This window comes from Schistocerca americana, chromosome 11 (genome assembly GCF_021461395.2).
Source record: "Schistocerca americana isolate TAMUIC-IGC-003095 chromosome 11, iqSchAmer2.1, whole genome shotgun sequence".
Classification (NCBI taxonomy): Eukaryota; Metazoa; Arthropoda; class Insecta; order Orthoptera; family Acrididae; genus Schistocerca; species Schistocerca americana.
In genome coordinates this window covers 43,319,347-43,463,525 of record NC_060129.1, presented here as the reverse complement: position 1 = coordinate 43,463,525, position 144,179 = coordinate 43,319,347, and the positions used below count along the sequence as shown (strand labels likewise).

At 42.6% G+C, this 144,179-nt stretch overlaps 1 protein-coding gene across 1 annotated transcript; it reads left to right on the top strand.

The window, feature by feature from the left end:
• The first annotated feature begins 31,512 nt into the window (after window positions 1-31,512).
• Window positions 31,513-132,514, top strand: LOC124554120 (sugar transporter SWEET1-like). Its single transcript, XM_047128184.1, has 2 exons — window positions 31,513-31,622; window positions 131,699-132,514. Exon 2 carries the CDS (start codon window positions 131,739-131,741, stop codon window positions 132,399-132,401), a length of 663 nt encoding a protein of 220 aa, XP_046984140.1. The 5' UTR covers window positions 31,513-31,622; window positions 131,699-131,738; the 3' UTR covers window positions 132,402-132,514.
• Window positions 132,515-144,179: the final 11,665 nt, after the last annotated feature.

Here is a 144,179-nt window from a genome sequence, read left to right as displayed (position 1 = left end):
GGGAATGGAGAGAGCCTCATGAATGCATCGACCCAGCATGTCAGCAGGAGACTGTTCAAGCTCGTGGAGGCTCTGTAATGGTGTGGGGCGTGTGCGGTTGGAGTGATATGGGACCCCTGATACGTCTAGATACGACTCTGACAGGTGACACATACGTATGCATCCTGTCTGATTAGCTGCATCCATTCATGTTCATTATGCATTCTGGCGGACTTGGGCAATTCCAGCAGGACAATGCGGCACACCACACATCCAGAGTCGCTCTAGGAACACTCTTCCCAGTTTAAACACTTCCGCTGGCCATGAAACTCTGCAGACATGAACATTATTCAACATATCTGGGATGCCTTGCAACGTGCCGTTCAAAAGAGGTCTCCACCCGCTCGTACTCTAACGGATTTACGGACAGCCCTGCGGCATTGATGGCGTCAGTTCCCTCCAGCACTACTTCACACATTAGTCGAGTCCACGCCACGTCGTGTTGCGGCACTTCTGCGTGGTCGCGGGGGCCCTACACGATATAAGGCAAGGGTACTAGGGTCTTTGGTTCTTCAATACAGAATAATACACTACTGGCCATTAATATTGCTGCACAACGAAGATGACGTGCTACAGACGCGAAATTTAACCGACATGAAGAAGATGCTGTGATATATAAATGATTAGCTTTTCAGAGTATTCACACAGGGTTGGCGCCGGTGGCGACACCTACAACGCGCTGAGATGACGAAAGTTTCCAACCGATTTCTCATTCACAAACAGCAGCTGACCGGCGTTGCCTGGTGAAACGTTGTTGTGACGCCTCGTGTAAGGAGGAGAAATGCGTACCATCACGTTTCCGACTTTGATAAAGGTCGGATTGTAGCCTGTCGCGATCGCGGTTTCTCGTATCGCGACATTGCTGTTCCCGTCGGTCGAGATCCAATGACTGTTAGAAGAATATGGAATCGGTAGGTTCAGGATGGTAATACGGAACGCCGTGCTGGATCCCAGCGGCCTCGTATCACTAGCAGTCGAGATAACAGGCATGTTACCCACATGGCTGTAACGGATGGTGCAGCCACGTCTCGATCCCTGAGTCAACACATGGGGACGTTTGCAAAACAACAGCCATCTGCACGAACAGTTCGACGACGTTTGCAGCAGCACGGACTATCAGCTCGGAGACCGTGGCTGCGGTTACCCTTGACACTGCATCACAGACAGGAGCGCCTGCGTTGGTGTACTCGACGACGAACCAGGGTGCACGAATGGCAAAACATATTTTTTTTGGATGAATCCAGGTTCTGTTTACATCATCACGATGGTCGCATCCGTGTTTGGCGACATGGCGGTGAACGCACATTGGAAGCGTGTATTCGTCATCGCCATACTGGCGTATCACCTGGCGTGATGATAGGGATGCCATTGGTTACACGTCTCGGTCACCTCTTGTTCGCATTGACAGCACTTTGAACAGTGGACGTTACATTTCAGATGTGTTACGACCCGTGGCTCTACCCTTCATTCGATTCTTGCGAAACCCTACATTTCAGCAGGATAATGCAAGACCACATGTTGCAGGTCCTATACGGGCCTTTCTGGATACAGAAAATGTTCGACTGCTGCCCTGGCCAGCACATTCTCCAGATCTCTCACCAATTGAAAACGTCTGGTCAATGGTGGCCGACCAACTGGCTCGTCACAATACGCCAGTCACTAGTCTTGATGAACTGTTGTATCGTTGTTGAAGCTGCATGGGCAGCTGTACCTGTACTCGCCATCCAAGCTCTGTTTGACTCAATGCCCAGGCGTATCAAGGCCGTTAATACGGCCAGAGGTGGTTGTTCTGGGTACTGATTTCTCAGGATCTATGCACCCTTGTGTGAAAATGTCAGTTGTAGTATAATGTATTTGTCCAATGAATACCCGTTTATCATCTGCATTTCTTCTTGGTTTAGCAATTTCAATGGCCAGTAGTGTACTTCCACATGTACGAAGAGCCCTATACGGCAGCACCCTAGGCACCGCTACCGAACTGAAGGCGAAGACAAGGTTACACTAGGGAAGAGTGAGCAGGCCCATTTATGTTCTCGTAAGGTCAGAGAAATTAGAGCTCCTAGTCATATGAAGGCTTTGTGTCAGTCCTTTTTCCCACACACCTGTGGCAGAAGGAGCAGGGCAGGGGAGCTCAGAGAGGTATCAGAAGTACATCTACCCTACACCACACACTCACTCTCACACGCACACACACACACACACACACACACACACACACACACACACATAGCGAGGTTGCTTACAGAGTGTAGGTATTGATAGTACACTGTCCAGTTAAGTTAGTGTGACCACCTGTCAGAAGCCTAATCTACATCTACATCTACATGGATACTCTGCAAATCACATTCAAGTGCCTGGCAGAGGGTTCATCGAACCACCTTCACAATTCTCTATTATTCTAATCTCGTATAGCGCGCGGAAAGAATGAACACTTATATCTTTCCGTACGAGCTCTGATTTCCCTTCTATTATCGTGGTGATCGTCCCTCCCTATGTAGGTCGGTGTCAGCAAAATATCGGGTGATCAAAAAGTCAGTATAAATTTGAAAACGTAATAAACCACGGAATAATGTAGATAGAGAGGTAAAAATTGACACATGCTTGGAATGACATGGGGTTTTATTAGAACCAAAAAAAAAAAACCAACAAAGTTCACAAAATGTCCGACAGATCTCTTGTGCGCGTCATTTGGTGATGATCGTGTGCTCAGCCGCCACTTTCGTCATGCTTGGCCTCCCAGGTCCCCAGACCTCAGTCCGTGCGATTATTGGCTTTGGGGTTACCTGAAGTCGCAAGTGTATCGTGATCGACCGACATCTCTAGGGATGCTGAAAGACAACATCCGACGCCAATGCCTCACCATAACTCCGGACATGCTTTACAGTGCTGTTCACAACATTATTCCTGGACTACAGCTATTGTTGAGGAATGATGGTGGACATATTGAGCATTTCCTGTAATGAACATCATCTTTGCTTTGTCTTACTTTGTTATGCTAATTATTGCTATTCTGATCAGATGAAGCGCCATCTGTGGGACATTTTTTTTCTTTTTTGGTTCTAATAAAACCCGACGTCATTCCAAACATGTGTATCAATTTGTACCTATCTACATTATTCCGTGACTTATTCAGTTTTCTTATTTATACTCACTTTTTGATCATCCGGTATTTTCGCATTCAGAGGAGACAATTGGTGATTGGAATTTCTTGAGAAGATTCCGTCGCAACGAAAAACGCCTTTCTTTTAGTGATTTCCAGCCCAACTCCTCTATCATTTCAGTGACACTATCTCCCATTTTTCGCGATAATACAAAACGTGCTGCCTTTCTTTGAACTTTTTCGATGTACTCTGTCAGTCCTACCTGGTAAGGATCCCACACCGCGCAGCAGTATTCTAAAAGACGACGGACAAGCGTAGTGTAAGCAGTCTCCTTAGTAGGTCTGTTACATCTAAGTGTCCTGCCAATAAAACGCAGCCTTTGGTTGGCCTTCCCCACAACATTTTCTGTGTGTTCTTTCCAATTTAAGTTGTCTGTAATTGTAATACCTAGGGATTTAGTTGAATATACCGCTTTTAGATTAGACTGATTTATCGTGTAACCGAAGTTTAACGAATTCCTTTTAGCACTTGTAATGGTACTTGAATTACGCAACCATTACCGCACCTCACCTCAACTTCTCGATACCAGCAATACTCTACTGTGTTTCTATAAAATAGTTAACATATTTCTGTGACAACCTTCAGATTTGATTTCATTAATGTATAAGTACTTTGATGCATCGATATGTTTATATTGCAACGATATTATTCTTATGTGTATTCTTTCTTTCGTCACTATGATCTTTGACGTACTTGTAACTCTGATTTTTGGGCCCGTAAGCGGTTATTAGAGAGTCAAGTCTTGGTCGTCATGTTGAAAAGACGCAAATTGTAGTCAGTTTAAGAAATGTGAACCTCAACAGTGAGGAAGATATTTTCAAGTATGTTTTATATTGCGAAGTGATATTGCAACAAAAGTAATAAAAAAGAAGTGTAACTTAAATTCGAAGTGCTGATTACTTTTTGAAATCACCATTGTCCTAAGTTGCAAGAGTTTATTCTTCAAGAATGGTTTATGAAGCACATCTATAAAACTTTTGAATATCGGCGAATAACACCTAGGCCTCTTTGCATCCGAGCTTGGAATCATCACCACCTAGATTTTCGACGATTGAGCCATGAGTTCACCACGAGACCAGCGTGGGAAACACGAAAAGATGGATGCCTAGTTTATCCATTATTTCAAGAAATGACTTTATTAACTGTGCTCTAATGACACCTGCCACATAATATAACTTTGTTGTTGCCCGAAAATGCAATATTTAGCAGCGTGAGCAACACTACAATCATTATTAATTTTTGACCTTTGTTGTGGTAGGGTTGTTAGACACTCATGTGGATGACCTCACATTTTTTGTTATTTAGGGTCAACTGCCAATTTTCGCACCATTCAGATATCTGTTCTAAATCGTTTTGCAGTTTGTTTTGATCGTCTGATGACTTTATTAGTCGATAAACGACAGCGTCATCTGCAAACAGACTAAGACGGATGCTCAGATTGCCTCCCAAGTCGGTTATATAGAAAAGGAACAGGAGAGGGCCTGTAACACTACCTTGGGGAACGCCAGGAATCACTTTGCAGTGTAGACCGCTGAAAGAGGTTATAACAGTCGCGTTTGCGACTGCTAAAAGTTGGGTGCAGGTCGTGAAACAAAACTACACTCCTGGAAATTGAAATAAGAACACCGTGAATTCATTGTCCCAGGAACGGGAAACTTAATTGACACATTCCTGGGGTCAGATACATCACATGATCACACTGACAGAACCACAGGCACATAGACACAGGCAACAGAGCATGCACAATGTCGGCACTAGTACAGTGTATATCCACCTTTCGCGGCAATGCAGGCTGCTATTCTCCCATGGAGACGATCGTAGAGATGCTGGATGTAGTCCTGTGGAACGGCTTGCCATGCCATTTCCACCTGGCGCCTCAGTTGGACCAGCATTCGTGCTGGACGTGCAGACCGCGTGAGACGACGCTTCATCCGGAGATCTTGCTGGCCAGGGTAGTTGAATTACACCTTCTAGAGCACGTTGGGTGGCACGGGATACATGCGGACGTGCATTATCCTGTTGGAACAGCAAGTTCCCTTGCCGGTCTAGGAATGGTAGAACGATGGGTTCGATGACGGTTTGGATGTACCGTGCACTATTCAGTGTCCCCTCGACGATCACCAGTGGTGTACGGCCAGTGTAGGAGATCGCTCCCCACACCATGATGCCGGGTGTTGGCCCTGTGTGCTTCGGTCGTATGCAGTCCTGATTGTGGCGCTCACCTGCACGGCGCCAAGCACGCATACGACCATCATTGGCACCTAGGCAGAAGCGACTCTCATCGCTGAAGACGACACGTCTCCATTCGTCCCTCCATTCACGCCTGTCGCGACACCACTGGAGGCGGGCTGCACGATGTTGGGGCGTGAGCGGAAGACGGCCTAACGGTGTGCGGGACCGTAGCCCGGCTTCATGGAGACGGTTGCGAATGGTCCTCGCCGATACCCCAGGAGCAACAGTGTCCCTAATTTGCTGGGAAGTGGCGGTGCGGTCCCCTACGGCACTGCGTAGGATCCTACGGTCTTGGCGTGCATCCGTGGTTCACTGCGGTCCGGTCCCAGGTCGACGGGCACGTGCACCTTCCGCCGACCACTGGCGACAACATCGATGTACTGTGGAGACCTCACGCCCCACGTGTTGAGCAATTCGGCGGTACGTCCACCCGGCCTCCCGCATGCCCACTATACGCCCTCGCTCAAAGTCCGTCAACTGCACATACGGTTCACGTCCACGCTGTCGCGGCATGCTACCAGTGTTAAAGACTGCGATGGAGCTCCGTATGCCACGGCAAACTGGCTGACACTGACGGCGGCGGTGCACAAATGCTGCGCAGCTAGCGCCATTCGACGGCCAACACCGCGGTTCCTGGTGTGTCCGCTGAGCCGTGCGTGTGATCATTGCTTGTACAGCCCTCTCGCAGTGTCCGGAGCAAGTATGGTGGGTCTGACACACCGGTGTCAATGTGTTCCTTTTTCCATTTACAGGAGTGTATCTTGTTAAAGCAATTGTGGTATAAAGCAGCAGAGCAGTGTTACCCTCTGAGAGGAATTTTGTTACGTTGACCGTGTTGTACCTAACGAAGGTGGCTTATCGGAAGTGAAAGTCAGAACTACGCAAATATTCAAACAGTAACAAATAATATTTTACGTAGCTACACTGTTTAAAGAATAAAGAAAACGGTCGCCAGCCTAATTAGGCAAGAGAATGATTAACATTCTGGTTTTTGCCGGCCGAACTGGCCGTGCGGTTCTGGGCGCTTCCGTCTGGAACCGAGCGACCGCTACGGTCGCAGGTTCGAATCCTGCCTCGGGCATGGATGTGTGTCATGTCACTAGGTTAGTTAGGTTTAATTAGTCCTAAGTTCTAGGCGACTGATGACCTCAGAAGTTAAGTGCCATAGTGCTCAGAGCCATTTTTTTGAACATTCTTCTTTAAGAAATTAGGTATGAGTAACTTTAACGGACAAACACAACTTATACTTTGCTACACGCGAGTGCAATGAACTCTGACACCTGCAAATGTTCACGGTAAGATTTGAGCTGACAGAGCAGAACAAACTATTTGCATAAATATAACAGATAACGGAACACACTATTACTTTCAGGGCTTATTCAAACTGAATGGTCTTTATAATATTACTATTAATATTCAATGCAGAATCATTAATTGGCCATAGGTTCAGTATTATTGTTCAAACATTTTTCTAGCTGACATAAATTATAAATGTAGTTCACTGCAAAATTATGAACTGGTCACAGGTTAAATACCTCTCGACTAAGTACTTTTCGATATAGAATGAAAGTTAAATGGAATTCATTAACAGGTTACTTCTCACTGCCTTTTGAATGAAGAAATTATTGTTTTCATAAATAGTGGTAAAAGATAACCTGTGGATCTTATTACACTATTAATATGCACTTTCAATACCCAAAAGAAACAAGTGCTTAGCAAGCATGAGTACGTAACTTTCCACGACTGCAATTCACGACTGCAGTGAGACACAATGTTGACAGATTTGCAAGACACTGATTCACCATTTTAAATTTACTACAGGCAGCACTACGATCAGTAACTAAGCAAAACATTATAAGTCTCAGTTTTAAGAACTTTCGATTTTTAAAAGAAACAACGAATTGTCTTTATTACCACAGTCTTATACCTTCAAGTAAATGATTAAATAGGTGACTTTGAAACTACAAAAAAACTTTAAACTGGACTGTTTCCATCACTGGGAGGCTTTCACAAGACTACATTTACTACCGCCCACAATTTCACTAAATCCACAGTAAATCTGAATACTCCCTTCTTACCAACGATCAAACAACATTATTTAATTAACTATTTGACTTTCATTTTTCCACAAACTAGGACACTCGGTAACCATAGTTCAAATACTCGAGTATAGGTCGGACGAGTATTTTGTAAGCCACCTCCTTTCTTGATGGACTACATTTTCTAAGGACTCTCCCAATGAATCTCAACCTGGCACCCGCCTTACCAACAATTAATTTTATACGATCATTCCACTTCAAATCGTTCCGCACGCATATTCCCAGATATTTTACAGAAGTAATTGCTACCAGAATGTGTGTGGTTTGAGGTTTTTGGGCGCTAAAAATTGCTACCAGAGAGTTTGTTCCCCTATCACATACAGGGCGTTACAAAAAGGTACGGCCAAACTTTCAGGAAACATTCCTCACACACAAAGAAAGAAAATATGTTACATGGACATGTGTCCGGAAACGCTTACTTTCCATGTTAGAGCTCATTTTATTACTTCTCTTCAAATCACATTAATCATGGAATGGAAACACACAGCAACAGAACGTACCAGCGTGACTTCAAACACTTTGTTACAGGAAATGTTCAAAATTTCCTCCGTTAGCGAGGATACGTACATCCACCCTCCGTCGCACGGAATCCCTGATGCGCTGATGCAGTCCTAGAGAAAGGCGTATTGTATCACAGCCGTCCACAATACGAGCACGAAGAGTCTCTACATTTGGTACCAGCCCAAACTTTCACAGAAATGAGTCGCATGTCAGCTCAAGCACCGAAGTCAACATTACCTTCCTTCAATTGGGCAAACTGGTGGTGAATCGAGGAAGTACAGTACATACTGACGAAACTAAAGTGAGCTCTAACATGGAAATTAAGCGTTTCCGGACACATGTCCACAAAACATCTTTTCTTTATTTGTGTGTGAGCAATGTTTCCTGAAAGTTTGGCCGTACTTTTCTGTAACACCCTGTAATCATACAATAAAGGATCCTTCTATCTATGTATTCGCAATACATTACATTTGTCTATGTTAAGGGTCAGTTGCCACTCCCTGCACCAACTGCATATCTGCTGCAGATCTTCCTGCATTTCGTTACAACTTTCTAATGCTGCAACTTCTCTGTATACTACAGCACCGTCCGCGAAAAGCTGCATGGAACTTCCGACACTATCTACTAGGTCATTTATATATATTGTGAAAAGCAATGGTCCCATAACACTCCCCTGTGGCACGCCAGAGGTTACTTTAACGCCTGTAGACGTCTCTCCATTAAGAACAACCTGCTGTGTTCTGTTTGCCAAAAACTCTTCAATCCAGCCACACAGATGGTCTGATATTCCGTAGGCTCTTACTTTGTTTATCAGGCGATAGTGCGGAACTGTATCGAACGCCTTCCGCAAGTCAAGGAAAATAGCATCTACCTGGAAGCCTGTATCTAAAATTTTCTGGGTCTCATGAACAAATAAAGCGAGTTGTGCCCTCCAGAAAGACGAGAAACGCTGGGAATGCCACAGAAAGATTCCACAGAGCATAATGCTCCCTCCTTGTTTATTTTCAAGTCATTTGAGGCTGTACACCCCAATGGCCATGTTTCTGTTGGAGTACAGATAATGATTCATCTGGAAAGGCCACCTGCACCATTCAATGGACGCGCGGCTGCGGTACTGGCGTGCAGATCCCAGCCTCCGACGCCGACGAACAGCAGTCAGCACTGGTGGGTGAACCGGGAGCTTGCTGCAGAGCCCGCGTCCGGCCATCCTGATTTCGGTTTCCCGTGAGTTCCCTAAATCGCTCCCGGCAAATGCCGGGATGGTTCCTTTGAAAGGGGACGTCCGACTTCCTTCCCCATCCTTCCCTAATCCTATGAGACCGATGACCTCGCTGTTTGGTCTCCTCCCCCAAACAACCCAAACCCAAACATTGCTGCAGAGGCCCACACGCAGCACCGTTCGCTGAACGGTCGTTGAAGAGACAGTGTTGATAGCCCGTTGGTTCATTCGGGCTGTCAGTTGCTCCACAGCTGCACGTCTGTTCGCCCACACATCTCCACAGCCTCTCTCCAGCCTTGTTATGTATGGCCTGGGGTGCACCTCAGTCGCCCAGGTGCTGGTTTTGGATGGCGCCATATTGTCATTCACGGCAAAGTTTAGCCACAATGGCTCTCGAACTGTTTGCAAATTTAACCGTTTCGGAAATACTTCCACCCTTGGCCCGAAAGTCAAGAATTATGCCCTTTTGGTCCCTGATATATCGCTCCGTTTCCGCATTACGACAATGATTGCGCTGTTTTGCACGGCCTCCTCTATACGCTTAACATACCCTCTACTGAGTGGTGCTACAGAAGAATGCTGAAGATTGGATGAGTAGATCACGTAACTAATGAGGAGGTACTGAATAGAATTGCGGAGAAGAGGAATTTGTGGCACAGCTTGACTAGAATGAGGGATCGATTGTTAGGACATGTTCTGAGCATCAATAAATCACCTGTTTAGCACTGGAGGGCAGCGTGAAGGGTAAAAATCGTAGAGGGAGACCAGGAGATGAATACACTAAGAAGGTTAAGAAGGATGTAGGTTGCAGTAGCTACTGGGAGATGAAGAAGCTGGCACAGGATGGAGTAGCGTGGAGAGCTGCATCAAACCAGTCTCTGGACTGAAGACCACAATAACACAACAACAACCCTAGTGGTGCACTTGCATCTGCGAGTGGTTATTTCAAGGTTACGTCAAAGATAGGCGGTGATCTCATTAACGTGACTGGACCGTGGGTAATCAAATACAAAGCCATAATGACCTATTTCCGTAAAGTAGCTCACAGATTGTGGGGGATTACCAAGCTGGCTTTCGGAGGAACAGATCAACTGTAGACCAAACATTCACCCTGCGTCAAAGTTTGGAAAGGAAATGGGAATACAATAAACCAGATCATAATCTTTTCATAGATTTTACAAAAGCATATGATTCAGTATTGCAATCAAAATAGTGCAGAGATCTTTTGGAACTTGGAATACCAAAGAAGTATGTTAGACTTATAGAAGCGAGTTTGAGAAACACAAAAGGTAGAGTACACGTGGGGAAATTGGAGTCAGAAGAATTTGTAATAAAGAACGGACTTAAGCAGGGAGATGCCCTGTCTCGGCTACATTTTAATTTAGTCCTAGAATATATTGTACGAATGGGAGCAGATATTTCAGAGGGTGTGGAGTTAAATGGAAATATTAAGATATTAGGGTATCCAGATGACCTAAACATCATTAGCGATAGGAAGGAATCTGTAACAGTAAATGCGAATGCGTTAATCAAGGCTAGTGAAGATGTAGGTCTAAGGATAAGTGAAGACAAAACTAAATACCTGGTTACTACTAGAATGCCAACAGCAGTAGATCAGGAAATGTTAAGAGTTGGAGACATGCAGTTTGAAAAAGTCAACACATTTAAGTATTTAGGCGTGGACATCACTTCGAAAAATGAGATTGAATCCGAACTGAAGAAGAGATTACGGGCGGAAAATGCGTGCTACCTCTCACTGAACAGATTACTTTCATCACGGATATTGTCTAGGAATTTAAACATTAGACTATACAAAACTATTATTCTACCAGTTATGCGGTATGGGTGTGAGACTTGGTCTCTCACTGTGCAAAATGAAAAGCCGTTTCGAGTATTTGAAAACAGAACTTTGAGTAAAATTTTCGGAGCAAAAAGGGATGACATTAGCGGAGAGTGGCGAAAACTGCATAACGAAGAGGTTCACGAACTCTATTCAAGCCCTGACATAATCAGTATTACTAAATCACGTAGGCTGCGATGGGCGGGTCACGTAGCTCGAATGGATGAGGACAGGGCAGCGCGCAGAGTACTGGTAGGGCACCTAGAGGGAAAACGTCCTGTGGGGAGACCGAGGCGTGGATGGGAGGACAATGTGAAGGCTGATTTGAGGAGCCTAGGTATTGAAGGTGAGTGGAAGGAAGTAGCCCAAGGCAGGGACAGATGGCGAAAATGCGTTGCTGCGGTAATGGACTCTCGAGTCCGGTATGACCAGTGAGTGAGTGAGTGAGCTCACACGGACAAAGGTGACAATTTACCTAACGCTACGTCATTCTCACGTGAGAACTGATTCTCTCTTGGGTCTGTCGCCTGATAAAATCTTGCAGCTCCTGATAGTAGCCTTATCGGTGACGTCAGAGCGTGCGGCGACAAAAGATACCGACTGCAAAGATTATCACGATAAGGGCTATCTCTAAGTCACGTGGACTCAATATAACTTCAGTTTGTAATATTAACGGCCGAGTGCCTTGCCGTAATCACAATAGAAGACTACAGAGAGCCAGAAATAACGTACCAAGTCTACGATTCACTTTCCTGTCAAAGCAAAATAGACGTAGCAGTGTAGCAGTGCGTAAGTCTGATTACGCAAGATGATTCAAAAGGTTGAGCTGATAGTGGAGTGAAAATACGATAATTTTGGAACACAGACTTATAGTTGTACAACAATAAACTGGTAGCCAAGACCGCAGGAATTCTTTTTATTCCATGATTACCGGTTTCAGCGAAATTGAAGTCGCCAACATCGGATCTTAGGACACATACAGGTTACAAGATCAAGGCAGACAATGGTGATATTAATAGTTGCCTATAACACGCAGGCCTTAGGAAATTAACATACGTAGCACATAGGTGTCCAAAAGAGATGACATTATAAATGTTAAGTGTCTCCATCACACATGGCTTGAATAGAGTTCGTGAACCTCTTCGTTATGCAGTTTTCGCCACTTTCCGTTAATGTCATCCCTTTTTGCTCCGAAAATTTTCCTCAAAGTTTTGTTTTCAAATACTCGAAACGGCTTTTCATTTTGCACAGTGAGAGACCAAGTCTCACACCCATACCGCATAACTGGTAGAATAATAGTTTTGTATAGTCTAATCTTTAAATTCCTAGGCAATATCCGTGATGAAAGTAACCTATTCAGTGAGAAGTAGCACGCAACTCCTGTACTACAACTTGTACCTACCTTGCGCTTGGGTGTGATGGAGACACCTCGATGTTGTAACCTGTATGTGTCCTAAGCTCCGATGATGGCGGCTTTAGTCTCGTCTAAACCGGTAATCACGGAATAAAAAGAATTCCTGCGATCTTCACTACCGGTTTATTGTTGTACAACCATCTAGATCGGTCCCACATGAACACAATGTGCTCCCTACAGACTTATGGTCTTGGAAGTAATGCTGAGCTAGTGAAAGCTCTGCAGTGTCAAAAAGAAGAAGTGCAGTCTGTGCACTCGAGCCATTATTTCGGCACAGCTGATGTGATGTTCACTCTGTAGTGTTGCACATTACAGAATGTGTTCAAAATAATGGTTGCAGCATTCAGTACAGGCATAATGCGCTGCATGGCAAAAGAATAGAGCAACCAGATGGGACACGGAGACGAAATGAAACTTCACTGCTTCAGGAGGTATGTGATGCTACTTCAGAGATTACAAAACCGAGTCAAATTTGCAAATAACTTGCATTATGAGCCCAATCAGGAATACGACATTGCAACCCCGTCTCGGCTGAACGCGTGCACTGATTAGGTTTGGGAAGGTGTCGTGAATCCGTGTTCTCCTCCGCTGAGGCACGCTTGCCTACAACTGTTGCAAGTCGTCCTTTACACGCTGGATACCAGCCCTGGGACATACTGAAGCCCGAGGTGATCACACAGATCTATTTCCCTCATTTTGAGAGTACTCAAGTCGCGAGCTGTTTTACTGCCAAAAATCATTGAACAAGCTAGATCGCATAAAATATTTCTCGAATTAAGACAACCGTGTGCCGGACCGAGACTGGAACTCAGGACCTTTGTCTTTTACGGGCAAGTGCTCTACCATCTGAGCTACTCAAACACGAATCGCGACCCCTCCTCACAGCTTTAACTCTGCTATCACCTCGTCTCCTACCTTCAAAATATCACAAAAGACCTTGCAGAGTGAAAGTTTCATTCTGGAAACATCACCCAGGCTGTGGCGAAGCCATGTCTCCGCAATATCCTTTCTCCCACGAGTGGCAGTTCTGCAAGGTCTGCAGGAATGCTTCTGTGAAGTTTGGAAGGTATGACATGAGGTACTGACTAGAATGCCAGACCGACCACTTGATTGGAGAATACCAAGCACGTTTCCGTAAAGGGTGGTCTTGTGCGGAACGAATTTGGAACCTAAAAATGATTTTACAACCTGATCATTACCTTTGTCGACTTCAAAAAGGCGTACGACTCTATCGACCGGAAAACTCTCTTCAAAATTCTAGCTGAATACAAAGTAGACAACAAAACACGGACTATCATAGAGCAAACCTTGACCAACACGACCTCCAAAGTACAGTTCTGTGGGGAACTATCAGACCCCTTTGAAATTCGCACAGGTGTCCGATAAGGCGATGGCCTCTTCCGTCTCCTTTTCAATCTAGTATTGGATAAGGTAATAAAAGAATGGCAAATATTACAACAGGAGATAAACTTAGGAAACCTACAGATTAAATGCCTGGCTCTTGCAGACGATTTGGCGATTGTCACGAAAGGTATAAACCGAATAAAAAACTCTATTGATAAACTACACGAAATCGCTTCCAAAACTGGACTACAGACCTCTTACGAAAAGACACAGTTTATGAGCACAAAGAAACTCTCATCTCTAAACACAAAATACGGCAAGATTTACAAAACGGCAAACTACAAATACCTCGGTGAAACAATACAAATGAGCGGACATAACAGAGACTCAAACGAAGAAAGACAAACTAAACTCGACAAGGCATACAAAGTAGTGTGGAATCATTACAACAGAAGTCTATCTCACAAAAAGCCAAATTACACCACTACGACACGATGGGGCTCCCCGAGCAATGTATGCAGCAGAGACTACACTAATCCTAGGGCATACATCTATCAGACTAGAAAAAGTAGAACGGAAAATACCTAGGAAAATATTTGGCGCAACTAACAGCAATGGAATATGGCTCAAGAAACCTACAGAGGAACTATACAAACACACGGAGACAATCACAGAAAAGATTAGAAAACGCAGACTACAATTCTATGGACACCTGTACAGAATGCCATCACACCAGCAGATCTTTGACTGGGTAGCCACTAGAAACAACAAATCGGTGGCACAGGTAAAAAAACGATCTCAACCAACTCAACATCACACCAGACGCAATAAACGACAGAACAAAATTCAGAAACATCATTAAGAAAAGTAAACTACATGAGATATACTGTGACAAACGAACAGGCGTAAAATGAACCGAAGAACGCAAGGGAGATCACAGCCGGAAGATGAAAGAAATATGGGCAACCAAAAAGGCAATCAAGATGAAGCCGAAGACACAAAGCCGACAAGAAGCATGGACAGAGGACGGGAAACAGAAACTCAGCGAGCGAATGAGGGAAGTTTGGGCAGCAAGGAAGGCAGCAAAAGGAATTGGCCATGTAGTTTAGTCTAATTTGGGCTCTTTAATGACAAAACACCAATAATAATGTGTGTGTGTGTGTGTTTATGTATAGCACGCATCAATTTTTTTGCAATAGCCAAGTACGTACTGCCGCCAGTGTGTATTACAGTGCGAAACAAAGAGACTCCCTGCCTAACACAAACTCTTTCACATAACTTTAGCTATACACCTTGGTTTATTTACGTTTTCTAGTGCATGTGGAACGTGTCACCTGTACCTAAGTCTGTGAAGTGCAGTAAAATTAACGTTACTGGAAAACTTTCGTTATTTTTTCCAGAATACTGTGCGCACCAACAACCAACTAACGGATACTGTTACGTATAAGTAATGCAACAATATCGATTTCATAATGTGAATAATTCTCGCCACACTCAGAGCGTACATGTTTCGTTTATACATCTTGCCAGATCTACACAACTCCGACACTGGTTGAAACAATTAATAAATATCTACTATCTGATGACGAATCGCTAGGCGGTTCGAAACCACTCATGGGATGATAAAAATTTAAGCACTAAAGTAAAGTCGACTGGTTGCAGTAATTTCAAGAAACCTTTATTCATCACAGTCGCAGTGATCCCCATCCACAATGGATAAGTTTTAGATACAGTTATCACGTCAAAACTTGTCCTCCGCTGTACATGTACACAATTCTGTCAAATGTGTTCATATCGTACAATGTAGGCCTTTACGACCGGTGTAGTCTTCAGTTGAAACTTACGAGCTGAGAGGCCATGGTCGATGCATAAAATTTCCACCTAACGATTCGTCTCCACGTGCAGGAGACATCTTCTGATGTCGTCCGGCTACTGCCACTGAGGATCCAGGTACTTTATAGAGCAAATAGAGGGCACCACCATTCGTCACGTGATGCCGACGGTATGCCTATCTTTGGAAGGCGTCAGCCGGCCAGGGTGGCAGAGCGGTTCTAGACGCTACAGTCCGGAACCACGCGACCGCTACGGTCGCAGGTTCGAATCCTGCCTCGGACATGGATGTGTGTGATGTCCTTAGGTTAGTTAGGTTTAAGTAGTTTTAAGTTCTAGGGGACTGATGACCTTAGACGTTAAGTGTCATAGTGCTCACAGCCATTCGAACCATTTAGAAGGCGTCATCATTCTCGATTAAGAGTAATCGATTGTCACTCTGATGGCGCAATGTCGACATCCATATTTTGTGCAGCTGTGTCCAACTTTCAATGTGTCCTAAGCAATAGTATGTTCGGCTAAGCGGGTGTTTACACTTCTTTTCGTTGTTCCAATATATACTTGTCCACAACTGCATGGAATTTTGTATACCCCAGGTGTTGCTAGGGGGTGTCGGACGTCTTTTGCAGTTCTTAAATATTCCTTAACCTTCTTGGTGGGTCTGAAGATTGTTTCGATCACATACTTGGCCAGAACATTCCCCATACGGTCCGTGACTTTCTCGGCCGCAGATGAGCATGTTTTTCGAGATGGGAACCACGAAATTAAATTTTAAATATCAGCGACCTCAGTAGTCATTAGACATCGTGACAGAGCAGAATGGGGTGCTCTGCGAAGATCACGGCCTCCGAACGTGGTCAGGTGACTGGGTGTCACTTGTGTCGTACGTCTGTACTCGAGATTTCCACACTCCTAAACATCTCTAGGTCCACTGTTTTCGATGTGATAGTGAAGTGATAGAAATGAGAACAGCGAGAAACTTAACATCAGGATTGATGGTCACGAAGTCAATGAAGTTAAGGAGTTCTGCTACCTAGGCAGTAAAATAACCAATGACGGACGGAGCAAGGAGGACATCAAAAGCAGACTCGCTATGGCAAAAAAGGCATTTCTGGCCAAGAGAAGTCTACTAATATCAAATACCGGCCTTAATTTGAGGAAGAAATTTCTGATGATATACGTCTGGAGTACAGCATTGTATGGTAGTGAAACATGGACTGTGGGAAAACCGGAACAGAAGAGAATCGAAGCATTTGAGATGTGGTGCTATAGACGAATGTTGAAAATTAGGTGGACTGATAAGGTAAGGAATGAGGAGGTTCTACGCAGAATCGGAGAGGAAAGGAATATGTGGAAAACACTGATAAGGAGAAGGGACAGGATGATAGGACATCTACTAAGACATGAGGGAATGACTTCCATGGTACTAGAGGGAGCTGTAGAGGGCAAAAACTGTAGAGGAAGACAGAGATTGGAATACGTCAAGCAAATAACTGAGGACGTAGGTTGCAAGTGCTACTCTGAGATGAAGAGGTTAGCACAGGAAAGGAATTCGTGGCGGGCCGCATCAAACCAGTCAGTTGACTGATGACCAAAAAAAAAAAGTGAAGTGGAAACGTGAAGGGACACGTAGAGCACAAAAGCGCACAGGCCGACCTCGATCGTTGACTGACAGACCGCCGACAGTTGAAGAGGGTCGTAATGTGTAATAGGTAGACATCTATCCAGACCATCACACAGGAATTCCGAACTGCATCAGGATCCACTGCAAGTACTACGACATTAGGTGGGAGTTGAGAAAACATGGTCGAGCAGCCACACATCACGCCCGTAAATGCCAAACGACGCCTCGCTTGGTGCACGGAGCGTAAATATTGGACGATTGAACAGTGGAAAAACGTTGTGTGGAGTGACAAATCACGGTACACAATGTGGCGATCCGATGGCAGGGTGTGAGTATGGCGAATTCCCAGACAACATCATGTGCCTGTGTGTGTAGTGGCAACAGTAAAATTTGGAGGCGGTGGTGTTATGGTGTGCTCGTGTTTTTCATGAATGGGTCTTGCACCCCTTGTTGTTTGGCGTGACACTATCACAGCACAGGCCTACATTGATGTTTTAAGCACATTCTTGCTTCCCACTTTTGAAGAGCAACTCGGCGATGGCGATCGCACCTTTCAACTCGATCGAGCACCTGTTCATAACGCACGGCCTGTGGCGGAGTGGTTACATAATAACATTCCTGTAATGGACTGGCCTGCACATTGCCCTGACCTGAATCGCACAGAAACTACTACTTCGTGCCAAGCCTCACTGACTGACATCGATACCTCTCTTTAGTGCAGCACTCCGTGAAGAATGGGCTGCCGTTCCCCCTATAAACCTCCCAGCACCTGATTGAACATATGCCTGCGAGAGAGGAAGCTGTCATCAAGGGTAAGGGAGGGCCAACACCATACTGAAATCCAGTATTACCGATGGAGAGCGTCACAAACTTGTAAGTCATTTTCAGCCAGGTGTCCAGATAGAGAATGTCCAGATAGAGAGTGTTGCAACGTAAGTCAGTGAAGAGGAAAAGTCTACCTAGTAATATGCATGGAATGTAATACCTCAACCGATATGAGAACAGAATAAACAATTCAGACACATAGCTCTGGTCTGGAAATGACAAGCGAAAATCGTTCTGATACCTCCGACAACGGATTCCTTCTAATGCCACCTCTTTTTTGAGTATTTTGAGATGTGGTAGAAAAAATGCTCGTAAATATGAGCCATAAAAAGGACACTTTAAGAGGTATGAGGTGTCACATAGTATATGAGCACTTGTTCAGTGGAAGAGATGTGTTTCACAGTGGCAATGATAAACAGTGCTCATACCTGATAAAGTGTCATATTTAGGAGCATTTTTTCTACCACGTCTCAAAATATGCAAAAAAGGGGTGGCATTAGAAGGGATCCGTTGTCGGAGGTTGTTGTTGTTGTGGTCTTCAGTCCTGAGATTGGTTTGATGCAGCTCTCCATGCTACTCTATCCTGTGCAACCTTCTTCAACTCTGAATAACTACTGCAGTCTGCTTTGTGTATTCATCTCTCGGTCTCCCTCTACGATTTTTACCCTCCACGCTGCCCTCCAGTACCAAACTGGTGATCCCTTGATGCCTCAGAACATGTTCTGCCAACCGGTCCCTTCTTCTTGTCAAGTTGTGCCACAAACTCCTCTTCTCCCCTATTCCATTGTCGGAGGTATCAGAACGATTTTCGCTTGTAACTTAAGACCCGGTCTTTTCCGGAGCAGGGCTATGTGTCTGAGTTTTTTATTCTGTTCTCATATCGGTTGAGGTATTACATTTCATGCATATTACTAGGCAGACTTTTCATCTTCAGTGACTTACGTTGCGACACTCTGCCGCTAGATGACTTAAAATTATAGCGTCTAACATGGCAGTGTGTAACGAAACTGCGAAGGTGCGTGAGAAAGAGCGTGCTGTAATCGAGTTTCGAATAGGAATCGGCACATTTCCTTTATCATGAAAATGGTTCAAATGGCTCTGAGCACTATGAGACTTAACATCTGAGGTCATCAGTCCCCTTATACCTAACACACATCCATTCCCCAGGCAGGATTCGAACCTGCGACCGTAGCGGTCACGCGGCTCCAGACAGAAGCCCCTAGAACCGCTCGGCCACCACGGCCGGCCATGTAAATGCCTGATGACGTACGAGTCCTGAGACAACTGCAACTCTCCCACGATTTGCGTTCACTGTCATCGTTTAACCTCCATATAGTCCCGACTTGGCCACATCCGATTTTCATCTGTTCCCCAAACGAGCAGAACACCTCCGAAGGCTTCATTTTGATAGTAGTGAAGCGATAGAAGCAGAGATGAGGTCGTGGAATTCGACAAACTGGTTTCTCGTTTGGAGAAGTGTGTGCCTCATCAGGTTGACCATGTTGAGAAATAGACACGTAAACATGAAGGCTAAAGGTACAGAATGTTAATAAAGTTTGCTTTATTTGAAAGGTTTTAAGAATTTTCATTTGAAAATTTCGGAGGAATTGCTCTTGAACATGCCGTCGTACGTGTAACCCCCCCCCCCCCCCCCAATCCTCCCCATCATCACGGAATCACGCTGTAGGATGCACTGAGGTGACAAAGGTCATCGGATAGCGATATGTGCACATACAGATGGCGGTAGTACGGCGTACACAAGGAATAAGAGGGCAGTGCATTGGCCGAACTGTCATTTGTACTCAGGTGAGTCATGTGGAAACGTTTCCCACGTCATTGTGGCCGCTCGACGGGAAGTAACAGACAAAAAATGGTTCAAATGGCTCTGAGCACTCTGGGATATCTGAGGTCATCAGTCCCCTAGAACTTAAAAAAAAAAAAATTCTTTGTTCTGTCCGGAACCGCGCGACTGCTACGGTCGCAGGTTCGAATCCTGCCTCGGGGATGGATGTGTGTGACGTCCTTAGGTTAGTTAGGTTTAAGTAGGTCTAAGTTCTAGGGGACTGATGACCACAGATGTTAAGTCCCATAGTGCTCAGAGCCATTTGAACCATTTTATTCTGTCCAATAGTTTCATACATAATAACCCACCACCTTATACATTAGTGCGTCTTAAATCTACATTACATTTTATAATAATGTTAGCAGCATTTTTACTTTTTATTTCTAGTTGTTAGTGAACTTACTTGCTACAGGAAATGAGGAGTTACTTTGTTAATGGGTAAGATCTACTGTCTAGTCTTAACTAACTATTCTAAAGGCTACTTCCTGCAGCGTTACAGGCGTGCCAGTTGTTGTATATAAACCTACTATGTGGCCGTGACAACTGAGCTAATCCCAGTGGTCGTGCCCCTGGCACCGGGCTGGCCTTTTGGAAGATCGCTGCAGGTTCTGTTTGGGGTGTTCTTTCTACTATCTACTGAGAAAGGTTAAATAACTACTAGGTCACTATCTGTGCGCAGTCGTCAAATTCGGGTGTTGGCGCTCCCTCCTCCTATTCCAGAGCGTGGCGGATTCCTACCGTCGCGGCGACTGGCCAGTCCACGCCCCGGCGGAATGGGATGGGTCGCCTACAGTCATGTCATATTTGGTGGTTCACGTATTTTCCCTTCGATATTCTCGCAGGAATTTTGCTGACACCTCGCTGGCAAGGCGGTTTATTGTGTCGAATGTGGTAGGGTCTCTGATTAGCTGATAGGTGTCGTTGTTTGGTAGCTGGTTTCTTAAATCGCTGGCTACGTCATCAAAGATAGGGCACTCGTAGATCACGTGATCCGGAACACCCTGTTCGGCTCGGCAGTCACACGAGGGGGTAGCCCTTTTCCCGAACCGGCAAAGGTGTGCCGGATACGGTCCATGACCTGTGAGGAAGTGCAGCAGTCCCTTGCTCGGTTGGAAATGCGAAAGCTGGAGGCGTTCTTTGATGTTTGGGAGCAGTTGGTAAGTCCTTTGGCCTGTTGCCTCTCTGTCCCAGAGTTCTTGCCATAGCTCTTCTCCTCTCCTTTTAATTGCAAACTTGTCCCCTACCCGCACTCCCAAGATGCTCTCAGTTTTTTCTGCGTCTCTCCTATTCACCCAATACCAGGCAGCCTGTTCCCGCATTTTAATGTCCAAGGGACACACCCCCACGAGTGTTAGTAGTGCCCCTCCTGGAGACGTTCTGTATGCTCCAACGGATGGTAGAAGCATGTTGCGTTGCACCCTGCTCACAGCCATAGCGGGCACGACCCTCGTGAGCCTGCGTGCCCAGACTCCAGATCCGTAACCCAACAACAATGGAAACGAGAATGGTGTTGTGGTATAGCTTTATGAGTTCTGCTGGAAGATGAAATCTGCTGTGTCCTATCATGATAAGACTGTTCAGGGCTTCTAATGATCTTTGTGTCCGCCCCCGGTAGCTGAGTGGTCAGCGCGACAGACTGTCAATCCAAAGGGCCCGGGTTCGATTCCCGGCTGGGTCCGAGATTTTCTCCGCTCAGGGACTGGGTGTTGTGTTGTCCTAATCATCATCATTTCGTCCCCATCGACACGCAAGACGCCGAAGTGGCGTCAGATCGAAAGACTCGCACCAGGCGAGCGGTCTACCCGACGGGATGCCCTGGTAACGACATTTCATTTCAATGATCTTTGTGTTGCAGTTTCAATATGTTTTGCGAAGTTCCACCTTTCATCAATTATCACTCCTAGATACCGGGCCTCGCGACGCCGAATCACCGGTGAGCCCTCGATTCTTACTGTTGGATTCCTGGCCAATTGGCCTTTCAGTAGTAGATATGTCGACTTGTTAGGCGCAGTGGTCATTCTCGTGTTCTGGCCCCATTGTGTGAGAATTGTTAGTGTCCTATTGATTTTGGGTTCAAGGTCTTCGCGACTCCGGCCGCCAACCACCAGAAGGAGGTCGTCTGCGTAAGCTATCGCCTCTAGCACATCCACACTGTTCTCCAAGCTCTGTAGAAGAGGGTCCATATTTATATCCCAAAAGAGTGGCCCCAGGACAGAGCCCTGTGGACACCCCTTCGTGAATTTCTTACCAATTCGCCCGCTAGGGGACGATAGCCAGACCTCTCTTTCCATGCAATAGTTCCTAAGACAGCCGTATAGCGGCCCTGGATCCCCTAGAACTTAGAACTACTTAAACCTAACCTAACCTAAGGACATCAGACACATCCATGCGCGAGGTAGGATTCGAACCTGCGACAGCAGCGGTGGCGCGGTTCCAGACTGTAGCGATTAGACACTGAACGCGGAACGGTAGTGGGAGCTAGACATGGGACATTCCATTTCGGATATTGTTAGGGAATTCAACACTCCAGGATCGACAATGTCAAGAGTGTACCGAAAATACCAGAGTTCAGCTCTCACCACGGACAACGCAGTGGCCGACGGCATTCACTCAATGACCGACAGCAGCGGCGTTTGTGTAGAGCTGTCAGTGCAGGCAGGCAAACAACTCTGCTTGAAATAAACGCAGAAATAAATTTCAGACGTACGAGTATCATATCTGTAGCCTGCCCGGTTGGCCGCGCGGTCTAACGCACGGCTTGCCGGGCAGGAAGGAGCGCCTGGTCCCCGTCACGAATCCGCCCGGCGGATTTGTGTCGAGGTCCGGTGAGCTGGCCAGTCTGTGGGTGGTTTTTAGGTGGTTTTCCATCTGCCTCAGCAAATGCGGGCCGGTTCCCCTTATTCCGCCTCAGGTGCACTATGTAAGCGATTGCTGCACAAACAAGTTCTCCACATACGCGTACACCACCATTACTCTACCACGTAAACATAGGGGTTACACTCGTCTCACGTGAGAGGTTGCCTTGGGGGGTGGGGGATGGGGGCGGGTCCACCAAAGGCCGAACCGCACAATAACCCTGGGTTCAGTGTGGGGCGGCGGAGGGGTGAAGTGGACTGCGGCCCCCAGCTAACATAACATAAGATATCTGTAAGGGCAGTGTGGCGAAATTTGCCATTAATGGGTTAGACCAAGAGACGATGCTGATGACATTAGCTTGGTAGTAAAGGATGTTGTATGCAACATTGGCTCTGTTTCAAATAGTGCAGTTCATGACATACGTTCATGACTTCTAGAAAATAAACTAACGCTAAATCACAGTAAGACTCAGTTTTTACCGTTTCTAACACACAATTCAACAAAACCCGACGTTTTAATTTCACAGAATGGGCATATGATTAGTGAAACTAAACAGTTCAAATTTCTAGGTGTTCAGATAGATAGTCAACTGTCATGGAAATCCCACGTTCAGGGTCTTGTTCAAAGACTTAATGCTGCCATTTTTACTATTTTTTATTTATTTACTCGTCAAGTTCCGTAGGACCAAATCGAGCAGCAAATCTCCAAGGTCATGTAACGTGTCAGTACATGAAATTACAATACAAACATAATAACAGGTAAAAATAAATGTTCATGAACCTTAAAAAACTCAGTCCATAAGTTTAAGTAAGCACTATCAGCAATACAATAAAAATCAGCTTAATTTTTCAAGGAACTCCTCGATAGAATAGAACGTTTCGATTTGAAAGCTCGTGTATTACTGCTAAGATTTTTGAATTCGAGTGGCAAATTATTGAGCCGGCCGGGTGGCCGAGCGGTTCTAGGCGCTACAGTCTGGAACCGCGCGACTGCTGCGGTAGCAGGTTCGAATCCTGCCTCGGGCATGGATATGTGTGATGTCCTTAGGTTAGTTAGGTTTAAGTAGTTCTAAGTTCTAGGGACTGATGACCTCAGAAGCTAAGTCCCATAGTGCTCAGAGCCATTTTTTGAGCAACTTATTGTAAATGGATGCAGCAGTATACTGCACACCTTTTTGCACAAGAGTTAAGGAAGTTCGATCCAAATGCAGGTTTGATTTCTGCCGAGTATTAACCGAGTGAAAGCTGCTTATTCTTGGGAATAAACTAGTATTGGCAACAAGAAACGACAATAAGGAATATACATATTGAGAGGCCGATGTCAAAATATCCAGACTCGTGAACAGAGGTCGACAAGAGGTTCGTGAACTTACACCACTTATTGCCCGAACCGCCCGTTTGTGAGCCAAAAATATCCTTTTAGAATGAGAAGAGTTACCCCAAAATATAACACCATACGACAATAGCGAATGAAAATAAGCAAAGTAGACTAATTTTCGTGTCGAACGATCACTTACTTCCGATACCGTTCGAATAGTAAAAATAGCAGTATTAAGTCTTTGAACAAGATCCTGAACGTGGGCTTTCCACGACAGCGTACTATCTATCTGAACACCTAGAAATTTGAACTGTTCAGTTTCACTAACCATATGCCCATTCTGTGAAATTAAAACGTCAGGTTTTCTTGAAATGTGTGTTAGAAACTGCAAAACCTGAGTCTTACTGTGATTTAGCATTAGTTTATTTTCTACAAGCCATGAACTGAGGTCATGTACTGCACTATTTGAAACAAAGCCAATGTTGCACACAACATCCTTCACTACCAAGCTAGTGTCACAGCCAACAGAAATATTTTAGTTACCTGTAATACTAGAGGGCATATCATTTATATAAATAAGGAACCAGAGTGGCCCCAACACTGATCCCTGGGGCACCCCCCACTTGGCAGTACCCCACTCAGATCCCACATCACAGCCGTTATTAACATTGTGAATGATGACCTTTTGCTGCCCGTTGCTAAAGTAAGAGGTGAACCAATTGTGAGCTACTCCCCGTATTCTACAATGGTCCAACTTCTGGAGCAATATTTTGTGATCAACACAATCAAATGCGTTAGTTATATCAAAAAATATGCCAAACGTTCGAAACCTTTTGTTTAACCCATCCAGTACCTCACATAGAAAAGAGAATATAGCATTTTCAGTTGTTAAACGACTTCTAATGCCGAACTGTACATTTGATAACAAATCGTGTGATATAAAATGATCAATTGTCCTCACATACATAGCCTTTTCAATAACTTTAGCAAACACTGATGACATAGAAATAGGTCCAAAATTATCTACATTATCCCTTTCTCCCATTTTATAAAGCGGCTTTACTACTGAGTACTTTAATCGCTCAGGAATCTGACCATTCCTAAAGGAAAAATTACGAATATGGCTAAAAACAGGGCTAACATGTGCAGCACAGTACCTTAATATTCTGCTAGACACTCCATCATAACCATGAGAGTCCTTAGTCTTCAGGGATTTAATTATTGACAAAAGTACTATTCGAATGGCATTTGAAGTAAGTGTTCGCTCGACACGAAAATTACTCTACTTTGCTTACTCGCTTATGTCGTATGGTATAATATTTTGCGGTAACTCTTTCCCTTCTAAAAGGGTATTTCTGGCTCAGAAACGGGCTGTTCAGGCAATAAGTGGTGTAAGTTCGCGAACCTCTTGTCGACTCCTGTTCAGTTCTCTGGGTATTTTGACATTGATCTCTCAATATACGAGGGTGGTCCACAAAGTAAGTTCCGGTTCCATTTCTATCCGCGGCAGCGCTACGATCGCAGTAGCGAGCATGCGCGGCAGTTACTCTGACTCAAGGAGAGGACGTGTACGCCATTTTCAGATCGCTGCTGCCGACTTGTGGTTTGAAGCGCTTCTTTATAATGCCAGCCGTAATTGAAAATGCCGCCGCGTGTGAAATCAGAGCTGTGATTCGTTTTCCAAATGCAAAGAAAATTAAACCAAAGGAAATTCATCGGCAAATCTGCGAGGTTTACGGACAAAATGCTATGATTGATTCAATGGTTGGAAGATGGGTCAGACTGTTCAATGAAGGGCGTGATCAAGTGCAAGATGAAGAACGAAGTGGACGCCCGTCTGTGGTTACTGATGAACTGGCTCACACAACTGAAGAGAAGATTAATCACAACTGTAAGTTTACACTTAGTGCCCTTGCTACGGAAGTTCCGCAAATCTCACGATCACTAATTCATGAAATTGTTACTGAGAAACTGAAATTTCGAAAACTTTGCTCACGTTGGGTACCCAAAATTCTTACTGAACAACACAAGAAACAACGGATGGGCAGTGCACTTCAGTTTTTGACACGCTACAATGAAGAAGGCGATGGTTTTCTTTCTCAGATAGTCACGGGGGATGAAACTTGGGTATCGTACGACACCCCTGAAACAAAACGGCAATCAGTGGAGTGGAGGCACTCTTCATCCCCAACGGAGGTTAAGCCTAAGCAAATTTTGACACCTCGAAAAGCCATGTGCACCGTTTTTTGGGACCTAAAAGGCATTTTGCTGATGGATTTCATACCACAATGTCAAACAATCAATGCACATGGTTACTGCGAGACCATTAAGAAATTGCGCCGCGCAATGCAGAACAAGCGCTGAGGATAACGGTCAAAAGGTGTTGCATGTGTTTTTTTTTTTTTTGTTGTTGTTTTTTTTTCCCCTACGATCATGCCCGACCTTACATGGCGAATGTGACCAAACAACTCTTACGGGAATTTCACTGGGACGCGTTTGATTATCCTCCGTACAGCCCGGACCTCGCTCCTAGCGAGTTTCATCTCTTCTTACACCTAAAGTCTGTCCTTGGTGGTCAACACTTCAGCGATGACGACGAGCTGAAAGAACATGTGACCACATGGTTGAATTCACAGGCGGCAGCCTTCTATGAAGAAGGCTTACAAAGACTTGTCCCACGCTATGACAAGTGGCTACAAAATTTGGGAAGCTGTGTAGAAAAGTAGTTTAACGGTTGAAGAATTTTGTACAATAAATGTGTTTTCTGTATCTGTAAACGTTTGTTTTATATAATCAAACGCAACTTACTTTGTAGACGACCCTCGTATAATATATTCTTTACTGTCGTGTGCACTGCTGCATCCATTTTCAATAAGCTACCACAAGAGTTCAAAAATCTTAGAAGTAATCCTCGCGCTTTCAAATCGAAACTGGAGTTTTCTCATGGGTTACTCCTTCTATTCTGTTGAGGGATTCCTTGAAAAATTAAGCTGATTCTTATGTTGTATTGTTGACTACGTTTACTGAAACTTATGGCTTGACTTTTTTCGGGTTCATTTTGTAATTTCGTCTACTGACACATTCCATGACCTTCAGTTTGGTCCTACAGAAATTGACGTGTAAATAAAAATAAAAACGACCGATGAGGGTGCCTTTACTAACAGCATGACAGCCCCACAGCATGTCTCCTGGCTAGTGATCATGTTGGTTGGACCCTTCGTGACTGAAAAACCGTGACCTGGTCAGATGAGTCCCGATTTCAGTTGGTAAGAGCTGATGGTAGGGCTCAAGCATGGCGTTGACCCCATGATACCATGGACCCAAGTAGTCACCAAGGCACTGTGCAAGTTGGTGGTTGTGTAATGGTATGGGCTGCGTTTACATGGAATGGACTGAGTCACCTGTTCCAACTGAACAGATCATCGACTGGAAATGGCTGTGTTCAGTTTCTTGGAGATCATCTGCAGCAGATCGCCCGAAATGCATCTAATCGATCATTTATGGAAGATATTCGAGCGGTCAACCATTACTTTTGCAGTTATGGCTCTAGAGGCAAAATGGTTCAGTATTCCTGTAGGGGACTTCCAACGGCTTTTGGAGTCCATGCCATGTCTAGTTGCTGTACTACGCGCGGGCAAGAGTAGGTCCGACACCGTATTAGAATGTATGTGATGAGTTTTGTCTCCTCGGTGTATGCCTCCAAGGTAGTAGGCATGGTCTGCTAACCAACTAAAACTTCCTGTTGTGTGTCTTTCTTTTTCAAGTATCAGATTTTCCCTCACGATTTTCTGTTGTGGTTTAAACGTCCAAAACAGTTAGCACACGGACTGCGCTGTCGAACGTCAACATGTGGCGTACTGAGATCAATGTGCTGGTGAATGCACAGGAACAGTGTGACTTACGCATACGGTCCATGGACCCCAACGTTGTTTATGTGGTCGCAACGCTCTTCAGCGGCAGAAGTCGGCTGTATCTGGCTCTTAAATCACACTGTTTACGAAATGGATGGGCGTAAAATGCCCATATCAGGTCTATTAAAACGTAGTTTTCTCCCTTGTCTGTATGCTAGTCAGTTTGTTCTATCTGTAGTCTACATAAATAAAAACTTCAAAATCAGTGAAAATATTTTGAGGCAAAAAGATAAGTTCCACGTCCAGTGAGCAAGGGCATCGGCTTATAAAAATTCCATTAGAAATATCAACCAATGGAAAATCCAGGATAGGATGTAACACACACACACACATACACACACACACACACACACACACAACGCGTTTGCTTTCCATTACAAGTATTGCGATACAAATTTACTATAGTTCTTACCTGATCACTGTGCCTAACCCATAGCAGAATCTCTACATGTCAATTACAAAACTTAAAAGAAAAAAAGGACAAAATATCTTACTGCAAGTAGTGCAAGGTACCCTGTAGATTAAGCCAATCGAACAAACTGATGCCTCAAAAACAGCGACGTTATATTTACATAACGTCGAATATTTTGGTATGTACTTATATTAAACTATTAAGAAAGTGTCAGAACCTATTAAAAAAACGAAGGTTAGAAGAAAAATTTTGGAATGTACTGGGATGCGAACTACCAACATTTCAAAATATAGCTCGGACACTGTGACACTCAGCATTGCGCCACCTCGACGGTAACTGTCGAGACACCATATTTAGCTCTTATCCTGCACTGAAGCTTTAATTTGTAGCTATATTACTAACTGAAATTTTATTTATAATAAATTGTACAACAGCAACGCGTTTGTAGTGGATTCTGAACATACTGTTGATTTCAACTGGCAAGTTACAATAAATCGTTTAACACGAATATGACGTTTCTTTCATTACAACGAATCATACAATTAACTGAGGGTTTTCGAGAGATCCCCAGTTTGCTGGTGCTCAGAAACGGCATATGTACAGGGTGACACAGAAAAATGGGAACGTTTCCACAATCCAATAAAACTAGAAGTAATGAAGGAAAGAAAATGCATTCATAGTTATTGAAACCTTACAACTTTGCCATTTAAGAGACATTGGTGTCATCTGTCATCTTATTAAAATTATGTCCTTTAGATGCCGTCCTCCTGTACGAATACATTCGTGAAATCTGCTGTTGAGATTCCTCATTGACCGCTGCAACATATCATCTGGGATACTGTGAATTTCATCCCGAATTCTCTGTTTTAACTCATCCAGGGTTCTTGGTCGAGTCGTGTAGACTTTGCTCTTGAGGTAGCCCCAAAATAAAAAATTACAAACAGATAAAGCTGGCGATCTAGGGTGCCAGGGATTGTTACCGAATCGAGAGATCACACGGTTGCCAAACAATTCATAGTTATTCCATAAATTATCTGCGAGTACGCATTAGGAGTGATTTAAAATGGAATGATCATATAAAGTTGATCGTTGGTAAAGCAGATGCCAGACTGAGATTCATTGGAAGAATCCTAAGGAAATGCAATCCGAAAACAAAGGAAGTAGGTTACAATACGCTTGTTCGTCCACTGGTCGAATACTGCTCAGCAGTGTGGGATCCGTACCAGATAGGGCTGACAGAAGAGATAGAGAAGATCCAACGGAGAGCAGTGCGCTTCGTTACAGGATCATTTAGTAGTCGCGAAAGCGTTACGGAGATGATAGATAAACTCGAGTGGAAGACTCTGCAGGAGAGACGCTCAGTAGCTCGGTACGGGCTTTTGTTAAAGTTTCGAGAACATACCTTCACCGAAGAGTCAAGCAGTATATTGCTCCCTCCTACGTATATCTCGCGAAGAGACCGTGAGGATAAAATCAGAGAGATTAGAGCCCACACAGAAGCATACCGACAATCCTTGTTTCCACGAACAATACGAGACTGGAATAGAAGGGAGAACCGATACAGGTACTCAAGGTACCCTCCGCCACACACCGTCAGGTGGCTTGCGGAGTATGGATGTAGATGTAGATGTAGATGTAGATTCTCGCTCACATGCCATTGATTGCGGTGCAGTGCGTGATGTCGCTCCGTCCTGTTGAAACCAGACTTCTTGAACGATTGGAAAGTTATTCAATGCAGGTGCAACGAAAGATCGTGACATCTGGACGTAACGATCGGCGTTGACAGTTATTGTGTTTCCCCGTTCATTTGCGAAAAAATACGGTCCGATAATCCCACGTGATGAAACACCGCACCATACCGTCACTTTACTAGTGTGTAAAGGGCACTCATGAACGTAATTTAGGATTTGTGTTTGCCCAGTAACGGCAGTTATGTTTATTCACATAACTTGTGAGATGAAAATGTAGCTCATCTCACATCCACAACTAGTTTAGAAATTCGTCATTGTTTATTGTTGTTATCATTCGTTGACAGAAACCTAATCGTAACTGGTAATCGCTGTCCTTCGATTGTTGCACCATCTGTAGCTTGTACAGATGAAATTTTATGTAAAGATGAAGAATTCTGCAAACACTATCCTGGGACATTCCAACCACTGCTGCTTGCTTACGAATTGAACGCCGTGGGCTCCGCAAGACAGACTCGCGTACATCAACGTTCGCTGGAGAACGCACACTTCTTGGTCGTCCTGTTGGTTTCTTCTTGAGGGCAGATCCAGTCTCTTCAAAGTTATTAATCCAACATTTTATTGCGAGTTTCGATGGAACGGCATCACGACGTCCTAAATCAGAAAAAAAGTCGAAGCTTACTCTGCGTCGCTACCAAACTATCATTGTTTTTATAAAACATGTTTATGGCTAACGCACGCTGCTGTCCGTTCCACTAATCCATGATTACTGAAATAGCGGACTGTTTACTCGCTATCTGTCACCTGCCAATAGCTGTCACGACTCATTTCAAACATTCCCGTTATTCTGTCTCACCCTATACATACGAGCTTCGACTGGAAACCAATAAGCGCCATACAACTCTGCACCTAAGGGAGATGGCGTGCAAGTGGCGTAGGTGGTGTTCTGCCACCTCGTTGGTCAACATTCAAGCACACGTTCAGGATATCTGACATGCTAGATATTTCTCTTCACGTTCGGAAACACTTCCCAACGTGCTATTCCACGCAGTGACGTCAGAAACACGGTTCACTCAACGTTCGGACGCACGGTCCGTTTGCCCACGCCTTTAGGCTAACCTGTGCATCGACGTGTGCCTCGTTGCGCCCCTTAAGCACCAGCAGAGCGAGCATTTCAGAACCGAGGCGCCAGGCGTTAGTGGTGCAGCGTGGAAGTGATTCGATTCATACCCGTGTGACAGATAGCAAAAAGTTGAATCGCATAGCGCAGCAGGCAGGCGCTTATCTGAAGATACACCGTTCTCACGTGACGGCCGACGCTTGATAAAGTGTGGCAGGGGAAGCAGACAGCGGCCAAGTCAGCCAGAGCGCACACAACAAGCGCCGAACGCCGCCAGACACCGCGCCGCCAGCGTCGCTGGTGTCACACCTGCCGACGACGAAGTTCTTCCCGACCGAAACATTCAGGTAATCGTACGTCTTAATGGGCCCTCACACCTTCAGTAATATTGTCAAACTGACAATGAACTGTCCGTCTCAGGGCGCTTATTGACGTATTGTCGATCCTAGAAATATTGATGAGCAGTATTGATGGACCTCAAAATATTCTCACTGTTGCCAGTACATTTTTTTTCTTTTTTTTTTTTGTCATCAGTCTACTGACTGGTTTGATGCGGCCCGCCACGAATTCCTTTCCTGTGCTAACCTCTTCATCTCAGAGTAGCACTTGCAACCTACGTCCTCAATTACTTGCTTGACGTATTCCAATCTCTGTCTTCTTCTACAGTTTTTGCCCTCTACAGTTTTTGCCCTCTACAGTTTTTGCCCTCTACAGCTCCCTCTAGTACCATGGACGTCATTCCCTCATGTCTTAGTAGATGTCCTATCATCCTGTCCCTTCTCCTTACCAGTGTTTTCCACATATTCCTTTCCTCTCCGATCCTGCATAGAACCTCCTCATTCCTTACCTTATCAGTCCACCTAATTTTCAACATTCGTCTATAGCACCACATCTCAAATGCTTCGATTCTCTTCTGTTCCGGTTTTCCCACAGTCCATGTTTCACTACCATACAATGCTGTACTCCAGACGTACATCCTCAGAAATTTCTTCCTCAAATTAAGGCCGGTATTTGATATCAGTAGACTTCTCTTGGCCAGAAATGCCTTTTTTGCCATAGCGAGTCTGCTTTTGATGTCCTCCTTGCTCCGTCCGTCATTGGTTATTTTACTGCCTAGGTAGCAGAATTCCTTAACGTCAGTGACTTCTTGACCATCAATCCTGATGTTAAGTTTCTCACTGTTCTCATTTCTACTACTTCTCATTACCTTCGTCTTTCTCCGATTTACTCTCAAACCATACTGTGTACTCATTAGACTGTTCATTCCGTTCAGCAGATCATTTAATTCTTCTTCACTTTCACTCAGGATAGCAATGTCATCAGCGAATCGTATCACTGATATCCTTTCACCTTGCATTTTAACTCCACTCCTCAACCTTTCTTTTATTTCCATCATTGCTTCCTCGATGTACAGATTGAAGAGTAGGGGCGAAAGGCTACAGGATTGTCTTACACCCTTCTTAATACGAGCACTTCGTTCTTGATCGTCCACTCTTACTATTCCCTCTTGGTTGTTGTACATATTGTATATGACCCGTCTCTCCCTATACCTTACCCCTACTTTTTTCAGAATCTCGAACAGCTTGCACCATTTTATATTGTCGAACGCTTTTTCCAGGTCGACAAATCCTATGAAAGTGTCTTGATTTTTCTTTAGCCTTGCTTCCATTATTAGCCGTAACGTCAGAATTGCCTCTCTCGTCCCTTTACTTTTCCTAAAGCCAAACTGATCGTCACCTAGCGTATTCTCAATTTTCTTTTCCATTCTTCAGTATATTATTCTTGTAAGTAGCTTCGATGCATGAGCTGTTAAGCTGATTGTGCGATAATTCTCGCACTTGTCAGCTCTTGCCGTCTTCGGAATTGTGTGGATGATGCTTTTCCGAAAGTCAGATGGTATGTCGCCAGACTCATATATTCTACACACCAACGTGAATAGTCGTTTTGTTGCCACTTCCCCCAATGATTTAAGAAATTCTGATGGAATGTTATCTATCCCTTCTGCCTAATTTGACCGTAAGTCCTCCAAAGCTCTTTTAAATTCCGATTCCAATACTGGATCCCCTATCTCTTCTATGTCGACTCCTGTTTCTTCTTCTATCACATCAGACAAATCTTCACCCTCATAGAGGCTTTCAATGTATTCTTTCCACCTATCTGCTCTCTCCTCTGCATTTAACAGTGGAATTCCCGTTGCACTCTTAATGTTTTCACAGTTGCTTTTAATGTCACCAAAGGTTGTTTTGACTTTCCTCTATGCTGAGTCTGTCCTTCCGACAATCATATCTTTTTCGATGTCTTCACATTTTTCCTGCACCCATTTCGTCTTAGCTTCCCTGCACTTCCTATTTATTTCTTTCCTCAGCGACTTGTATTTCTGTATTCCTGTTTTTCCCGGAACATGTATGTACTTCCTCCTTTCATCAATCAACTGAAGTATTTCTTCTGTTACCCATGGTTTCTTCGCAGCTACCTTCTTTGTACCTATGTTTTCCTTCCCAACTTCTGTGATGGCCCTTTTTAGAGATGTCCATTCCTCTTCAACTGTACTGCCTACTGCGCTATTCCTTATTTCTGTATCTATAGCGTTAGAGAACTTCAAACGTATCTCGTCATTCCTTAGTACTTCCGTATCCCACTTCTTTGCGTATTGATTCTTCCTGACTAATGTCTTGAACTTCAGCCTACTCTTCATCACTACTATATTGTGATCTGAGTCTATATCTGCTCCTGGGTACACCTTACAATCCAATATCTGATTTCGGAATCTCTGTCTGACCATGATGTAATCTAATTGAAATCTTCCCGTATCTCCCGGCCTTTTCCAAGTATACCTCCTCCTCTTGTGAGTCTTGAACAGGGTATTCGCTATTACCAGCTGAAACTTGTTACAGAACTCAATTAGTCTTTCTCCTCTTTCATTCCTTGTCCCAAGCCCATATTCTCCTGTAACCTTTTCTTCTACTCCTTCCCCTACAACTGCATTCCAGTCGCCCATGACTATCAGATTTTCGCCCCCTTTACATACTGCATTACCCTTTCAATATCCTCATACACTTTCTCTATCCGTTCATCTTCAGCTTGCGACGTCGGCATGTATACCTGAACTATCGTTGTCGGTGTTGGTCTGCTGTCGATTCTGATTAGAACAACCCCTCTGCCCTACCCTCCTATTCATAACGAATCCTACACCTGTTATACCATTTTCTGCTGCTGTTGATATTACCCGATACTCATCTGACCAGAAATCCTTGTCTTCCTTCTTCACTTCACTGACCCCTACTATATCTAGATTGAGCCTTTACATTTCCCTTTTCAGATTTTCTAGTTTCCTACCACGTTCAAGCTTCTGACATTCCACGCCCCGACTCGTAGAACGTTATCCTTTCGTAGATTATTCAATCTTTTTCTCATGGCAACCTCCCCCTTGGCAGTCCCCTCCCGGAGATCCGAATGGGGGACTACTCCGGAATCTTTTGCCAATGGAGAGATCATCATGACACTTCTTCAATTACTGAAGGTGTAAGGACAAATATTAACTGTTGGACTATATTCTCCATTTCCGGCAGGAGTGGCCGAGCGGGTCTAGGTGCTTCAGTCTGGAGCCGCGCGACCGCTACGGTCGCAGGTTCGAATCCTGCCTCGGGCATGGATGTGTGTGATGTCCTTAGGTTAGTTAGGTTTAAGTAGTTCTAAGTTCTAGGGAACTGACGACCTCAGCAGTTGAGTCCCATAGTGCTAAGAGCCATTTGAACCATTTTATTCTCCATTCAGATGTTGACAGAGCTTCAGGAAACAGCCACACAGAGTTAGCGTGAACTCTTTATTTTTTTCCAATTCGCATTGTGTATACCACACCTTAGATTCAGTTTTTAAGGAGCCTTTTAACACAAAAGTATTTTAATAGGGCTACAGAAGGGTAATCATTGTATGTACAACTCTAGGATGATTAACGGAGGATTCTCTATGACATTGTTTACTTCATCAATTTGAAAATATACTATAGATTAGAAATTTTTCCAGTCCATATGTGGCATACAGCAAACCAGTGCTTAACAGTACTGGTTAAAAACAGTCTTGGTTGCAATTTTAGCTTTTTATTTTTCAACTACGCGTTTTGCTTTATATAGGCATCTTCAGGTTGATCTTAATTTGGTATTTCTTAGAACGATCCTTTTGAAAGTGTAGCCAAAGGGCATGTTGGCCTGATGTATTCGACGATGCCCTTTGGCTGCACTGTCAAAAGGATCGTTCTAAGAAATACCAAATTAAGATCAACCTGAAGATGCCTAAATAAGGCGAAATGCGTAGTTGAAAAATAAGAAGCCAAAATTGCAACCAAGTCTGTTTTTAACCAATAATACTATAGATTGTTGTGTTACATAGAAATTTTGAAAAACGCTCCCATTTCGAAGAATGCGTCATTCATCTGCAGTGACTAGCGACAGGTCTAGGAAATGCCTGTCAGTTTCAGGAGATTATCGCAAAGCGTAAAAAAAAATTCTTGACGTCAATTTGCTGAACAGGTCCTTGCTAGGCAGGTATAGTTGCTTCATAGGTTTCTATAGAATTTCACTAATTGTGCTTCATACTACAGAACTAATCTTCGAGCATTAGAATGACCTTTCTGTTGCCAGACATCTTCAAGTTACTCCTAATCTCTTGCCGAATAAGATTGCCTCTCTTATGAACGTATTTTGCTTCTCTATTTTATCTCGTATCAACACTAGTAAGTGTCGTACAATGCAGTAGACATCGACAAATAATATACAAAATCTTGTGGGTCTGTGATTCTGATTTCAGTCAGTAAATTAACATGCGACCAGTGCCTTCTTTCGTCACACAATCTCGGAGCCATGTCCTCTTTTTCGTTGTTTTCTGTAGCTTGCTAGCTAATTGCACCAAACGCTTCCTTTTGGGTATTCGACATCTTGTTGTTGTTGTTGTTGTTGTTGTGGTCTACAGTCCAAGCACTGTTTTGATGCAGCTCTCCATGCTACTCTATCTTGTCCAAGCTTCTTCATCTTCCAGTACCTACTGCAACCTACATCCTTCTGAATCTGCTTAGTGTATTCATCTCTTGGTCTCCCTCTACGATTTTTACGCTCCATGCTACCCTCCAATACTAAACTGGTGATCCCGTGATGCCTCCGAACATGTCCTACCAACCGATCCCTTCTTCTTGCCAAGTTGTGCCACAAACTCCTCTTCTCCCCAATTCTATTCAATAACTCCTCATTAGTTATGTGATCTACCCATCTACTCTTCAGCATTCTTCTGTAGCACCACATTTCGAAAGCTTCTATTCTCCTCTTGTCTAAACTATTTATCGTCCATGTTTCACTTCCATACAAGGCTATACTCCACACAAATACTTTCAGAAACGACTTCCTGACACTTAAATCAAAACTCGATGTTAACAAATTTCTCTTCTTCAGAGACGCTTTCCTTGACGTTGCCAGTCTCCATTTTATATCCTCTCTACTTCCACCATCATCAGTTATTTTGCTCCCCAAATAGCAAAACTCCTACTACTTGAAGCATCTCATTTCCTAAACTAATTCCCTCAGCGTCACCCGACTGAATTCGACTACATTCCATTATCCTCGTTTTGCTTCGTTTTGCTTTTGTTGATATTCATCTTATACCCTCCTTTCAAGACACTGTCCATTCCGTTCAACTGCTCTTCCAAGTCCTTTGCTGTCTCTGACAGAATTACAGTGTCATCGACGAACCTCAAAGTTTTTACTTTTTCTCCATGGATTTTAATACTTCCTCCGAAGTTTTCTCTTGTAAAATCGCGTTTATCAGCTTACAGTTTTTGTCATTGGTGTCGAAAGTGTGAGGTCGCTTCAATATATTGAAGGTTTGAGAAACTAGTATTGTCAATAAATATTGAACGTGTGCCGGCCCCTTCATAAACGTGTTCTCGTTGTGCTTTGCAAGTGCAGCGTTCGCGTTCGCTGGTGATGGAGCACCCTTTCTTCCGCCGTCTGTAGAGAGGCTGCCGCAGCAGTGTGGTGTTCTGTCAGGTGCGGTTATGTCAGATTTTGAAGACATCTGGGAAAGTAAAACGCAGGTAATGGACTTACGTGCTTCTACGTGCACATCTACACCTGTATTCTTCAAACCACCGTGTAGTGCATGGCAGACGGCACGTCTCAGTGCACCAGTTATTAGGATTTCTTCCCGTTCCATTCAAGTATAGAACGCGTGCAATAATTATTCTACACTACTGGCCATTAAAATTGCTACACCAAGAAGAAATGCAGATGATAAACGGGTATTCATTGGACAAGTATATTATAGTAGAACTCACATGTGATTACATTTTCACGCAATTTGGGTGCATAGATACTGAGAATCAGTACCCAGAACAATCACCTCTGGCCGTAATAACGGCCTTGATACGCCTGGGCATTCAGTCAAACACAGCTTGGATGGCATGTACAGATACAGCTGCCCATGCAGCTTCAACACGACACCACAGTTCATCAAGAGTAGTGACTGGCGTATTGTGACGAGCCAGTTGCTCGGCTACCATTGACCAGACGTTTTCAATTGGTGAGAGATCTGGAGAATGTGCTGACCAGGGCAGCAGTCGAACATTTTCTGTATCCAGGAAGGCCCGTACAGGAATTGCAACATGTGGTTGTGCATTATCCTGCTGAAATGTAGGGTTTTGCAGGGATCGAATGAAGGGTAGAGCCACGGGTCGTAACACATCTGAAATGTAACGTCCACTGTTGAAAGTGTCGTCAATGCGAACAATAGGTGACCGAGACGTGTAACCAATGGCACCCCATACCATCACGCCGGGTGATACGCCAATATGGCGATGACGAATTCACGCTTCCAATGCGTGTTCACCGCGATGTCGCCATACAAGGATGCGACCATCATGCTGCTGTAAACAGAACCTGGATTCATCCGAAAAAATGACGTTTTGCTATTCGTGCGCCCAGGTTCGTCGTCGAGTACACCATCACAGGCGCTCCTGTCGTTGATGCAGCGTCAAGGGTAACCGCAGCCACGGTCTCCGAGCTGATAGTCCGTGCTGCTGAAAACGTCGTCGAACTGTTCGTGCAGATGGTTGTTGTCTTGCAAACGTCCCCATCTGTTGACTCAGGGATCGAGACATGGCTGCACGATCCGTTACAGCCGTGCGGATAAGATGCCTGTCATCTCGACTGCTAGTGATACGAGGCCGTTGGGATCCAGCACGGCGTTCCGTATTACCCTCCTGAACGCACCGATTCCATATTCTGCTAACAGTCATCGGATCTCGACCGACGCGAGCAGCAATGTCGCGATACGATAAACCGCAATCGCGATAGGCTACAATCCGACCTTTATCAAAGTCGGAAACGTGATGGTACGCATTTCTCCTCCTTACACGAGGCATCACAACAACGTTTCACCAGGCAACGCCGGTCAACTGTTGTTTGCGTCGGTTGGAAACTTTCCTCACGTCAGCACGTTGTAGGTGTCGCCACCGACGCCAAACTTGTGTGAATGCTCCGAAAAGCTAATGATTTGCATGTCACAACATCTTCTTCCTGACGGTTAAATTTCGCGTCTGTAGCACGTCATCTTCGTGGTGTAGGGATTTTAATGGCCAGTAGCGTAATTCTACCCTCACTATCCCCATGCGAGCTATATGTTTCCTAGAGTCATCACTTAAAGCCAACTCTGTATACTTCCAGGGGCTTCATTTGGACAGTTTGCGTCTGCAGGGTGATTCATGAATATATGCAAATATTTTAATATATTACACTACAAGTAAAACTAAAGAAAAAAGTTCATATACATGCAGGCCCACAAATGTGTAGTTACGGAGTTACGGCTAATGAAAGATTTTGCCTGAAATTTAGCAACTATGATAATATGAAGCCATCGCAAAACTGTACGAGGCTAAAGTAAAGCACGATTTCCATTTATTTTGTTGCTATTGATCTGGTGAAGCTAATAAGCCATGTCCCAGACGTGTAACTACCGTAGTTTTCCAGAATATCCAGAGAAGCAAACAAGTAATTTCGTAAAAATTTTAATTTATTAACTACTTGGCCCAACCTGTGTGTTTTTTTTAAAAAAAAAAAAAGAATTCCAGACAACTGCACAAAGTTTTCAGCATAAGTTGTAGAGAATTTAATTATGGAAAAATTATGGTAATAACGTTATATGAAACTGTATGAATGTGTCAGATAATCTGCTTTTATTACTAGCATAGCACATGTGAATTCGTGTTAAACCGGTAAAAACAAAAGTCAGTGTTAAGGAAGTTGTACAATGTACATACACAAAACTAACTCTCTTCAAGGACAGGAGACAACTGAAACAACTCATTAACGGTTGCCAACAATGACATAAACGTTTCTACATTCTTAATGGAAAGTAAACAAATTTACTTGCGTAATAACCTTTACTTCTGGGGATGTTCTGGAAAACTACTGTAGATACACGTTTGGGACATGTTGCTGTTGTGGCCTTCAGTCCTGAGACTGGTTTGATGCAGCTCTCCATGCTACTCTATTCTGTGCAAGCTTCTTCATCTCCCAGTACCTACTGCAACCTACATCCTTCTGAATCTGCTTAGTGTATTCATCTCTTGGTCTCCCTTTATGATTTTTACCCTCCACCTTGCCCTCCAGTACTAAATTGGTGATCCCTTGATGCCTCAGAACATATCCTACCAACCGATCCCTTCTTCTAGTCAACTTGTGCCACAACACAAACTCCTCTTCTATGCAATTCCATTCAGTGCCTCCTCATTAATTATGTGATCTACCCATCTGAGGTAAATGCTTTTCGGAAATCGAGAAATACTGCATGCGCCTGACATCCTTGATCCAAAGCTTTCAGTTTGTCATGTGAGAAAAAGACATGGAGTATGACATTCTGTTCGAGATACCTCATTATGTTTCAGCTCAGAATATGTTCTACGATTCTACAAGAAATCGATGCCAAGGATATTGGAGGGTAGTTTTGAGGGTCACTTCTACTACCCTTCTCATAGGCAGTTGTGGCCTGTGCTTCTTTCCAAGAACTGGGCACGGTGTTTATTTTGAGAGATCATTGGTAGATTACAATTCGAGGAGAGGCTAAAGTTGTATTATAAGTCCAGCAGTGTGCGTGTAAGAGCTACACATTAAACTTACTGACATTTGATAGTAAATTCCAAAAGGGTGGTGAAACATGAACAAATTATTCAACAATTTCCCAGGCAGTAATAGTACACACTAATAATAATGTATATGTTGAGTCTTAACACAGAAGATTACAGCAACCAGCCACTTTTTACCATGCTATTTATTTATTCCAACAGCGCCGTTACCGATTTCGAACCGATAGGTTCATATTCAGACGGCTAGTTCACGTTTTAAATTACATTTCTTCAAAATTTCATTGACATGCTTTCCAATTTAAAATTTAAAAAAGTCCACTTTTGTAATATTTGTAATATTTATATATGCACATCTATCCCAACCCGTTTACTGTGCTTTCAATGTATGCTATAATATGTCCATATTTGTAACATTTATTTATGTACATCTGGCCCTCATCATTAACTTTTGTTCCAATGTATACCTTAATATTTACGTAATATCACTGCAGTAACACTTTATAACTGACTGCTTTATTTGTTTATCTTAATTTTAATCAGTTCTCTTTCAATGTAAATAGTAAGTAAAGTAACATTACCAATTCGTAAATTTCTCCTGTCACATATATGCACATAATGAAATATCTCTGAGATTGGAATTCTTTGGCATTGTTATGGTTATAATATCGCCATCTTTGTATACATACCTCCATGTAGTGAAACTTGAGTGTGAGTCGTGCATTACATCATTTGCATATACACACACAAAAAAGTGCATTATACAGTTTTCAACGCTGCAAGATGATAAGCAACCCGCACTGGAACGTAATGGCGCTGATTATTCATTGTAAATAACCGAAACATTTAATAATAATAAATTGTTTACGTCACTTAAAATCGTCGTGAAGCACAATTACAAATAAGAAGACGTTGTCTCTCGTCTTGTTTTGGTTGTAGGGCATCACCACACCAAGGACGTTTCGCCAGGTGGGGAAACAAAACACGAAATGTAATGTAAAACGTGAACTAGCCATCGGTACAAAACCGGTAATGACGCAGTTTAAATAAATAAATAGCACTGTAAAAAGTGCCTGGTTGCTGTAATCTTCTGTGTAGGAATCAACCCATATTTTGTACACAGCCACAGGCTAAAAATGTCAGTTTTTGACAAAATAGCAGTAACAATAATTACTTTAACCGCGATTGTATTGGTTAGAGCACATGGCCATAAATTGTTAAAACTCAATGTGACCAACGAGTGTGAGCTCTATTACTAACTAAACAGTCCAAGTGGCTAAAATTAATTAAATTTTGTAATAATTACTGGTAGAGCTGTCAGCTTCCGCAGCTGACTAACACACATGTTAAGAAGATCACCAGACCCATTATTTTAAGTGCATTTATTAATCCACCATCTGTATCATTCTCACGCAGACTGTAGTGTAACAAGACACAGGTTAGGCTGAAAGCTACTGAAACATGCACTTAATATACAAGGGCGAGCTGAAAACTAATTCCTCCGAATTTTTTACATAAACACTCTTAAAGCTTTTTAAATGAAACAAACTTAACTAACTCCCTACATGTTTAAACTTCATGTCTACATAATCAATTCTCAATGGAGAGACAGGTGACAATTCGTGGGATAGCGATATGCATTTATACAGATGGCAGTAGTATCGCGTACATGAGCTATAAGGGGACAGTGCATTGGCAGACTTGTCCCCGTCCCCCCCGCGGATCCTCTATGATCTCATTCCTTTCCTCCATCTGCTCCTATTCGTCGAACATATCCGCATCCTCTACACCTCCCGCCGCCTTGATCCCCCTCACCCCCTGGTTGCTCCTCTCCTCTCCCGTCCCCGCCCCCTGCCACGCCTTCACCATTGTGTCCCCCCTACCCTCCATCTCTACACCCTTCATCTCCTTTCCCAAGGTGGCTTCCATCAACTCCCCCTCCCGGATGATGCCCTCTCTCCCTCCATTTATCCCTCCTATGAACTCTGATCCTCACTCCCCCTCCTTTCCTCTGTCCTTCCCGGGCTCCTTCTCCCCCCTTCTGCCCTGTTTTCTCCCCACTAAACCTCTCCCTACCTCCCTTCTTCCCCCCCTGAGTCCTTTTGTATTCCTCTCCTCTGCCTAACCCACTCCCTGTCGCATCTGCCCAGCGCCCCCACCCCTCTTATGGGTCCTCATCCTCCATCAGCTCCTTTCCCGGCTCCCCCCCTCTTTTTTATTTTCCCATCATCTGTCAAGTTTCCCCCCACCTGCTCTCGGCTGTGGTGTGTCACATTTGCCACCTTTTTAGTGCAGTGTTCCAGTGACTGTTCAGTGTTGTTCGTCTTTCTCGTGTTGCGAACAGAAACCATGCTGTCACTGGGTGTGAATTTTATGTCTTTTGCCAACAGAAACCAGACTGTCGCCGTGTTTTTTTAATTGTCTGTCTATTGTTTTACCTGTCTGCTTTGTATGTATTTTCTTAGCGTCATCATCCCTCTGTTCTTTGTTTTAAGTTCCACGATTTCTTTTCTCCATGTTACTCTTTAAGTCTCCGATTTTATCGCCAATTTTTTTATTATTTACTCTCTTCATCTTTCTAACAAAGTCTGTAGGCTGAAGAGCAGCATACTAAGCTGCTGCCAGCCCCACCCCCTTCGGGGGGAAATGAAATTCAATAAAGGAAAAAAAAAGAAAGCGAACTTTTCATTTGCTGGGTTGGGGTGTTGTGGGGAAGGGGACCAGACAGCGAGGTCATCGGTCTCATCGGATTAGAGAAGGACGGGAAATGAAGATGGCCGTGCCCTTTCAAAGGAACCATCCCGGCATTGGCCTGGAGCGATTTAGGGAAATCACGGAAAACCAAAATCAAGATGGCCGGACGCGGGATTGAACCGTCGTCTCCCGAATGCAAGTCCAGTGTGCTGACCACTGCGCCACCTCGCTCGATGTCATTTGTACTCAGGCGATTCATGTGAAGAGATTTCGACGTGATTATGGCCAAACGACGTGAACTAAAATACTTTCAAGGCGGAGTGGTAGTTGGAGCCAGACGCATGGGATGTTCCACTTCGGAAATCGTTGTTGTTGTTGTTGTTGTTGTTGCTGTGGTCGTCAGTCCTGAGACTGGTCTGATGCAGCTCTCGATGCTTCTCTATCCTGTGCAAGCTTCTCCATTTCCCAGTCAAGTTGTGCCACAAACTTCTCTTCTCCCCAATCCTATTCAACACCTCATTAGTTATGTGATCTACCCATCTAATCTTCAGCATTCTCCTCTAGCACCACATTTCGCAAGCTTCTATTCTTTTCTTGTCCAAACTATTTATTGTCCATGTTTCACTTCCATACATGGCTACACTACATAAAAATACTTTCAGAAACGACTTCCTGGCACTTAAACCTATATTCGATGTTAACAAATTTCTCTTCTTCAGAAACGCTTTCCTTGCCATTGCCAGTCTACACTTTATATCCTCTCTACTTCGACCATCAGCAGTTATTTCACTTCCCAAATAGCAAAACTCATTTACTACTTTAAGCGTCTCAATTCCTAATCTAATTCCCGCAGCATCAACCGATTTAATTCGACTACATTCCATTATCCTTGTTTTGCTTTTGTTGATGTTCGTCTTATATCCTCCTCTCAAGACAATGTCCATTCCGTTCAGCTGTTCTTAGGTCCTTTGCTGTCTCCGACAGAATTACAATGTCATCGGCGAACCTCAAAGTTTTTACTTCTTCTCCATGGATTTTAATACCTACTCAGAATTTTTCCTTTGTTTCCTTCACTGCTTGCTCAATATACAGATTGAATAACACTGGGGAGAGACTACAACTCTGTCTCACTCCCTTCCCAACCACTGATTCCCTCTCATGTCCCTCTACTCTTATAACTGCCATCTGGTTTCTGTACAAATTGTAAATAGCCTTTCGCTCCCTGTATTTTACCCCTGCCACCTTGAGAATTTAAAAGAGAGTATCCAGTCAACATTGTCAAAAGCTTTCTCTAAGTCTACAAATGCTAGAAACGTAGGTTAGCCTTTCTTTAATCTATTTTTTAAGAAACCGTTATGATAATCACTATTCCCAGATCTGCAGTGTCAAGAGTGTGCCGAGAACACCAAATCTCAGGCATTACCTCTCACAGCGGAGAATGCAGTGGCCGATGACCTTCATTTAACGACGGTGAGCAGCAGCGTTTGTGTAGAGCTGTCAGCGCTAACAGACGTGCAATACTCAGAAATCAACGTGGGCCGTACAATGAACGTATCGATTAGGAGAGTGGGGAGAAATCTGGCGGCAAAGGGCTATGGCAACAGACGACACAGCACGACATCACCTGGGCTCGAGACCATACCGGCTGGACCCTAGACCACTGGAAAACTGTGGCCTGATGGGCTGAGTCCCTGTATCAGCTGGTAACAACTGGTGTGGGCTGCCCTTACATGGAATGGTCTGGGTCCTCTGGTCCAACTGAACCAATCATTGACTGGAAACAGTTATGTTGTAACAGTTGTAAATTGTCGTAGCTGTATTCGTAAAGTCCCAGAGCTCCAAAAGCTAGTAGAAAGCACTGGTGTTCAAATCGTTATAGGCACTGAAAGCTGGCCAAAGTCAGATATAAGCTCAGGCTTTAGATTAGGGTGATTTATCCTGTAACCGAAGTTTAACGGATTCCTTTTAACACTCATGTGGATGACCTCACATTTTTCGTTATTTAGGGTCAACTGCCAATTTTCGCACCATGTAGATATCTTTTCTACATCGTTTTGCAATTTTTTTTTTTTTTGATCTTCTGATGTCTTTACTAGACGATAAACGAGAGCGTCATCATAATAAGGTAAATCAGAGCTCGCACGGGAAGATGTAGGTGTCTGTTTTTTTCCCCGCGTTGTTCGAGATTGGCATAATAGAGAATTTCTCTGAAGGGGGTTCGATGAACCCTTTGCCAGGGACTTAAATGTAATTTTCAGAGCATCCATGTAGATGCAGATGTAGATGTAGATGTACCTGTCAAGGATGGCAGCACCGTCGTGTTTACTGCCAAGAAACAGGCACTGGAGGAAGCAACAGCGTACACACCGGTATCGTAACAGGTGGACAGCTGCTACCCACTACGTGTCTTCACACCAGTCTCTTGCGTAGCACGGCCAACGAACGTGAATGGGTACTTTTGGTTGACGGTACTCTTTGAACGGCATCATTCAGCCAGGGTCTTTGACTGAATAATTTGCGTGAATCCAAGTTTCGTTTAAACAAACCACTGGCCACTTCAATTCACGTGCTTCATACCCCACGAATAGACAACATACGATTAAAACTAGTGACAGCGTTGGAGAGCCAGCCCTGATAAAACTCTGCCATCTGGTGAGAAAGATGTATAAGACAGGCGAAATTCCCTCAGACTTCATGAAGAATATGATAATTCCAATCCCAAAGAAAGCAGTTGTTGACAGATGTGAAAATTACCGAACTAACAGTTTAATAAGTCACAGCTGCAAAATACTAACGCGAATTCTTTACAGACGAATGGAAAAACTAGTAGAAGCCGACCTTGGGGAAGATCAGTTTGGATTCTGCAGAAACGTTGTAACACGTGAGGCAATACTGACACTACGCCTTATCTTAGAAGAAAGATTAAGGAAAGGCAAACCTACATTTCTAGCATTTGTAGACTTAGAGAAAGCTTTTGACAATGTTGACTGGAATACTCTCTTTCAAATTCTGAAGGCGGCAGGGGTAAAATACAGGGATCTAAAGACTATTTACTATTTGCATAGAAACCAGATGGCAGCTGTAAGAGTCGAGGGACATGAAAGGCAAGCAGTGGTTGGGAATGGAGTGAGACAGGGTTGTAGCCATACCTGATGTTATTCAATGTGTACATTGAGCAAGCAATAAAGGAAGCAAAAGAAAAATTTGGAATAGGAATTAAAGGCCAGGGAGAAGAAATAAAAACTTTTAGGTTTGTTAATGACATTGTAATTCTGTCAGAGACAGGAAAGGACTGGAAGAGCAGTTGAAAGGAATTGATAATGTCTTGAAAGGAGGATATAAGATGAACATCAACAAACGCAAAACGAGGACAATGGAATGTAGTCGAATTAAGTCGGTTGATGCTGAGGGAGTTAGATTAGGGAATGAGACACTTAGTAGATGAGTTTTGCTATTTGGGGAGCAAAATAACTGATGATGGTCGAAGTAGAGAGGATATAAAATGTAGACTGGCAATGGCCAGGAATGCGTTTCTGAAGAAGAGAAATTTGTTAACATCGAGTATAGATTTAAGTGTCAGGAAGTCGTTTCTGAAAGCATTTGTATGGAGTGTAGCCATGAATGGAAGTGAAATGTGGACGATAAATAGTTTGGACAAGAAGAGAATAGAAGCTTTCGAAATGTGGTGCTACAGAAGAATGCTGGAGATTATATGGGTAAATCAGATAACTAATGAGGAGGTACTGAATACAATTCGGCAGGAGTTTGTGGCACAACTTGACTAGAAGAAGAGATCGGTTGGTAGGACATGTTCTGAGGCATCAAGGGATCACCAATTTAATATTGGAGGACAGCGTGGAGGGTAAAAATTGTAGAGGGAGACCAAGAGATGAATACACTAAGCAGATTCAGAAGGATGTTAGTTGCAGCAGTTACTTGGAGATGAAGAAGCTTGCACAGGATAAAGCAGCACGGAGAGGTGCATCAAACCAGTCTCTGGACCGAAGACTACAACAACAATATCATGCACTGCTTACCACAAGAAGTGAGACACCGAAAAGAGAAGAAGGAAGTAAAACGAAACCTCAGGGTGTCAGAGGTAATGTGGCGTTATTAAATTTACAAATGCAGTGTGCGGCCATTTATCTGTATGACGCTCCACTCCGTCTGTCCTGGTTATATGCACTGATTCGGTTGGGAAGTGTGTCTTACAGATGTTGTGCCCTTTCGTGAGGAAGCTGGCCCACTGCTGATGTAACTGGTCGTCGATACCTGGGATAACAGCACTGGAATGAAGCTGACGTCCAAGTTGGTTCCCCACGTGTTGTGTTGGTGACAGATCTGAGGATCTTGCTGCCGACAGGAGTAATTCAACATCACGCGTACAGTTCGTAGAGATACGTGTCGTGTGTGCAAGAGTATTGTTCTGTTAAAAAATCCGGGCGAGTGTTGGAAGAACTCGCACACTGAGGTTTGCATACGAACCTAATCGTTACAGTGTTGAAGAACTACACTACGGGCCATTACAATTGCTACACCACGAAGATGACGTGCTACAGACGCGAAATTTTGCCGATACGAAGAAGATGCTGTGATATGCAAATGATTAGCTTTTCAGAGCATTCACACAAGGCTGGCGCCGGTGGAGACACCTACAACGTGCTGACATGAGGAAAGTTTCCGACCGATTTCTCGTACGCAAACAGCAGTTGACCGGCGTTGCCTGGTGAAACGTTGTTGTGATGCCTCGTGTAAGGAGGAGAAATGCCTGCCATCACGTTTTTTCTCACTTTAATAAAGGTCGGATTGTAGCCTATATCGATTGCGGTTTATCGTATCGCGACATTGCTGCTCGCGATGGTCGAGATTTGTTAGCAGAATAAGGAATCGGTGGGTTCAGGAGGGTAATACGGAACTCCGTGCTGGATCCCAACGGCCTTGTATCATTAGCACGAACAGTTCGACGACTTTTGCAGCAGCTTGGAGTATCAGATCGGAGACCATGGCTGCACCACAGAGAGGAGCGCCTGCGATGGTGTACTTGACGACAAACCTGTGTGCACGAATGGCAAAACGTCATTGTTTTCGGATGAATGCAGGTTCTGTTTACAGCATCATGATGGTCGCATCCGTGTTTGTCGAAATCGCGGTGAACGCACACTGGAAGCGTGTATTCGTCATCGCCATGCTGGCATATCATCTGGCATGATGGTATGGGCTGTCATTGGTTATACGTCTCGGTCACCTCTCGTTCGCATTGACGGCAGTTTGAACAGTTGACGTTACATTTCAGATGTGTTACGACCCGTGGTTCTACCCTTCATTCGATCCCTGCGAAACCCTACATTTCAGCAGGATAATGCACGACCGCATGATGCAGGTCCTGTACGGGCCTTTCTGGATACAGGAAATGTTCGTCTGCTGCCCTGGCCAGCACATTCTCCAGATCTCTCACCAACTGGTAACGCCTTGTCAATGGTGGCCGAGCAACTGGCTCGCCAAAATACGCCAGTCACTACTCTTGACTGTATTGTGTTGAAGCTGCATGTACACCCCATCCAAGCTCTTTTTGACTAAATGCCCTCGCGTATCAAGGTCGTTTTACGGCCAGAGGTGGTTGTTCTGGGTACTGATTTCTCTCGATCTATGCACCCAAACTGCGTGAAAATGTAGTCACATGTCGGTTCTAGTATAATATATTTGTCCAATGAATACCCGTTTATCATCTGCATTTCTTCTTGGTGTAGCAATTTTAATGGCCAGTAGTGTATAACAAATATGTGTGAATAGGCCCCGTGCAGAATTGCGGTTTGGGGGAGTCTTGGTGCTCGGTTTCTATTTGAGTTAGAAACATGGTGTAAAAGGTTTTTAGTTTAGACCAGCCATATGTGTAGTCACTCCAACATCTGTTTTGCTTTGTCTGCGCTGTAATGTATTAAGCAAGGTTTGAACGACGAACCGGAGCTGGTACCGAGGTAAATCGTGCGAATCGGCCAATTCCTTTTTCAAAGGATTTTATTTGGGCTGAAATTAATGATCAGCTAATGCAGGGCTTCCCGACGTGTGGTCCGCGGACCCCTTTAGGGGCCAGCCGGCTCTTTCTAGGGGGTCCGCGGCCACCTTTCACCAAATCGTGTAAGATAATGAGTAAAATTATTGAATAAAAATGTGGAAATGAAATTCATCATTTCTTTTTTTTTTCCCTGTGAAAAACATGCGTACTTTTACTTCAGGTCGTATTCCCAAGCAGCCTTTGCGGTTCCTAAGTGAGAACGAATACACAGTTTAGTGCCGGAGAATGCGGCTTCTCTGATCGACTGTTTTGCGACAATACGGGGGTCGTTTGTGCGCCGGCTCACGGCGCTAGATGCGCTGAAACCTTTTACGCATGCGCGGAGCGAGCTTTGTCGGATTTATTATGTGAAAACTCCGGAAGTACTCCATTGGCTGCAATATCCTGTGGAAGTGGAATAACCAAGAAGCGTAAGTACAACGAAAGCTATTTAGAAATGGGTTTTATGGAGACAAAAAAGGATAAAGCTCAGTGTGTAATTTGTGCGCGAGTCCTTCCGAGCAGTCCAATGGTTCCAGTTAAATTGCGCCGTCAGTTTGAAGGTACTCACCCGGATTTCCAGGCTAAAGACGTCGATTTTTTTCAAAAGGAAGAGTGCTGAACTAGCTGCTTCTCAGCATTGCATGAAAACTCATGCAAAAACAATTAATAAAAATTCATTAAAAGCTTCTTTCTTAGTTAGTCATCGAGTGGCAAAAACAGGCAAAGCTCATACCATTGCAGAAAATCTCATAAAGCCGTGTGTCAATGATATTGTTTCTTGCATGCTAGACGAATTGGGAACATGGCACGTGCATTAAGAAGTTTCCAGTTCCCATGGGTTTCGCTCTGAAATTTAAAGTTACTGTGCTCTTGACTGACGAGTGGATTTTCGACTGAAAAAGGGGTCCGCCAGCTGAAAAGGTTGGGAAGCCCTGAGCTAATGGTACCATTTTATGTCCACGATTCGGATTATACATGCAAAAACATGCAAAAAGCATGTTCTTTCTAGGAATTTCTTGAAGCAAGGCGCTTTTATTATTTAATGTATAAAATGCATATTTGAAGCATCAGTTGTTTTCATTTTAAACCCAGACATCATTTCGGTCTTGGACCATCATCAGAGATGAAGGGTGAAAATGGTTTACGCCACCATATTGCATTAGTCATTACTTAAAATCTGTTTTGTATCTCATGAATGTAAATATATGACAGAGGACTTTCAAAGCAAACCAACGAATACTAACTGTATACAGAACAGTACTGCCATATGTACAGTCACTCAAAAATGGCTTCAAATGGCTCTGAGCACTATGGGACTTAACTTCTAAGGTCATCAGTCCCCTAGAACCTAGAACTACTTAAACCTAACTAACCTAAGGACATCACACACATCCATGCCCGAGGCAGGATTCGAACCTGTGACCGTAGCGGTCGTGCGGTTCCAGACTGAAGCGCCTAGAAGCGCTCGGCCACTCCGGCCGGCTACAGTCACTCAAATATCTGTTTTGCTCTAGCTACGTTACAGTACTATTAAGCAAGATTTGAACGAAAAGCGGGAGCTGGCATCCAGGTAAATGTTGCTCTGTATACATTTAGTATTCGTTTGTTCGACTTTAAAGTCCTCTGTCATATATTTACAGTCATGACATACACAACACATTTTAAGTGACGACTAATTCTATACAGTGGCTTAAACCATTTTAACCCTTCATCCGTGATCATGGTCCGCGACCTAAACGATCTCTGATTTTAAAATGAAAAGAGCTGATGGTTTAAATATACATTTTATACATTTCTTAACGGCTGTTGACAGTAAGCTTCCAAAAATGTTTTATAATTTAAGCTTGTACCAATGGGCTCTGACATTGCCCGAAGGTAGATAAATGGATAAAGTCAACACGAAATTTTTTTATCCAATAATCTTTACCCGTTGTCGACATACGATAGTTTAAAGTCGAGCTATATGTAGCGTCTTACGACAGCTGAATTCGGGGAAACGGTTTAAAGTGAATCAAATAAATAAAAAATGCATTCTTACGATAAAACTGAAAACTCACTTTCAATAATGTAGCTTCATTCGAATTTTACGTGTAAAAAACGTTTTTTTGTGAGGTTTTTTACGCGCGTCACTTCCATGTTTCGATTTTTTGGAACAGGTTCAGATTTTGTAAGAAGGTAGAAAAATACATGCAATTAATGGGCGTCCTGTTTTATTGTGAAAGCTTTATCCGTTGCCACGATATAAGCAAATGGCTTGAAAGACAATTTAAAAAAAAAAACTATACCGTAGAGCTCTCTCAGCTGCAAGGTGTTGGCACACCTGCATCTTGTAATTTTATGGGCTAAAGTCCCTGATCCTGTGCCCAAAATCCATATGATTCGCCAGCCATAGTGAACATTATATAATATCGGATGGCTGAAGAGCGTACATTGCATGGGGGCTTAATTAAATAAATATGGATGCAATGCAAATACTTTTAATTTTTCGTAGCTGTATGTCCGATTACGAAGTCTCGTAAACGGTTGGCCCTGACTAGTTTTAGTAGGCAATCTGACTGCACAGAATAACAACAAACAATGATAGCACATTTCTGTTAACACAATTAATTAATTAAGTCGCCAGCAACTATAAAACCAACGCAACAACAGAGCACAAGTGTAACTGTTCTGTGTGTGGAAGTGTGATTCAACGTACACATCTGGCACGGTTCTTCTTCAATAAGACAAGAAATTTTAAATATCATTTATACTGAAGTAATTACAAAAATAGAAATACTATAATTGCGCAAGAAAACCAGAATTACACTCTAATACAAGAACACAAGCCAGATGCTTTGTTGACTGAACCTGTAATGACGCATTATTCAAGACATTGAAATAATGAGAAACAAAGCGAGTTTTGTTACCTTCATATATATTGATGAAAAGCACTCTAATCATTACAATATCTCCATTGGAACAACATCTGCTGTCTAGCCCATCAAACAACTGCATGAAACATGGAACAAGCACTCACTACTACAACATCTCCACACCGACTCGCTACTACCACATCTCGACAAGCACTCTCCACCACGACCTCTCGACAAGCACTGCACTCCGCTACTTCTCAATAATCACTGCCTACTACGAGTTCTCGACCAGCACTGCCAGTGGAGGCGGCTGAATAATACTCTTTGGCGCAATCTCTGGCGCTGTAGCTCAGTGTAGCCACCTTTCAACATGTAATAGCTAAAAATGTTTTTGTGGGAGGATAAAATGTTACATGTGCGGTGAGGGGTGTATAAACAAATAGACACAGATCTGTGTGCCTCTAGAGAGTGGGATGCGTCTACAATAGGGAGTACCCGACAGTGTGTGTGCATCTGTAATAGAAAGCGTCCCAGACTGCAGATGCGTGCATCCTAAATGTTAATCACCCGTCGTGTCGTATTGAATGGGGTGACAAACGCCACGTTGGATGAGATGATGAAATGTGCCACGCTGCAGCCCACGACACGACATCATGTGTCATGTTACATTACTTGACGAAACTCCTGTATTACATGGCGTGGGTGCTAATACTAATTTGGATCAAAAGCACGGTTGTTGCGAGGTGCTGTGGGCCCAGACCCCGTGCTGATGGACTATAATACTCGACCTCATGGAGCATGGGCAGTTGTTTCTTTGGAAACAGAAGATATTCCACACATGGCATGGCCTGCTCGCTCTCCCGATTTGTATCCCACAGAGGATGTCTGGGATGCACTAAGCAGACAGCCTGCATCACGTCAGCATCCATCAACCTCTCTCCAACACTCGCGAGCAGCTCCACAGGAAGACCGGGCGTTATTGCCTCAACATGACATTGGTGACATTCACAGCGTGCTCCGTCGTTGTCAGGCCTGTATTGCTGCCAGGAGGGGTCGCACCCCGTAGTGAGCACGTTAACCAGTTGTAGGAATGCGTGTGCAGATCTGTTAAGTTGGAAACAAAACGAAGAACATCTGAGTCTGCTGCTATGCATGTTGTGGTTGTCTACGCTGTGTATTCTTTATATACACTACTGGCCATTAACATTGCTACACCGAGAAGAAATGCAGATGATAAACGGGTATTCATTGGACAAATATATTATACTAGAACTGACATGTGATTACATTTTCACGCAATTTGGGTGCATAGATGCTGAGAAAACAGTACCGAGAACAATCACCTCTCGCCGTAATAACGGCCTTGATATGCCAAGGCATTGAGTCAAACAGAGCTTGCATGGCGTGTACAGGTACAGCTCCCCATGCAGCTTCAACACGATAGCACAGTTCATCAACAGTAGTGACTGGCGTACTGTGACGAGCCAGTTGGTCGGCCACCATTGACCAGACGTTTTCAATTGGTGAGAGATCTGGAGAATGTGCTGGCCAGGGCAGCAGTCGAACATTTTCTGTATCCAGACAGGCCCGTACAGGACCTGCAACATGCGGTCGTGCATTATCCTGCTGATATGTAGGGTTTCGTAGCGATCGAATGATGGGTAGAGCCAGGGGTCGTAACACATCTGAACTGTAACGTCCACTGTTCAAAGTGCCGTCAGTGCGAACAAGAGGTGCCCGAAACGTGTAACCGATGGCACCCCATACCATCACGCCGGGTGATATGCCAGTATGGCGATGACGAATACACGCTTCCAATGTGCGTTCACCGTAATGTCGCCAAACACGGATGCGACCGTCGTGATGCTGTAAACAGAACCTGGATTCATCCGAAAAAATGACGTTTTGCTATTCGTGTAGCCAGGTTCGTCGTCGAGTGCACCATCGCAGTCGCTCCTGTCTGTGATGCAGCGTAACCGCAGCCACGGTCTCCGAGCTGATAGTCCGGACTGCTGCAAACGTCGTCGAACTGTTCGTGCAGATGTTTGTTGTCTTGCAAACGTCCCCATATGTTGACTCAGGGATCGAGAGGTGGCTGCACCATCCGTTACAGCCATGCGGACAAGATGCCTGTCATCTCGACTGCTAGTGATACGAGGCCGTCGGGATGCAGCACGGCGTTCCGTATTATCCTCCTGAACCCACCGATTCCATATTCTGCTAACAGTCATTGGATCTCGACCAACGCGAGCAGCAACGTCGCGATACGATAAACCGCAATCGCGATAGGCTACAATCCGACCTTTATCAAAGTCGGAAACGTGATGGTACGCATTTCTCCTCCTTACACGAGGCATCACAACGTTTCACCAGGCAACACCGGTCAGCTGCTGTTTGTGTGTCAGAAATAGTTTGGAAACTTTCCTCATGTCAGCACGTTGTAGATGTCCCCACCGGCGCCAACCTTGTGTGAATGCTCTGAAAAGCTAATCATTTGCATATCACAGCATCTTCTTCCTGTCGGTTAAAGTTCGCGTCATCTTCGTGTTGTAGCAATTTGAATGGCCAGTCGTGAACTTTCTACTTTGCTATCACCTGTTTACATTCTTTTGTGGTAAAATAAAGGTAACCTAACAAAATTTCCCTTTGTTGCTTTAGTTGTGGACTAAGCAAAAGAATTTACAAAACAAAAGATGAATCATTGCTAAAATATATCATTATTTCATAAATTAATCCAGAAACAAATTTAATAATTAGTGTTACATTATGCAGTTAATAATGGGAATTGTAAGTATGTCACGAATGTTGTTATTTTAAATAGTTTTAAGACAAGAGTAATTTTAACTGTTAGTACATATCGATAGTAACACATTAATTTCATTTTATACAGTTTAGCCTGAAATATAATACATCGAATACAAAATCATGAATTCTTGTAATGAAAAGGCTGAGATAATTTTAACCTATGCGAGATTCGAGATTATACATCGAATCGGTTATCTCTATAAAAAAAAGTTAGAGTTAGAGGAGGATGATTCATTACAACTTCCAGTTGCAAAAGACAGAGGTTTTCTCATCTTTATGATAGCACAAATTCCCCTGAAAGGTGAGTTTCCGGTTTTGTACGATGACGTGACAAACAGCTGTTACGTGTCTGGAGGTTTGAAATGCTTGTGTGTGTGGATCGCCATTCATCAGGGAAACCTGAAATCCTTGTTTGATGTCCTTATCGGTGGCGATTTATCACTCGAGTGTGTGGCCGTTTGTCATGTGACGGTATAGCTGTAGGTCACACGCACACCACATCTAGCCCACTTCTGATAACCGCTAAGCGAGACTGCAGTGCCACGCGCCGCAGTACACACGACAGCACTGATTGCCTGCCTGATAATATCGCTTCTTCAGAACAGTTACAAGCAAACTTAAAGCAGAACTGCTGAGCTAAATTTTGAAATGCTCTTTTACTAAGGAAGATACATAAGTGCCACCACAATGTGCTTCCCTCACTGCTGTAAAGGTGAGAGATACGGGTATTTGCGTCACTGAATTTGAGAAAAAGCTGCCAACGCTAAATTTATCCCCTGTCATTTCTTCCAAAAACGTATATATGGGGTAAGGTGGGGTAAATGCGACCTAGTAATTTCTTGTGGCTATAAAACGCTTATCCGTGGTCGGAAATCGACGTTACATAAGTTAAATTATAGGTAATATAAAGGAGCAGCTTTTTGCAAAATATTTTTGTTTTACCATCAATAGCTTTTGAGATATCCGTATTTTAAGGAACGCCCACTTTTGCCATTTGCAAAAATGGGGGGGTAAATCCGACCCCTATTTGTTTGGCTGGTTTTTACGGGAATAGTTCTAAATGAACGGTTTTTTTGGGAAATAATTGTAAGAAGTTATGTTTTTTACATAAATGAACAAAATGTATTCAGAAAAATAACAATGCTTACAAGGGAACCTCCCCAGCGCAACCCCCTCAGATTTAGTTATAATTTGGCAAAGTGGATAGGCCTTGAAAAACTGAACACAGATCAATCGAGAAAACAGGAAGAAGTTGTGTGGAACTATGAAAAAATAAGCAAAATATACAAACTGAGTAGTCCATACGTAAGATAAGCAATATTAAGGATAATGTGAGTTAAGGAGCGCTGTGGTCCCGTGGTTAGCGTGAGCAGCTGCGGAGCGAAAGGTCCTTGGTTCAAGTCTTCCCTCCAGTGAAAAGTTAAATTTGTTATTTCAGACAATTATCACACATAATCAACTTCGCTCTCCAAAAGCCCAGGACATGTTCAGATTTGCTTGGACATATGCAGGATTTGACGGTCTACACACGGAAAAATTTGAAAACGTTAAAAACATATGTTTTGACAGAGCACAGGGAAAACTGTGCGAATGTGAAACTGTTGCATTCATTTGTTGCAGTTTATGTGACAAACTCTTATGTTTCATCACTTTTTTGGGAGTGATTATCACATCCACAAGAAAACCTAAATCGGTCAAGGTAGAAGAATCTTTTTAGCCATTCGCCAAGTGTACAAGTTAGGTGGGTCGACAACATATTCCTGTCATGTGACGCACATGCCGTCACCAGTGTCGTATAGAATATATCAGACGTGCTTTCCTGCGGAGGAATATGTTGACCTATGATCTTGCGATCAAATGTTTTCGGTTCCCATTGGAAAGGCACGTCCTTTCGTCTACTAATCGCACGGTTTTGCGGTGCGGTCGCAAAACACAGACACTAAACTTATTATAGTGAGCAGAGACGTCAATGAACCAACGGACAGATCGTCACTTTCCGAAAATAAAGTAAACTTTTCACTTGAGGGAAGACTTGAACCAAGGACCTCTCCTTCCGCAGCTGCTCACGCTAACCACGGGACCACGGTGCTCCTGAGCTCACATTGTCCTTGATGTTGCCTATCTTGCGCATGGACTACTGAGTTTGTACACTCCTGGAAATTGAAATAAGAACACCGTGAATTCATTGTCCCAGGAAGGGGAAACTTTATTGACACATTCCTGGGGTCAGATACATCACATGATCACACTGACAGAACCACAGGCACATAGACACAGGCAACAGAGCATGAACAATGTCGGCACTAGTACAGTGTATATCCACCTTTCGCAGCAATGCAGGCTGCTATTCTCCCATGGAGACGATCGTAGAGATGCTGAATGTAGTCCCGTGGAACGGCTTGCCATGCCATTTCCACCTGGCGCCTCAGTTGGACCAGCGTTCGTGCTGGACGTGCAGATCGCGTGAGACGACGCTTCATCCAGTCCCAAACATGCTCAATGGGGGACAGATCCGGAGATCTTGCTGGCCAGGGCAGTTGACTTACACCTTCTAGAGCACGTTGGGTGGCACGTGATACATGCGGACGTGCATTGTCCTGTTGGAACAGCAAGTTCCCTTGGCGGTCTAGGAATGGTAGAACGATGGGTTCGATGACAGTTTGGATGTACCGTGCACTATTCAGTGTCCCCTCGACGATCACCAGTGGTGTACAGCCAGTGTAGGAGATCGCTCCCCACACCATGATGCCGGATGTTGGCCCTGTGTGCCTCGGTCGTATGCAGTCCTGATTGTGGCGCTCACCTGCACGGCGCCAAACACGCATACGACCATCATTGGCACCAAGGCAGAAGCGACTCTCATCGCTGAAGACGACACGTCTCCATTCGTCCCTCCATTCACGCCTGTCGCGACACCACTGGAGGCGGGCTGCACGATGTTGGGGCGTGAGCGGAAGACGGCCTAACGGTGTGCGGGACCGTAGCCCAGCTTCATGGAGACGGTTGCGAATGGTCCTCGCCGATACCCCAGGAGCAACAGTGTCCCTAATTTGCTGGGAAGTGGCGGTGCGGTCCCCTACGGCACTGCGTAGGATCCTACGGTCTTGGCGTGCATCCGTGCGTCGCTGCGGTCCGGTCCCAGGTCGACGGGCACGTGCACCTTCCGCCGACCACTGGCGACAACATCGATGTACTGTGGAGACCTCACGCCCCACGTGTTGAGCAATTCGGCGGTACGTCCACCCGGCCTCCCGCATGCCCACTATACGCCCTCGCTCAAAGTCCGTCAACTGCACCTACGGTTCACGTCCACGCTGTCGCGGCATGCTACCAGTGTTAAAGACTGCGATGGAGCTCCGTATGCCACGGCAAACTGGCTGACACTGACGGCGGCGGTGCACAAATGCCGCGCAGCTAGCGCCATTCGACGGCCAACACCGCGGTTCCTGGTGTGTCCGCTGTGCCGTGCGTGTGATCATTGCTTGTACAGCCCTCTCGCAGTGTCCGGAGCAAGTATGGTGGGTCTGACACACCGGTGTCAATGTGTTCTTTTTTCCATTTCCAGGAGTCTATATTTTGCTTATTTTTTTCATAGTTCCACACAACTTCTTCCTGTTTTCTCGATTGATCTGTGTTCAGTTTCTTAAGGCCTATCTGCTGTGCCAACTTATAATTAAATCTGAGGGGTGTGCACTGGGGAGGTTCCCTTGTTAGAGTACTAAACGTACTGGAAGTTAAATGAATGTAAATTATAATTGAAAAAAGATGCACGGCGGTGCTACAGCAATGTCGATCTCCGAATGTTAAAATCGAGAGCGACAGCTCGTAAAGACATTCCTATTTGCATTGCAGCAACTGCTCTGCGAATATAGTTTTGATTGCGTTTTGTCGTTTTTCTTTCGTAATTTCGCACCATTTTCCTAAAAATAACTGTTTAGTCCCCCTTAAACATCCCAACAACCACCACCACCTAAAAATAAGCAAAAATTCACTTTCTTTCCATAAATAAATAATTCCATGCACATAAACGATAAAAATATGCGGTCGGATTTACCCCACCATGGCCGGCCAGAGTGGCCGAGCGGCTCTAGGCGCTGCAGTCTGGACCCGCGCGACCGCTATGGTCGCAGGTTCGAATCCTGCCCCGGGCATGGAAGTGTGTGATGCCCTTAGGTTAGTTAGGTTTAAGTAGTTCTAAGTTCTAGGGGACTGATGACCTCAGATGTTAAGTCCCATAGTGCTCAGAGCCATTTGAACCATTTGAAATATTGAAATTTTTCATTTAATGCATAACACGCTGTTTCTCGTAAGTAATTACTGTTGTACCTCAGTGTGAATGTTCGTTGCTATTGGTATAGTGACTAACTACAAAGACGTCCGCTTAAAATCGCGCTCAGTTCAACGTTTTTCCTCAATTGCTGCTGCGTTCACCTCTGTTAGTGATTTGTTAATGTGAAAAAATTGATTTGCGTCTTGTAGTTTGTCTGTAGTAAATTTGTACACCATTTCAGACGTTTCCAATTCACTCAAGATTTATTGTTGCAACAGTGTACATGGAGTACATGAAATGATGACATTTTCAGATCGATTGTACAAGCTATTCTGAGGTACCAGGTATCGTGTCATGCCGAAACACGCACATTAGCACGTGGTGTAGCCTCCACAGGCAATGATGCAGGTGCTGACTTTGGCATCCAGTGGATCGTACAGATGGCCAATATTGTACTGAGATACATTATTCTATGCTTGCTCGACCTGTTGACATAGTTCTGTAAGATTTCTTGATTGACAGGTCGCATGAGTCTCTCCTCATTCCGTCATGTCCAACGTGTGCTCGATTGGAGACAAGTCCAGAGATCGTGCTGGCCAGGGACGTTGGCGCACGTCCTGCAGAGCTCATTGAGTTTCATGGGCAGTGTGTGGGCGAGCGTTATCCTGCTGGAACAACACAACACCTTCCTGATGCGAGAACACCAGAAGAATGAGTCTGACAACATTCTGCACGTACCGTGCGCTGGTCAGCGTCCCCTCCAGAAACACCAAAGGTGAACAGCAGTTGTAGCTTATCGCACCCCAGACCATAAGGCCACTGTGTCGTGGACGAATGCACTCTATGAGACGGCACTCACCAGCTCTACGTCATGCGCGAAAACATCACTCGGGTCCGGCCAGAATGTGCTTTTGTCGCTGAACACCACGGCGCGCCGTTTCATCTTCCAAGTGATCCTCTGGCGGCACCAGCTGAGCGGTGCATATCGATGCTGTGACGTGCCGAAAGTCGATGCTGTGGCGTGGATGAAGGAGGGGTTCAAATGGCTCTGAGCACTATGGGACTTAACTTCTGAGGTCCTCAGTCCCCTAGAACTTAGAACTACTTAAACCTAACTAACCTAAGGACATCACACACATCCATGCCCGAGGCAGGATTCGAACCTGCGACCGTAGCGATCGCACGGTTCCAGACTGTAGCGCCTAGAACCGCCCCGCCGGATGAAAGAGGGGCTGGAGGCATGTGTGCCCTTAGTCTCACTGGTAATAACCGGTTTGCAGCAGTTTATGTGGACACATCTGGGCTCTTCTTTGTGCTGTAGTAACTGTACGACCAGCCACTGCTGTCCCAGTAATATGGCAACCCAGTGGGCGTCTGTGCTGCGTGGACGTCCAGAATATCGTCTGCAGGTGTACAAGGGTGGTTTGAGAAGTTCTTGGAATCAGCACGAGCGGTCGGCGCTAGCGCAACGAGTTGTTCACGTGATATTCAGTGGACTGCTGCCTGTAAACACGTGACACGTCAGGGCTCTTGGAAGAGAGCTGTGGCGGTGACATGGCTGTGTTATTGTTCTCGTTTAGTCATTTGCGAAGACGGAAAGATATGAAAGCAAAAGACATTCATGCCGATTTCCATAACACACTGGGACACTCCACTCCTTCGTATTCAATTGTTGCCAAGTGGACAGATGAATTTAAATTTGGTCGGGAGAGGTGATGGGCCAATATGTGTCACCACTCCAGAAATCATTGTAAAAGTGCACAAAATGGCCACGGAGGATCGCCGATTGAAAATGTGTGAAATTACTCCCGCTTGCCGTATTGTTGAGTGGTACTTAAGTAACTAAATTAGTGAAATCAAAGTGAAGTAGAAATTAGAATGTAAATGAAAAACTTGGTTTAGTTTAGAGAGTTACATACTGGCATTCAGCGGGCAAAACAGCAGAACAGAAGAGACAATGACCGTGAAGTCAGGAAGTTCCACATAAGCGGACGCTGTCGATTCAGCCGCCAGGGCATCGCCCGACCGGCTCACATGTTTCTCAGTTGTCGCATGTGAGCAAAGGCCCTCGCCTACATCCCAAGAGCCAATGACCGACGTTAAGAAGATTCTTCGAGAAGCTTTTCAACGTGACAGAAGAGGCAATGGCCGTGAAGTCGTTCACCTCCAGTGAACTGAAGTGAATAAATACGCGAGACGCAGTGGGCCCGACAGACGAAGACGAGGACGGAGACGGAGGCGAAGAAGACGAAGAAGTGAAGAAGCGTAGCAGTTGGTTTCAGTCAGTTTCGGTGCTGAAGACCGTCATGCAAGAAGAGACTGCTTCATGCACAGACGCACCAAGTCCGCCGCTGTAATGGAATAGCAAGCAGCAGCCGCGGCGCCAGAAGACAGAAGTCAGAAGGTACTTGAAGTCTGATTTTTACGTACCCGGGTGACTCGTGAGGACTGGAAGGAGACGCCCTCACATCAGCAGTCACCTGTGAGCTGGGATGAAGATCTGACAGCCGAAGACTGGCAAGCAGGAGTCCGTGGTTCGAGTCCGGGACACTGGCCTTCCCCCGCCGCGCCGCTCCGCTGGCCGACGCACAACACTGACACACGCGGCCGCTTGGAGAAGAGAAACACTGGGACGCCACACCCAAGCTATCATCCGATGCAAGACTTCGCTCGCAATAATTAAACGGGCCACCTCGCGCTGCGCGTCTCCAGTCAGCTGAGCGAGACGGCGACGCGAGATACACACCGCTACGCGTAATCAGACACCGCCGCCGCCGCCGCAGCAGAAGGCTACGCAAACGACACAGCTGCCGTTCTCCGAACCAGAACATCCAGTAAGATACAGTTGTACGAAACTTTCAATAAAAGTTATCTTATGTAAAAATGCTGTTCCATTCTACCTCATACCCGAGCCAAGGAAGAACCCACCCTGCCCACATGTTGTTAAGAGAGAAAAGTTAATTTATTTAATATTTTCACCCTGACAGAATGCTTTAGAATGCTCATCCTGACAATTGACAGCGTCAAAAGAGAAAACCCAGTTACATTTAGTGACAGAAGTGTTACATTTAGTATCACAACTGTTACAATATGTCATCTGAAAGGGTATATCGCATTCTAACTGAAGAATTAGAAATGAAAAAATTACCTCCAAGATGGGTGCCGCGCCTCTTGACGCTGGATCAAAAACGCATGAGAATGGACATATCGGAACAACGTTTGGCCCGTTTTAGGAGAAATGAACAAGATTTCTTGCACTGGTTTCTGACCACAGAGCCGGCCGCTGTCAGCGAGCGGTCCTAGGCGCTTCAGTCTGGAACCGCGCGACTGCTACGGTCGCAGGTTCGAATCCTGCCTCGGGCATGGATGTGTGTGATGTCCTTAGGTTACTTAGGTTTAAGTAGTTCTAAGTCTAGGGGACTGATGACAGCAGATTTTAAGTCCCCTAGTGCTCAGAGCCATTTTGAACCATTTGAACCATTTCGTGACCATAGATGAAATTTGGGTTCAATACTATACCCCAGAGACAAACAACCGTCAAAGCAGTGGAAACATGCTGATTCTCCGCCACCAACGAAAGCAAAGAGAATTCCTTCTGCGAGAAAGGTCATAGCATCAGTGTTCTGGGATGCGAAGACGATTCTGTTTGTAGATCATCTCCCCACTGGGTCAAAAATTACTGGAGAATACTATGCTGACGTCCTGGAAAAATTGCAACAAAAGATACGAGAAAAAAGGCCAGGTTTAGCAAGGAAGAAAGTCATCTTCCATCAAGACAATGCGCGCCCGCACAGATATGCCGTCGCCATGGCAGAATTGCACGAACTAAGGTATGAACTGTTGCTTCACCCTACTTGTTCACCTTATATGCCTCTATCCTCCCAAAACTGAAAATTTCTCTTGGTGTACGAAAATTCACTTCAAACCAAGAATTGATAGCTGGAGTTGACAACTATTTGGCAGGCCTGGATGAAACTCATTTTCGAGATGGGTTCAAGGCACTGGAACATCGTTGGACCAAGTGCATTAATATACAAGGAGACTACATTGAAAAATAAAGTAAGTTTCAGTGACGTAAGTACGTTTTTCCTATTCTGTTCCGAGAACTTTTCAGACCACCCTCGTATTTTACATTATTTCGTCATTTGTTTGAACGGAGTGAAAACAAGACGCTCCAGAAACTTCTCCAAATTTTTACATCAAAATGAAGAGAGGGACATCAACAAACTGACCAGAATGGCGTCACGTTTCGCAAAAAAGATACAGTAGCTCCAAAGTAATCACAGTAGTTAAGAGAAACTTAGTAATTTGAGGGAAATGTGCACGATAAATGTTTGCCAGAATTTTTATAGCAAAATTAAGAAAGTAAATTGGACAAATGAGGCATCGAAATGATGAGCCTGCCTTGTTTGTGAAAAGAGGTTTAGTTGGTTGAAAGTAAAATGGGGAATTAAGAAAAAAACTTAATTAGTGATGTGAGGAAAACAGAGCGTAAGAACTAACATTCTTGTAATACAGGGTTAGCCAGTGAGAAGGGCAGATTACAGATGGCCTTGACAGCTGGAATGTGAATGGTGGGGGTAATGGTGGCCAGCTATGTTCTAACTGTATGTCCCGCGATTTAGTTGTGATGGATCACAGCTACACGGTTAAAGCGTATCATACGAATGGTGAGAGTTTGGTGAAAACGAGACGTGCTTTTCGACGCCATTTCAACGCAACAGGCCAGTTCCCTCGGATAACGCTATTCGTTCGTGGATAAACAACCTTGAACAAACTGGATCAACGTCTAAAAAACAAGGTGGGAGTGCAAAAACCGTTCGAACCCCTCAAAACATCGCTGCTGTTCAACAGGCAATGCTCAGAAGTCCACGCCGATCTGCCAAACAACATGCTCTACGGCTTGGAATAAGTAACACATCGGTGAGAAGGATTCTTCGACAAGATTTACATTTTCACCCATACAAAATACAGATTGTGCAATCTCTCAAATCAAGTGACTATCAGAAATGATTACAATTTTGTGAGGAAATGGCCAGAAGACTTGAAGAAAATGACGACTAAGTAAACCACTTGTGGATGAGCGATGAGGCGCATTTCCACCTCTCTGGGTTTGTTAATAAACAAAACTTCAGATACTGGTCGGAGAAAAACCCTGGCGCACTACATGAAACGCCTCTTCATGCTCAAAAAGTGACGGTTTGGTGCGCAAAGTCGGCAAGAGGAATCAAAGGCCCATTTTTCTTCGAGGATATTAGTGGAAGTGCTGTGACTTAACTCTATGCGTTACGTTGCAATGATCTAGAACTTTCTTACGCCAGAACTCGTTCGTTTGCCAGCGAATGAACACACAATATTCCAACAAGATGGGGCAACAATCCACACTGCAAGAGTTGGCATGAATGCTGCGAATGCTTTGTTTCTAGGCGGTGTCATTTCCCAAAACGGGGATATCCCTTGGCCCCCTCGCTCTCCAGATTTGACAACCTGCAACTTTTTTCTATGGGGTTACTTAAAAGCAAGAGTTTTTCAGAATGATCCACCCAGAACTATCCCAGCCCTAAAACAACGAATTCGGGACGAAATTGAAGGAATATCAGACAATATGCTGCAAAATGTCATGAGAAACTTCCAGGACCGGCTGCAGAAGTGCATAGATTCCAATGCAGGACATTTGGCAAATGTTATATTCAAAAAATAATTATTTCACTTATTGTACAGTAAATGGCTACCTTTGTACTTTATATTTATAGCGATTACATTTAAAAAAAATTTCTTGAAGAGTTAGTTTCTTATTTAAATCTTCCCATTTCACTGGGTAACCCTGTATTTAATTGTGAATTTTTTTTTCTGACCAAAACTTCAAAATAAAAATTGTTTGAAAGAAAAGTCGAATGGTTTTCGAAATAATTTGCCTAAAAGTAAGGAGAGCTTCTGTAAAGTTTGGAAGGTAGGAGACGAGATACTGGCAGAAGTAAAGCTGTGAATACCGGGCGTGAGTCGTGCTTCGGTAGCTCAAATGGTAGAGCACTTGCCCGCGAAAGGCAAAGGTCTCGAGTTCGAGTCTCGGTCGGGCACACAGTTTTAATCTGCCAGGAAGTTTCATATCAGCGCACACTCCGCTGCAGAGTGAAAATCTCATTCTAGAAACAAAGTATGTTAGAGAAAATATTTCACTTTGAATGAATCTCGAAATGATGCACATCTCACGGCTGCACAGCAGCGCACTACACAATCTACATAATCCCCCAGGCAAAGACCCTTCAGATACTGAAAATTGTCAGCAGATTAAATCAGTGTGCCAGATACTCGAGCTCAGGACTTTTGCCTTTCACGAGCAAGTGCTCTACCGATCTTACCCTCCCCCCTCTCCGCCATATCGATCGTTGTTATCGTTATTCTTGGCGTTTGGTCTGGGCGGACGTCACAGACCATCTCTTGCCATGCCTTGAAGTTTATCGCTGAACTTTTTACTCAGCCGTGAACACGCTGAGTTACCATTTTTTTTTTGGTCATCAGTTTACTGACTGGTTTGATGCGGCCCGCCACGAATTCCTTTCCTGTGCTAACCTCATCATCTCAGAGTAGCACTTGCAACCTACGTCCTCAATTATTTGCTTGACGTATCCCAATCTCTGTCTTCCTCTACAGTTTTTGCCCTCTACAGCTCCCTCTAGTACCATGGAAGTCATTCCCTCATGTCTTAGCAGATGTCCTATCATCCTGTCCCTTCTCCTTATCAGTGTTTTCCACATATTCCTTTCCTCTCCGATTCTGCGTAGAACCTCCTCATTCCTTACCTTATCAGTCCACCTAATTTTCAACATTCGTCTATAGCACCACATCTCAAATGCTTCGATTCTCTTCTGTTCCGGTTTTCCCACAGTCCATGTTTCACTACCATACAATGCTGTACTCCAGACGTACATCCTCAGAAATTTCTTCCTCAAATTAAGGCCGGTATTTGATATTAGTAGACTTCTCTTGGCCAGAAATGCCTTTTTTGCCATAGCGAGTCTGCTTTTGATGTCCTCCTTGCTACGTCCGTCATTGGTTATTTTACTGCCTAGGTAGCAGAATTCCTTAACTTCATTGACTTCGTGACCATCAATCCTGATGTTAAGTTTCTCGCTGTTCTCATTTCTACTACTTCTCATTACCTTCGTCTTTCCCCGATTTACTCTCAAACCATAGTGTGTACTCATTAGACTGTTCATTCCGTTCAGCAGATCATTTAATTCTTCTTCACTTTCACTCAGGATAGCAATGTCATCAACCAATCGTGTCATTGATATCCTTTCATCTTGTATTTTAATTCCACTCCTGAACCTTTCTTTTATTTCCATCATTGCTTCCTCGATGTACAGATAGAAGAGTAGGGGCAAAAGTCTACAGCCTTGTCTTACACCCTTCTTAATACGAGCACTTCGTTCTTGATCGTCCACTCTTATTATTCCCTCTTGGTGGTTGTAGATATTGTATATGACCCGTCTCTCCCCATAGCTTACCATTCCTTTTTTCAGAATTTCGAACAGCTTGCACCATTTTATATTGTCGAACGCTTTTTCCAGGTCGACAAATCCTATGAAAGTGTCTTGATTTTTCTTTAGCCTTGCTTCCATTATTTGCCGTAACGTCAGAATTGCCCTCTCGTCCCTTTACTTTTCCTAAAGCCAAACTGATCGTCACCTAGCGTATTCTCAATTTTCTTTTCCATTCTTCTGTATATTATTCTTGTAAGCAGCTTCGATGCATGAGCTGTTAAGCTGATTGTGCGATAATTCTCGCACTTGTCAGCTCTTGCCGTCTTCTGAATTGTGTGGATGATGCTTTTCCGAAAGTCAGATGGTATGTCGCCAGACTCATATATTCTACACACCAACGTGAATAGTCGTTTTGTTGCCACTTCCCTCAATGATTTTAGAAATTCTGATGGAATGTTATCTATCCCTTCTGCCTTATTTGACCGCAAGTCCTCCAAAGCTCTTTTAAATTCCGATTCTAATACTGGATCCCCTATCTCTTCTAAATCGACTCCTGTATCTTCTTCTATCACATCAGACAAATCTTCACCCTCATAGAGGCTTTCAGTGTATTCTTTCCACATATCTGCGTTTAACAGTGGAATTCCCGTTGCACTCTTAATGTTTTCACAGTTGCTTTTAATGTCACCAAAGGTTGTTTTGACTTTCCCCTATGCTGAGTCTGTCCTTCCGACAATCATATCTTTTTCGATGTCTTCACATTTTTCCTGCAGCCATTTCGTCTTAGCTTCCCTGCACTTCCTATTTATTTCATTCCTCAGCGACTTGTATTTCTGTATTCCTGATTTTCCCGGAACATGTTTGTACTTCCTCCTTTCATCAATCAACTGAAGTATTTCTTCTGTTACCCATGGTTTCTTCGCAGCTACCTTCTTTGTACCTATGTTTTCCTTCCCAACTTCTGTGATGGCCCTTTTTAGAGAAGTCCATTCCTCTTCAACTGTACTGCCTACTGCGCTATTCCTTATTGCTGTATCTATAGCGTTAGAGAACTTCAAACGTATCTCGTCATTCCTTAGTACTTCCGTATCCCACTTCTTTGCGTATTGATTCTTCCTGACTAATGTCTTGAACTTCAGCCTACTCTTCATCACTACTATATTGTGATCTGAGTCTATATCTGCTCCTGGGTACGCCTTACAATCCAGTATCTGATTTCGGAATCTCTGTCTGACCATGATGTAATCAAATTGAAATCTTCCCGTATCTCCCGGCCTTATCCAAGTATACATCCTCTTGTGATTCTTGAACAGGGTATTCGCTATTACTAGCTGAAACTTGTTACAGAACTCAATTAGTCTTTCTCCTCTTTCATTCCTTGTCCCAAGCCCATATTCTCCTGTAACCTTTTCTTCTACTCCTTCCCCTACAACTGCATTCCAGTCGCCCATGACTATTAGATTTTCGTCCCCCTTTACATACTGCGTTACCCTTTCAATATCCTCATACACTTTCTCTATCTGTTCATCTTCAGCTTGCGACGTCGGCATGTATACCTGAACTATCGTTGTCGGTGCTGGTCTCCTGTCGATTCTGATTAGAACAACCCGGTCACTGAACTGTTCACAGTAACACACCCTCTGCCCTACCTTCCTATTCATAACGAATCCTACACCTGTTACACCATTTTCTGCTGCTGTTGATATTACCCGATACTCATCTGACCAGAAATCCTTGTCTTCCTTCTTCACTTCACTGACCCTACTATATCTAGAATGAGCCTTTGCATTTCCCTTTTCAGATTTTCTAGTTTCCCTATCACGTTCAAGCTTCTGACATTCCACGCCCCGACTCGTAGAACGTTATCCTTTCGTTGATTATTCAATCTTTTTCTCATGGTAACCTCCCCCTTCGCAGTCCCCTCCCGGAGATCCGAATGGGGGACTATTCTGGAATCTTTTGCCAATGGAGAGATCATCATGACACTTCTTCAATTACAGGCCACATGTCCTGTGGATACACGTTACGTGTCTTTAATGCAGTGGTTTCTATTGCCTTCTGCATCCTCATGTTGTTGATCATTGCTGATTCTTCCGCCTTTAGGGGCAATTTCCCACTCTAGGACAAGAGAGTGGCCTGAACCTCTATCCGCTCCTCCGCCCTCTTTGACAAGGCCGTTGGCAGAATGAGGCTAACTTCTTATGCCGGAAGTCTTCGGCCGCCAATGCTGATTATTGGGGGAAGTGGCAACAAAATGACTATTCACGTTGGTGTGTAGAATATATGAGTCTGGCGATATACCATCAGAATCAGAATCATTATCAGAAATGTTAGGATTGACGGAGAAAATACGTATGAAAGTCCCTGTCTACTATGGAGGCAGATGATTGTGAAAGCAAAGACGTAGCACACGGTGGAAGAGTGTGTGCCAGTTCAGTGTATTCACAGAGTCTAACAGGAATTTTCAAAGCGTGAGTAGCTTTTGGCAGGGCAGGGCGTCATAGGTGGTAAAAACTGTGGATAAGGCATTGGATAATGAGTTATTCCATATCTTGGAAGATAAAAAAAGCGACATAAGCTTCATGGCTTATTGCAAATACTGAGAAAAGCCATCTGTGAGTTGTTAAAGACTTCAGTGGGAATGGGGACATGGTAAGGCTGACGACAAAGAAAAATCATCACATCCAGGCACAATGCTGACTTAGTCTACATCTACATCTACATTTATACTCCGCAAGCCACCCAACGGTGTGTGGCGGAGGGCACTTTACGTGCCATTGTCATTACCTCCCTTTCCTGTTCCAGTCGCGTATGGTTCGCGGGAAGAACGACTGTCTGAAAGCCTCCGTGCGCGCTCTAATCTCTCTAATTTTACATTCGTGATCTCCTCGGGAGGTATAAGTAGGGGGAAGCAATGTATTCGATACCTCATCCAGAAACGCACCCTCTCGAAACCTGGCGAGCAAGCTACACCGCAATGCAGAGCGCCTCTCTTGCAGAGTCTGCCACTTGAGTTTATTAAACATCTCCATAACGCTATCACGGTTACCAAATAACCCTGTGACGAAACGCGCCGCTCTTCTTTGGATCTTCTCTATCTCCTCCGTCAAACCGATCTGGTACGGATCCCACACTGATGAGCAATACTCAAGTATAGGTCGAACGAGTGTTTTGCAAGCCACCTCCTTTGTTGATGGACTACATTTTCTAAGGACTTTCCCAATGAATCTCAACCTGGTACCCGCCTTACCAACAATTAATTTTATATGATCATTCCACTTCAAATCGTTCTGCACGCATACTCCCAGATATTTTACAGAAGTAACTGCTACCAGTGTTTGTTCTGCTATCATATAATCATACAATAAAGGATCTTTGCTTCTATGTATTCGCAATACAATACATTTGTCTATGTTAAGGGACAGTTGCCACTCCCTGCACCAAGTGCCTATCCGCTGCAGATCTTCCTGCATTTCACTACAATTTTCTAATGCTGCAACTACTCTGTATACTACAGCATCATCCGCGAAAAGCCACATGGAGCTTCTGACACTATCTACTAGGTCATTTATATACACTCCTGGAATTTGAAATAAGAACACCGTGAATTCATTGTCCCAGGAAGGGGAAACTTTATTGACACATTCCTGGGGTCAGATACATCACATGATCACACTGACAGAGCCACAGGCACATAGACACAGGCAACAGAGCATGCACAATGTCGGCACTAGTACAGTGTATATCCACCTTTCGCAGCAATGCAGGCTGCTATTCCCCCATGGAGACGATCGTAGAGATGCTGGATGTAGTCCTGTGGAACGGCTTGCCATGCCATTTCCACCTGGCGCCTCAGTTGGACCAGCGTTCGTGCTGGACGTGCAGACCGCGTGAGACGACGCTTCATCCAGTCCCAAACATGCTCAATGGGGGACAGATCCGGAGATCTTGCTGGCCAGGGCAGTTGACTTACACCTTCTAGAGCACGTTGGGTGGCACGGGATACATGCGGATGTGCATTGTCCTGTTGGAGCAGCAAGTTCCCTTGCCGGTCGAGGAATGGTAGAACGATGGGTTCGATGACGGTTTGGATGTACCGTGCACTATTCAGTGTCCCCTCGACGATCACCAGTGGTGTACGGCCAGTGTAGGAGATCGCTCCCCACACCATGATGCCGGGTGTTGACCCTGTGTGCCTCGGTCGTATGCAGTCCTGACTGTGGCGCTCACCTGCACGGCGCCAAACACGCATACGACCATCATTGGCACCAAGGCAGAAGCGACTCTCATCGCTGAAGACGACACGTCTCCATTCGTCCCTCCATTCACGCCTGTCGCGACACCACTGGAGGCGGGCTGCACGATGTTGGGGCGTGAGCGGAAGACGGCCTAACGGTGTGCGGGACCGTAGCCCAGCTTCATGGAGACGGTTGCGAATGGTCCTCGCCGATACCCCAGGAGCAACAGTGTCCCTAATTTGCTGGGAAGTGGCGGTGCGGTCCCCTACGGCACTGCGTAGGATCCTACGGTCTTGGCGTGCATCCGTGCGTCGCTGCGGTCCGGTCCCAGGTCGACGGGCACGTGCACCTTCCGCCGACCACTGGCGACAACATCGATGTACTGTGGAGACCTCACGCCCCACGTGTTGAGCAATTCGGCGGTACGTCCACCCGGCCTCCCGCATGCCCACTATACGCCCTCGCTCAAAGTCCGTCAACTGCACCTACGGTTCACGTCCACGCTGTCGCGGCATGCTACCAGTGTTAAAGACTGCGATGGAGCTCCGTATGCCACGGCAAACTGGCTGACACTGACGGCGGCGGTGCACAAATGCCGCGCAGCTAGCGCCATTCGACGGCCAACACCGCGGTTCCTGGTGTGTCCGCTGTGCCGTGCGTGTGATCATTGCTTGTACAGCCCTTTCGCAGTGTCCGGAGCAAGTATGGTGGGTCTGACACACCGGTGTCAATGTGTTCTTTTTTCCATTTCCAGGAGTGTATATTGTGAAAAGCAATGGTCCCATAACACTCCCCTGTGGCACGCCAGAGGTTACTTTAACGTCTGTAGACGTCTCTCCATTGATAACAACATGCTGTGTTCTGTTTGCTAAAAACTCTTCAATCAAGCCACACAGCTGGTCCGATATTCCGTAGGCTCTTACTTTATCAGGCGACAGTGCGGAACTGTATCTAACGCCTTCCGGAAGTCAAGAAAAATAGCATCTACCTGGGAGCCTGTATCTAATATTTTCTGGGTCTCATGAACAAATAAAGCGAGTTAGGTCTCACACGATCGCTGTTTTCGGAATCCATGTTGTTTCCTACATAGTAGATTCTGGGTTTCCAAAAACGACATGATACTCGAGCAAAAAACATGTTCTAAAATTCTACAACAGACCGACGTCGGAGATACAGGTCTATAGTTTTGCGCATCCGTTCGACGACCCGTCTTGAAGACTGGGACTACCTGTGCTATTTTCCAGTCATTTGGAACCCTCCGTTCCTCTAGAGACTTGCGGTACACGGCTGTTAGAAGGGAGGCAAGTTCTTTCGCGTACTATGTGTAGAATCGAATTGGTATCCCGTCAGGTCCAGTGGACTTTCCCCTATTGAGTGATTCCAGTTGCTTTTCTATTCCTTGGACACTCATTTCGATGTCAGCCATTTTTTCGTTTGTGCGAGGATTTAGAGAAGGAACTGCAGTGCGGTCTTCCTCTGTGAAACAGCTTTGGAAAAAGGTGTTTAGTATTTCAGCTTTACGCGTGTCATCCTCTGTTTCAATGCCATCATCATCCCGGAGTGTCTGGATATGCTGTTTCGAGCCACTTACTGATTTAACGTACGACCAGAACTTCCTAGGATTTTCTGTCAAGTCGGTACATAGAATTTTACTTTCGAATTCACTGAACGCTTCACGCATAGCCCTCCTTACGCTAACTTTGACATCGTTTAGCTTCTGTTTGTCAGAGGTTTTGGCTGTGTTTAAACTTAGAGTGAAGCTCTCTTTGCTTTCGCAGTAGTTTCCTAACTTTGTTGTTGTACCACAGAGGGTCTTTCCCGTCCCTCACAGTTTTACTCGGCACGTACCTGTCTAAAACGCATTTTGCGATTGCCTTGAACTTTTTCCATAAACACTCAACATTGTCAGTGTCGGAACAGAAATTTTCGTTTTGATCTGTTAGGTAGTCTGAAATCTGCCTTCTATTACTCTTGCTAAACAGATAAACCTTCCTGCCTTTTTTTATATTCCTACTAACTTCCATATTCAGGGATGCTGCAATGGCCTTATGATCACTGATTCCCTGTTCTGTACATACAGAGTCGAAAAGTTCGGGTCTGTTATCAGTAGGTCCAAGATGTTATCTCCACGAGTCGGTTCTCTGTTTAACTGCTCGAGGTAATTTTCGGATAGTGCACTCAGTATAATGTCACTCGATGCTCTGTCCCTACCACCCGTCCTAAATATCTGAGTGTCCCAGTCTATATCTGGTAAATTGAAATCTCCACCAAAGACTATAACATGCTGAGAAAATTTATGTGAAATATATTCCAAATTTTCTCTCAGTTGTTCTGGCACTAATGCTGCTGAGTTGGGAGGTCGGTAAAAGGAGCCAATTATTAACCTAGCTCAGTTGTTGAGTGTAACCTCCACCCATAATAATTCACAGGAACTATCCATTTCTACTTCACTACAGGATAAACTACTACTAACAGTGACGAACACTCCACCACCAGTTGCATGCAATCTATCCTTTCTAAACACCGTCTGTACCTTCGTAAAAATTTCGGCAGAATTTATCTCTGGCTTTCTGTACCTATAACGATTTCAGCTTCGGTGCTTTCTATCAGCGCTTGAAGTTCCGGTACTTTACCAACGCAGCTTCGACAGTTGACAATTACAATACCGATTGCTGCTTGGTCCCCGCATGTCCTGACTTTGCCCCGCACCCGTTGAGGCTGTTGCCCTTTCTGTACTTGCCCAAGGCCATCTAACCTAAAAAAACCGCCCAGCCCACGCCACACAACCCCTGCTACCCATGTAGCCGCTTGTTGCGTGTAGTGGACGCCTGATCTATCCAGCGGAACCCGAAACCCCACCACCCTATGGCGCAAGTCGAGGAATCTCAAGCCCACACAGTCACAGAACCGTCTCAGCCTCTGATTCAGACCCTCCACTCGGCTCTGTACCAAAGGTCCGCAGTCAGTCCTGTCGACGATGCTGCAGATGGTGAGCTCTGCTTTCATCCCGCTAGCGAGACTGGCAGTCTTCACCAAATCAGATAGCCGCCGGAAGCCAGAGAGGATTTCCTCCGATCCATAGCGACACACATCATTGGTGCCGACATGAGCGACCACCTGCAGATGGGTGCACCCTGTACCCTTCATGGCATCCGGAAGGACCCTTTCCACATCTGGAATGACTCCCCCCGGTATGCACACGGAGTGCACACTGGTTTCCTTCCCCTCTCTTGCTGCCATTTCCCTAAGGGGCCCCATTACGCGCCTGACGTTGGAGCTCCCAACTACCAGTAAGCCCACCTTCTGCGACCGCCTGGATCTTTCAGACTGAGGGGCAACCTCTGGAACAGGACAAGCAGCCATGTTAGGTCGAAGATCGGTATCAGCCTGAGACAGAGCCTGAAACCGGTTCGTCAGACAAACTGGAGAGGCCTTCCGTTCAGCCCTCTGGAATGTCTTTCGCCCCCTGCCACACCTTGAGACGACCTCCCACTCTACCACAGGTGACGGATCAGCCTCAATGCGGGCAGTATCCCGGGCAACCACAGTCTTAGTCCGATCAGGGGATACATAGGACGAGCTGGCCGTCCCCGACAAACCTCCATCCGGACCCCCACAGTGATGCCCATTGGCAACAGCCTCAAGCTGTGTGACCGAAGCCAACACTGCCTGAAGCTGGGAGCGAAGGGATGCCAACTCAGCCTGCATCCGAACACAGCAGTTGCAGTCCCTATCCATGCTAAAAACTGTTTTGCAAAGAACGTCTGAACTAATCTACAGAGAGCGCAAACAAATCGACAAAATTTAAACGGTTATTAAAATACAAGATTGCCTAGTAAATGCAGTAATGCTGCTACTTGCGCACTGCTGACACTGCTCGGCGGCGGAAGGAGACTACGCGAATTTACACTATTCAGGTACTAAAACGCGATGCTACAACTCTCAAATACTATAATACGCCCGAAATTTATGAATTAAACAATGCAAGTACTAAAAACACGCAAAGAAATTAAGAATTAAACTATGTAACAAATGAGTGAGCTAGGAGTATACGACTTGCTGCTCAGCTGCTTATCCAACGGCGGCAGGGATCACACTGACTGACCAACCGACACTGGCCGTTCAAAATAAAAACAGAAGACAAGCGACTACCCGAATTTACACTATTCAGGTACTAAAACGCGATGCTACAACTCTCAAATACTATAATACGCACGAAATTTAGGAATTAAACAATGCAAGTACTAAAAACACGCAAAGAAATTAAGAATTAAACTATGTAACAAATGAGTGAGCTAGGAGTATACGACTTGCTGCTGCAGCTGCTTATCCAATGGCGGCAGGGAGCACACTGTAATGGATGAACCAGTCTTTAAAATATGTTTGCTAGTTCCAATACACAGCGTTAAAATTAACAACCTTTTTGAAAGTGAATTATCTAGTGCATACTACCAGGGGTAGATCCTTTTTCTGAATTCTGCAAAGAACTTTAGTGTAACATTATTGAGTATAAGCCACTGCTCATTTTTATCGTTGCAGAACTGAACTTAACTGATTACGGCAGTGATTCCATAGCTGGCCTTCAGTTTGGAACAGTATCTGTTATTGTGAAGTGGTTATTCATTAAGTTTCCTTTCATTTGCCAAAACAAAGACGAACACTTAACAAAATATTAACACGAGCCATCTCTAGAAACGATGCTAGGCTTACTGGTTAGGGAGCAGTAGAGGGACTACAATTATACAGATATTTTTATATGTATTACTATAATATGTACCCATATCAGGTTGTTGGGTGTTTTTCTGTGTTGAATAACCTTCCCACAACCACGTCACAAACTTGAAGACTTGATGTTTTCTGGGCCGTGAGGTGAACGATGCCTTGCAGTATAGACTATCCGTCTTGCGTCCTCCTGTCCACACTTCAACACCTGACCTGTTACCCACTGGATTTGCTTGGAGGCACCACCCAACCTGTAAATACAGTATATGACCTGCAAGAGCTGTAAATATTAGTTCACAAATGACGTAAACATTCATTTAATGTTTCTCAGTCCGCAGTCACCAACAGAAATATCGCATTTGTTTCCGTTACACCTTGCATAAAGAGCGTGGGCGGTCTTCAGGTGGCTGTTCGAGATGTACAACCGTATAGGTAGGTGTCATTGCAACGTGACATATACAGGGTGGTCCATTGATCGCGACTGGGCCAAATATCTCACGAAATAAGCGTCAAACGAAAAAACTACAAAGAACGAAATTTGTCTAGCTTGAAGGGGCAAACCAGATGGCGCTATGGTTGGTCCGCTAGATGGCACTGCCATAGGTCAAACGGATATCAACTGCGTTTTTCTAAATAGGAACCCCCATTTTTTATTACATCTTCCTGTAGTACGACAAGAAATATGAATGTTTTAGTTGGACCACTTTTTTCGCTTTGTGACAGATGGCGCTGTAATAATCACAAACGTATAAGTACGTGGTATCACGTAACATTCCGCCAGTGTGGACGGTATTTGCTTCGTGATACATTACCCGTGTTATAATGGACCGTTTACCAACGGCGGAAAAGGTCGATATCTTCTTGATTTATGGGTACTGTGATCAAAATGCCCAACGGGTGTGTGCTATGTATGCTGCTCGGTATCCTGGACGACATCATCCAAGTGTCCGGACCGCTCGCCGGATAGTTATGTTATTTAAGGACACAGGAAGTGTTCAGCCACATGTGAAACGTCAACCACGACCTGCAACAAACGACGATGCCCAAGTAGGTGTTTTAGCTGCTGGTGCTGCTAATCCGCACATCAGTAGCAGACAAATTGCGCGAGAATCGACAATCTTAAAAACGTCGGTGTTGAGAATGCTACATCAACATCGCCTGCACCCGTACCATATTTCTATGCACCAGGAATTGCAAGGCGACGACTTTGAACGTCGTGTACAGTTCTGCCACTGGGCACAACAGAAATTACGGGATGATGACAGATTTTTTGCACACGTCCTATTTAGCGACGAAGCGCCATTCGCCAACAGCGCTAACGTAAATCGGCATAATATGCACTATTGGGCAACGGAAAATCCACGATGGCTGCGACAGGTGGAACATCAGCGACCTTGGCGGGTTAATGTATGGTGCTGCATTATGGGAGGAAGGATAGTTGGCCCCCATTTTATCGATGGCAATCTAAATGGTGCAATGTATGCTGATTTCCTACGTAATGATCTACCGATGTTGCTACAAGATGTTTCACTGCGTGACAGGATGGCGATGTACTATCAACAACATGGATGTCCGGCACATACCTCGCGTGTGGTTGAGGCAGTATTGAATAGCATATTTCATGACAGGTGGCTTGGTCGTCGAAGCACCATACCGTGGCCCGCACGTGCACCGGATCTGACGTCCCCAGATTTCTTTCTGTGGGGAAAGTTGAAGGATATTTGCTATCAACATCCACCGACAACGCCTGACAACATGCGTCAGCGCATTGTCAATGCATGTGCTAACATTACGGAAGGCGAACTACTCGCTGTTGAGTGGAATGTCGTTACACGTATTGCCAAATACATTGAGGTTGACGGACAACATTTTGAGAATTTACTGCATTAATGTGTTATTTACAGGTAATCACGCTGTAACGGTATGATTTCTCAGAAATGATAAGTTCACAAAGGTACATGTATCTCATTGGAACAACCGAAATAAAATGTTCAAACGTACCTACGTTCTGTATTTCAATTTAAAAAACCTACCTGTTACCAGCTGTTCGTTAAAAATTGTGAGCCATATGTTTGTGACTATTACAATGCAGTCTGTCACAAAGCGAAAACAGTGGTCCAACTGAAACATTCATATTTGTTTACGTACTACACGAATATGTAGTAAAAAAATGGGGTTCCTATTTAAAAAAACGCAGTTGATATCCGTTTGACCTATGGCAGCGCCATCTAGCGGGCCAACCATAGCGCCATCTGGTTTCCCCCTTCAAGCTAGACAACTTTCGTTCTTTGTACTTTTTTCGTTTGACGCTTATTTCGTGAGATGTTTGGCCCGGTCACGATTAGTGGACCATCCTGTAGTCACCTACTGGCTATAACAAGAAATCAGTTTGACATGTGGGTTGAAAACATCACTTCTAACTCGTTCACTGGTACTTGCACAAAGCGAATATCGACGCTGTGAGGTTACAGATTCAGTGTAGAGTATACCAATCATTCTGGTGGGAAGCAGAATCGGATCAACAACAAGAATAGTGAAATATTAATAATTTATTAAACTTTTCTTGATGTTCTAGGAATAATGGAATTGAAGAGATAGAGTTCGATGCTTTATTTCAGGTGTTCTGAAACCATTTCAGTTTTTCTTGCTGCAGTACTCCTCACTGAAATTAGTAGCCTGTAAGTTTTGAATATAGTTTATTAACTACTACCCACCGCTGAGCTCGCGTTTCAGTAGTTTTGTTATGATGAGTGATGGTTAGGAAGTAGGCTGCTGTACTCCCTGTACGTGGTTTATGTTAGGTGATGCCGGCCGGTGTGGCCGAGCGGTTCTAGGAGCTTCAGTCTGGAACCGGCCGACTGCTATGGTCGCACGTTCGAATCCTGCATGGATGTGTGTGCAGTCCTTAGGTTAGTTAGGTTTAAGTGGTTCTAAGTTCTAGGGAACTGATGATCTCAGATGTTGAGACCCATAGTGCTCAGAGCCATTTGAACCATTTTTTTGTTAGGTGATGTAGAAACAAATGTTCCAGTGCCTACTTCAGCATGCTACGGGTCGACTTATTTTTTTATAAATTAACCTGTGTTCTTCCTCAGCGTTCAGAGTATCGCTGTACCAAGTTTCATCGAAATCGTTTCATCGCTTTAGTCGTGGAAACGTAATAGATGGAGTTACTGTCGCATTTATAATATTAGTATGGATTTTGTCCTCACATATAATATTTTTGGTGGATTATTGTAGACTTAACGACTTTCTCTCATTCTGGAGAAATACAGTAACCGTATTTCTGCACTGGAATTTAGAAAAGCTAAAACATAAAGTATGGAAGAAAAAATTTCACAGCAGGTAGTTGATTTTCGAAAATGAAATAATAATAATTTTCTGCACTGACGCAGTACTTAATGCCAATATTAATGATCCACGCTATACACACTAGACGAACACTCGTAGTCGGACTGATATTCCCTGAGGTGCATTTTCCATAACTAATAAGTGGCACTGTGAGTGTCAATAAACAGCATTTACAAAAATCAGACTACAAAATAATGTACAGCCTGTAAACTGAATGCACAATGCCGGAAAAAAATTATTACACCTGGAAAGACGACGTCGATTTTGGTTCGATGACAGCATATGCTGCCTGGGGTATAGTGGATGTACTGATGATGGTTTCAGCGTCATCCGCCAACAGATAGCGTAGTGGTATAGCTACGAGGACTCCTTCTGTGTCTACGCTTTAATCAGGAATGCTCAGACCCAGGAGGCACAGTGTGGTGCAAACAACGTGTGAAGCAGGTAGGCAGCCATGCCACAGAGATGCACTCGCGCTGCCTAGAACCGACTGAGCGAGTTTGAAAGTGCTCAACTTGTGGCGTTCTGAGTGGTGGGATAGTGCTTTCGGAGAAGTGCCACACAGGTGGGACGTGCAAAGCTGCTGGTGTCAGTGGTCACATTCTTACGAGGGTGCTTTGAAAAGTTCTCGGAACAGAATAGAAAAAAGTACACTGCTGACCATTAAAATTGCTACACCAAGAAGAAATGCAGATGATAAACGGGTATTCATTGGACAAATATATTATACTAGAACTGACAGGTGATTACATTTTCACGCAATTTGGGTGCCTAGATCATGAGAAATCAGTACCCAGAACAACCACCTCTGGCCGTAATAACGGCCTTGATACGCCTGGGCATTCAGTCAAACAGAGTTTGAATGGCGTGTACAGGAACAGCTGCCCATGCACCTTCAACACCATACCACAGTTCATCAACAGTAGTGACTGGCGTATTGTGACGAGCCAGTTGCTCGGCCACCATTGACCAGATGTTTTCAATTGGGGAGAGATCTGGAGAATGTGCTGACCGGGGCAGCAGTCGAACATTTTCTGTATCCAGAAAGGCCTGCACAGGACCTGCAACATGCGATCGTGCATTATCCTCCTGAAATGTAGGGTTTCGCAGGGATCGAATGAAGGGTAGAGCCACGGGTCGTAACACATCTGAAATGTAACGTCCACTGTTCAGAGTGCGAACAAGAGGTTCAAATGGTTCAAATGGCTCGGAGCACTATGGGATTTAACATCTGTGGCCATCAATCCCCTAGAACTTAGAACTACTTTAACTTAACTAACCTAAGGACATCAGACACATCCAGGCCCGAGGCAGAATTCGAACCTGCGACCGTAGTGGTCACGCGCTTCCAGACTGAAGCGCCTAGAATTGCTCGGCCACACCGGCCGGCTTGCGAACAAGAGGTCACCGGGACGTGTAACCGATGGCACCCCATACCATCACGACGGGTGATACGCCAGTATGACGATGACGAATACAGGCTTCCAATGTGCGTTCACCGCGATGTCGCCACACACAGATGCGACCATCATGATGCTGTAAACAGAACCTGGATTCATCCGAAAAAATGACGTTTTGCCATTCGTGCACTCAAGTTCGTCGTCGAGTACACCATCGCAGTTGCTCCTGTCTGTGATCCAGCGTCAAGGGCAACCACAGCCATGGTCTCTGAGCTGATAGCCCGTGCTGCTGCAAACGTCGTCGAACTGTTCGTGCAGATGGTTGTCGTGTTGCAAACCTCCCCATCTGTTGACTCAGGGATCGAGACATGGCTGCAGGATACGTTTCAGCCATGCGGATAAGATGCCTGTCATCTCGACTGCTTGTGACACGAGGCCGTCGGGATCCAGCACGACGTTCCGTATTACCCTCCTCAACCCACCGATTCCGTATTCTGCTAACAGTCATTGGATCTCGGCCAACGCGAGCAGCAGTGTCGCGATACGATAAACAGCAATCGCGATAGGCTCCAATCCGACCTATATGGATGGTACGCATTTCTCACGAGGCATCACAACAACGTTTCACCAGGCAACGCCGGTCAACTGCTGTTTGTGTATGAGAAATCGATTGGAAACTTTCCTCATGTCAGCATGTTTTAGGTGTCACCACCGGCCGCAACCTTGTGTGAATGCTCTGGAAAGCTAATCATTTGCATTTCACAGCATCTTCTTCCTGTCATTTAAATTTCGCGTCTGTAGCACGTCATCTTCCTGGTGTAGCAATTTTAATGACTAGCAGTGTAGTTACATCACTGAAACTTTTTTTTATTTTTCAATGTAGTCTCTTGGTTCGACGACGTTCGACTGTCTTGATTCCATCTCGAAAATGAGTTTCCTCCAGGCCTGTAAAATAGATCTATTAATTCTTCGTTTGAAGTGTATTTTCGTATACCAAGAAACATTTTTAGTTTTGGGAAGAGGTGGAAGTCAGATGGAGCCATGTCAGGTGAATAAGGCGGGTGAGGCAACAGTTCATACCCCAATTCGTGTAATTTTGCCATGGTGATGGGGCATCTGTACGAGCGCGCATTGTCTTGATGGAAGATGACTTTCTTACTTGCTAAACCTGGCCTTTCCTCAAGTATCTTTCGTTGCAATTTGTCCACGAGGTTAGCATAGCATTCTCCAGTAATTTTTCGCCCAGTGGGGAGATGATCTACAAACAGAATCCCCTTTGCATTCCACAGCACTAACGCCCTGATCTTTCCTACCGAAGGAATTGTCTTTGCTTTCGTTGGTGGTGGAGAATCGGCATGTTTCCACTGCTTTGACTGTTGTTTTGTCTCTGGGGTATGGTAGTGCACCCTACTTTCATCTGTGGTCACAAAACGGCACAAAAAAATCTTGTTCGTTTCTCCTACAACGGGCCAAACGTTGTTCTGATCTATTCTCATACGTTTTTAATCCAGCTGCAAGAGCCGCGGCACCCATCTTGCAGATAATTTTTTCACTTCTAATTCTTCAGTTAAAATGTGATATACCCTTTCAGATGACATCTGGCAAGCGTGAGCAATTTGACGCACTTTCAATCGGCAATCGCCCGTGACCATTTTGTGCACTTTTGCAATGATTTCTGGAGTAGTGACACATCTTGGCCGAATACTGCGTGTATCATAATCTAAGCTCTCCCGACCAAATTTAAATTTATTGGTCCACTTGGCAACAGTTGAATATGATGGAGCAGAGTCCCCCAATATATTCTTGATATCAGTATGGATGACCTTTGCTTTCATATCTTTCTCTACAAAGTACTTAATCACTGCTCGAATCTCGATATTTTGCATCTTCGCAAATCACTACACGGGAACAATAACGGAGCCATGTCTGAGCCACAGCTATCTTCCACGAGCTCTGACGTGGCACGTGTTTACAGGCAACAGTCCAATGAGTATCACGTATCACGTGAACAACTCGTTGCGCTAGCGCTGACCTCTCTTGGCGATTCCGAGAACTTTTCAAAGCACCCTCGTAGCATGACTCACTTTAGTATGAACAAAACAAGCAGTGTCGAAAAAAATGCGCTAGTGCGTGTAACGTACAGTATACTGTGCTAGTATCACGCAGCCATGTCCTATTTTCCAAGCTATTTAACATCTGTGTGTTCGTAGATTTACGCCGTCGAAAATTCGTTCTACGGCTGCATGGCCGAGAGACCTTCGAGCATCTCATTCGCCGGGAAAATCTACGAACACACATCAGATTCCTCTATGGGGAGGAAATGGTACGGCAAGTGAAGAAGCTTGATGAGCTTTGGAACAAGAAACAACGGCTTCTGAGTGCTCTCGTCTTCCTGAAGAGGTGCCGTGACGTCCGCATTGTGCCAACCTTTGCCAAGATCGTACATCATATACAGACACCTGCGGCGAACCGAATTACCAGAAGAGCTAGCCTGACCCTAGTGCGTGAACGTATCAGAGACACACGCCGCCAGCTCGACTCCATAGGGCGCAAACTTTTAGCCCTACATCTAGAATTGGCGCCCCTGCTCTCTCCTGTCCCCTGGGAATGGGTTGAATGCTCCTCCTGGGCACAGGCCGAGAGGGCTCAACGAAAGGCAGCTACGAAACAGTCATCAAAATTTGATCGGCTTGCATCAAAACAGCCGAAACAGGAGACTAAACGCACGGTTATGAATCTTACAGGGAAAACCATCGACAACGCTGCGTTGTCCGTCCTAGAAAAAGGCTTAAACTTTGCTGCAACACCAGCAGCAATCCCTGTCGCTGAAATAATGAGCGGAGTGGAACAAGTCGCCCCCAAGCTGCCACCCGAAGCGGCGGAGGAGTCACGACGGGAAACGCGGCCCACACGCGTCAGGGCTGCGCCCCAGAAACACAACATCTCCAGACGGGACGATCCAGACATTGTCATCCTCCCAGCGGATAAGGGGAACATAATCGTTCTACTGACGGCGGCAGAATACAAAAAGAAAATGTACAAGATCTTGGACGACCCGGCCTACAGGAAGATGGCAACGGATCCAACCAGACGGATACAGCGCAAGACGATTGAACTTCTTCGAAGCACCTTTGCACACGAGACAGCGAAGAAACTTCGGCCGCGTGCTGCTGCACCACCGAAACTCTACGGGCTTCCAAAGGTACACAAGATGGACACTCCTCTGAGGCCGATAGTGAGCACTATAGGAGCGCCAACATACCAGCTTGCCAAACACTTGACCGCAGTATTGAGTCCACTGGTTGGCAAATGTGAGCACCACATCAAAAACTCGGCTCAGTTTGTGGAACATATGGGGGAACTCGAGTTGGGCAGCTCAGATCTTATGCTCAGTTTCGATGTTGTATCACTTTTCGCGAGAGTACCACTCAAGGATTCGCTGGATCTTATTGAGAAGAAATCTGTGGCCACATTCACGAAAGTATTTAACTTTGTGCTCACGTCAACATATTTTCTTTTTGACGGACATTACTACGAACACTCAGACAGCATACCTATGGGTAGCCTTCTGTCACCTGTGGTGGCCAACATGTACATGGAACATGGTTCAAATGGTTCAAATGACTCTGAGCACTATGGGACTTAACATCTATGGTCATCAGTCAGTACATGGAAGAATTTGAGGAGAAAGTGTTAGATTCAGCACCACTAAAACCAAGTCTTCTACAGATATGTTGACAACACATTCGTCATTTGGCCTCACAGGGAAGAGGAGCTCCAACTGTTCTTACAACATCTGAACTCTATCCACCCCCAAATTCAGTTTACCATGGAGGTGGAGAAAAACAGGCAGCTAACATTCTTGGATGCTCCGGTACGGAAAAAGCCTGATGGAACACTGGGATACAGCATCTACTGAAAGACAACCCACACGGATCTGTACCTTCACGCCTCCAGATGTCATCACCCGTCACAAAGGGAAGGAGTACTAAATACATTGGTTCACAGAGCTCGTGTGATCTCCGACGAAGAAAGCTTAAAACCGGAACTAGACCACCTCAAGGATGTGTTCCAGAAAACGGCTACAGTGGCCGCCAAATTCGACGCACCTTCAAGCAGAAGACCACACCACAGCCGACACCTGATGATGATCCACCGAAAGCGACAGCCTACATACCAAACGCGGGCAAAGTATCTGGAAAAATAGGCAGGATTCTAGGACGTCATAAGATCAAATGCGTCTACCGCCCGCCGCCAATGATCAAGTCCCTTGTAGGGACAGTGAAGGGCGATTTAGGACCAGGATATCTGGAGTTTATTTCATACCGTGCGAGTGTGGGAAAGCTTATGTGGGGCAAACCATTCGCACGATCGAGGAAAGCTGTACTGAACACAAATGGCACACCTATCTCCAACAGCCTACAAAATCTGCAATCGCAGAACATTGCCTCGAGACAAATCATCGTATGAAATACGAGAACACAGAAGTCCTGCACAACACATCCTACTTTTGGGAATGTGTATACAAGAAGGCAGTTGAAATCCGGCTGCACGAGAACGTTATTAACAAGGACAACAGATTTCAACTCAGCCAATCGTGGAATCCAGCAATAGAAGTTCTGGAGGAGCAGCAGAAACGGGGCACCACACCCGCCGAAGGCGGCATGCGTACTGATGCCCATCAGTCATCTCGTCTGCACAAGCTACCCCCACCACCGCAGCCTGCACACCCCTCGATCCATACGCAGAGTCAGTGGAGGGGAGAGGCGACAGGTATATATACCACGCCACCCGCCGGCCTAGGACGTCAGTCAACAGGAGTAAGGCCGGTATTACACTATCAAATTTCTTTGTCAAATATCTTTGTCCATTATCTTTGTCAAAGATATTTGATGGTGTAATAGGGAACTGTGTCAAATGTCGTCCAATATTTGATCAAATCTAGGGCCTCGCCATAGATTTGATCAAAGAAGTCGCTTGTCTTCTGTTCACTGCAATGTGACATGTTACCACGTGGAGCACTAGCATCGTTGCACCGTTCTGTCGTCTGTAATGTTTTTATAAACATTGCCGGTAAATACAATTAGTGTGTGCCGACAACTACAAAATTAAGAGAGATGAATGAAGCTGATGAGGCGCTTTACAACGTGAGGCATGCTGAATACAAAAATAGATTACGAAGATTGGAGACCTGACCTGACCTGATCTAACCTAACCTAACCCAACCCTGTCCTGTAGAAAGCAATCTGAGTGTTACAGTGAGCCTGTCTTCTGCAGATGTAGCAGTTCTTAAGTGAATATTGTGCTTTGTGATATGAGGATACACTTCATTGAGCACATACAGAAATGAATGCTCATCCATTCTCAAGTAATTGATGTACGATTTGACGTCCTCCACTACAAGTTCACATAACAAGTTTTGTTGAATGCTTTTATCGTCTCGTTGTAAAACCCACGGCTTCACCCAGCTATGTTTCCTTCCCCCCCCCCCCCCCCTTCTCTTCCACATATGCACACAGTGTAATTGTGGTACATGCAACTGCTGCGGTTAATAACAAGTTGCTGTTGTCAGCCATCTTGAACTTTGACGAAAAATATGATGACAGTGTAATACCCCTTCTAGCGCTACGTCAAAGATCTTTGTCAAATATATTTGACGGAATATCTTATCACATCTTTGATCAAATCTTTGACAAAGAAATTTGATAGTGTAATACCGGCCTAACCTGATGATGATGGCACGTTACGCCGTCAAAAATTCGTTCTACAACGACCAGTCAACCCAGCTGCATGCCCGAGAGACCTTCAAGTATTTAACATCTGCCAATCGTATATGTCCCTCACGATACCCCAGCGATGCAGAATGGGTCGAGCTGCAAAATGTGGCAGCCCTGCGTCCCCACAGCCCACCACGAGTGTGGGCGTCTGTCCATGGAGGTAGAATAAGTGGAGATGGCGCTACAGACTTGCGCTGTACGTTGTTTTGAAGGCAGTGGGAGGCGCCTGCCGCCATCTTGGATCCACCAAAACATTAGCAGACGAATGTTTACAATTGATTCTTGTTTGTTATTTCTGTCGTGTGCAACCGATATTTGTTTTATACAGGGTGTTACAAAAAGGTACGGCCAAACTTTCAGGAAACATTCCTCACACACAAAGAAAGAAAATATGTTATGTGGACATGAGTCCGGAAACGCTTAATTTCCATGTTAGAGCTCATTTCATTACTTCTCTTCAAATCACATTAATCATGGAATGGAAACACACTAGAACAGAACGTACCAGTGTGACTTCAAACACTTTGTTACAGGTAATGTTCAAAATGTCCTCCGTTAGCGAGGATATGTGCATCCACCCTCCGTCGCGTGGAATCCCTGATGCGCTGATGCAGCCCTGGAGAATGGCATATTGTATCACAGCCGTCCACAATACGAGCACGAAGAGTCTCTACATTTGGTACCGGGGTTGCGTAGGCAAGAGCTTTCAAATTCCCCCATAAATTAAAGTCAAGAGGGTTGAGGTCAGGAGAGCGTGGAGGCCACGGAATTGGTCCGCCTCTACCAATCCGTCGGTCACCGAATCTGTTGTTGAGAAGCGTACGAACACTTCGACTGAAATGTGCAGGAGCTCCATCGTGCACGAACCACATGTTGTGTCGTACTTGTAAAGGCACGTGTTCTAGCAGCACAGGTAGAGTATCCCGTATAAAATCATGATAACGTGCTCCATTGAGCGTAGGTAGAACGACATGGGGTCCAATCGAGACATCACCAACGATGACTGCCCAAACGTTCACAGAAAATCTGTGTTGATGACGTGATTGCACAATTGCGTGCGGATTCTCGTCAGCCCACAGATGTTGATTGTGAAAATTTACAATTTGATAACGTTGGAATGAAGCCTCGTCTGTAAAGAGAACAATTGTACTGAAATCAGGATTGACACATTGTTGGATGAACCATTCGCAGAAGTGAACCCGTGGAGGCCAATCAGCTGCCGATAGTGCCTGCACACGCTGTACACGGTACGGAAACAACTGGTTCTCCCGTAGCACTCTCCATACAGTGACGTGGTCAACGTTACCTTGTACAGCAGCAACTTCTCTGACGCTGACATTAGGGTTATCGTCAACTGCACGAAGAATTGCCTCGTCCATTGCAGGTGTCCTCGTCGTTCTAGGTCTTCCCCATTCGCGAGTCATAGGCTGGAATGTTCCGTGCTCCCTAAGACGCCGATCAATTGCTTCGAACGTCTTCCTGTCGGGACACCTTCGTTCTGGAAATCTGTCTCGATACAAACGTACCGCGCCACGGCATCTGCCAACTCCGCATTTGTAAACATTGCACTGACTGCAAAACCACGTTCGTGATGAACACTAACCTGTTGATGCTACGTACTGATGTGCTTGATGTTAGTACTGTAGAGCAATGAGTCGCATGTCAACACAAGCACCGAAGTCAACATTACCTTCCTTCAATTGGGCCACCTGGCGGTGAATCGAGGAAGTACAGTACATACTGACTAACTAAAATGAGCTCTAACATGGAAATTAAGCGTTTCCGGACACATGTCCACATAACACCTTTTCTTTATTGGTGTGTGAGGAATGTTTCCTTAAAGTTTGGGAGTACCTTTTTGTAACACCCTGTATTGTAAACGTTACACTGTTTTAGTGAACAACACAGCGTAAGGAACGCAACTTCAAACGTTTTTCTGGTCTTAAATGCGTATTCGATACAGTAATACGACACGAAAATATGACGCTTCTGGTCTCAGTACCGTAGTTCCTTTTCGTTTATACACTTCGAATAACCGAGAAGAGAAGTATGTGCTATGAAAAGCTTGCTTTCGTAATCAAAAATGGCTCTGAGCACTATGGGACTTAACATCTAAGGTCATCAGTCGCTAACTAACTTAAGGACATCACACGCATCCATGCCCGAGGCAGGATTCGAACATGCGACCGTAGCGGTTGCGCGGTTTCATAATCCATTTCTATTCACTTTTATTGTGTTTGTGTCGATAACTGATAAAAGCAGAGCTCCAAAAGCAGTGATTGACAGTTTTTCAAGTCAAATGCAAATTTTAAATGCTAAATCTTGCAAGAAACTTACCGTATTTCCTTTGGTGTCCCATAGATGTATGCAGGGATGATATAAACAAGCCAGCTGTCATGTTAACAAAGTGAAAGATACGTTAAATTACGAAGGAAAAGAACTGAATTTTAGATTGTCAGGCCCATTGTAGTTTACACATCTGCTCTGTTTTTAAATTTCACCTACCAAGTGACGTTCAGTGTGGCAAACAACAGCAGTTTACAGGGTAACACAGTGGTTCATGTAATGCTCTAAGCCTGGACTTAGACAGAGAACTTTGCTCTAACAAATATGTAACCATTTAAGTACTTATAATTTAACCACTGTAACAGGTGTTCCACACATCGCTCTGAAGATTTAATTAACTACGTGTAGCTACATTACTTTTATAATAAATGATTGCATCTTAAAACATGTCTCCATTTCCAGGAAATTTCTTGCCAGGACTTTTCAGTTACTTGAAAATAACCATACAATGGAAACCAAGTGTATTGCTCACGTCCAGAAAGCTCTTCGCCTTGGATTAATAGGAAATCTAAAGTCAAATCACAGAAATAAAACCATACTGTAAAACTTTACAGTGCATAAGAATTTCAAGTATATATAAGTAAATAGCGCTTAAATAAGCCCACTTACGAATGAAATGTGAAATGTTTAAATATTAGACTACAATCAGAACGATTAGTACACCCGGAAGCGACGGAAGCCAGCATTTTTTATCAAAAGACTTCACGACTACACGGAATCAAACCACCAGAAGCGAACTGTAATGGGCTATCACGGTTTGTTAATACCACCCAAGGGTGAATGACGGAAGGTGTGGACCAAAGGGATTTGAGGCACTCTTCATTCACTGTTTATTTTTTTTACAACACACTTCTTTATTAATAACATTGATAATACTTTTAAAAGGAAACAACACAACAGGCCTTGTAAATCGCCTAACTACATAAGTGAACTAGTAAAAACAATCGGTAATATGTTGAGGAACACAAGAAACTTCAACTCACAAACAGCGTTCAGTTGTTTACTAATTAATTAAATGTCTGCTCAAAGCAATTTCCCCACATAATCAACACAACTTGAAATCAGAGCTCAAGGGAGTTCCTTGCTATTAAATGTCTGCATAAGTTAATGGCCATACATAGTAACCTCTGAACAACAATTCAATTGACTTAAAAAAAAAAACACAACCCCCTACACATGTTTACACAATTATGGGAAAGAAATGAATATACACCTTCTGTTTAGCAAAGGAACCACTTTCTGCCTCAGGCATCAACAACATAAGTCGTTCTCATTACACACATAGAGTCACTCTGAGGTACTGGAAGCAAAACACATGTCTTCCACGTGTACACCAAAGGCAAGCCGTAAGACACCAGTCATCACACTGCCGCCACCAAGCACAGGAAGGCGTCTGGCTAGTCAACAACGCCCGCTACGGTGGGCGGGCGCGACTACATAACTGCTTGCCACAGTGGGTCAAATAAATGGTTCAAATGGCTCTGAGCACTATGGGACTTAACTTCTGAGGTCATCAGTCCCATAGAACTTAGAATTACTTAAACCTAACCTAAGGACATCACACACATCCATGCCCGAGGCAGGATTCGAACCTGCGACCGTAGCGGTCGCCCGGTTCCAGACTGGAGCGCCTAGAACCGCTCGGCCACTCCGGCCTGCACAGTGGGTCGGTTCCTCCCGCAGCCTCTGTGAAGACAGGTGGCGAAATTAATGAAATTAGCACCACCTGTGACACAAAGGGCAAGCAAATCACCAACGTAATAAGGACATAAATTATTTGCATATCCAACGTGTCCAAAACAGCTGTCTATCCACTACTTCCAGCACCTCAGAGGACGCCACTTAACACAGTGAATTCAGAGTCATCTAAACATACCGCGCAATCTGCGCAAAACCACATAAACTTCCTGAATGAGCGCACTACGCTTAAAATAAGGAGTATTAACTTAACACAACATACAACTTCTAAATCTCCGGGTGACTGGCCTGGACTCGTGAAATGGATCTATCGACACATCATCACGGCCAATAAACCGCCTCCGCTCCCCACTAGCGAGGCACAAATAGGACATGTCCTGCAACACACTGCTTAAAATATCTAAAACAGTGTTCGTTACGAGATTAACACTCAGTGTCACAGGGAAACATTATCCGAAACAGACATCTGTTCGTTACAATAAACGGGCAAATTACGTGGCTGAAAAACACAACCAAGTCAGTGGCACACAAGAAGGTCAGTAATAGTAAGGCCCTTTATCATTTTCCCATTCAGAGGGGCGTAAAACAATAACACTTAAGCAGAGAAGTATGAATGCATTTGAGCAATTCAGTGACTGACAACAACTAAGTTTTTAAATGCAGAACACAAGTCCTCACAGGATAAACGCGGCCTTACGCAGTGGACTCCTAATAGTAAGGTGAAGCGTCCAAAGCACACTGCTCAATAAATACACCACAACGGCAAGCACACTCAGTAATCGCCAGAACGATGGACACTGAGAACAAACCAACTGTGCTCGCAATGGCATCACATCAGTCACAGAGCCATAGAGACGAGAATGTAGTCACTAGAAGCAAACGGTAAATCCATCTGCGGTGTGCGTACTGTAAGACCTTCGGTACACACACCATCAGATTATTTGACTTGTCGCTCTAACGAAGTAGGCGAGTGTCAGCAATATGTCTCGTGGTCTTATCGTGGCGTGTTTATCTTCTGCCGTTAGGTCAGACGATAGAAATGCCACTTGCACGCTTAGAGTAGCAGATTGACGGTGACCAACCTTAAATAGAACTTGATTAATTTTCACACACATTTATTAAAATAATAAAAAGCATACACATTACGTAACTTGATTCTGGATGCTGTTTACAATTGACAATCTGAATTTCCTTTGGTCTTGGTACGTTAATCTTATTCTTACATATCTCTGATACTTGACAATGTGTCTATTCTTTTATCTTCTTGGCTATGTACAGGAATATGATAATCTTATTAGGCGCAGACTGAAACTTGACTATAGAATGGTACAGACAAATGTAGACTGAGTAATCGGAGGTCTGTACACTTGTTATAATACCTCGCGCGTTCAGGTATCACTGCGCGAGTGTGATCTGCGAGGTGAAAAGGATCTACATTAGCAGCAATCTAATTGGCTGCGCTACATATTCTAATGTTGTTGCATTAATTTGTTATGAAAGCGGTGCTGATAGACAATAAAAGCGGGTTAAAAGCTGTGAGCTGTCTTGCGAAGTTAACCTTGCATTACTGAGCAACTGTTTCACCAGGTATCCAGTCTAGCTTACCAAATTCCCAACCAAACTAACATTAATTATAATCTTTTAATAATCATACAACAACTGGTGATATATATATATATATATATATATATATATATATATATATATATATATATAACAGAATTTAAATAAAAGAAATAAATCAGTTTATATTTGGAAATTTATTTTAACATTGATCATTGAAATTTCAGCATATTAAACTTGATTCATAACTAAACTGGTGCCTTATTTAGTATTGTGAAAATGTGAGACTGTAATCTTATGGAACACATCAAATATGGAGCCAAGATTGGGTGACTGCATACAACACTGCATTCATAAAATAACACACGAAGAACGTTGAAACATATCCAAGAGGAAATTAACCACAACCAACCGATTCAATTTTCACCCAAAGAAGTTACGTTCGTAGTGCAATCCTGTCCGTCATGTAATTACCACACACTGGTATACTAAATTCATACTAACTCTCTGTGAAATCTTCCCGAGAAGAATAGCTGAGGGCTACTTTGATGATTACACCACATGCTTCACGTGGTCAACTTGGTTTACACAAAGAGTGTAACTCCACAATAATTTTGCTACTTAAAATAAATTAGATCGAAAAGCAATTAACAAAAGAAAAACCTCGAACTGGTTACTATCGTCTTACTATTAACCTGATGGGTCAAACAATTGTATAAGCACATGGGTTGAACATAAAGAAAAGTTTCAATATTGAAAAATATTGTCAAGACGAGATGTTATAATCTCACGCACATTCGCATTTAAGATTGATACTCTTAGTTAGAGATACTGATCAACACGTGGCTCCACTTTACTCACAAAGTAGTGACTAAGCGACTACCGGAATATATTCTGAACTTCACACTCGAATTACACTGCGTTGCAGTTTAAGATAACATTAGATATTTTAGAGCTAAACCTGAAATAAAGGTGATTAAATTTTCAGTTAGGCTGAACTTAAGAAATCCATTGTCCTACGGACTTAGCAGACACGCGCTTAGCTGGAGATCTTACCACTTCAGATGCTTGCCACGGACAGACTGACCTGCGCTCCTACGAAGGGTGCTTCCGTATACAAAACGGAAGTGACCAGAGACGCAGCTTCCTATACCAACATGACAAGGACGGACAGGACCATACTAAGGATAGAAACCTCTTTGCTTTTAGAAAGTGTAGCTACCTGTTCCGACGTTGGTGCTACTGTTCTCTAGCAGACAGGATTGTCTGCTACCATCCAGCATGCAACTATAAATACATTTGCTCATTCATTCTTTCACACAGAAGGTAAGGGAGATGACAGTATCTTATCATATACAGTATATAAAAGAAAGCGGATGTAGGTTCCGTATGAGATTGTGTGACATGAATTACATATAAACTGTGTTTTAAAGTGTAGTAGTGTGACAGATCGTTCTTGTTTATGTGTAAAGGTAACACGTTTCACTGCTCAGTCTCCTCCCAGATAGTCAGAAACACCGCAGTAAATTTAGAAGAGGAATTTATGCCTTAAATGACAACAGATTTAAGAAATTAACATGAAAGGAATCCAACAGAGACCTTTCAATATTAATACGCGGATCGATGGAAGCAGAATTTGGTCCGTCTCTAAGGCAGCGCCATCTCGTAGTGCAGAGATGGACGAGCGCTGCGCCTGCACTGTTGTACTTAGCGGGGCGCGCTCTAGTGGGAAAGTTGTGTATGCGCTGACTACGTGGAATTATGTACACAACACCATCATAAACAAGGAAGCAGCATGTTCCCGACAGCATTGGCGCCTCTACCCACAAAGTCCGCTGCAAACACCCAAACACGATGAGGTAACGTGGCAAACTTTCCTCTCGCCACCACACATGGCGTCGGCAGACACAGCTTCATGCTCCACGCTCTACAGCCTATCTCCCTGTTTCTTCTCGTCCTCCAAAATCCAACTAGTCGACTGTCACAGGTGTCTCGTCGACTTCTCCTACGAGGGGGCACCACTTCTCTCTTTCCTCCGCGATACAGCAATAATATTATACGCGGTACGTTTGATAGATCAAACCATAGACTTACTAAATAAAAACTAGACCGCAGATTGGCGCTAGTGTCGCGTCCCCACATTGAACGTGATAGCAGCCGCCATTTGCAGGGAAACAGTGCGTAAACATGGTTCGTTCGTGGGCTGCTTTTAATTGTAACAGTAAGAATGGAAGCAAAGACGAAGACGGAAACAATGTTACATTTCACAGGTCAGTCATTTCTGGTTGTTTGTTACATTCTATTATTTGTATATAGTATTTTCATAGAGAAATAATACATCATGGGCGTTTGTTATTGTTTAGATATCCCCTTACAAATGATTTTCTAAATCGGAAATGGATTGTTGCTACTCAGAGAGAGAACTTCCAACTGACAGCAAATCTTTTGCCGTGCTCTCTTCATTTTGAAGAGAATTGTTACATGGAAAATTATGTAAATAGACGTCAACTGAAGGACGATGCTATACCGACAGTATTTGGATTTCCAACTCATTTGAAAAAGGTATAGTGTTAGCAAAGCCAATTAATGCAAATGCTAAATGTAGGTGACAGCAGATTGTTCTATAGCCTAACCTGATGTCTATATTTACACGTTATACTGTATCTAATAAACTTTCTGCTACAAAAATTGCGCCGGCTGGAGTGTCCGTGCGGTTCTAGGCGCTACAGTCTGGAGCCGAGCGACCGCTACGGTCGCAGGTTCGAATCCTGCCTCGGGCATGGATGTGTGTGATGTCCTTAGGTTAGTTAGGTTTAATTAGTTCTAAGTTCTAGGGGACTGATGATCTCAGAAGTTAAGTCGCATAGTGCTCAGAGCTACAAAAATTGCAAGCTACATAGGGAAAAATTTGCAGTGTTACAATACAGACAAAGGTATTTTGTTGCATGTCAAGTACTTATATTGATTTTGCATATAAATTACTAAAATATTAACAGGATTACTGTACTAATTTGAACTCAATGAAGAACTAGGCACATGTTAGGTATTTAGATTTTTAATCAAATATATATTAAGTATGAATCAGAGGTAGGTCGAATAATTGCGTTTAGATACTTAACACGTGTTGTCAGGTGGTGATTTTAATTCCTAAATGGTCAAATATTTGATGAAATGTTGCAAACTCAACCACTTTCAGAGGTGCTATCAGTGTTAAAAACTAATGTGTGAATGAAATTCCTACGTTATTTAAAGTGATATGGGTTATTACAATTAATCATAGCAATATTCGAGTGTAGACAATACTGTGCTAAACAAAAGTAACTGTGCAAAATGTACACAGTAGTTGGCAAAAATCAAACAGGACCTGACAGGAAAATTATGTGAGTTAAATCGTACTGTCTGCTACTTTAAAAGTTTCATGTAATTATCTAACGCAAATAGCTCGATGTAAATTCGCTCCACCTTGTCAGGAAAGAGCCTTACACTCTTAAATTTCGAGTCTCTATGCAGACGTATTTCGGAAATTAGGAAACTTCATTCATTTAAGTATACTTTTAAAATAGACTCGAATACTCAGTATTTTTTTAAACAAACATGTGTTTAATTTGTGCTTCAATTTGCTCTTGTTGCATCTCACATACTTCAAATCACAACCCCAGTACTAGGCTTCATCCCTGCAAATGGCGGCGATCAGCTGCTTCAATTTTGGGACAGTTGCCTCGCTTTTCCGCTACGGCGTGGTAGGGGCTTGGATCAAACCCGAGCCGCCACGAATCACGAATCTTTCGGGGTAGCTAACATGGCGGATGTTCACTTGGGTCGGCTTCAAGTTTGTGACGTCATGACAACTCCTCTTATTTTTACCTCCACGCGTCTGTCACAGCCTCATTCAGTGAGTAAAGCTGTGCTTAAGATAGACCCCAGAAATCTGCAGCTGTCGAGATGGAGTGTAGGCGGAAAACCCGACAGTGACATGAAAGAAAGTCTGGGAGGAGCTCGCAGCGTACAGTGGTTAAGACGGTACTTGTACCGCTTAGGAATGGCGGCACAGGCGCCGTGCTCCAGAGTCGAACAGCTCACAAATGGCCAGACCGGCCCTCACCTTTAGTCAGTCACTGTTGTGAACGGCACAGTCCAAGTTCCCTCTGCAGCCAAACAGTTGCTGACTCGTAGCAGTACAGTGTGTAAACTTTTACATGGCAGACCTCCCCCTAGTCCTGAATCGGTAGAAGTCGATAAACGTCGGGAGGCTTCGGTAGGCACGCAGTTTCGGCTGCTGCCAACATTACGTAGCTGACTGTGTTGTACAACGTAGCCATTGTCGTCTGCTTCGTTATTGTTTTGCGCTGTACTGTTCTGCGTGTTTTTATTGTGCAGTTGTGCTAAATATTATCAAAATGAGTGAACAGGCAGTTGCTGGCCCAATTCGGGAGTTGCCAACAACCCCTACCGGTAGTCATACGGTTAGAAGGAAACCAGTATTACGTAGCGATGCTCGCAAAATTATATTGCGTGTGATTTAATGCTGTGAAAGGGAAAGGGAGCGGAAAAAATTGCTTCACCCCACTTACAAATCTTCAGTGAGAGCTGCTACATACACAGGACAAAGCATGCGTAGCATTGGAAGTTTCAAACAGTTTTCCAAGAATCATCCTGGTGTATCACCACAAACGCCTGGCAAGAAAAGGTGAGTTTCTATTTCAGATATTTTGTTCGCGATCACTTTGAAGGAGCCCCCTATTTCGTCTGAATTACCTTATATTTCATTTTTCCTTGCTACCGTATTGCTTTGTATGGGAACACCACTGGTTACTGTATTACTTCGAAACACATTCATACTACAGTACGTTCGTGGGCGTATGGAGAACAAATCACCAAAATTTCATCGCAATCAGATGAATGGTTTGGGAACACACAGAAGACAGACATACATACATTCACTTTTATAAATTGAGATTGACAGTTACGTTATACTGTATGACCTGTTTAAATATATTTGAATTTTATAATTAATAGTTTAACATTCCGGGGAATGAAATAAAATAAAAAAAAAGAATGTGAGCACTGGGAATCGAACCAGAGTCTGCTATACCACAAGCTTTTACCTAATCAATTGCGCTGCACATGTTACAGTGACATATTCGTTGAAACATTGTCCATTACTCTTTTCGGTCGTTCGGAGAACAACTCACCAAAGTTTCATTGCAGTCGGATGAATGGTTTGTGAGCGCATAGTTATGTCCCCCCAACGGCTCCTCTCCCCTCGCCAGCCAATGCTTGCTTCCTCCTCTCCCCACACTCCCCCCACAACTCTGCCGTCTTACAGTTAACACACTGTAGACTCTGTTGTGGCGCCGGCTGTGGATACGTCGTCGTGTTACCGGGGCATCGTGCAGCTAACACAGCTGTCCTTCCATTGATACCAGTGACGCAGGTGGCGTGGCCCAACTCTGAGAGTGACTGGTAGAGAGGAGAGCGTTTTATATCAGTCGATGACGTGATACCAACTGTATGTGTGACCGAATGTTCTCTCATTTTCTGAGTCTGTCGACGATCTTGACTGGCCTAATGTTTAGCTTCAGGGACTCAGAGAGTTCTTTTATGTGAAGTTTGCTGCCCGAAAGGCGTTCTTGTGTCATCCCCGGCTGGAGTTACTACGTCGGCCGTCGTAATTTAATATCTACATCTACATTTATACTCCGCAAGCCACCCAACGGTGTGTGGCGGAGGGCACTTTACGTGCCACTGTCATTACCTCCCTTTCCTGTTCCAGTCGCGTATGGGTCGCGGGAAGAACGACTGCCGGAAAGCCTCTGTGCGCGCTCGAATCTCTCTAATTTTACATTCGTGATCTTCTCAGGAGGTATAAGTAAGGGGAAGCAATATATTCGATACCTCATCCAGAAACGCACCCTCTCGAAACCTGGCGGGCAAGCTACACCGCGATGCAGAGCGCCTCTCTTGCAGAGTCTGCCACTCGAGTTTGCTAAACATCTCCGTAACGCTATCACGGTTACCAGATAACCCTGTGACGAAACGCGCCGCTCTTCTTTGGATCTTCTCTATCTCCTCCGTCAACCCGACCTGGTACGGATCCCACACTGATGAGCAGTACCCAAGTATAGGTCGAACGAGTGTTTTGTAACCCACCTCCTTTGTTGATGGACTACATTTTCCAAGGACTCTCCCAATGAATCTCAACCTGGTACCCACCTTACCAACAATTAATTTTATGTGATCATTCCACTTCAAATCGTTCCGCACGCATACTCCAAGATATTTTACAGAAGTAACTGCTACCAGTGTTTGTTACGCTATCATATAATAGTACAATAAAGGATCCTTCTTTCTATGTATTCGCAATACAGTACATTTGTCTATGTTAAGGGTCAGTTGTCACTCGCTGCACCAAGTGCCTATCCGCTGCAGATCTTCCTGCATTTCGCTGCAATTTTCTAATGCTGCCACTTTTCTGTATACTACAGCACCATCCGCGAAAAGCTGCATGGATCTTCCGACACTACTAGGTCATTTATATATATTGTGAAAAGCAATGGTCCCATAACACTCCTCTGTGGCACGCCAGAGGTTACTCTAGCGTCTGTAAACGCCTCTCCATTGAGAACAACATGCTGTGTTCAGTTTGCTAAAAACTCTTCAATCCAGCCACACAGCAGGTCTCATATTCCGTAGGCTCTTACTTTGTTTATCAGGCGACAGTGCGGAACTGTATCGAACGCCTTCCGGTAGTCAAGGAAAATGGCATCTACCTGGGAGCCTGTATCTAATATTTTCTGGGTCTCATGAACAAATAAAGCGAGTTGGGTCTCACAAGATCGCTGTTTCCGGAATCCATGTTGATTCCTACAGAGTACATTCTGGGTTTTCAGAAATGACATGATACGCGAGCAAAAAACATGTTCTAAAATTCTACAACAGATCGATGTCAGAGATATAGACCTATAGTTCTGCGCATCTGCTCGACGACCCTTCTTGAAAAGTGGGACTACCTGTGCTCTTTTCCAATCATTTGGAACCTCTCGTTCCTCTAGAGACTTGCGGTACACGGCTGTTAGAAGGGGGGCAAGTTCTTTCGCGTACTCTGTGTAGAATCGAATTGGTATCCCGTCAGGTCCAGTGGACTTTCCACTGTTGAGTGATTTCAGTTGCTTTTCTATTGCTTAGACACTTACTTGGATGTCAGCCATTTTTTCGTTCGTGCGAGGATTTAGAGTAGGAGCTGCAGTGCGGTCTTCCTCTGTGAAACAGCTTTGGAAAAAGGTGTTTAGTATTTCAGCTTTACGCGTGTCATCCTCTGTTGCAATGCGATCATCCCAGAGTGTCTGGGTATGCTGTTTTATGAAATAATATGGTCGATACGCCACACTACAAAGTTTAATTGACGTGCAATCATTCGTTTTTCATAGGAGCCCTCTCATGTGAGGAAAATTTAGTTTTAATAAGCGTGTGCAGTACCTAACAAGAAAAGTGAAGCATACAGAAGATATGGTTGGATGTCAGTGTACCTACACAAACCATCGGTGGGTATGTCAATGACCAGAGTCGCAATTCTCTGTGACAGGTAAAAAAACCACCAGGATGCATTAGGGTGGTAGGATAAACGGAATGTCGAAGGAGGAATGGTCAGTATTCAGGGATATCACAGAAATAATCATTCGAAGCAAAAAGTTTAGTGAACATCGTTTCTAAAATACATACCTCCAGAGCTGTGAGCATTTGTTCCTCTTCGCTACTGTAAAACACATCTCTTTTACTGAACAAGTCCTCACAGCTCCTAAAATACGCATTTTACAACCTACATTTAACAGACAACCTTTTTCTTCATCAGGTCACCCTCCACTCAGAGGCTGTTGCACGCAGCGACTGTTACTGACTTGTAAATAATAGATTTCAGCTATCAGTCGTCCTTTTGAAATTTTATTGGCAGATCTTGATTTCAGCTACAAACTAGCCATTCTCAATGCACTACCATTTTTGATCAGTGCATGTAATGCCTGTTGGTCGGGCTTCATCCACAGTTCATTGAATATTCAATGGACTGTGGATGAAGCTCGACCAACAGGCATTACATGCACTAAATCTTTATTTTAGACGGTGGAATTATCTCTTCAGGAGAGAGAATTGTCATTACTTTGTTGGAACTGCGGATATTCATCCCAAAACACCTGCAGAGATTTACCAAGTTGCCGCATTTTCTGACAAATGTGTCACTATTGATTTTGGAGACCAATTGGAACCATTACTTCCATATGAAAGTCAACATTAAATGCAGCAGTGTCAACGATAAATCTGTTGGTTCTTCTTTTCAAATCCTACTCTACACAATGTTCAAGTAAAACATCAGAGAAGTTAAATGTAAGTAGTAAGAAACAGACTTACCTCATTTTCTAGCCTTTCAAGTGGGAACAAAGTTTCATGGAACAATAAGTTACAATAAAGACAAACCTGCCATCTGGTGGTGAACTCCTGAATCTATGGCAGTCACTTCAAAAACTCTGTGAGGGTCCTTATACCACATGATCCTTTATTCCCACCTACAGAAGTTGTAGGTGTAAAATACGGTCTACTGTGCAAAGATATTACAGGACTCCGGCCTGGTGACATCTTCAACAACCGCCGATATTTCAGCAGATGAACAAGCCGTCATTTTTAAGGCACGGATGCAACAAGGGAGTACTATTCAGCCCACTCTGTTTTCTCAAAAAAAACAGCAGCACCATCCATTCACCAGAATGATTATAATGAGAGACAGATTAGAAAGGCATCGCTCTGTTAGCGAACCAGGGTCGGGTGAATGATGAAAGTAGAGAAGTGGCACCAAAGTCTACACCCATTTTGACTTAAGCCCCCTGCATACGTGGGCAGTAGTGGCAGCCAGGGAATTGGCCGGGATAGTAAGCTTACACCAACGACAGTAATGCCTCCCGAGAAATTGTTCTAATGGTATTCAGTAGCTTTGTGTGCATGTGGTGATGGCAACGTAGTCCGAGGATGTGTGAGAACATTGAGAAGATTTGGAAAGAGTACGAGGAAGCTGTTGATGAGGCTGTGAGTGAAATTGTGCATTGTGTAAGTGAAGAGCTTTAAGAAGTACTGACCAAAAATATGTCGTGTTAGTTTAAAGAATCCTCTATAATACAAGAGAATTATGAGAATGAGTGTGAGACAATTTAACGAGTTGTGTAATTTAACTGAATGTAAAGTATCAAAGTGAGAAATGTAGGACCTGCCCGGCCAAAATTAGAGGCTGCCTTACGATTTTTAGCTACTGGTGACAGTTACCAAACTCTACCCATCATGTTTCGAACACCAACAAACACCATTTCAAGTTTTATGTCAGAAGCACTTACGGCAGTATCCACAGCATTTCAAGAAAATATGATGATAAGATCTCATAAGTTATTGCTTGTTAACTAGTTAATTTATAACTTTCAAATAACTTCCGGGAATTCAGCCACGTAACACTTTCAGCGGGAGAACACCCCGCCATTTTCAAGGAAAACTGCAACGGACAGGTTGCGTACATGCAAATTTAAAACCTCGGTTCAGGAAAGATAACACACACACTGAACACTAGTGCCACCAAAGATGACCAAAGTCAGAGCTATCGATAGTGAGACTATGAATTCCCAGGTGAGGTAGCATTGATTCTGTCCCTCTGTTTTTTGACAAGGGAGAGAGCCGGATTCCAAACAGAGTTTAAACAGAAACCTCCATCCCTGTTAACGAGGTTGCTCGCTAAGTTAATCTCAACTGCCTCTCTAATAACACTGTCCCAATAGCTGGACGTGCATGCCAATATCTCAGTGTTATTATATAACATGGGGCGACCAGTATCCAAGCAGTGTTCGGCAATAGTAGATCTATTTGGCTCCTGTAATCGTGTGTGCCGTTTATTATCATCAATCATCCGATGTATAGTTGGTCGATAGCGCAACGCACGTTCAATCTGTCTATCACTACAACCATTTTGACCAACTGTACATCAGGTGATTGATGATAATTCTGAGTCAACACCTAAGTCTACTGCCTTTTCGACTTACGTAGGAAACACGTTCAACAAGATCGGTCGTATTTTACGGAAATACGATGTGAAATGTGTTTTCCGACCTCCATCTAAAATTAGAGCACTTTTGAGTTCCGTTAAGGATGATCTTGGACTGCGTAAGGCGGGTGTATATTGTATTCCTTGTAGCTGCGGCATGGCATATATTGGTCAAACTATCAGGACCGTAGAGGACCGATGTACTGAGCATAAACGGCACACACGATTACAGCAGACAAGTAGATCTGCTATTGCCGAACATTGCTTGGATACTGGTCACCCCATGTTATATAATAACACCGAGATATTGGCATGCACGTCCAGCTATTGGGACAGTGTTATTAGGGAGGCAGTTGAGATTAACTTAGCGAACAACCTCGTTAAAAGGGATGGAGGTTTCTGTTTAAACTCTGTTTGGAATCCGGCTCTCTTCCTTGTCAGAAAACAGAGGGACAGAGTCAATGTTACCTCACCTAGTAGTCTCACTATCGAAAGCTCTGACTTTGGTCATCTTTGGAGACACTAGTGTTCAGTGTGTGTCTTATCTTTCCCGCTTCAGTCCGAGAACCGAGGTTTTAAATTCGCATGTACGCCTCCTGTCCGTTGCAGTTTGCTTTGATAATGGTGGGGTGTTCTCCCGCCGAAATATCGGCGGGCGCTGAAAGTGTTACCTGGCTGAATTCCCGGAAGTTATTTGGAAGTTGTATACGCCAGGAGAAACTCGGGTCTCACATAGTTAATTTATAGTCTGTGGTATAAGAAAAATTAATAGTGGGGCTGTGCCTGTACTTCTTGTAATGAACAGTCCTAAAAAAAGGAGCACATTCTTACCAATATTGGTGTGTTAAAAGTAATTAAGTGCAGAAATGTCCTTGTATATTTTGTGATTGCCACTCCCAACAACTATGTCAGCCATACAAGAGGTGATTAAACAAAATATGTAAATTTTATTTAGTACAATTTATTATTAAACATATTTCACAGAACAGAACGTGCTTATCAGGCAATGACATTTATAGCTGAAGGAGAATTTCTTTACGGACTAATTCATCATCCGAGTCACCAGCATTCGACGAGGTTCTGGATAACATCAGGGTAGTTGATAGCTACAGCGCTACCAACAATTTGAGTCTCTCCTTCGTCAGCCACAATTGAACTTGCTGTCAAAAACCTCACGTCGGGAACTGCGACTCGTACTCGCATTAAGTCACTCTTTAACTTTATCACAGAAGTCTCCCTCTTCGCCTTGGTAACATAATCACAGCGACATATGTTCCATAATACACACATCAAAAAGAGTTTTGCCTCACCTCAGTTCCAAGAGTTCATGAGCCTGTACAGAAAATTGGAATATAGATCAACATAAACATCATTTCCGCGCTTTTTATTGCTCCTGAAAACCAGATATTGCATGTTGTACCACCATACAGCGAGACCTTCAGAGATGGTGGTCCAGACTGCTGTACACACCGGTACCTCTAATACCCAGTAGCACGTCCTCTTGCAATGATGCATGCCTGTATTCGTCGTGGCATACTATCCACAAGTTCATCAAGGCACTGTTGGTCCAGATTGTCCCACTCCCCAATGCGATTCGGCATAGATCTCTCATAGTGACTGGTGGGTCACGCCGTCCATAAACAGCCCTTTTCAATCTATCCCAGGCATGTTCGATACGGTTCATGTCTGGAGAACAAAGTGGCCACTCTAGTCGAGCGATGTCGTTATCTTGGAGGAAGTCATTCACAAGATGTGCACGATAGGGGCCCGAACTGTCGGCCATGAAGACGAATGCCTCGCCAATATGCTGCTGATACGGTTGCAATATCGGTCGGAGGATGGCATTCACGTATCGTACAGCCGTTATGGCGCCTTCCGTGACAACCAGCGGCGTACGTCAGCCCCACATATTGCCACCCTAAAAAATCAGGGAACGTCCACCATGCTGCACTCTCTGAACAATGTGTCTAAAACGTCGAGTTGCCTCCAAACCGACGATTGTCTGGCTGAAGCCATATGCGACACTCATCGGTGAAGAGAACATGTTGCCAGTCCTGAGCTGTTCATTCTGTATGTTGTTAGCCGGCCGGAGTGGCCGTGCGGTTCTAGGCGCTACAATCTGGAGCCGCGTGACCGCTACGGTCGCAGGTTCGAATCCTGCCTTGGGCATAGATGTGTGTGATGTCCTTAGGTTAGTTAGGTTTAAGTAGTTCTAAGTCTAGGGGACTGATGACCACAGCAGTTAAGTCCCATAGTGCTCAGAGCCATTTGAACCATTTTGTATGTTGTTGGGCCCATCTCTACCCTGCTGCACAGTGTCGTCGATGCAAAAATGGACCTCGCCATGGACGTCGGAGTGAAGTTGTGTATCATGCAGCCCATTCCGCACAATTTGAGTCGTAGCACGACGTCCCGTGGCTGCACAAAAAGCATTATTCAACATCGTGGCGTTGCTGTCAGGGTTCCTCCGAGCCATAATCCGTAGGTAGCGGTCATCCACTGCAGTAGTAGCCCTTGGGCGGCCTGAGCGAGGCATATTATCGAGAGTTCCTATCTCTCTGTATGTCTTCATGTCCGAAAAACATCGCTCTGGTTCACTCCGAGTTGCCTGAACACTTCCCTTGGTTGAACTACAGACAACTTCCTAGTGGAACGACTGGAACTGATCGGCTGTCGGAACTCTCTGTGTAATAGGCGCTGTTCATGTATGTTTGTTTACATTTTTGGGTGGGTTTAGTGACATCTCTGTACAGCCAAAAGGACTGTGTCTGTGATACAATATCCACAGTCAACGTCTATCTTCAGTAGTTCTGGGAACTGGGGTGATGTAAAACTTTGTGTGTAGATCATAGTTATTATAAGTTTTTAAAAATTTACCTATGTTGTCCACACTCTGTTTTACACTAGCAGTTGGTTTTGACTGCACTTCTTCAGATACTGAAGATATTTCACAACAATGCAGACAACAGTAGCTCTTCCCTGAACAGCATCCAGCACTCTGCTGGTAGCCAGTACCTTTTAGCACACTTCCAGTAATGGCGACCGCTAAATCACATGACCATCTTACTGGTCCTTCAGTGTCCACCAAACTCAAAAATGCTTGACTTTGCTGGCCGCCAGCAGCCTACTGGGCGGTGAAGTTGAAGTGCTTCTGCACACAGAGTCAGTGGAGGGACAACTGCTAGTGGCCAGTACTGGCTAGTGCCAGTGGCTGGAGCCTTGAGTCCTCCCTCGGGCTTGGGTGTGTGTGTTGTTGTTGGTTTAAGTTAGATTAAGTACTGTGTAAACCTAGAGACCTATGAACACAGCAGTTTGGTCCCACAGGAACTTACCAACTTACTACTGGCTGCCACTACTGCCACACTTAGTGGGAAGCTTCACACAGGGAGCATTTCCAACAGGATTGGTCACATCCTGTGGAGGTAAGATGTGTATCGGTTTCTCGACCACCATCTAAGAATAGGATACTCCTTCAATTTGTAAAGAATGATCTCAGTTTGATGTACCCCATGCAATTTTGGCATGTCATACATTGGTCACACTATGAAGACTATGAAGGATCACTCTATAGAGCATTTAAGCAGAGCTAACAAACGATGTGGGACAGTGACACAGACATGTACAGATAGTAGGATCACGTACACAAGATATAAAATGGCACTGCATTGGCGAGCTGTTATTTCCACCCAGGCGATTCATCCGAGAAGGTATCTGACATGATTGCGGCCGTACAACGGGAATTAACAAACATTGATGAGATGATCTTTTGGTTTGTGGGGCGCTCAACTGCTCGGTTGCCAGCGTATGATGAAATGATAAGGACGACACAAACACCCAGTCACCTCGAGGCAGGTCAAAATCCCTGACCCCGCCAGGAATCTAACCTGGGACCCCGTGCTCAGGAAGCGAGAACGCGACTTCGGGACCACGAGCTGCGGACAACAGACATTGAATGTGGAATGCTAATTGCAGCTAGATGCATGGGAAATTCCGATTCGGAAATCGTTTAGGATTCAATATCGCGAGATCCACAACGTTCATTACCTGTCACTACGGATAAAGCGCTGTCCGACGACCTTCACTTAAAAAGAGAGAGCAGTGGCGTTTGCTTAATGTTGTCAGTTCTAGCAGACAAGCAACACTGCATGAAATGAGAGCAGAAATCAATTTGAGATGTACGACGAACTTATCGGTTGGGACAGTGCGGTAAAATTTGGTGTCAACGGGCTATGTCAGCGAACTCGAGTGCCTTTGTTAACAGCTCGACATCGCCTTGTGAAGGCATTGCTAATTACGCATATAAAATTTTTTTCCTGATTTTCTTTAGATTTCTATTCTTTCTCTTTTGTTCATATGGGCATTTCTAATTGTGATTATATAACATTCTACTGTGGTTTTTAAATGTAAAGATGTAATTGTGATTATTTCGTTTGCCAATGGATAAATATGTTTCTTGCTTCGTACCTGTGGTAAAGTATGTAAAGTTCTCTTTTGGAATATTATTAATTGTGAAAAATGCAAATAACATTTATAAAGATTTATGTAATTTACGATAACGATATAACATCTATAGACAGGGGACAGCGATAGTGATATCGATAGTCGAAAGGTTGTTGTCTAGTAGAGGGAATGGTGGATGGTGTGTCTGTGAAGCGTGCGCGGAAAAAATAGTACTGTGTTTTATGAAAAGTATACCTAATTGTATAGACAGTGATACCCAACTATCAGATTGTTAATTCTCTTTACCACAGCGGTATGTAATGCCATCGCCAGCGAACTTTAAGAGCAAATAAACCGGACTGTGAAGGTGCCGCTAACAATACTTTGTTGTCGCCGACACGAACTGTGTTATTATGCGAATGAACTTTGCTGGTATTGGTTTTGGGTGGTGGAACTGATGTCTATCACATTCTATCAAGCCGTGAAAGTGAAGACTTTAATTAACTGTGCAATATAAATTACTTTCAGTGACGTTGTCGAAATTTGAAATGCGAGAACAGAGTGGACATTGTTTACGGTGCGCTTCACACACAAGAACAATTCTATGAACTGTGTATTTGTGGCTAAGACTATATGAATGTGACGAACTGTGTAATTATGGACGATACTGTCACTGACAGTGCATAAAGTGTAAAAACGAGCGATGTCTACGTAATGTACTTCGAAAGAGCGGACATGTCAACAACGTTCATATACTGGCGTCTTGTGGTTTGTTAATCACCACGGGGTTAATGATACATCTGTGCCATAAATTTATTTTCGTTTCGCCGCAGAAGATTAACCAGCGGAGCTGCCTGTATCCTGCTCTCATCATCGTAACCCGGCGACATCGTGCTGCCCAACGCAAAGCTTCGTATGAGACAAAAAGTTAAGACATTTCGCCGAATGCTATCCCCTGACCTAGAAACTTTCTTTCTCTTTTTTTTTTTTTTTTGGTCATCAGTCTACTGACTGGTTTGATGCGGCCCGCCACGAATTCCTTTCCTGCGCTAACCTCTTCATCTCAGAGTAGCACTTGCAACCTACATCCTCAATTATTTGCTTGACGTATTCCAATCTCTGTCTTCCTCTACAGTTTTTGCCCTCTACAGCTCCTTCTAGTACCATGGAAGTCATTCCCTCATGTCTTAGCAGATGTCCTATCATCCTGTCCCTTCTCCTTATCAGTGTTTTCCACATATTCCTTTCCTCTCCGATTCTGCGTAGACCTTCTCATTCCTTACCTTATCAGTCCACCTAATTTTCAACATTCGTCTATAGCACCACATCTCAAATGCTTCGATTCTCTTCTGTTCCGGTTTTCCCACAGTCCATGTTTCACTACCATACAATGCTGTACTCCAGACGTACATCCTCAGAAATTTCTTCCTCAAATTAAGGCCGGTATTTGATATTAGTAGACTCCTCTTGGCCAGAAATGCCTTTTTTGCCATAGCGAGTCTGCTTTTGATGTCCTCCTTGCTCTGTCCGTCATTGGTTATTTTACTGCCTAGGTAGCAGAACTTCATTGACTTCGTGACCATCAATCCTGATGTTAAGTTTCTCGCTGTTCTCATTTCTACGACTTCTCATTACCTTCGTCTTTCTCCGATTTACTCTCAAACCATACTGTGTACTCATTAGACTGTTCATTCCGTTCAGCAGATCATTTACTTCTTCTTCACTTTCACTCAGGATAGCAATGTCATCAGCGAATCGTATCATTCATATCCTTTCACCTTGTATTTTAATTCCACTCCATTCCATCATTGCTTCCTCGATGTACAGATTGAAGAGTAGGGGCGAAAGGCTACAGACTTGTCTTACACCCTTCTTAATACGAGCACTTCGTTCTTGATCGTCCACTCTTATTATTCCCTCTTGGTTGTTGTACATATTGTATATGACCCGTCTCTCCCTATAGCTTACCCCTACTTTTTTCAGAATCTCGAACAGCTTGCACCATTTTATATTGTCGAACGCTTTTTCCAGGTCGACAAATTCTATCAAAGTGTCTTGATTTTTCTTTAGCCTTGCTTCCATTGTTAGCCGTAACGTCAGAATTGCCTCTCTCGTCCCTTTACTTTTCCTAAAGCCAAACTGATCGTCACCTAGCGCATTCTCAATCTTCTTTTCCATTCTTCTGTATATTATTCTTGTAAACAGCTTCGATGCATGAGCTGTTAAGCTGATTGTGCGATAATTCTCGCACTTGTCAGCTCTTGCCGTCTTCGGAATTGTGTGGATGATGCTTTTCCGAAAGTCGGATGGTATATCGCCACACTCATATATTCTACACACCAACGTGAATAGTCGTTTTGTTGCCACTTCCCCCAATGATTTTAGAAATTCTGATGGAATGTTATCTATCCCTTCTGCCTTATTTGACCGTAAGTCTTCCAAAGCTCTTTTAAATTCCGATTCTAATACTGGATCCCCTATCTCTTCTAAATCGACTCCTGTTTCTTCTTCTATCACATCAGACAAATCTTCACCCTCATAGAGGCTTTCAATGTATCCTTTCCACCTATCTGCTCTCTCCTCTGCATTTATCAGTGGAATTCCCGTTGCACTCTTAATGTTACCACCGTTGCTTTTAATGTCACCAAAGGTTGTTTTGACTTTCCTGTATGCTGAGTCTGTCCTTCCGACAATCATATCTTTTTCGATGTCTTCACATTTCTTCTGCAGCCATTTCGTCTTAGCTTCCCTGCACTTCCTATTTATTTCATTCCTCAGCGACTTGTATTTCTGTATTCCTGATTTTCCCGGAACATGTTTGTACTTCCTCCTTTCATCAATCAACTGAAGTATTTCTTCTGTTACCCATGGTTTCTTCGCAGCTACCTTCTTTGTACCTATGTTTTCCTTCCCAACTTCTGTGATGGCCCTTTTTAGAGATGTCCATTCCTCTTCAACTGTACTGCCTACTGCGCTATTCCTTATTGCTGTATCTATAGCGTTAGAGAACTTCAAACGTATCTCATCATTCCTTAGTACTTCCGTATCCCACTTCTTTGCGTATTGATTCTTCCTGACTAATGTCTTGAACTTCAGTCTACTCTTCATCACTACTATATTGTGATCTGAGTCTATATCTGCTCCTGGGTACGCCTTACAATCCAGTATCTGATTTCGGAATCTCTGTCTGACCGTGATGTAATCTAATTGAAAACTTCCCACATCTCCCGACCTTTTCCAAGTATACCTCCTCTTCTTGTGATTCTTGAACAGGGTATTCGCTATTACTACCTGAAACTTGTTACAGAACTCAATTAGTCTTTCTCCTCTTTCATTCCTAGTCCCAAGCCCATATTCTCCTGTAACCTTTTCTTCTACTCCTTCCTTAACAACTGCATTCCAGTTGCCCATGACTATTAGATTTTCGTCCCCCTTTACATACCGCATTACCCTTTCAATATCCTCATACACTTTCTCTATCTGTTCATCTTCAGCTTGCGACGTCGGCATGTCTACCTGAACTATCGTTGTCGGTGTTGGTCTGCTGTCGATTCTGATTAGAACAACCCGGTCACTGAACTGTTCACAGTAACACACCCTCTGCCCTACCTTCCTATTCATTACGAATCCTACACCTGTTATACCATTTTCTGCCGCTGTTGATATTACCCGATACTCATCTGACCAGAAATCCTTGTCTTCCTTCCACTTCACTTCACTGACCCCTACTATATCTAGATTGAGCCTTTGCATTTCCATTTTCAGATTTTCTGGTTTCCCTACCACGTTCAAGCTTCTGACATTCCACGCCCCGACTCGTAGAACGTTATCCTTTCGTTGATTATTCAATCTTTTTCTCATGGTAACCTCCCCCTTGGCAGTCCCCTCTCTATTAAAAGTATAAGAATTACAGACTCTATTCAAATAAATCCTTTGTTTAGTTTATGCTTGCTTTCTGCTAACGAAAATAAAATTACAATCAGTGAATTAAAAGTTGCCTGGTAGTCATTGTTGAAACACCAGTAAATATTAACTTCTTCTTCTCATTGGAACTAATTCTCCTTGCATGTCAAAATTATTGTTGTAGTAAGTGGGACACTTGGGTGCAGTTGCAGGTTATTTTTTAATGATGTCCTTCATTGTCTTATAAACTGCTAGACTGCGCACACTAGCTACTAAATTTTTTTATAAGTGGATGCAACAACAGAAACTGAAAATTTTCAACTAAAATTCTATGCTGCGAATCATATGTCAAATTGTTTTTACCATACATTACCACATACATAAGCGTATCTTTCGGAATTTTATCAGTAAAATTTGCACACAACTTCATTGTAGTTTTCTGTGTAGCTAATACATTCATTCTTCTAGATATATTTATAACATAGATAGGATATTTTTCAATAAAACTGAATGGACTCACACTAACATCACCATTCAATTGTGTAGTACTCTTAAAATCTAAGAAAGAATAATAAGCTTTTAAATAATTATTTGGCGGATTTAGATTCCACATTTCTTGAGGAAAAATCTCGTTTCTGCCATTTTTAATATAGATATTCTGTAATTTAACATGATCGAATAAGGAAGAGTCAGTGAGCTGATTATTATTCCTTTTTGTCTGGAAAACAACAAAGATGAAATAAGGAATATCAAATTCTGCAGAGTTATAAAAAATTTGTAATATCTAACTCAAAATTTCTTTTTTCATCTAATCCAGCAATCTCTACAGTCTGTGGTTCAAAGAAAGATATGGGAATTTTTGGATTTTTAAGTCTATCTTGTTCTAGTTCAAGCGAATATTCTGGTTCAAATTTAACAACAGGAACACGAATTTCCATTGATTCTACAACAATTTTACCTTTTTTGGCAGTGTCGTCACATCTTCAACACCAGCATCATTGGTATCAGGTCAACGAAGAATACAATCTCCAGAGCTTGATGACCATGTAAAAATAACTGTTAAATCTCCTTCCCACATTGTTTCTTCATAATCTTTATAAAATCCACCGAATAATTGTAATGGATAAATTACTTCATTTTTCTTACTTTTTATCTTTCCATTACTAAGAATATGACCTTCCATGGTTAACTCATTGGCTATAATTGAAGTCAATCTAATAAGAGCCGATGAAGAAATAAATGGAAATTCCATTCTAGACAAAATATTGAATAAAAATCTCTCGGTGTACATGCCGCGTTAATTCAGTATAAAACTCCAAGCTTTCGACCACTACCTCCATGGTCGTCGTCAGCGCTAAAACTGACTGTCGTGAACTAACGAGGTTCCCACTTTTATATGTAAAGGATGGCTTCTGATTGGCTGAAATACGTCATAGCAACAGCGATATGGCGCGTAGTGAAGTGGTGCCCTCTACTTCCATAGATGTAGTTTCTATCCCGCGTTGCTTGCAGCGCCATCCCTTGAATCAGGAGGTAATGTGCAGGAAGTTTTTCTCTGCGATTTTTCTTTATCCAGTGCACTCTTCCAAGTGTTGCTAAGTGCATAGCCGTTGTCTCTGTTAAAGTTATTATCGCTAAGTCTAATTTCGACTGCTTCCCGGATCACAGAGTCCCAGTAATTCGATGCGTGGGCTATTACTCTGGTTTCTTCAAATAAAATCTTATGCTTGTTAAGCAGGCTATGTTCAGCCAACGCTGATTTTTCCAAATACCTGTATTTCAGGTGGCGCTGGTGCTCGATGCAGCGGTCGGCAACGGTTCTTACAGACTGCCCCACGCAATTCTTGCCGCATTCGCAAGGAATAATATAAATTACCGGCACTCTTAAGCCGAGACTATCTTTGACTGATCTCAACATTTCCTTAATTTTCCTAGGTGGTCGGAAAACTGGTTTTATTCCTTGCCTCTTCAGGACTCTGGCTATCTTGCTCGTTGTAGCACCGCAAAAGGAAGCCGCACTATGTGTTGGTCCTCTTCTTGTATATGGCTGGCATCGTGTCTTACTTTCTTGGACAATACTGATTTAATTTCACCGGCAGAACAACCATTCCTCTTGAAAACAGTAGTCAAATGGTTAATCTCGGGACCGAGGTGGTCCTTGTCGGAAATAGTCCTGGCTCTGTGTACTAAAGTATTCAGCATAGCTCTCTTCTGAGACGGATGATGGAAGCTGTGGCTATGCAGATATAAGTCTGTAGGGTTGGCTTCCTGTACACAAAATGGCCCAGTCGTCCATCCGGCTTTCGCTCCACCAACACATCTGAAAAAGGTAACTTCCCTTCCTTCTCTACCTCCAATGTAAATTTTATGTTTCGATGTACACCATTTAAATGATCGACGAACTGCTGCAGCGTGTCGCTGCCGTGTGACCAGATTAAAAAAGTATCGTCGACGTACCTGTAGAAGCATGATGGGCGGAGGTGAGCACTGCTCAACGCTCGTTCTTCAAAGTCCTCCATGAAAAAATTCGCTATTGCTGGTGACAGTGGCGAACCCATGGCTGTTCCATCTGTCATTTCATAATAAGTTCCACTGTATAAAAAGTAAGTGGTCGTCAAGGTATGCCGGAACAACTTCAAACTTTTTGAGGAAAAATGAGCAGCCAACAGTTGTAATGTGTCATCCACAGGTACTTTGGTGAATAGAGAAACCACGTCGAGTCTGACCATGATATTACTTGGGTCTATCTTCATCTGTTTTATGATATCAACAAACATTTTTGAATTCTTAATATGGTGTGGGCAGTGACCAACTATAGGCGCCAACAGTGTAGTTAAGTGTTTGGCAAGCCTGTACGTAGGAGAGCCAATAGCGCTAACAAGCTAACAATCGATCTCAATGGGACGCTCTCCTTATGAACCTTTGGCAAAGCGTAGAGTCTTGGTGGCCTAGGTGCTCTCGGCAGTAAGTTCTTCACCAGTTCGTCGGAGAGGCCAGAGTTTTTTAGTAGCTCCCTTGTCTTCCTGCTGAGCCCCGATGTGGGATCCCGTCTGAGAATCCGGTATGTGCTGTCCTCCAGTAATAATCCAAGTTTCTTGTGGTAATCTGTAGCATTGAGGATTACCGTGGCGTTCCCCTTGTCAGAAGGTAAAACAACTAGATCTTCATCCTTCTGCAACAGTTTCAGTCCTTGTCTCTCCTCTCTGCTGATGTTTGACTTAGGCGGCTTGGATGTCGCTAAAATCCGGCTAGTAGCAAGCCTTACGTCATCCACTGCTTCTTGAGGAATATGACGAACTGCTTGTTCCACTCCACTAATAATCTCAACCACCGGTAACTTACGTGGGGCTGGGGCAAAGTTAAATCCTTTACTGAGAGCCGAGATGGTAGCTTCATCTAGTTCCTTGTCAGAGAAGTTGATAACAGTGCGGTGAATGCCGTTGGACCCAGTAGTTCCTCCATCACGGTTAAGTCGCTCAAATTTATCGGCCTGCTTCGCCGTAGTCCTGCTTAAATTGGCTCGTTGGTGTGCCGCCAAAGTCACATCCACCTATTCCCAGTCCAATGGTGAGAGGACTCCGGCCAGAAATAAATGGCAACTAAATAACAGGCGAGCGTTCATGTCTAGTTCATACCTGATATGACGTATCCTCTCTTTCACAATAGCATGCCTGATCTTTCGTAAAATTCTGTTTACTGCAGCGGTTCTGATGTGGTGTTTGACGACAGCGTTGTAAAAAAGCCAGATTGCTCAGCAACTGAGACTGTTTCAGGCGCAGCTTCTCCAGGTGACGAACGCTGCGCGCTATATCCTCCCCGTAGAGGAAACTAATGTGGCTACGAAGTCTTTCGCGACGTATTTCTTGAATAAAACTCTGGTGGTGATGGTGGTGGTGGTGGTTAGTGTTTAACGTCCCGTCGACAACGAGGTCATTAGAGACGGAGCTCATGCTCAGGTTAGGGAAGGATTGGGAAGGAAATCGGCTGTGCCCTTTCAAAGGAACCATCCTGGCATTTGCCTGAAGCTATTTAGGGAAATCACGGAAAACCTAAATCAGGATGGCTGGAGACGGGATTGAACCGTCGTCCACCCGAATGCGAGTCCAGTGTGCTAACCACTGCGCCACCTCGCTCGGTAATAAACATCTCTCGCTCGGTAATAAACATCTCTCGGTGTACATGCCGCTTTAATTCAGGATAAAACTCCAAGCTTTCGACCACTACCTCCATGGTCGTTGTCAGGGCTAAAACTGACTGTCGTGAACTAGCGAGGTCACTGCCCACATCATATTAAGAATTCAAAAATGTTTGTTGATATCATAAAACAGATGAAGATAGACCCAAGTGATATCATGGTCAGACTCGACGTGGTTTCTCTATTCACCAAAGTACCTGTGGATGACACATTACAACTGTTGGCTGCTCATTTTTCCTCAAAAAGTTTGAAGTTGTTCCGGCATACCTTGACGACCACTTACTTTTTATACAGTGGAACTTATTATGAAATGACAGATGGAACAGCCATGGGTTCGCCACTGTCACCAGCAATAGCGAATTTTTTCATGGAGGACTTTGAAGAACGAGCGTTGAGCAGTGCTCACCTCCGCCCATCATGCTTCTACAGGTACGTCGACGATACTTTTTTAATCTGGCCACACGGCAGCGACAAGCTGCAGCAGGTCGTCGAACATTTAAATGGTGTACATCGAAACATAAAATTTACATTGGAGGTAGAGAAGGAAGGGAAGTTACTTTTTTCAGATGTGTTGGTGGAGCGAAAGCCGGATGGACGACTGGGCCATTCTGTGTACAGGAAGCCAACCCATACAGACTTATATCTGCATAGCCACAGCTTCCATCATCCGTCTCAGAAGAGAGCTATGCTGAATACTTTAGTACACAGAGCCAGGACTATTTCCGACAAGGACCACCTCGGTCCCGAGATTAACCATTTGACTACTGTTTTCAAGAGGAATGGTTGTTCTGCCGGTGAAATTAAATCAGTATTGTCCAAGAAAGTAAGACACGATGCCAGCCATATACAAGAAGAGGACCAACACATAGTGCGGCTTCCTTTTGCGGTGCTACAACGAGCAAGATAGCCAGAGTCCTGAAGAGGCAAGGAATAAAACCAGTTTTCCGACCACCTAGGAAAATTAAGGAAATGTTGAGATCAGTCAAAGATAGTCTCGGCTTAAGAGTGCCGGTAATTTATATTATTCCTTGCGAATGCGGCAAGAATTGCGTGGGGCAGTCTGTAAGAACCGTTGCCGACCGCTGCATCGAGCACCAGCGCCACCTGAAATACAGGTATTTGGAAAAATCAGCGTTGGCTGAACATAGCCTGCTTAACAAGCATAAGATTTTATTTGAAGAAACCAGAGTAATAGCCCACGCATCGAATTACTGGGACTCTGTGATCCGGGAAGCAGTCGAAATTAGACTTAGCGATAATAACTTTAACAGAGACAACGGCTATGCACTTAGCAACACTTGGAAGAGTGCACTGGATAAAGAAAAATCGCAGAGAAAAACTTCCTGCACATTACCTCCTGATTCAAGGGATGGCGCTGCAAGCAACGCGGGATAGAAACTACATCTATGGAAGTAGAGGGCACCACTTCACTACGCGCCATATCGCTGTTGCTATGACGTATTTCAGCCAATCAGAAGCCATCCTTTACATATAAAAATGGGAACCTCGTTAGTTCACGACAGTCAGTTTCAGCGCTGACGACGACCATGGAGGTAGTGGTCGAACGCTTGGAGTTTTATCCTGAATTAACACGGCATGTACATCGTGAGATTTTTATTCAAGAAATACGTCGCGAAAGACTTCGTAGCCACATTAGACAAAATATTGTTACCTTCCTTTATGGTGATAACATCAAACAGTTTTGCTACATAATTATCGATTAATTTTTTATTGGGTTTTCCATCATAAGTTGGATAATCTGTAGCATCAGTTCCAATAATACTAAAATTCATGTACAATTGAGCATGATGTAGATGAACCCAACCATCTCCAATATTTATATTAATCTCTGTGTTCTTGTTAGGGAGATTCATATTATTTTTAGTCTTTTCATTCACAGAGAATGAATAAAACTGATAACTTTCGACTTTGTCCATGATTTATTTAAAAATAAAAAATATTAAGCAATTTCTAAAATAACTGTTACACAACCACCATTAAAGTCAATTAAAATATCGTTTTCATCAGTTACAATAATTTCCAAGTCCTGAATTGGGTCAAACATAGGAATATTTACAGGATAATTTGGTTCATGAATTATTGGTCCACCAAATTCTGCATTAGGCTTGAATTAAGCAATAACATTAGTTTCTCTGTGAAAATGATCAGTATGCTTTACATACATTCCATCAGCAAGATTGAAATTTATATTTATTAATCCAAATGTAGTAATTTTAGGAACATCTTTAGCAATAGCCATTTCTTTAGCTTGAACAACTTGATTACCAATCCAAGCACACTACCAATACTATCTTTTATATCCATATACAATTTTACATTACTTTCAATAACAACTCTGTTTAAAATTTCATCTGCTTTAATGTGGATATTTGGCTTCTCCAAATGAATAAATTTTTCCAAGTTTTTCAAACTATACTGATCTACAGGAATTTCTATCGTTTCACCATCACAATAAAGTTAATTATTTCTCGGTGCAATATTTGGAGTTAGGAAAGTTGAATAAAAACCAACTAATGAAACACTACTAAAACTGTCCCTTATTGGAAAAGTTAATCTTTTTTTGAGAACAGATGACTTACCAATTAATTGAAATAGGTGACTCATTTACTATTACAAATTTTTATTAGTGAATAAGCAAAACAGATTGGGAACCAAAAATAAGAAGTCGAAAAATAAACATGGTAAACTTTTATCAAATTCTATTAGATGTACGATAATTGGACCAAGTGGTTGTGGAAAAACTACATTAATGATTGATAATTATATTTTAGCTCCAGGATGGTTAAACTGGAATAAAATTAATCATTTATATGTTTATTCAAAAAGCTTAGATCAACCAAAATACTTGGAATTTATGAAAGGATGTGAAAAAATTCAAGATGAAATAACTACATTCATCGGAAATAATAAAGAAATTGTCCCATTAGATCAATGCCTAGACAATTCAGTTGTTGTATTTGATGACTTTATTCTTGAAAATCAGGATGTTGTTAGAGAATATTTCACTAGAGGAAGACACAAAGGTATAGATTGTTTTTACTAGCTCAAACTTATTCAAAAATACCAAAACAGTCAGTTAGAGATAATTTAAACTTTTTAAATATATTTTGAGAGGATGATAAAAATTTAAATCATTTTTACCATGAGTTTGTTGGTGGAGATTTAAAGTCTGATAATTTTAAAGAAATGTGTAGTAAATGTTGGAATGATCAATTTGGACTTTTCACAATAGACATGACTAGAAAATCAAATGAAGGTTAATTTAGAAATAAAATACAACATTTCTTTTTTAATTAATGTTTTTAATTATTAAATAAATGTTTGCAAAATACGATCCAGAAACTGTTAAAAAAGCTTGATAGAACAGGAGAGTAAAAGAACAGTTAAAAGAAGAGTTTAGAAAATGGAAAAAACAACCAAGAACAGAATATGAAAAATTTAAAAAGGAAGATCAACCAGTTATTGATGCCATTGAACAAGTCAAACAAGGAATTGAAGGCTTAGGTGAAATGTTTTGAAAGCAATTAAAGAAAATAGAGAAGTTGAAAAACAAATGGTTCCTTATTATTTTGATGAATTTAACGATGTTCCAGCAATTAAACATTATGAAAGTGATAAAAGAGATTATAATTAAGCGAATCATAAATAACAAAGTTGTTAGATAATTATGATGAAGAAAGAAAACAGAAAGATGTTAAAAAAATAAAAATAAGTGAAAGAATGTTAGAATACATTAAACATAGTGAAGATAAAGTTTTTGGATTAAAGCATGTTGGTACATTTAAATTTGTAGGTAGATTGCATGTAAAATTTGAAGGCAATAAATTGACAATTGGTAATAGAACATATGAAGGAACTGATGGCTTAATGAATCTTTTAACTAAAAAGCAAATAATTATGGATGATATGAACACACTATTCACAAGTTCTGATCTGTCAAATTATGCAGATATATTGATTGAATCAGGAGCATTATATTCTGACAATAATCCAAATAAAATAAAATCAAGTAAAGGTAATAAATACAAAAATTTGATAAAAGAGATTGTTGAACTTTATTTTTGAAAAAAATGGCATCATCAGATTCAGATGAAAAAACTGGTGAAGGCTTTGTTAAAAAATATACAGAAAAACCCATTGAATATGTTTGCATGAGTGATGTTAGACAATTAATTGATAGATTAGCTGTAATTCATGGTGAAGAAATAGCTGGAAATAAGAATTATCACAATGAAAAAGTTGGAATAATGCAAAGGCTGACTAATAAATTTAGTGATTTCGTTGTCAACAATCCAAAAGGAATTCCATACTTAATTAGAATTTTGAATAATCTTCCTCACACATTTTGGAAGAGCGAAAAACATGGTAAAGGATTAGTCAATTGGTTTTAAATAATGTTCCAAAGCCTGAGATGCATTTACCAGGATATAATTTACTAAACTTGAAGAAAGATTAGAACGTGGTGATCCAGGAATAAATCCATTAGATGAAGCTTGTGACCAGCATGATATCGCATACAGAGATCATAAAGATGTACAATCTAGAAATGATGCAGATAAACAACTCCAGTTAACTGCAAAAGAAAGAATGCATGGCAGTGATGCTTCTTTAGGAGAAAAAGTCGCAGCAACAGCAGTTGGAGGAATAATGTATGGAAAACGAAAATCAGGAATGGGTTTAGGTGTGGATGAAATGGATGCGGAGTTTAATCTTTATTAAATTTTTAATCATATAAATGAATAAGTTTACAATTGATTATACTTTGCTACCTAGTGGCAAAACAAAAACAAAGTCAATTAAATTAAAGTTAAACAATGACCAATTAAATGCAATTGAACTATTTTTAACAGATGTTCAAAAAAGAAAGAAAAAAAAGAAAGTTGGTGGAAATTTACTTTTACATTAGGTATTCCTGTTGTTAAAAAAATTATTGAATATCTGACAGAAAAGAAAGATGGTAAAGGATGAACACAACATGAAGGCGGATTTTTACCATTATTATTGGCTGCATTACCATATTTAGCAACAATTGGTTCTTTAGCTGGTGGATCTGCAGCAATTGCAAATGCTGTTATAAACAAGAAGAAAGCTGATAAAGAATTAGAAGAACAAAAAAGACATAACTTAGAAATGGAAAAGAAAGCTGGAACTGGAATAAAGAAAACAAAAAAATTTCGAAAGAGTAATTAATAAATATTCTAATGCATTAAGTAATTTTGATATATAAGAATTTGCTAAGCAATTAAAAATTAAAGACTTCCATGGAGTATGTATGATTGATGAATTAGCAAATAAGCCATTTGAAATTGAATGTGGTATAGTAAATTTAGATACATCTGATAAGCCTGGTACACATTGGATTTGTTATTATAAAAATAAAGATAAAAAATTTGTTTTTGATTCATTTGGTGGTAATATACCAAAGTAATTAGTTAATTATTTAGGAAAGATGAATTATATTACAATACAGAATGAATACAAAATTTTGATAAAGTAATATGTGGCCATTTGTGTCTTTTTCTTTTAAAATTGCTTTGTGAAAATTATAATTTTAATGATATTTTAGATTTAATAAATGGACATTTTTAGAAATAAGATACATTTATTTAAACAAAGTGAACATGTAGTTAACACATTTTCATTCGATCGAGAAGAAAATATGATTAAACAATCTGATCCAAAGATAACTAATTCGATTAAACAATTTCAAAAATAATTTAATGCTACTTTTAAAGTAACTAAAGGTTATATAGGTTTTAAATGTAGAAGACTTGCTAATGTATATGATCCAATTGATGCAAAAGATGTAGTTAACAAACATTATTTTGGTAATGAACTATTAAACTTTGTTATAATACCAGAATATACAAGCATTTTAACACAATTTAATAACTATGTTAATAGAGAATAATATAACAAGTTTCTTTTAAAGGAAAGAAATGGTATTATAGATGGTATTATGGCGCATAATAATAAAGAAATTAACGATATGAAAAAATCTTATTATTGCATTAAAGAAAATTGATTCAGTAGAAAGTTATACTAAATCATTAGAATCAGAAATTAAAAATAGCTTAGAAAAAAAAGTAAGTAAAGATCTCGAAGTATTGGAAAAATTAGATTGATTATAACTTTATTAAATTTTTAATCTAGATAAATGGAAAATCATACTTCACATGACTGTCACATTCATTGCTTGAAGTGTAAAAAATTTACTGATACACATAATCCATACAGATTAACAACAAAAAATGGAAGACAAAGAATTGGAAAGTCATTGCAGAGTTTGTAAAAAGAAGAAAAGTAAATTCGTCAAAAAAATTTGTAGGCAATGGTCTATATAATATTCCTGAAGAAATTATTAATGAATTACATAAACCAATGAGAAAAATTTTACACAAAGAAATGTAATTTCTCTCAGTGTAGATGATTTATGGCAAGCTGTCTTAGTAGAAACGGATTTGGGCAAGTTGAAAGGAATTTCTAAAATAAACAATGGATATAAATATTTATGTGACTGTTATCGATGTATTTTCGAAATTTGTCTGGGCTGTTCCAGCTACAGACAAAACAGGTAAGAATGTGGCTTATGCATTTGAAAAAATATTCAGCTCCAGGAGACCAAAAAATCTGCAGACAGATAATGGTAAAGAATTTTATAACAAATAATTTAAAGAACTGATCAAGAAATATAACATTAATCATTATTCAACTTTTTCAGAATTAAAAGCATCTGTTGTTGAACAATTGAACAGAACACTTAAAGAAAAGATGTGGAAGAAATTTGCTTTACAAGGAGATTACGAATGGGTTGACATAAACTCGAAACTAGTGACAAATACAATAACACAGTTCATCGAACTATAAAAAGGAAACCAATAGAAGTTAATGAAAAAAATTTAAAGTCGCCCATTTTGGAAAGGTAAAGGACTAAGAAAAAGTGAAATTTAAAAAAGGTGATAAAGTTAGAATTAGTAACCTTAAAGGTCTCTTTCAAAAAGGAAATACAGCTAATTGGTCAACAGAAATATCTGAAATTGAAGATGTTATTCGTTCTAATCCGATCACATATAAACTGAAAGATATTGAAGGTAATTTTTATGAACAAGAGCTACAGAAAACAAAATATCCGGATGTATACTTAGTTGAAAAAGTTTTAAGAAAGAAAGGAGATAAAGTTTATGTTAAATGGTTAGGTTTTGATAATTCGCACAATAGTTGGGTAAATAAAGATTGTTGGGTTTCAAGAGTTTCTTCTCTTTTTGAATGTATTCGTGAGAGGATTATCATGTTGGATTTCGATGAATGGGATTGCATTGTCCTTGAGGAATTTAACATAATGTTTCTTGTTTTGTCTTAAATTTTCAGAGGTCAAGTTATTGACCACTGTATTTCCATACAAAAACTCAAGAATGTCATTCGTGATGAACACGTTCTTCTCTTCAAACAAAGGAATCCAAATGTCATTGAACCAACTTCCTGAACATAATTCATAATTCCTTTCTTGAATGAATTCGAAAATGTTCAATTCTGAACTAGTGACAACGACCATTTATATAGAATGAAAATACATTAGTAAATTAAAATTTTTCGTTGCCTCTTAAGGTGAACGATTCAATCAGTTTAAAATTTCAGTATTAGATATTTCCATTTAATATAGAATAAAAATACATTAGTAAATTAAAATTTTTTAGGCATCTGCAACTTCCTTAAGAGTGTGTCATTAAAGATAACAATTTCCTTTTCATCAAATGTGTATTGTACTAAAAACTCATAAATAAAATAAAAAAATCAGTAGAAATACTAATGAGAGAAGGAAAATTATAAGTGTAAACATTTTATCTATGCAGCTATCAACCCAACAGCAACATGAAAGAGGATTCATTTATTAAGGAAAAATTTTAATTATTAATGAAAATTCATCTCAATATATGGAAGCATACAAGAAGTGTAAAAAATGTGAAGTAGAGAAATCAATTGATAACTTTTATCAAAACAAATACTCAAAGGATAAGTTTTCATATATGTGTAAAGAATGTCATAAAATGATTACAAAAAATACATATAATAACAAAAAAGAATGTTTTGAACAGTTTATATCTAATTATAAAAAACATTTACAAACAAATAGACACATCAAAAATGAACTACATACTTAGAGTATTAAAAATTTTCCTTAAATAAATTAGAACTATTTCTGCAATTTTTCAAATCTATTAAAAATTTATCTTTAATAAATTAGAACTATCTTTGCTGCTGCTCTCCAATTTTGCAAATCTTCTAAAAATTATCTTAAATCTTTGCTGTTGATCTTCAATGTTTTCAAATCTATTAAAAATTTATCTTTAATAAATGGAAGCCTTTCTGAGAAAGTTTCCAGTCACTCAACTTCGTGATTATTGCAGGAGGAATAATTTACAAGGATGTAGTGCAATTAGAAACGATGGTTTTATCAACTTAATTGTTTCAAATAATTTACCACCACCACCACCCATTTTGTCAGAAGCTAATGAAAATTTTTCTATAATAAAAGATAGAAAAATGTAAGTCTCTCTGAGAGATTTAACAGTTGCTCAACTTCATGATTATTGCAAAAGGATTAATTAACAAGGGTATAGTGCACTTAGAAAGGATGGTCTTATCAACTTAATTATTTCAAATAATTCACAAGTTGCTACAAGAACTCTAGAAAATTTGAAAGTAAGTGAACTAATAGATAAAGCTAAAGATCTTGGTATTAAAGGATACAATACATTAAAGAAATCAGAGTTAATTAATGCCATTGTATTACAAGAGTTTAATTTTCATCCAGATGTATTTCAAAAAACTAGATTAAGAGCAAAATGTGTACCAAATATAAATTACTTTTACAGATCTGATGATGATATTATTGAAAAGCCTCGTCCACCAAGAGAGGAAAAAATAGTAAGACTAGATGAAATTTATCCTTTGTTTTTGGTCATCAGTCTACTGACAGGTTTGATGCGGCCCGCCACGAATTCCTTTCCTGTGCTAACCTTTTCACCTCAGAGTAGCACTTGCAACCTACGTCCTCAATTATTTGCTTGACGTATTCCAATCTCTGTCTTCCTCTACAGTTTTTGCCCTCTACAGCTCCTTCTAGTACCATGGAAGTCATTCCCTCATGTCTTAGCAGATGTCCTATCATCCTGTCCCTTCTCCTTATCAGTGTTTTCCACATATTCCTTTCCTCTCCGATTCTGTGTAGAACCTCCTCATTCCTTACCTTATCAGTCCACCTAATTTTCAACATTCGTCTACAGCACCACATCTCAAATGCTTCGATTCTCTTCTGTTCCGGTTTTCCCACAGTCCATGTTTCACTACCATACAATGCTGTACTCCAGACGTACATCCTCAGAAATTTCTTCCTCAAATTAAGGCCGGTATTTGATATTAGTAGACTTCACTTGGCCAAAAATGCCTCTTTTGCCATAGCGAGTCTGCTTTTGATGTCCTCCTTGCTCTGTCCGTCATTGGTTATTTTACTGCCTAGGTAGCAGAACTTCATTGACTTCGTGACCATCAATCCTGATGTTAAGTTTCTCGCTGTTCTCATTTCTACTACTTCTCATTACCTTCGTCTTTCTCCGATTTACTCTCAAACCATACTGTGTACTCATTAGACTGTTCATTCCATTCAGCAGATCATTTAATTCTTCTTCACTTTCACTCAGGATAGCAATGTCATCAGCGAAACGTATCGTTGATATCCTTTCACCTTGTATTTTAATTCCACTCCTGAACCTTTCTTTTATTTCCATCATTGCTTCCTCGATGTACAGATTGAAGAGTAGGGGCGAAAGGTTACAGCCTTGTCTTACACCCTTCTTAATACGAGCACTTCATTCTTGATCGTCCACTCTTATTATTCCCTCTTGGTTGTTGTACATATTGTAAATGACCCGTCTCTCCCTATAGCTTACCCCTACTTTTTTCAGAATCTTCAACAGCTTGCACCATTTTATATTGTCGAACGCTTTTTCCAGGTCGACAAATCCTATGAAAGTGTCTTGATTTTTCAGTAGCCTTGCTTCCATTGTTAGCCGTAACGTCAGAATTGCCTCTCTCGTCCCTTTACTTTTCCTAAAGCCAAACTGATCGTCACCTAGCGCATTCTCAATCTTCTTTTCCATGCTTCTGTATATTATTCTTGTAAGCAGCTTCGATGCATGAGCTGTTGAGCTGATTGTGCAATAATTCTCGCACTTGTCAGCTCTTGCCGTCTTCGGAATTGTGTGGATGATGCTTTTCCGAAAGTCAGATGGTATATCGCCAGACTCATATATTCTACACACCAGCGTGAATAGTCGTTTTGTTGCCACTTCCCCCAATGATTTTAGAAATTCCGATGGAATATTATCCATCCCTTCTGCCTTATTTGACCATAAGTCCTCCAAAGCTCTTTTAAATTCCGATTATAATACTGGATCCCCTATCTCTTCTAAATCGACTCCTGTTTCTTCTTCTGCCACATGAGACAAATCTTCACCCTCATAGACGCTTTCAATGTATTCAGCCGCCAATGCTGATTATTTATCAAAATTTACGCAGTGGCGGGGATCGAACCCGGAACTGTAGACGTGTTTGATTATGAATCAAAGACGCTACCCTTAGACCACGACCATTTAGTAGTAAATTATTTGATAAAGAAAAGGAAGCTGAGCCCTCTGAAAAGAATTTAATTGAGATAAAAGAAATTAAATCGAAATTTAATGAAAAATTTAAAGCACGGTCTGTTGACTATAAAATTGTCTTTAACAATGCTAACATTGTCAAAGTCGATATTGTTAGTGAGAAAACAGATTATACAACGAAAGCACTCAATTCCGTGGTAGATGTAGCTAAAAAGAGGAATAATTTCAGGAAAGGAGATAATCTGAATATAACAACCAACGACCTAAAAATGTTTTCTCCAATTTCTACAGGTTATGATGCATCGAATAATACACAAGAGTCTGTTCAAATTTTGTGCAACAAAATGAGGGATATCTTAACATAAGATGAAACTGTTGATATAGTAAAAACATGATTTAATATTCAGGTTTTAGCAATTCCTAGAGGTAGTGGGCATGAAAAAATAATAAATCTGGCAGAAGACAAAAAGCCTAAGAGATGCATCACAAGAATTCATAACAATGATAATTTGTGTTGTCCTAGAGCTGTAATTGTGGCTTTGGCATATCACACAAATAATATTTTGGGAAGAGAACTCAGTGATAATGAAATTAAGAGTTGGAGATGAATACAAATTACAGAAAGAGTTAACTAATATATTATGTAATCAGTTGGGCGAATACAGAGAAGAAGGATTTACTTTGGATGACATTAAAAATATTGAAGAATTGTTGGATATCCAAATAAATGTAGTATGTGCTGAACATTTTAATGCAATTATCTATAGTGGTCCTGAGAAAGACATCAAGATTTATCTGTACAAAGATCACAATCATTTTGATGTAATTAACAGTATGACTGCTTTCTTAGGATCATCATATTTCTGTGATAAATGCAAGAAACCATATCACAACAAGGAGAAACACATATGTAAAATAGATCGAAAAGTGTGTATATTATGCAAAAGACCAGAACATGAAAGTGAAGAAAATAAGATTTATTGTGAGAAATGTAAGAGATACTGTTATAATGAACAATGCTTAAACAATCACCAAGAAGTTTGTGATACAGCTTACAAGTGTGAAGGATGTAAAAAGATTTGTTTAAGATCTAAAGAACATAAATGTGGCTTTGAACTTTGCAGAAATTGTAAACAAGTAGTGGAAATTGGAAATCATAAATGTTATATGCAACTTGTATTGCAAAAAGGTGGTATCTGTGAATGAAAATTTGGTGATGAATTTATAGTGCAAGGTTGCCCAAATTGTAATAAAGAAGGTTGCTATGTTAATGTTGAATTCCAAGATTTTTTTATTTACCAGTGCTTCGTGTGTAATAAAATAGTTGGTGGTAAAGAGTTTAAATGTTGTGAAAAAGGCTTTCCAAAGAAAATGAATTGTACCTATACTGAAAGATACATGTGGTTTGATTATGAAGCAACTCAAGAAACTGGAACACACATTCCAAATCTTATAATTGTTCACAATTTTAAAGGTGATACTGTTTATAAATTTAAGACAAAGGATGAATTCTGTAAGTGGATGATATCTCAAAAGAACAGTTATCACACATTCATAGCTCACTATGCAAAAGGTTATGATTCCCAATTCATTCTGAAGTACTGTGTTGAAAACACAATAATGCCATCTACCATCTACACAGGAACTAAAGTAATATTATTGGAGATCAAACAGTTAGGCAAAAAAATTAAAGACAGCAGTAATTTTTTACAAGGTCCACTTAGTAGTTTTCCAAAAACTTTTGATTTGAAGGATTTGAAGATGGCTACTTCCCACATTTATTCAATACGCCAGCAAATGAAAACTATATAGGACTGATTCCTGGTACTGAATATTATTGTGTTGACAGTATGAAGCCAAAAGATAGAGATATATTAAGATGAGGTTGTTTAGAATTAAGAAAACAGTTTCTGGAAATTGCTAACATTGATGCATTCTGTCAGTTAACAATTGCTGGCGTTTGTATAGCAATTTACAGATCGAAATATTTACAGAAAAATACAATCGCTGTATTGGATAAAGAACAGAATGAGAATTACTGTAAACAATCGATAGCCTGGTTGAATAGTTTAAATAATAGCAACATCTCACATGCTCTTAACGCTGGAGAAGTCGGAATTGCAGGAGCAAAAGTAGGTGGATTTGATAAAGCAACTAATACTGTTTACCAATATCATGGTTGCTTCTGGCATGGTTGTAAAAAATGTTTTAAAAGTGCAACAATTAACAACAGAAATAAGGAAAATATGAGTGATCTTTATCAAAAGACAAGAGAAGAAATACGAAATACTGGATAGAATCTGGTGGAAATGTGGGAATGTGATTCAGTGAACTCAGTACAGTACAAAAATCTTATACAGTAACCTAAAATTGTTGAACCATTGAATTCAAGAGATGCATTTTATGTTGGACGAACAGATGAGACAAAATTAAGAGCTAAAGCAGATGGTATTAGCTCAAAAATAAAATATATTGATGTATGTAGTATTTATCCAACCGTGCAATATTATGATTATTATCCTCAACAACATCCAAGGAAAATATATAGACCAAGATACTATTCTAAAAATTGGTATGGGTTAATAAAATGTAAAGTATTCGCTCCTAGAAGATTGTATCATCCAGTTTTACCTGTATGCATGCAAATCGATAAAAATGAAAAACTATTGTTTCCTCTGTGTGTCAAATGTGCAGAAGAACAGCTATGTAAATGCAATCACTGTGATGAAGAAAGAAGTTTTATTGGAACTTGGTCGACAGATGAAGTAAAGAAAGCTGTAGAAAAAGGAGATAAAGTTTTAGAAGTTTATAAAGTATGGGACTTTAAAAATAAAAGCAATATACTGTTTATAAATTATGTGAAACACTTTATGAAAATAAAATTAGAAATTAGTTCACATAATTTTGAGACTGACGAAGAATACATCAAAACAGTTAAAGAGAAGTGGATATTGACTTGGATTGTGATAGAATAAAAGAAAATCCTGGAAAGCGAGCTGTTGCCAAGATCTGTCTGAATTCATTATGGGGCAAATTTGGACAAAGACAAAACATGAGTCAAACAGAATATGTGACAAATTTGCAACAATTTTATGAGATACTGTTGGATGGTCAATTAGATAACTTAGATGTAAATTTTATTACAGAGGAAATGGTCCAGATGAGGTATAATTCCAAAAATTATTATGTGGAAAACAATGCAGCAACGAATATCTTTATAGCTGCACTCTCTACATCAAATGCAAGACTTAGATTGTATGATATGTTAGATAAATTAGGAAAAAATGTTATATATTTCAATACTGATTCTGTAGTGTATATAGATGATGATAAAAATACTGTGGAAACAGGTTGTATGTTAGGTGAATGGACAGATGAATTGGGAAATAATTGGATTACACTTTGGGCTTCAACAGGTCCAAAAAGTTATTATTATGAGAAAAATGATAAAAAGACAGAAATGAAAGTAAAAGAAATCAGATTAAATTACAAGAATATTCCAAAGTAGAATGGCACATCTATGCTCAGAAGTGAAAGAAGTGAAAGAAAAGATACAATTAGAATACAATCAGATAACTAGAGATGTTGATACTAAAAATCTAGTAAACAAACTGGTTAAGAAAGAATTTTCATTTCAGTATGATAAAAGAATTGTTCTGGATAACTATGATACAGTGCCTTATGGATACTAAAAATTATCTGTATCTTCTAATGTAAATAAAAAATTCATACCACATTCCTTATACAAATAGAATAAATTACTTAGTTGCATTTTGTTGTATTCTAAGATGTCTAACTTTTTAGTTATGAATGATAAACTTTTAAAAATAACAAATAAACTTTAATGTAATTTTGTAGGTAAATTATTAATTGGTAAATTAGAATCTACTATTTGTTTTACTGTCATAGAAAAGAGAGAATTGGAATATTCTATCTCCTCCCATATTTCTATATCTGTTTCCCAGTAGTTATCAAAGTACTTTTCGTGTTTTTCTTTATAAATTCTGTTTAATGCACGACCATGTTTACTATGCTTCTGACTTCTCAAGTGTTCTATAATTAATGATGGTTTAAAATATTCTGTGCAAGTATTACACTCAACTTGTTTCTCTCTTGGATTATTACTTCTTTCGCAAAGATGTCAAACTTAAATTCATCCCAAACATTAGTCATATTTATATAGAATAAAAATTTGAAAGATTATTAAAATTTTATTCTATATAAATGGAAAATCTACTGAAGAAGCTCAATAATGTCAGCAATTCTAATCTGTTTAAAAAGATTAGTTAGTTTGATGTAAATGAGCGTTATTACATTACTGACTCTGAACATTTAAAAACTAGATATGGTAATAAAATTTGTCTAGAGCTCAATAATAAATTTAAAATTATTTTGCCAGAAACGTTTAATAAAATAATAGATAACTGGGACTTCCAATTTTTTAAAGATGGTGAAATTAAACTAAAATATAAAGGAATGAAGAGAACTAAAAATAATGATAACGAATTTCATGATCTAGAGTTTGTTGTGTAGAATTTTTTTAAAACAATCAGCTCATTGACTCTTCCTTATTCGATCATGTTAAATTACAGAATATCTATATTAAAAATGGCAGCAACGAGATTTTTCCTCAAGAAATGCGGTATCTAGATCCGCCAAATATTTATTTAAAAGCTTATGATGCTTTCTTAGATTTTAAGAAACTAAACAATTGAATGGTGATGTTAATGTGAGTCCATTCAGCTTTATTGAAAATTATCCTATCTATGTTATAAATATGTCTAGAAGAATGAATGTATTAGCTACACAGAAAACTTCAATGAAGTTGTGTGCAAATTTTACTGATAAAATTCCGAAAGATACGCTTATGTATGTGGTAATGTATGGTAAAAACAATTTGACATATGATTCGCAGCATAGAATTTTAGTTGAAAGTTTTCAGTTTTTGTTGTTGCATCCATTAATAAAAAATTTTAGTAGCTAGTGTGCGCAGTCTAGCAGTTTATAAGACAGTGAAAGACATCATTAAAAAATAACCTGCAACTGCACACAAGTGACCCACTTACTACTTATTGTAGTTATGTTATGTAGTTTTATGTATTGTTATGAGACTAGATATATGACAGTGACTAATAAGAGTATTTTGTCGCGAAATATGGCTTCGCGCGAAAATTACGGAGACCGCCATAATTGGTTGCGTTCTGACCAATAATGTAGGAGCTGCTATTCCCGTAATGGTGCATTTCCTGACGTGAGCGTGAATTATAAATGTCAGCTGTCAAATCACGTAGGGATTGTTTACCCAGTAATAAAACTTTTTGATATTGTATTGTTACGAATCCTAGTATTAAGAGACAGTCGTTATACTCAAAAGTGGGTAGATGTATGGTGAACCCCCCCCCCCCCCCCCAGTGTTCATGCAATTATTAACAGTATTGTGTGTGATTCACGAAATTTCAGAGCAGTTTCTCGTGAATATTAGACTTTTCAGTTCATAAACAAAGTGTGATCGTGACCAATTGAGAAGTATAACAAAGAGTGTGGTTTTCCAACTAGAATTTTGGATGACTTCACAGTTCAGATTTTGATAATTATTTTTCCTGGGGGTTTGAAGTCATCACAGCCTCCACGCCTCTCCTGGGCTCGTGACCATTTCGATTGGATCCCTGACGACTGGAAAGCTGTTACCTGTTGTCAACGACGCACTATACCAGTTGGCAGTGGCTCCATAATTCTGTGGGCAGTGGGGCAGTGTTTGCGTGGCATGGACTGCGTCCTCTTGACCAAGTGATCCGATCATTGACTGGAAATGGTTATTTCTGGCTACTTTGAGACCATTTGCAGACTTCATGTTTCTTAACAGCAACGGAATTTTTATGGATGACAATGCACAATGTCATCAGGCTACAGTTGTTCACAATTGATTTAAAGATTATTCTGGACAGTTCGAGGGAATGATTTGGCAACCCAGATCGCCCAATATGAATCCCATCGAAAATTTATGGGACACTATCGAGAGGTTAGTTCATGCACAAAATTTTGCAGTAGCAACACTTTCGGAATTATTGATGGTTGTAGAGGTGTCATGGCTCACTATTTCTCCAGGAGACTTCCCATGACTTGTTAAATCCCTACCACGTCGATCTGCTGTACTACTCTCCGAGCAAAAGAAGATTGGACATTATATTAGGAGGTATCCCATGACTTTTGTCATCTCACTGTAGAGCATAAGCGTCACACACGCTTACAACAAGTGACAAATTAGTTATTGCATAGTTTTGCCTCAGTACTAGTTATCATATGGAGGATAACAACACGAATATTGTGGTATGCGCTTCCAGGTATTGAGATAGTGGTATTAAGGAAGCAAGCTCAAATTAAATTAGCAAGTCAAATCAAAAATAGAAATGATGGATTTTGGTAGCTACTCACTCGTTGGTAATTATTATTATTATTATTCATTTTGGTCATCTTTGGTTATGTGGTGGTGCTACCTGTTTACGGTGTGTGTGTGTTTTGTCTGTCCACATATGCTGCCTTATGGCTTTTCTATGGTGTAGCTCACCTACAAAGGGTTTAAATTTCATTGCCCAGAACCCTCTCATTGCATTTTGAAGATGCCACTAAGCTGCATCCCAATAAGCTGTCTGAACATTTAATTCCCTTATAGAAACGTAATTTTCATGTGGTTAACTGTAGAATACTAGGTACCAGACTATAGTGTTGAGAGAATACTGTAACTAACTACATGTCTCCTTCCACAGTTGAGCAGTGAAGACCAGAGTTTGGAACAGAGAGCACGGAATGCCACTCTCGGACTATAAAGACCTGGTGGGCACCGTGGCAAGCTATGCTGCCATCGCTCAGATGCTCTCTGGCATCATCATGTGCCGCAACTTCGCTCGCCAGGGCACCACACGTGGCATGCCCCCGACCATGTTCGTCATGGGTGGCACGCTGGGCGTCGTCATGGTGGAGTTCGCCCGCATCATGAAGGACGCGGCAATGCTGCGCGCCAACCGCGCCATCATGCTACTCAACCTGGGCTACCTGGCTTGCTACTGGTACTACTGCGACGACCGGCCCCTGTTCTACCGAACACTGACCAAAGCCACCGTCCTGGCTGCGGGGCTGCTCACCTACGCCCGCCTCGAGGACCCCGCAGTGGTCGAGTTCCGGTTCGGTGCCATCCTCACTGTCCTGTTCTTCTTCCTAGTCGCTTCACCACTCTTTTCACTGCGAGAGATCATCAGAACCAAGAACAGCATCAGCATACCACTGCCGATGGTCCTGTCGGGTACTGTTGTAACCCTACTGTGGCTGCTTTACGGGGTGATGATTGGAAGTGCTTTTCTGATTTTCCAGAATGTGATTGTTTTGGTCTTATCAGTGGCCCAGTTGGGTCTGGTTATCATTTACCCGAGGACTCTGCCACCTGAGGAGAGCAAGGGCGTTGACTATCTTTGATAACTGTGCTCAACTGACTGTCTGACAACTTTGTGTTTGATGATACAACTGTAGTATTCTGTCTTCCTACTTTTTTATACAAATTGTTTGCTAATAAAATGTTGATCTGGAAATATTTTTTTCGTCACAGCTTCATTGCTAATCTTGACAGATGTTGGGTCTCAGCAGAGTACAGCGCATGAGTATTTTAAATGACTCTTGATGATAATTTCTAATGATTTCTCAAGGGTTACCAGAGTTGGAGATGCATACGAAGAAAGAGAGGTTGTACACAGAGTCTAAAAGATTTAGGTTATCTACTTTAATCGACAGCATTACTGGCAGAATAAAGCAACTCTAGTGCTATTCAACTACTAGTTAAGTAACCTTCTCAGTCACGTTCACAATGATGTAGTGATCCACTCAGTGACTAAGTAGCTTTATTCAATGCTGTGTCAATCTCAAAGTACACTACTTCAGTTGTTAGTATATAAATGATTACGTATTCACATATATATATATATATATAGGATGGTCCATTGATAGTGACCAGGCCAAATATCTCACGAAATAGGCATCAAACGAAAAAACTACAAAGAACGAAACTTGTCTAGCTTGAAGGGGGAAACCAGATGGCGCTATGATTGGTCCGCTAGATGGCGCTGCCATAGGTCAAACGGATATCAAATGCGTTCTTTTAAATAGGAACCCCCATTCTTTGTTACATATTCGTGTAGTACGTATAGAAATATGAATGTTTTAGTTGGACCACATTTTTCGCTTTGTGATAGATGGCGCTGTAATAGTCACAAACGTATAACTACGTGGTATCACGTAACATTCCGTCAGTGCGGACGGTATTTGCTTTGTGGTACATTACCCGTGTTAAAAAGGACCGTTTACCAAGTGCGGAAAAGGTCGATGTCGTGTTGATGTATGGCTATTGTGATCAAAATGCCCAACGAGCGTGTGCTATGTTTCCTTTTCGGTATCCTGGACATCATCCAAGTGTCCGGACCGTTCGCCGGATAGTTAAGTTATTTAAGGAAACAGGAAGTGTTCAGCCACATGTGAAACGTCAACCGCGACTTGCAACAAATGATGATGCCCAAGTAGGTGTTTTAGCTCCTGTCGCAGCTAATCCGCACGTCAGTCGCAGACAAATTGCGCGAGAATCGGGAATCTGAAAAACGTCGGTGTTGAGAATGCTACATCAATATCGATTGCATCTGTACCATATTTCTATGCACCAGGAATTGCATGGCGACGACTTTGAATGTCTTGTACAGTTCTGCCACTGGGCACAAGAGAAATTACGGGACGATAGCAGATTTTTTGCATACGTTCTATTTAGCGACGAAGCGTCATTCACCAACAGCGGTAACGTAAACCGGCATAATATGCACTATTGGGCAACGGAAAATCCACGATGGCTGAAACAAGTGGAACATCAGCGAACTTGGCGGGTTAATGTACGGTGCGGCATTATGGGAGGAAGGATAATTGGCCCCCATTTTATCGATGGCAATCTAAATGATGCAATGTATGCTGATTTCCTACGTAATGTTCTACCAATGTTACTACAAGATGTTTCACTGCATGACAGAATGGCGATGTACTTCCAACATGATGGATGTACGGACATAGCTCGCGTGCGGTTGAAGCGGTATTGAATAGCAAATTTCACGACAAGTGGATTGGTCGTCGAAGCACCATACCGTGGCCCGTACATTCACTGGATCTGACGTCCCCAGATTTCTTTCTGTGGGGAAAGTTGAAGGATATTTGCTATTGTGATCCACCGACAACGCCTGACAATATGCGTCAGAGCATTGTCAATGCATGTGCGAACATTACGGAAGGCGAACTATTCGCTGTTGAGAGGAATGTCGTTACACGTATTGCTAAATGCATTGAGCTTGACAGACGTCATTTTGAGCATTTATTTATTGTATTAATGTGGTATTTACAGGTAATCACGCTGTAATAGCATGCGTTCTCAGAAATGATAAGTTCACAAAGGTACATGTATCACATTGGAACAACCGAAATTAAATGTTCAAACGTACCTACGTTCTGTATTTTAATTTTAAAAACCTACCTGTTACCAACTGTTCGTCTAAAATTGTGAGCCATATGTTTGTGACTATTACAGGGCCATCTATCACAAAGCGAAAAAAGTGGTCCAACTAAAACATTCATATTTCTTTACGTACTACACGAATATGTAATAAAAAATGGGGGTTCCTATTTAAAAAAACGCAGTTGATATCCGTTTGACCTATGGCAGCGCCATCTAGCGGACCAACCATAGCGCCATCTGATTTCCCCCTTCAAGCTAGACCAGTTTCATTCTTTGTAGTTTTTTCGTTTGACGCTTATTTCGTGAGATATTTGGCCCAGTCACGATCAATACATATATATATATATATATATATATATATATATATATATATATATATATATATATATATATATTACTTGTGGGTGTGTAGTTCATTCCTAATTGTGTCTTAGATGGGTTGCAATGAGTTCAGAAGAGGCAAATTTGATGGCCAAGACACCAACAGGTCCCTTAAAATCCTTCTAACATGATTCTGGCATTGTGACACAGAACATTATCCTCCTGGAAAATGCCACACCTGTGATGAAGAGATGCAGATAATCCAAAATAACGTTCTCGTAGTCCACAGTCGTCATGATCCCTTTGATTACTACCATTGGTCCATGGAAGCACAGGTAAGTGTACCTCACAACATAATACTGTACTGCCACCGCCAGTTCGTGGCAAAGTGCATATTTTGAGGAGCCTTTTGCCTGAATGAGGTGAAAGCTCATCAGCAAGAACTCACGAAGATTGATGCTCAGCACCGATAACTGGACACTGTAGAATCAGATATCTGCATTAAGCCTTTGAGGCAGCATTGAGGAACGGGCAGGGCGTTTCTCAAGCGCAACCCATCAAACTGGTATCACATCCACAACAAATTCTTCAGTCTAAGAAGTGGATTGTGACCTAATGGATTTTGTATTGTGAAAAGATGGCTGGCACCAGTTTCGCAACAGTCTATCCTGTATTCTAGGTGATGATAAGTCGTATGACTTTTTTCCAGGTTCTGTCAGTCTCTAACTTTTTGCCTAACATTTTAGAACGAAAATTTTATTTCATAGTGGCAGTACCTAGCTCATTCACATCTTTTTATGTAGGTATCAGTCAAAAATATCATGACAAGGCTTAAACTTTCTCTTCACGCATTATCTAAAGTAACTGTGGATATTCAGACATTCAGACAGAGTAAATGTTATTAGGTTTAGATTTCAGTTGGAAGACAGTGAATATGTGTGAGCATGCCCTCTGAAAGTGGATTTGGAAGTAGAGAGTTTACTGTTATCAAACTTTTTATGGCATATGGTTTGAAGACTTTAGCCACAGCAATTCAGTGAGAGTTCTAATACCTACTGTATCGAGTATCTGAGATAGCCAGTCATCATCATCAACATCATCACCATCGAGAAATAAATCTATGTACTGCCTATTGTGAAATGAGGGTAATTGAACAAACTGTATCTGATAATCGCTAACATTTTAATTGCTTGGACTGGATTTATTGTAGACAACTAAACCAAAAGAAAACAAGTAGATCATTCCAAGGAGAAAACCTGAAAACAAAGGTTTATTGTTTTTAAGGAGCATTCATTACAGCATTTGTTACGATTATTTGTTATTCGACATTGAACATACTGCTGCAATCCAATTCTTAAAGGAAATGATAGGGAGTTACGAATCTTATGATTTAGTAATTCGAATATGAATAGTATATAGCAAAAATTCCATTATATGTGGCATATGAGTTTCAGATTGATAGCCATCTCTCTACACATTTCACTATGGTATGCACAACAATACAAATCTCTGTAAAAAGTGCCCATTAGTTGGAAGAAGGGCAGCAGAAGGATAGCAGAAGTGGTTTCTGCTTTTGCTCTGCTGCTCTCAACCTAGGTTCCTATCTCACCCAGGAGTTGCAGGACACTAATTTTGGTGTCACTAGCAGCCTTTACATGTGACCAGAATTTCTTTGGGTTTTCTGAAAGATCATCTGACAAAATTCTGCTTCAGTAGCCGCTGAAGACTTTACACAGTACTTTCTTGACTGACAAACGCATTTCATTTAGCATCTCTCTATCCATAGTTCTATGTTTCGTTTTAACCGCGTTACTAGTATGCAGCCGTCTCTATTTCCTTAGAAGTTCCATTACAGTTACTGTAAAACCTAGATGCTCTCTCCCATCATGAACCTTTATAGTGGGTACATACACTCCTGGAAATGGAAAAAAGAACACATTGACACCGGTGTGTCAGACCCACCATACTTGCTCCGGACACTGCGAGAGGGCTGTACAAGCAATGATCACACGCACGGCACAGCGGACACACCAGGAACCGCGGTGTTGGCCGTCGAATGGCGCTAGCTGCGCAGCATTTGTGCACCGCCGCCGTCAGTGTCAGCCAGTTTGCCGTGGCATACGGAGCTCCATCGCAGTCTTTAACACTGGTAGCATGCCGCGACAGCGTGGACGTGAACCGTATGTGCAGTTGACGGACTTTGAGCGAGGGCGTATAGTGGACATGCGGGAGGCCGGGTGGACGTACCGCCGAATTGCTCAACACGTGGGGCGTGAGGTCTCCACAGTACATCGATGTTGTCGCCAGTGGTCGGCGGAAGGTGCACGTGCCCGTCGACCTGGGACCGGACCGCAGCGACGCACGGATGCACGCCAAGACCGTAGGATCCTACGCAGTGCCGTAGGGGACCGCACCGCCACTTCCCAGCAAATTAGGGACACTGTTGCTCCTGGGGTATCGGCGAGGACCATTCGCAACCGTCTCCATGAAGCTGGGCTACGGTCCCGCACACCGTTAGGCCGTCTTCCGCTCACGCCCCAACATCGTGCAGCCCGCCTCCAGTGGTGTCGCGACAGGCGTGAATGGAGGGACGAATGGAGACGTGTCGTCTTCAGCGATGAGAGTCGCTTCTGCCTTGGTGCCAATGATGGTCGTATGCGTGTTTGGCGCCGTGCAGGTGAGCGCCACAATCAGGACTGCACACGACCGAGGCACACAGGGCCAACACCCGGCATCATGGTGTGGGGAGCGATCTCCTACACTGGCCGTACACCACTGGTGATCGTCGAGGGGACACTGAATAGTGCACAGTACATCCAAACCGTCATCGAACCCATCGTTCTACCATTCCTAGACCGGCAAGGGAACTTGCTGTTCCAACAGGACAATGCACGTCCGCATGTATCCCGTGCCACCCAACGTGCTCTAGAAGGTGTAAGTCAACTACCCTGGCCAGCAAGATCTCCGGATCTGTCCCCCATTGAGCATGTTTGGGACTGGATGAAGCGTCGTCTCACGCGGTCTGCACGTCCAGCACGAACGCTGGTCCAACTGAGACGCCAGGTGGAAATGGCATGGCAAGCCGTTCCACAGGACTACATCCAGCATCTCTACGATCGTCTCCATGGGAGAATAGCAGCCTGCATTGCCGCGAAAGGTGGATATACACTGTACTAGTGCCGACATTGTGCATGATCTGTTGCCTGTGTCTATGTACCTGTGGTTCTGTCAGTGTGATCATGTGATGTATCTGACCCCAGGAATGTGTCAATAAAGTTTCCCCTTCCTGGGACAATGAATTCACGGTGTTCTTATTTCAATTTCCAGGAGTGTACTTATGACAACTTCGTCTTGGGAAATGGACATTAAATTTTAATATAGAAGCGTGGTGGATAACTACGCACTATTGTCACGTACGAATTCGTTAACAGGAAGAAAATTGATGGACAAAATGATGAGGAGACTCTGTGCAGTAACGGACGGAATTCTAATGCTGGAAGGAATGTTAGTCATGCAAGCACTAGACATGATATTTTAAGTAAGTTAGGGGACTTGGCTGAATGTAATGACGGATTCGCGGAAAGTTCGATCAAACAAGCGCAGGTCAGCATTGGCTAGCTGAGCTACAGTGCCGTTAATTAAAGCTTCGATGAACAGTTGTGACCTCCCCTTCTCTCTTTGCTCCGTTTCTTTCGCTAATCTTTCCTCTTCTTTCTTCCTTCTTCTATGCAGAGATGTAGTGAGAAGGGGGCCACACGTGTGTGAGGGTTCACGATATCGTAGTGCTGTGAGGGATTGTCACTCGCGCCTCTGGTCTGAGAACACTGAAGACCAAAGTACGAACGTTTCTCAAAAGAAAAACAGGTATGTGCTCTCTTTTCTTTTAAAACTATAAATAGTAGCGTAGCTAGTACTGTCTATCGTTCTACTAAACTGAATGAGCGCGACACCACTGATGAAGTTTGAATCTCTAAAGAAGTTTACTAATACCAATTAGCTGAAATAAAAAAAACTCATCCAGAAGTGACTTACAGTTAGAGTAAGTAGTTTCTGATGTGTGTGTAGTGGTCATTAATACTTAAAAGATCGTTTCAATAATTCAATCGCTGTCCGTTTATGAGCTGCTAAGCAACCTATCAACAAGCTGACTATGCAACGATTAATATTTGTCGTATCCCGACAGTTAATCGCTTCTCCCTTGCTTTAAGCTTGAAGACGATTACTATGCCGCTCATATGAGTCTGTGATAGTTATTATCACGGTGATGTCCGTAAATTGCGGTTAATCTTACTGAAGCACACACGCGACGATAACGCCCGATATCCAACTGCGTATCTTAAACTCTGCGCCCATATTTGAGAATTCGCGGACGATTTGTTTTTGCACCTAAGTCGGGCCATGGTTCCCTAGAATAATCTTTAAATCAGCTCCGGGCTGTAAATTAACAATTCTGTAGCCATTCATGAAAGTTGCAGCAGATCCGCACTCGACGACTACTTGATCGCGGACTCGAGCAACACGGAAGTTTTTGTTCTTATCATGCGTAATGCAACAAGGTTATTTGCTATTTCAATACATATTTATACCTATCTCATTAAAAGTCATTACCTATTAAATGTTGTACATAATTAAATTCTTTACGCTGTAAATAATCAATGAAATTTAGAAATGAATCACATGTATAAAAACTCTTAAGTTGATATGACGTCATGGGTCACTACTTGTTTCGACTCCCCTACACTCACGTGACGCAAAGTAGATCCGACTATATTGGACATACTCATGTAATGTTACACAGCAACAGGATGAACCCGTGTGGGACCTTGCATTTGTAACAGAGCTGACGCAAACTGTAAGCACGTCTCTAAGTTGACTATGTATGTGTGCATATGCAAAACAAAAATGAACAGTAGAGAATGATCTCTGTTCCCACAAGCACTGATGCTAACAAATTACACGGTGACTGAACCCCGCCGTTAGCGTCACTTACAGTTACATGCTCTTTCACCATCTCAGCTTCCAGATTACAGCAGCTCCACGTGACTGCAATCACTGAAGTCATTCACTAGCGTTCTTCGTCCAGCATAGATCTCGTTTGTCTAATGCCCAGTATACAGTACATCTGATACTTTGAACAGCAAAATTGTTCTCTTTGACCTCTCACTGCTATTTGACTGAACTCTCTCACATCAGAATTACTCTCCGCAAGCCTTACTCATCTGGACTCTGCCGCTCCCCACGGTTGTCTGCCTGTGCTCTGTGAAACCCTGCTGCTATCTGCTCTCCAGGCAGAGAAAAATACTGCTTCTCACCTGCGTTTCTCGCAGTCCTCACTGACCAATCCACTGTCACCCTAGCGCACTAGCCCAATGAGAGCCAAAGAAAAGTAGAAAATCACTGCTTTGGCGCCCTTCAGAAAAGAGAAAGTTACCAGAACCATCTAGAAGCTCCTCTCGAGAAGTATGAAAGGCTAACGAAACGTCTCGCCTAACAATTTGGCGAGGAAGTTGGTTTCTCCAACCGCAGATGCCTCACGAGTCACGTATGTTACACATGAATGTGCTGGTGTTCGTCCAGACCGTCTTTTAGTATGTCCATCCTCGCAGTGTCCCTAGAAAGCCAACTCGCTCTCCCTGGCCACCACCAGCAAGGCAGAAGTTCGCCCCGATACCCAGCTAAACCGCTATCATGCATCTTCATGCAAGGCAGCGAACAGGCACACAGTGGAGACTGCAGACCATAATGGGCACTTAAAAATTAAATGAAATCCAGGTCACACAGCCACTTCAACTGGGCACCGGTATTACTCAGCTGAAACAGAAGCAAACGAAAAACAATGTATTACCTACTTAAGCTAAAAAAGAGTTCCACGTTTAATGAAAGAGGTACAATAGTCAATGTACGTCTTTTACTATGTACCGGCAAACTAAGTATTTTCTAAGGTTTTCCGTTACGTCAGGATGTTAGTCTGGTAGTCGATAGAAGACCCTACCACAATTTTCTATCGACCCCAGATACTTAGTCTTGCCCAAGCAATCTCACATCCGATCTCAATTTCTACATTGGTGGGTTTGAGTTTATTGTCTTCTATGACAAATACACCACCCATTTCCCATTTCACTATCCTTTCGGTATACTCTTAAATTTTCCCCACAGATCTCACTATTGTCAACTTCAGGTTTTAACCAGCTTCCTGTGCTGTGAGATTATGTGATTTTTAGGAGTGCTTCAAATTCTGTCACTTTGTTGCGAATGCTTTGGCGATTAACCACCGAGATTTTAATACTCTTACCTGCAGGAGGCATTTCCTCCGAGCTTACACTGGGTTTCCTAGAGCTATCGTTATCTGGACTGGATGGAGAACACCTAATGTAAAAAAAAGAGCTTGTGTGTACCCCCACACTGAGTAGTAGCCTTTGATGTATAGTGGATACCTGACCCATTTAGGAAGATCCTATCACTCTCATCCCTATGGTGCATGTCACAACCTAGCTCATCACAGAACCATCGGATTCTCTGGTTCAGGTGTTCCACTTGACTCGGGACCAGGCTCCATGATCTCTCCAGTGCTGCAGATTGTGAGGTTCATTCATATTCTGTGAGCAAGGCAGGTATTGCTGCTGGTAAACCTTTCAGGATATAAGGTCGTGGCCCACGAAACTCTTCTGTTCCTAACATGTCATTCAGAACTGCTCTGGACATCTTCAGAGGCATTGCTCCTCTGTTGAGTTTTGCCGACTGACGGACTGGACCTCTGAGAGCGACATGGGTACTGTAGAAAAAGGAGTGGGGCCGGAGTTACAAGTGATAAGTAGAGATGATCCATGCCAAAGATAAAATTTAAGTATTGGTAGTCGTCTTGTCAAAGATAAAAAACTGTTTAGCGGTTCTTCAGAGGTACTGCCCATATGTCGCTAAATTTCGTGGTCTCTTCTTTCCTATTCATAATTATTCCTATGTTTATAAATCTCAATGACTTCTCTACATAGCTGTAGATAATAGTTCATCACCTTATATAAAATTTTTGGTTCAGGAAGCTTCACTTCGTAACTTCCTGGCTGAAGAGCATGCTCTGCTACAAGGAAAATAAACAAAGTGGCTGTACCAGAGCATTGTCTTCAGCCAGGAAGTTATGGAGAGAAGTTGCCTAAAAAAAATTTACCTATGACGACAAACTATTATCCATGGCTGTGTTTAGAAGCCATTGAAATGTATAAATATAGTGATAATTTTAATACGAAAGTGGAGACCAAGAAACTTAGCGACATATGGACAGTAGCTCTGCAGAATCGCTAGACAGTTTTTTATCTTTGACGAGACAATAATCGATAGTTAAATTCTATCTTTGAGAACGATCATCTCTACTTATCATGTGTATATCTGACCATACCCCTTTTTCTACAGTACAGATGTCGCTCTCAGACGTGCAACCCATAAGTTAGCACGATGCAATGGAGGCGCAACACCTCTGAAGATGTCCAGTGCAGTTCTGGACGAAACGTTAGGAACAGAAGAGTTTCATGGACCACAACCTTATACCCCAAAAGGCTTACCAGCGGCAATGCCATCCACTCGCGAAAGCCTTCATTCTGTCAAGACTGGCATTCTCAACCTCACTATCTGGAATTGGTTGCACCCTGTTCCCTCAATGGCTGCTGGTATAACCTCTTCAACATGGTGAATGAGGTCTCCAGGTGTTCCTATTCATCCCTTGCTACCATTTCCCCAAAAGGAACGATTATTCGCCACATGTTTGTAATGCTGACGCTTTGCATTTGCTGCTTCTTGACACACGACACAGTGGGTCTCCCAACAAATGAAGCAGGTCTCACTGTCTCAGTTCAGGATCCAGTGGGTTCTACATCCAAATCCTCACCGATCTCTGACTCCCCTGTACAGGACTCGCAGACCCGGCATTGACACGTCACTCACAGTCAAATGGATGAGTAAAGGTGGGCCTTGTATTTCCTACAGGAGAGACTGTATCTGCAGTAGAGGTTACTACTTGAGGTACCTTTGGTACCTCTGGTACACAACTCTCGGTAGCCCTCCCAATGCAACCCATTCACAGCGGCTTCTAATGGCTTGACAGCAATGAGAGTGACTTTCAGCGATGTACAAACAGCAACCAACAGTATTTTATAGAATAGTAAACCATTTACTTTATACTAAGCTTCCTGACTCTCTTTCAATTTGTGAGTCTGATATGTTACAAATCTTACCAGTAGCCTTTTGGAGCTAAAGTGATTTACAGTCAAAAATCAGATATCAATTACGACAACAGCAAACTTGGTACAAGTTTTACTGTTTCTCTGAAATATTTTTCGGGTTATGGCACTGAGAGAATTCCGTAGTAGCATTAATTTATGATAAATGCGCATAATATATACTAATGTGACATGATATGTCACCTATTTACGGTAACTGTAAATCACAAACACTGATTTATTATGTAAAACACTCATAATTCAAGAAAATATTTGCAAGTGTCTGAAGCTTCTCAAAAATATACAATTTCTTGTAATACTCTGCAACATTAAAAAATAATTAATGTAGAGTAATTAAATTTCGAGAATACATTTGTCTAGGTAATGTGTGTAGGGTGAGTAACATTGCAAAATCACAGGCTAATGTAAGCCATTACAATGTGAAGTTTTAGTATGCTAACAGCCGGTGTAACCACCTGACTGTTGAATGCAAGCATGCAAATGTGCATGCAGTATTTTGTGCAGGTAGCCAGATATTAGTTTGTTGGCTGGAGTTCCATTACTGCTGCACTTGGTCGGTCGATACAGGGACCGTTAATGCTGTGTGTGGATGATGCTGGAGTTTTCATCCAATAATGTCCCGTATGTGCTCGATTGGAGACAGATCTGGTTATCGAGCAGGCAACATGTCGACACTCTGTGGAGCATGTTGGGTTTCAACAGCGGTATCTGGGCGAGCGTTATCCTACTGGAAAATGCTCCCTGGAATGCAGGTTGTGAATGGCAGCACAACAGGTCGAATTAACAGACTGACGTACAAATTTGCAGTCATTGTGCATGGAGAGTGCTGCTTCTGTTACAGCGTGACGTCCTTTGTGTTGTTGTATTGTAAGGCGCCACGTATAGCGTTTGTATATGTATACGTGTACGTCGTCGGTGTCGTCTCTTCTTTCCCTCGTTGATACCGGAGCATGAGAAATGTTTGTGTTTACCTATTTGTTGTGGTCAACACACAACTACACGGCCACGGTGTCACCTGATTCCGTAATATAGTGTAAAGATAGTGGGTTTCTATGCTGCGTCATTCAAGTGTAATATTATTCTTCACTTAACCTTTGAGAATCTAAGAACCAGCTACTCTTAATCAGACCCAAAACCCGACTTCTAATGAGAGCACTTGCGATCAGT

What these genes read in the sequence shown, in the direction of transcription:
- LOC124554120 (XM_047128184.1), top strand. Translation starts at nt 131,739, where the DNA reads ATGCCACTCTCGGACTATAAAGACCTGGTGGGCACCGTGGCAAGCTAT.